The sequence below is a fragment of the Phoenix dactylifera genome, chromosome 7 (assembly GCF_051530095.1).
Source record: "Phoenix dactylifera cultivar Ajwa chromosome 7, Ajwa_hap1_PhDact_Kaust_v1.1, whole genome shotgun sequence".
Taxonomy (NCBI): domain Eukaryota; kingdom Viridiplantae; phylum Streptophyta; class Magnoliopsida; order Arecales; family Arecaceae; genus Phoenix; species Phoenix dactylifera.
Window position 1 is genome coordinate 3003319 of NC_143196.1, and position 142196 is coordinate 3145514.

A 142196-nucleotide genomic window follows, 5' to 3' on the forward strand; every position below is an offset into this window, starting at 1 on the left:
AAAGTAGCAGCATCATTGCATCCCTCGTGTGTGTAGCATTTTATAAATCCAATGAACTTGCTGAGATTTTAGGTTTTGTAGCATGGGTAGGTGACTAGTTGTTGAGACTCCATAGTTCAGATGGCAAGACCTTTGCTTTCAATGCTACCCTACACTTTCCAACTGAAAAGTTCACATGATGCTTCTACTAGCTTGCAGTCAAATTAGAGAACTATCCATCTAGCCTAAGGAGGTTTCCCATGAATTATAGCCTCCTTTTTCCATTGGATCCCTTCAAAAGCAGATCCTCAACTCACCATTTCAAACCTTATACCGAAGGTTTTTTTTGTACTAGCTCCTTCTACCTATACTGCAGTTGAAGCACCTATGTTTTTATAAATTCATTCTTTCTTGTTCTACTGGTGCGAATGACGCGCTTCTTTGAACATTTCTAGGCTCACTTCCAGCTCCGCTGTTGATGTCTACTTTTTCTTCCACCATAGCGGAGGTCTGCTGTTCATATCTTTCAAGAGCTTGGGACGTCCCCTTGTGACCCTCCGCTTTGAAGGAAAACAGAGGAGGTTTGAGAAAGCCTCCTACGTTGTTGTTTGCAAGTTGACTCAGAGATAAACGTGGGTCAATGATTAGCCAATCCCCAGCCCAAGTTAAGTAGTACAAATGAGCAAGCAAAGGTGAAAAGCCTATGTTATGTGAGTACCTTCAAAAAAATGTATTTCAAAGTTCAGAAAGGAAGGCCCAACCGAAGAGCCGAAAGTCTTCGCTCGTTGCTTTTCATCCAATTGCCGTCTCTTGATGGGAAGTAGCTCCAAAGCCTATGCTTACACCCTTCGACCATCTTCCCTTAATGATCTATTAAAATATCTATTTTTTTCATTTAAGATTGGGGAATTTTAGTAAAGTCTAAGGCTCCACTCTCAACTGGCAATAGCGTGCATACTGAGTACTGATTGTATTATATTAAAGAGAGTTTGCTTTTACTGGGAATTGTTTCTATAATATGGAAGGACGAAATCGGCCGGTAGTAATTCATAGCACTTTTGGGACAATGCATGATGTATGCAATTATTAGGAGCTGGTGACTTTGGTCACACGTAATAGTCTAATTATCCTTAACTATAGGCCGGAAGACTCATGATATTTCCATCCCTCTAGTTCCAGGCTCGTAATCTCCCCAAAGTAATGTGGTATCATCCAATTAATTTAAGAATCTTCAGTTATTCATAAAGTTTTCATTTGCTGAATGATCTAGGCAAACTAGATACGGTGTTTACCGGCCCATACCTAATATGTCCAAATAATTTAAAATCAATACAGATCCAACTTATCTATATTAACCATCAGCATAAGAAATAAATAAATCATTACTAATTCTCTAATTTTAAAGTTTTAATATTTAAATTACTTATAGATTTTTATTCTTTCTAAATTTAAAATTAAAATAAATAAAAAGTTAGACTTTTAACTCGGTTTAGAGACTACGGTATAAAATTATTTGCTGGATTTCTAACCATGAGCCTAAGACCCTTCGCCGGGTCCATTGAGCCGTGTGGAGATAGAGAGAAAGAGAGAAAAATAGGGGACGACCTTTGCATTTAAATCGGGTGGAGGAAGGCCAGCGATGACGGCAGCGGGCACTGGCTGGAAGTCCGGACTCCGGCGAGAAAATCAACCACAGCGGGTGGTCGGTAGCGGTGATGGCCGCCACACAGAGAGCAATAGAGAAAAGCAGAGGAATAAGGCGAAAACATGGGGAACTTTCCGGCCTTATAAAATTAGAGAGATTAATCATAATGTATGTGGAAATATTCACTTCTCTTAATAGTTTAAAGAGAAGTGAATATTTCCACATACATTATGATTAATCTCTCTAATTTTATAAGGCCTCATAGTTTCAAGCAGACATCAATTGAAGTTAAGCTTTCATGAAACCATAAACAAAGAACCTGCAATAAATTTACAAAATACTCTAATTGAAGTATTGTTTCTGAATCCTATGGAGGATATCTGTATTAATTTATTCAATTGTTCCTTCAAAATACCCTAACTTCTCTGCATATTGATTTTAAGCCCACGTTTCATCCTGCCAAGACTACTATGAGTGCGAAAAGGATATCTGATTCCTCCTCTCCCTAACACTAAGGGCCTATAAGTATTCTTTGCATTGCATTTTTCAAATAATCACATCAAAAGTTCCCAGAACATTGTGGCAGGAAACATATTAAAGAATCCGTCTTATGGTGCCTAAATGATTGCAGGGTATATGAGGACCCGTGCGAGCATATATTTAATCCCACATCGGTTATTCACCGAGAATATCTTGGATACTTATACAGGACTAAAGAATCCAAAAAATACCTTCTAGTTAGCCATTTTGGGTAAGATCCTAGGTTGTTACAAATGGTATCAGAGCGAACCAATTCCATAATCTATATGGACTAGAGGACACTGCAGTGCAGATCCATTGAGGCTGACCGCGAGCCGATCGTAGTATTTGTGATTAGATTTGAATAGATTTGAATACTTAGCCTGATGAGGACATTAGAGCTTGAATGGGGGGAGTATGTGAGAATCCGTGCGGACGTGTGTTTAGTCCCACATCGGTTATTTACTGGGTAGATCTTGGGTAGTTATACATGATCAAGTAACACAAATAATACCTTATGACTAGCCACTTTGGGTGAGATTCTGGGTTATTACAGTGTAACCACTCCATGTGTTTAAACTAACTCTAGGAAACAAAACTTTTCTTATGAACCACCACCTAAACTCTTAGATTCTCATCACTGTAAGATAAGTGCAATGAAGATGATTGAGAAGGTTTTTGAATCTCCTGATTCCATATCAACAATGCCATCTTAAATTTCTGAAGTTCAGCCATACAAGTTCCTATGTGAGTCTGTACCTCCAAAATGATTACATGTTCAGAGATTTTATTGCATGCTACATGCCATCCTGATTTTTTAATACTCATAGCCATAAAATGTCACCTGAGCCTAGAGGTGGGCATTGGGCCGGGCCGCCCATGGCCCGGCACAGCCCGACACGAAGCAGGCCGTGCCTGGCACGGCCCATAAAAGGGGGCCGGGCTGGGTTTAGAATTCCTGGCCTGCGGGCCGAGCCCGGCACGGCCCGCTTCGTGTCGGGCAGTGTCGGGCCATGAGCGGCCCGGCCCAATGCCCACCTCTACCTCTACATCTTTTTTTTTTGCCATACGGGCCCGTCTCGTGCCAGGCACGGCCCGTCTCGTGCCAGGGCCCGGCACGGCCCGCCACCCCACGGGCCTAGGGCCGGGCCAGGCTGAACTTTTAGGCTAAGCGGGCCGTGCCGGGCCATGTCTACCTGAGCCACCCCTCTTGAGAGCCAACAAGGGAAGCAGTATCTCCCTTCTCAAGGTCCTAACTCTGATTTCATCCCCTTTCCCAACTAAAGTACACAGCTTTCAACAGAAACTTCCACCCTCACATAAATATCCTTCCAAAGTGCAGTCTGAAACTTATTTTAGCTCTTTAGAGAATAACATCCTCTCTTTTCTCCCTATGTAGTAAATAATACTTTTCAAGCTAAAACGCTCTTTCTCTTCCCCAAAGCTCTTAAATCCCTCACCATAAAGATTCCAATTCTATACCTGTAACTTATTGCACGCAAGTCTCCCTTTCTACGACGATCTGCACTTAAACTCTCAACTCATCAGGCCATACTTCAACTCACCATCAAATCCCAGAGCAAAGTTTCTGCAATATAAACTTCTAGGTTCCCTAATCATTATGTTTCCACCAAAATGGAGTTGAAGATTTATGGGGAGATTGAAGCTTTTAAGCACCTTGAAACATCTAATTACAAAGACATCTTCACAGATATCTTTCACAGAAAAGCTCATTGACTACGGCTTATTCGGTACTCGGTATAGGATCTAAACCCACAAGCATGAAACAGAAGTGGGTGCAAGTGAGACAGCAAAGTAAACAGGAGAATTAGAACATTGAAAGCATCAAGAAAGAAGAAGCATAAGAACAACATGTAACTTGACATCATATTTAACCTGCTTGGTTGCTTTGCTTCACATCAAAGGCTCAAAGCAAAACGATGGCAATACAAGATGCTCGATCGGTGACGAGAATGAAAGCAGTACAGCATGATTAAGTGGGAGCAAAATTTCAAATTGGTTGGGGCGCCTTATGATCGAGGCTGGCTCTTAAAATTTTTGAAGTGGAAGTACTATAGTTTAATTTGGTTCCCTACAAAACTTGTTTCCTAGTTATCACTGCATGTCCTTAGATTAAATAATTCTGACATTATTTTGTTTTCAGTCTCTAGTCTTATGCATCTCATTCTAGTTCTAGGAATGCTATTGTGAGGTGCTTGGGTCACAAAAGAAGTTCAATAGGTAGTTTGGCATCCTAGCAACTTAAGAACAGCATACTCATATGGATCCAAGTTTGCCAAGGAATTGTATTAAAAAACATGCACAAAACGGTGGTTGAGTTGGCTAGTTGAGGAAGTCTCAAATTCGTTGGTATGATGTTTAACAGTTGGTGTATATATGGTGTGAAAAATAGGCCTGTAATAATAACTGGCATCAAATTGTGATGGATAAAAGAGGCTACTGTCTGATGAATTAAGGATAGTGTATGAAAAAGTTATAAAAAAGGCTCTATTATGGCCCTGGCTAGGGATCAAAAAGGCAAGCCAATGCTCAGGACCTCCCAAGCCTACGTCCTGGACAAGTAATCATCCATATGAGGAATAAGTATTACTCGGGTTAGCTATATGGTTAGACATAGATAATCTAAGAAAAAGTTAAAAATAAATTGAGGAATATATTGTTTCGGAATATTTGTAAAGTTTCATGATTAGAATATCCTGATTCTTTTCTTCACTGATATGATCTTTAGATTTGTTAGCCTTTGGATGGAAATCTAATTAACTGCTATGAAAAACTTTATTATCGAATAATAATAATTTTGTATGAGGATAGTTTTGTAAGAAAATTACATAGGTATCATTTTCACCGATTAGTTTAGAAAGCATCCCCAGAATTTGCATTAGCGTTCTATTAATCTTAACAACCTTCGAACCTATATCTTTATCTCCGCACTGCAATTTTACGGCCTTTATAATGATGATTGTATTATATATAATTAAAATGGAGGCTCGACGACATGTATTAGTTCTCCATTCATCATGTGGATGTCTGTATTTATGTTATCATTAATACAATTCTTTATCTTGGATGATAAGTAAAATTATTATATCTATTCTAATTTATTATATATTAATATATTATTTATTGTGTATAGATATATATATTTGAAATAAAGGCTAAAGTTCTCCATTCAGCGCATGAATACTGCTATATTAAAGTTTATTGCCTCATATGTAACGTATATTAATGATGCAAATATTAATGTATCGGCAATCATTAAAATTTATCACAAAAATTTAATTATTGAAACTTCTTATTTATTATAATTTATTACATTACTAGATAATATTTCTAAAATAGTTGGAAAATTATATTTTGAGCATCAAGTGGGTCGTGCTTGTGAAAACTCATATTAGTTTTTTTCCAAAAAAAAAAACTTAAATTAGTTCCTCTTAACGGCATCTGCCACCAATGTCCTTATTTGATATTTCTGCCCTTACAAGATTCATAATTACTTGCTGGTCCTCATAACCACAAAATAAAACCTATATTCAGAGTCCTGCTTCTCTCTCTCTCTCTCTCTCACACACACACACACACACACACACACACACACAGCCAAAACCCTTCCTTCCCTTTTAATGACACCCATATTCATATGCAAACCCATATCCTTCAATCAAGATGGACCAATAGGAACGAAACCCAGTTTTTTTTTCTTTCTTTCTTTCTTTTCTATTTTTATTTGAGGAAAAACCCAGCTTTCTTTTTTGAGTTTATAATTTTTTAGTTAAATAATCTAGCTCTAGTGTTTGTTTTGTAGATTTTTTTTTTTTGGTGGATAATAATATTGTTTTTTTAGATTTTCTTTGAAGGATAATAAAAGTTCTGGGGGTGGGCATGTGCCACCGTTGCTTAGGGGCATTCAGGCTATGATCAATGATGGAATGGACTTGCGAACAAAGCACGTGTATCATAAAGCCAACGAAGCAGTAGAATGGGTAGCTTTGTATATGATTAATCATTTTGGAAAGATGCTATGGCTAGGAGGAAGGGGATTATTTGGCGCACTTTGAGAATTGTTAACTTGTGATTTTTTTTTACTCGTACATGGTACACCTGCTTCACTAAAAAATAATATATATATGATAATAATAAGAAAAATAAAATAAAAGCTCAAGAATAATAAGTCTAAGAAGATTAACTCTTTCCGTTCAGTGGAGTCCTGACCGTTCGATTTATTTTGTACGGTCGATCTCTGCCCATCCCACCGTTCCACGTCCGACGCCACTCTATATTCCCCCTCCAAGAGCTCCTTCAATTAACCGACACTTCCTCCTCCCTCTTCTCCGCCCTCGCTGTCACGGAGAACGGAAGAAAAATAAGTAAATAAACAAAGAAAAATCTTCGAGGGTTTATTCCTCCCTCGCCTGTCTTGTTCGAATCCGAACCCTCAAGCCCTCGCTTTTGTTTTTTCGATCGGAATTCCCCTGTTTCGCTGCTCAATCCCTGAGGCCTCCGAACGATCGCTAGGGGTGATGATGTGACAGGGGATCTGTACGCCGTCTCCCACGAAAAAGGTATGCTTTTGGTTTCAGAATTCGATGGTGTTCGATTTATGAAGCAATGAAGTTCGCTTGTGGTGCTACGATTGGTGCTTGCCCTAGGTTTGGAATCTGATTCGGCTTAAAGGGTTAGGGTTATGGATTATGTTCGTTAGAGGTAAAAGGAATGGTTTTTGATCGAATTTTTCGTGAAAATTTTTCTCTTGATACTGTTCTGTGACGAAGGAGTGGGTTTTAGGCGCTTTTTGAGTTACTGGTAATCGGAGATACTGATAATTTTGGTGCTTTTTGTGTAGTTTTTGATAGATTTAGTACTCTTGGATTGATTTCTGTGGTATTCTATTTCTATACATTTTCGTAATATCGAGCCTTGCGTAAATTTCTTTCTTTCTCTCTTTTTTAATCTGGTGGATTTTCTGAATTTCTGCAGCTTTTACTGATGGTATAGAGAAAAAAACGCCCCTTTTTCTTTTCTTTTTCCCTTTTCTTCTGAAAGAAGCGAAGAAGCGACTGAAAGGTTCTAGTACGAATCATGTAGGAAACTCCAAATAGTGTCTGAACTTTGAAGAAGAGATTCTAAAAGTGGAAGATGTATGGAGAAGGGAACTATGCCCGCCAATTTAGGCACGGGCAGCCGCCGCCTCCATTCCAGCAAACCCCTCCCGGCCCACCCCCTCCAGCTATGCAACATGGCCGCATGGGGCAGCCTTACGTCCACCGACCTCCTCCTCCAGTCCATGGAAGTGCCCCAATCGTTCCTTCCTATGCCGGCCCGGGCCCTTCTTACCCTCCATCCATGTCAAGCCAGAATGGCTACCAAATACCACAACAGTTGCCGCCACCGCCAAGAATGTTTCCACCTCCACCTCCTCCTTCGCAAGGACAAGTTCTGTATAGGGCTCCTCCCCTGCCCCCTCCTGGGATTCAACATGTGCCAAGTCCTCCACATCCTCCTCCATCTAGTTTTGTCTCAGTAACGCATGCTCAATTTGTGCCATTTGGAAGTACTTCAGTTGGAGATGCTCACCCACCCTCCCTTCCACCCCCTCCACCTCCCCCTCCTCCGTCTTCTCCTCCACCCCTTCCACCTTCACCACCTCCACCGGCTCCTCCAATGGCGGACCTTTCAACTGCTACAAAGGCACCTTCGATGGATTCTGCAGCTGATGGGGCCTGTTCCTTAGGGCATGTTCCTGCTGATGCCCCAGTTACTCCAGCCCGAACAGTTGATAGTGCCCCTGTGTCTGGAAGTTTACTCATACGTGAAGGTAATGATGCTGGAAAGAAGGTTTTACCAGTGGAAGGAGAAGCATCAGGAGATCTCCCTCCACCTCCACCGAAGCCAATTGAAGAAGATGTTGTTCGGAATATTGAGGTGCTGTGTCATTTTATTGCAAAGGTTGGACCTGAATTTGAAAACTTGGCTTGTGCAAGGGAGGTCAAGAATCCAAAATTTGCCTTCTTGTTTGGAGGTGCACCTGGGAGTGCCGCTGCTATTGGGTATGAATATTTTCAGTGGATGAAAAAGAAATTTCGTTTTGAAATGGAATCAAGCAAACATTCAGAGAGGCCATTGGAAATGGAGTGTTCTTTGCCATCTGATAAATTGGAAAATGAAGATGCATTGAGTTCACCTACTGCATCGGACATGGATGTGGAAGGTTAGTGAACATCTCTTGCTTCCTTCACACTTCTCTACCCTTGCAATTTCTGGGATCCATTAATCCTTGATTGTCATTAAAATTAATATTCAAAGGTTGCTATTTTATGCATAGTCACTTGCTATGCCAGTGACTGACAAGTGCGGCTGCCTTTCGTTTCTATACTTGTAACAAGTCTCCTTTTATACTGATATGTGAATTTTGGTGTACATGGTCATGTGAATACTGAAATTTTAAGCTTGTGGGCAATTTCTCTTAAAATTGTTGCTTGCATTCCTTGTTGTGTATCTTTAAGATGATTTTCTGCTATTTTTATGCCACATTTCTCTTAAAATTTAAGCAATTTTATAATTGGCCATGTTCTACCATTTCTGCATCTTTACGCATAATTGCTGGGTGTGAGGCAGAAGGATGATATAGTAAGCACTACTTGTTTCATTTCGAAGTCGCTGAATTGTTTTTATACATCTAAGCCTGTTTTTTCCACCTTTAGAACTTGTGATCTCCAGAGAGGCTCTACTCTAAGAAGTTTGAAATGAATATTGGAGGAATGAGTCTAAACTAAATTAGACATAGTAGCTTCTTTTCCTGCTCCATTTCTTATTAACAATAGCATGCTGGTTGCTCCTAGTGTCTAGCTCTTTTGATGAATGCAGAAATGGCAACTGCTCAGTCACAAGTACTCCTCAAGATCTCAAGTCCATGGTCTTAATATGGATTAGTAATGTCATGACTCAAAGTTGAAAAATTCATCTATAGAGAAAAAAGACCAAGGATGATTATCAACTTATGCATAAGAAAGCAAGGGTAAAAAGTTGATGGAGGAGGAGGAGGGAGAAGATGATTTTTAAGGATGACTCGGGAACTTGCTATTGTCAATCTGTAGAACAAATTTTGGCGCTTTATAAGTTCCTGTAGGCCAACATATATCCTAAGGACTATTCAGTTTTACTACTTATGTTGTGTTTCTAAGCTGAAAGTAGAGCTCTGCATTTTCAATAATGTATATTTTATATCAATTAATAAGCTTGAAGTATTTATTCAGTGGCTTTTGACCACTCTAAGTTTGTCTAGTGAGTGTTCCAACTTTGACACTCCAATGACTGCTGTTACACATTTAGAATTTAATGCGTACCTAAAAGTATTGTTTTCTAAAAACTTCTCCATATCTAATTTTGATTTGCAAGTCTATTGGATTGCTTTCCAAAATTCTTTCCATTTTAATTACAATCTGAGAAAGATGAATGGTTACTTTAATTACTTTCTGATGTTAATATGATCACCCTAACTGATCTTTATTCTGCTAGGATGTAATTGCTTTAGTCTTAGTTGATGTCACACCCACTTAAAATCTGTTTATTTGCTCCATGACCGGTACCCAATGCTCTTCAGCCGCTTCTTATTGCTCTGACTTGATTAAGATCAACAGGTTTACATTTGCTCTGGATATTAGAATTATTTTTAATGCAGCTTTAGGTAACTATTGATATCATTTAATTAAGATTGTCATCTAGCAAGCTGGTTTCTTCTTTAATGAAAAGGAAGTAAGTCTTTGGACTTGGAGAATTTCTACAATCAGTGGACACTAAGGAAAGAAAGGACTGCTCTCAGTTTTGGAAATAACAGAGACCCAGGTTTTGTTTTGTCCCACACTTTCAGCATAGTAACATTGGGAGTGTCAGAGCCTGTTGTAAGTTTTAGACATTACTCACAGCAAGGCAAGCGGGCAGGCATTTTGAAGGCAATCTATTTGTGGACTATTTGGTTCCCTGCAGTTACTGTTATTTAATGCTATGTTGCTTCTTTGGGAACAACTATTGTCCAGGTGCTTTAGTTCTTTTCGCTTCTTTAGCATGGACCCAGATTTTGGTTTGTTCCATGCTGTCAGTATAGTAACATTTAATTTGTAAACGCCTGCTTCCGTGCCTTGTGTTGCTTTTGGAGTTTTCACTACTGCTCTCAGCCTTTTTGTGGCCGCATTTAGTCATTAATTATTTATTTTGGCCAAACTTGATCTTCTGGACCCTATACTCTGTTGTGAGGCTGCTGCTTGTGTCTTTGGCAGTTGGCTGTATTTTCTGCTGCTTCTATGTGTGGATGCTCTTTTGCATGTACTTCTCATTTTGTCTTGTTTAACTTTCTTCCAATTACGCAGATCAAATCAGCTGAGGGACTCTTTTTTGAACTTGTGCCTTACATGTCTTCTCACACGCAAAGTCGTTATATGGTTTTCAGCCTAATGCTTGTTTTTTGTGTTATTTTTTAGTCAAAAAGTTGTGGTGTGTGTTACATTGATACTGAACCTTTTACCATATGGAGCATGTCTAGATGATGTTCGCCTGCCTGGTGGTGATGCTGGTCTCAACAAATTAAACACAGTAGCGACTGGAGAGTCTGCCTCTCTAACTAATGAAAGGGATGTTGTTGAAGAGCCAGCACCTCAGAGTACAACAGGGCTCATTCGGGAGGGTGCAATGTCTAGCACTGTATCCTGTTCAGGACCTTCATCCATACTGCAAGAAGGGGAAGGTATCAGTTTGAAACTCTTTGTTCTGCTTTCTTTTCCCCTTATTGCCTTTTCTTACTTAGATATTCTGCTTTGATAATCAATTTGTTTCGTTATGTTTATTACAGAATAATAGTTTCATCTGTTTATTCCTGCATAATTTATTCCTGTGTTGCATGAATTGGTTATAATATTCTGCTGTATTTTCAGATGACTTAGCTCTTGTAGATGCTGTCATTTTTTGGCACTTTATTTTGGACAACTGATCTATTTTAATGAGGGTGGGTACTTGATAAGGGAAACAAAATGGTATTGGTTAAGAATAAGAAAAAGGAAATGTAAATGATTTTCTGACAACTATGATGGGTTCTCAAGTTCAGCTGAGAGACAAATTTATTGGATATTCATAGGTTTTCCTCTTCCTGTTTCTGTGTAGTCTAATAGGACATGTTTTCCCACTCTTGACTAATGAATAGCAACTGCTTTATATCCCTTGTTTATCCTTTTTATTTATGCCCCTTTCTTAGGCCTACTTTGGAGGTGGAATGGGGAATTTGGGGTATCCTTTCTGGGTATAATAAATTCCATATAAAGTGGGACAAGGTGGGATAAGTCTTTTTTTTTTTATTCAGATAAATCAATTTTTATCCTCTTGTCATGATTACGTTGTACCATAGCACAACTGTTACAATGATTATTATTAGGCTAAAAGACAAAAATGCCTTTCTCTTTGTGGTTCTTTTTGGCTAATAAATGGATATTTTGGTTATTTCAACAATAAAGGCAAGACAAAGTATACGCGGATAAACTAGGTCACATGGTACCTAAGGTATTGCTGGGGTCGATCATCCTATGTTTGACTGAAGTCTTGGAGATCTATATATGCTTATATTCATGTTTGTACGTGTATCTGTCAATTTTTCTTTTTAATCATAAAAGAAAAATGAAGCAGAGTGTAGTTAGACTGTAACCCATCTTGTTCTACCAAATCCTTATCCATTATCAGTTATGGTAGTCTTTTTACAACATATTTGTTATGATTTAATATTATATCGAGCTCGATTATTGTAGGGTCTTTTCATGCTTCTAATCTTATGATTGCATTGATGCTTAAATAACAAAGTAATAGTCAAATAGATACCTTTTTTTGAGATATTTTTTAATATATTTTAATATCATTTTTTGTTACTTGTTTCACCGTTCATGAGGTAGCATTTTAGATGTGTTAAGTGAATTTAAAATATTGCAAAATTGTAGCTAAATAACTTGTTAAATAACTGATTTCTACCCAAAACCTGATCTGATACCCGACATTTTTTTGGGTCTGATATTGGATATGGGTATAGAGTTTTGATTGGGTTTTGGCTTTGGGATCTAACAAATAGATTGTGTTTGGGTATGGATCAAACCAAACCTGAACCCGACCTGCTGGCACCTCTAATTGGATGCCCATGCCATAGTTTAGCTGTTTAGGCACACCTGTCCGTGAGGCTTAAGGTGGGGAACAACTTTATTAAATTTGAGGAAGTCTTAGAATTTTCTTCAGAAACAAGGTTTTTATATTTCTCTAGTAAATTATCTTACGGCCTAGTCTCGTGTATGCTTGCATATATAGTTAGAATTTGATTTTTTAAAATGTTCCTATGATGGTCGTCGAGGGTGCCTTGATGCAATGCATTGTGACCTGGAGATCATGGGTTCGGAATATGGAAACAACCTCTCCACATGTGGGACTAAGGATATAGAAATCTGACCCTCCTAGACCCCACAATAGCGGGAGCCTTGTGCACTAGACCACCCTTTTCTTATGATGGTTGCACTGTCATTTATCTATCTTGGGCTGGGATTATATCCATGTGTTTCACCATAGTAGTTACTTTTATTTTTAGATAAATTACCAATCTGATATTATTTTTCAGATGACAGGGGCTCATCATTTATCAAAGATGTTAGTCCAGTCAGGCCTTTGCCTGGTGCTGCTGAATGTGCTGTAGATGATGACATGCAACAGCCTGTTAGGCCACTAACTCAAGATTCTAGCTGGGTCAATGTTGCGCCAGATGCTGCCTGTGGCAAAACTACAGAAACTCCGAGGGTATTTGTTAAAGACAGAAGCCCATTCCAGCTTATACAAGGTTATGCTTCGGATGACAGTGGAGAAGATGATGATAAAGGCTATGTGGATAGCATCAACCCTGCTAGGACCTCCCATTCAGCTTCTGTAGACAGGTCAGACTTGCAAAAGGATAAGGGGTATGAATTGCCTCTTAATTTTAGCCCTAAGAGTCTTCCTGGGACCGAGAAATCCAGATTGCAGACTGATTCAAGTCATTCTTTGTCCACAATGCCCAAAGAAGCTACTCCTTTTGGTTGCTCATCCCCACAAAAATCTTCACCACCAGGTGTTATCTTTGCTGATTCTATTGATGCAATTGAAATTGTGTCTGATCATAGTAATCACGATCAACATGATGAGAGACTGCATGATAAGACTGGAACTTCTGAACCTTCTGAGGACAATGATATTGTGGGGGGTAAAAGTATTAATCTTGACTGTCAATTCACTAAGCTTCACTCAGGGGACGCAAAGCAGGAATCCACTACACCAAATGTGGATGAATTTGGGCAATTGGTAAGAGAAGGTGTCGGTGACAGCGTCTCTGATGGGATGCACAGCAATGAAAGGTGCGGTAAAAGGGTGAGGAGTTGGAGTCACAGTCGGTCACCACAAGAAAGTAGATGGAGGTGGAGTCGCAGTCCTAGGAGAAGAGACAAATGCAGGCGATCTTGCAGGTACAATATCATGATTTTCTATGTAATTTGGTGGATATGTCGTTTGGTCAAATTATTTTCGGATATTTGAGATTTCAAATGCTTTGCTGCACATGCTTTGTGAGTTTGTATTCATGTTCATGCGAAATGCAGCAGAGTCTAAAATGCCTCGTACACTTTGTATTTTTTCAGCTTGTCCCCTACAAGGAGCAGGAGTAAGTCGCCGTCAGATTATAGGCGGACAACTCTATCTGAGAGAGGAGATCAAGATCAGCCTCCCAAATATTTCAATTTTATTCAAGGAAGGTGCTTCCATGGGGCATCGTGTTTTCTCCACCAGGATGTTGGACAGCACCAGGACAGGCAGCCAGATCATAAAGACTTTGCACAAGGTTCTGACAACTATGATGGGCATGATGATACTTTGGTTTCTGAAAACCACTACCATGCTACGGGTTTAATGACAAATATGGATTTTGAGAAGTCCGATGATGTCAATCTGGAAGAAACAAAGAGGTTGGAGGTGCAGACTGATGAGAAATTGTCTGAGGCCAGGACTAAGATTACTCATGATGGAGTTTTGGGTAAGAAAATTGCATTGGACTCTGTGATAGATGATGCAATACTGAGTTTGAAAAATGATACTGGGGAACAACAAATTACTGATCAAGCTTCTCAAGATATTATTAGTCAAGTGAAGGAACCAAAACAAATGGAAATGGTGCAGGAGGCACCTAAGATTAATGATGTGGAGGAAGAAACAACTCAGCCTATGCTAGAATCCTCCCAGCCTTCACCTTCTCATAAATCTGAAGGTTTGCTCAAAGAAACTGTTTTGGGACAAGCTAACTCAGGTGAGCTTGTATTTTTTCATTCTTCACAAGCCACTTGTGCTTGCACTGCTATTTTGGAATCTCAAAATGCTGTTCATTTTTCTCTTGCAGAGGGTCAAATTGTTCAGGCTGATGCATTTCAAAATCATGTCCCTTCTATTCTGCCATATTCAGAAGATGCTCTAGCATCTCAGACGTATCAAATCCCAAGTTCTGTGAGCTATTCATCTGCAAATCATGATCCTACAAGTCAGCCTTGGAATCAAAGGTTGCTTCTGAATGAGTTTCCCCCAACCAGATTTTCAGTTCCCGATGATAAATCTCAGCCATCTCAGCTGCTACCTGCACCCCAGGGGCATCCTCCTCCCTTCCTTCCTGCTGACAATATTACTGCACCATTTGCTTCACAACATCCTAGAGAGAATCTCCCACCACCAGTCACAGGCTACTCACAGCCTCGTCCCTTAGATATGTTAAATTCCCACCGACCACCTGTGGCTAGTGATTACCATTCTCAATGTGTGCATCCTCCGAACTCCATGTGGTCATATCCCACTTTGCCACCACCTTCACATGTGAATGGATTGCCCAGCAGGCCTGCCTTTCCTGCAACAGAATTTTCACACATGCAGTTTCAGCAAAATATTATGCCACCTAGAAACGACTTTCCTTCTATAAGGTCCTATCCTCCGGTGGAGCTGATTCGTTCTCAGTTAGTTGATTTTCGTCCTCAATCTTTCCAGTCAATGGAGTCGTCTCATCATCCTCCCTTGCATAAGGATGAGTTTAAATGGAGGTCTTTGCCATTGGAAAATCAGCAGAATGATCCATTTCATAGAGCAGATTGGTTATCGCGCCCTCCTATGCGTGAAGGTTTTCGAATCATCTCGGATTTATGGCAGGGGGAATATCATTTGCATCATCAATCTCCTCATGATGATGCTCGAATTCCATTTCCTGCTCAGGCGCCTAGTTCTTCTAATTTGTATTCCCGAAGCAGTGCTATGTATCCTCAAACCGTTTCAAATCAATCAGAGTCTTTCCTTGGGAATCGTCTGCCCCTAGGGTTTTCCTCTAGGGAAGAATTCCCTACTGTCAGCAATCTGCCTTATTCACAACCTTCGTATGACCGGCAACGCCTTTCCAGCATGAATTTTCCTTCAAATGTGGGTGGCCCGGGCATGACTAATCCTTCTCTACAAAGATTCTCATCGACCTTCTCAGAGAGCAATTTGCTACCTCAGCTATCTGATACTGGGGCACCAAAAACATCTATCTCCGCCCACTACAACCCGTTTGCATCTACTTTTGAAGATCCACCTGGAAGCTTAAAGATTGGTTCTAGTAAATATGATTCTTCGTTCAGTTCAAGCCATGGGCCATTAGGTGGTTGTGGTTCAAGGTTGGCAGATTCACCACCCAATTCAAGAAGATCAGGAGAGCAATTCTTGCCAAGAAGTGCTGGTTATTCTCATGAAAGTTCTGCAGAAGTGCTACCGGATGTGGACAAGCAGTTTGTTAGGGATCCTGCATCTGGTGTCCCGTATGATCCACTCTTTGACAGCATCGAACCATCTTCTAACACACTCGAGAATCTAAATCATGTTCAAGAGCAAAACCTGGCTGCTAATGATGCAGGCATGGCACCAAAAATCAACAGTTTGACTAGGCCTTTAGATGTTGAGGATAACAATAGGCAGAAAGATGGCACAGGTGCTGAACTTATGTCGGAAGTTGATGAATTTGGTGAGGTGGCCACAGATGCAGAGGTGGATGCTGTTGAGAACGGGAGCCCTCAACAAGTGGATGCGAAAAACTGGAGCCCAGTCATTCCAACTGAAGGAGGGAACACTGCTGCAGGCGAAATTGAGATTGGCCAGGTTCGATCACCTGGAAAGAAGAAGAGCAAGCATTCAAGGTCGCTGAAACTTCTCAAGATTGCCCTTGCAGATTTTGTGAAGGAAGTCCTTAAGCCTTCATGGAGACAGGGAAACATGAGCAAAGAGGCATTTAAGACCATTGTGAAGAAAACAGTGGATAAGGTTTCTGGTGCAATTCCAAGTCATCAGATACCCAAAACACAGGTGAAGATCAATCAATATGTAGAGTCATCACAGCGAAAACTGACCAAGCTGGTGATGGTATGTCCATATTGCTTATACCATACATTGTTATGTTCTTTTTTTTTCTTGCATATGTTTAAATAGAAAAATCTCATATGAGTATTTCAAGCTTCTGCACCCAGAGGAAATACCTTTTCCTCTGAACACGATGTATTTCTCCAGTCTTCTTTTGTGTTCTACTGATTTTAGTATGAATTCTTTGATAAATAGAAAAAGATACTTCTTATTGGATTAAATATTTTACCGATTAGGGGTCTTATAAGAAATATTCATGTCTTGGGTTCAATTTCCATATCTAGATCTTTACTCGACTGGGGTCTCTTGGTGGGGGCCTTGGGCAGAGTATGGCTTAACTGGAGGAGTTTTGAACAAGGAATGTGCCCCACTATCGATAGCTGTCAAAAATTGATCCTAATGTGGTTTTGTTTGTTCACTTCAATCATATATTCTCAATTGATGGTGGTTTTCCTCTTTTATACAAGACTAAAGACGTTCCATTGCAAAATCCAATATCTGTTTAAAAACCAATTTGACTTTCTTTTATCTGCAGGCTTATGTAGACAAATATGTCAAGATGTAGATAATGACTGCTAACCATGGGAGTACCTTCTAGAGCGATCTCCTTTCCTCTCCACCATACACACAATGACTTGCTGATGCAGAAAAATCCTTTTATGAGAGATTGAGGGCTTGATGAGACAGATTGGCTGCACATAAGGTGTTTTTTTTGGAGCGGCTGTTTCACACAGCCCAGTGATTTTAGCTGATAATATTTTTCTCAGCAGTACCATGGAATCAACAGACATGTATGTATGAACCCAAATCTAAGGATGGTTTTTGCTTTTCTGACTGATTTCTGCAAGTCATCAGTTATGGGAATCTGATTTATAACATATTTCATACTTTACTGTGGCAAATTTGTTTTTGTTATGATTCTGTGGGGAGGCTCCAACTAAGGAAGCCAGGATGTTATAGAGTTACTCTTAGGCTCTTAGCTTTTAATTCCTCAGTAACCAAATTTTATGATTTTTTTGTTGTTGTTGTGTTTCAAGCTTAGATACAACATATCTTTTATACTAAAAAAATTCCCTAATTTTGGACTCTGATGGAGGATAACTTGATGCATGACAAAGCTTGTATATCTTAATAATTCAACTATGTTTAGCGGTTTGATAATGTTTGACACTATATCGCAATATAGATTTCGTATGATTTGGTAGAGAATGTGTGGAATAGTCTTATGAACCACTGAGAGTGATATTGATGCATATTTTACCACCTTTGATGCATATTTTACTACCTCTTTTTAGGTGATTGAGGATTAATGCTCACCTTCAGTTGACTTTATTTTTTTCTTTCTTCTAATTGGCACATGAAAATTTTAACATTTAGTCTTCAGATGCTAGCATGGACTTGTGTGCATTGCTTAATTGCAAGTTTTAAAGGGATTCTTATGTTCCTAAATTAATTGCCACGTGAAAATTTTAACATTTAGGTAGCATAGACTTGCATGCTTTTGCTAAATTGTAAGTTTTAAAGGGATTCTTATGTTCCTTAGGTCTTCTCTAGTTAGGGTTGAAGGATGTTGATGGTATTTTATGAAGTACCCAGTTTTAATATGAGTTTTTTTTTTAATATGCCTTTGACTGAAGCAAAGCATGTGATGCCCATGCATATGAAATATTCAGAAAATTTGAATAGGTTGTAGCTATTATTTGGAGAGTGAAATTCTTCAAGTTACTTATGCTTCTGTCATTAACTAAACTGCCTTCATATGGGAGAACTATGAACTTGTTAAACAGGAATTGAGTTAAAAGTGAACCTGTGTATGATTATAGTTATCAGGTGGAGAGTGAAGTTCAATATTTTAGCGAGATGCCAAAGTCAGTTGTAATATGGTGTGTCATCAATCATCAATCAAGCTAAGAAGTTAAAAAGGGGTTTGCTTTATAATGTATTTCTTCCATGGATTGTTGAAGCCCTCTAGCTTTTGCCATGTAGTTTTATGTTTGAATGGTAAGCTGAAGACTACTTTAAAGGCTTTTGGAATTTGATTTATATAGGCAATTAGGTTTGGTTGCAAGGAAATCCATGGAAATAAAAAGGAAAACTAAATGTTTTCCATTGAAATGGAAATGTTATCTGGAAAAGCTCTCCGACTTTGTTATTTTCGAATGAAACAAACAAATGGAAATGGAAAACTAGATTTTCCAAGAAAAATAAGTTTTCCAAGCAGTTTCCCTTGCATCTAGACATACCACGAGAAAGTGGAATCCTGAGAATTTCGAACGTTCTAGAAGATAAGCTTTTGCAGGCCTTTAATTTGCTTTGTTGGCTGATTGTGAGCTGCCTATTATGAATTCTAGGATTAAGCAAGACATGCAAACTCCACATTTAATATATAAGCACAGAATTGTAACTAAGGATTAAAATGTGTCATACATCTGTGCCAATGCTGGTTACTTGCTGGCGAGGTATGGATCATGCCATGCTATGTTGAGCTGAGCAGTGTTTGTTACATGCCCTTGAATCACTTTTGACCAACTTGCATCAGATCAATATGGGTGCATGCCCAACTATATGCAAGGGTTTCTGACAAACAAAATGGTTTGTTTTTACTTGAATTGCTCTTGACCAGCTTGCACCAACATGGAGCAATATGGGCTGGCATGCAAGATATAAGGGCATGTATCTCTGTATTTGTGCTGTTACTGTGTTTTCACATGACATACTGTATGGCATCAATAAGATACAATCCCTGAAACCTCCATCAATTAATAATATAAGTTTGTCGACACACAAAATTCCATCTGAACCCTTTTCTTTGGGTTTGGTCAATGTCTATTCCAAGGTTTTAAGTCCTGGCGGGACGGGGGAAGTCCCGATCGTCCTGCCCCATTCCCATGAAAAAATGGGATCGAGACGGGTTGGAACTCTGAAACCCATCCATGTGGTGAGAGGAAAAGACAGAGAAAAGATGAAGAAAAGAAAAAAGTGAAAGGAAAGAAGAAAAAAAAGAAAAATGGAAGGAAGGGAGAAGAAAAGGAAAGGAAGGAAAGAAGGAAGAAAGGAGAGAGAAAGAAAAAGAAAAAGGAAAAAAGAAAGAAAGGTAGGGATAAGAAAAAGAAAGAAAAAGGAAAGAAAAGAAAGGAAGGTAGAAGAAAAAGAAAGAAAAGAAAGAAGGAAAGAAAGAAGAAAAAGAAAGAAAGGAAAGAAGAAGGGGAGAGGAACAGAGGATACCTATTGGGACCGATGTAGGGATGGGGCGGGACAGCGGGGCGTCCCATTCCATGGAGAAACCAGGACACCCTCATTCTATGGGATTTAAAGCCTTGGTCTATTCTATATTCTTGCTATTAGTTTTGTTGATAAGAATTAAGGAATTTTCTAGAAAACTCAATCATATGAATTGATTTCTTGGATCTAGATAGAAGTTTCACAAAATTGCTCCTTATGTTTGTCTGCTTGAGATGTTTAAGTGAATGTCTGAATTGATGGGATACTCCACAGGTTTTTTTTATGTTTCCAACTATTTCTTGGAGGTTGAAAGATATGCTACTTCATCTAGCTCCTTGTTTCTATTTGGTCAACATCTATTTCTTACCATGTTATTAACACTTTGGAATGATGATCAACACATTTATTTGGAGATCTCTTATATTATTGAGTTGTGGGAGTTGAATATAATGGATGACAGAATTGTGCTAGAGGGATGATCACTTATCATGTTAGATAGAAAGTATGAACTAAATTTAGAGATTAGAAGGTGTAATGCCATTCAAAATTATATTCATTACCTAAATCAAGTTATAAACCAATTCTAGCACCATTGAAACTATGTCGCCTAAAAGCCTAGCCTGGAAGCAGGATTAGCGGTTCAATAAGGCACGTGTCTTTACTTACCCAAGCATAAGCGACAATAAGCCATTTTTTGGAGTTGAATAGCTCATTCTTGACAGTTCAGTCGATCCCTAGATAACTGGGGATCAATAGTTCCTTACGTCCCCTTGTATCGGGTTTATTCCCATTCTCTATCCCACCTGATTATCAAAATGGCCGAGAACACCCTTTATTAGCTAAAGCTAATCATGAAGAGCATGGCGTATTTGTCTTTGAACCAAGAAGAATCACTGTAGTCAATTGTAGTATGGTACAATGTAGTCATGAGTTGGAGATGAAGCATTGGAGCACAAAAGAAGACTTTTTTAGCCTTACCCTCAAAATAATTATATAACCATTGTGGATAAAAGAAAATTATGCGAGAATTTTCAGTTCTGTTTCCAAACTGGGCCTAAGAGTTTCTAAATAAGGAGTTGAATATTCACTATCTGTAGGAGATTGTTACATTAGTACAAATCTATTTTAGATAACAATGTAGAAGCTCTTTATGGTGTTTAAGCACAAAAAATCTGCTATTTTGATCCATAAGGGAGTAGAAACGATGGCATATGGTTGGATGCCAAAATTTTTCTAAATGTGGGAGGTAATGTGTTTGAAAGGATAGCAATTTATTAGGGCATGCGAGAACTTCAACCTCTACAATCTCTTCTACATCTTTCATTCTTGTGGCAAGTTAGTCTATGTTAGGATGGAACAGGGTTTTAAATATGGGTATTGAACCCTATACTTTTTTCCCCAATGGAACGATATGTAGGGTTGCTAATGTGTTGGGTCGAATAGGGGCATGCTTGACCCCAACCTGACCTGACCCGATTTCATGTAAGGTCATGATATTGGATTCGGACCCAGACTAGTAGATGGTCGGGTTGGGTTGGGCCTGGTCCATGGAAAATATTTTAGATCTAGTGGGTCGTTTAGTTCTGGTTGGGTTCATGTATGACCAAGACCCAATCCAAAATACTTGGGTTCGGGTCTGGCCCGATTCCAGTCTAAGTCTGCATTTATTTACTAACAAGATTTCATGAAGAAAATTTTGCTCTTTTGAATTAAACTGAATTTTGACTACCAAAAAAATTGTTTGCTAACATGGTCAAAAGTCAAAACTCCATGAATGTTTATCTAGAACTGTAATATGCTTCAAAAGGTTAATAACCTTAACAGCTGGTCTTTTTTAATGTAGGAAGGTTAGTTTGAGCACTTTTCTCTTAACAGAGGAAAAGAAGAAATGACTTGGAATACCTCTTCGGACAATTTGGATCGGGTCAAAAAACTAATAGGAAGACCCAAAGTAAACCCATATAGTGTACAACAAGCCGGGACGGGTTGGGTCAAAGTTTACAAAATTTAGACCCGAAATGAAATGTGAAAGACTTTAACGTTTGAACCCGACCCAGCCCCATGGGTCTTAAAGAACGCATTAAGTCAGGTCTAAACGGGTAGGGTCGAGTCGGCTCACAGGTCAGCCCAACCCATTTGCAGCCTTAATGGTATGGTACTGGTACCAATGGTATATAACGAAACCGACAATATTAAAAGAATGAAAAACTATCAGAACGCATAGGTACAGTTGGCGCATTGTTAGTATGCATCGGTATGACAGGTACATATTGATACACAGGATTTTTGTGTATCTGTTCCTGAACTGGTGTTGCTTTCGTGTTGTAATGCTATGGGACTAATGATACCGCCCCATTTCAGTAGTTTATGAATCCAGGGGATGTATTGTCGTTCTTCACAACAGAAATATGTGGAGCTTGTTGCACCAAATTATAAGCATGAGTGGAGATAAATTAGATGGATTTAGTGCATCCTATTTTGGTTTACATGTAAATCAAAATATCAAATGAATGCTGCACAGGGTTTTCGTGGCTCGGCACCTGAACAGGTGCCTGTTTTTTGTTGGAATGATACAATACCAATGATACCGTCCCGTTGTAGCGATTTATGAATCCATGGGATGCAATGCTATTCTTCTCAAACAGTATGGAGCTTAACACACCAAAATATAAGCATCAGTAGATATAATTAAATGGATTTAGTGCATCCTATGTTGGATTACGTGTAAATAAGAATATCAAATGAATGCTACTATTAATGCTGATCTTAGGTACAATAGTTTTGATAAATGTTGACCAATCTGATGTGCATTGTTCCATTAACAATCTAAAGTTTTGATTCAGATACTGTTTCCAATAGAAAGTAAATTAAAACATATGCTTAACTTATGAAGCTGTAACTGAAGCAAAAAGAGCCGCATTTGGTCATGATCGCAGAATAAGTCCATGTTCTTCTTGACAAAATGTAAACTAAAAGGATACTAGAATTTGGGGACTTTTGAAACTTTAAGATGTTTCTTTAGTGTCACCCCAAGATAAAGTGGAATAAGCATATTTTTCCTAGGATGAAAAGTATTTATTTGATGCTTTTATAATTATGATTACTCATAGAGCCCCTTAAATGCTTTGGAGAGAGTAGATATTAGCATTTCTCACATGAGTTGTTGCTGGAGCTGATGGTTTTGCAAATATGTACGCATGGACATGTATTAGGCTGAACTGGTGGCATCGTGTGGTACAGGGATATTGAGGGGATATTGAGGCAAATGAAGTATTTTTTTATGGCTAGTACACTGTCGGTAATGTATTGAAGAATGAGTGCGAATATTTTCAGGATAGATTGTTGGAAAAGCATAATTAAATTCTCACTTCACATAGTCAGTTTATTAATATTGATGATATAGGGGCCATGGGTTGACTGGGATTAGCGCTCTTCTAACAGTTTTGGATTGAAAAGTCTTGCATGCTAAGGAATAAACTTTTCATATATCCCTTATTGCTATGGAGGTTTTTGCTTTCCTTGAGCAGGCCAAGGACTCAAATGGAGTCAATGACCTTGTGGGAATCTTAAATTGGAGTACGTTTCATTTGTCAAGTGTATTACTAGAGGTCTTGCATGACCAAATTTTACCTTATCTAGGCCTTAGCCTGATTGTGAAGATTTTTCAGTCTCAAATGAAAATGTGCCACACATTCTCATTTCTTATTTGGTTAAACTCATTTTGATTTTTTTCCCTCTTTCAGTGCATCATTGGAAGTGAATCTTTGTAAATCTACATAAAATGAACAATTCTCATGCTACAAAGCCTAATCCTGAATTTTTTCCTTTGCTGGTAAGATAAAAATCATCTGCTAAATTATCCTTTATCTTGAAGCCAGTTACGATCATAGGGCACATGTTTTGTAGTAGTTACAATGATTGTTGCTGCTGCGTTCTGATTATGGAATCTAACATTTTGCTCAAATCATGGTTCCGTTACATGTGATGAATTTATAGAAGATAAGGAGATGGTGCTGGAAGAAGAAGAAAAAGAAGAGAGAGGAACAGCCTTGTACAAATGGCATGTAGCCAAATCCTGTATAAAGAGAGACGACAAACTGTAAATAAGGGGTAGGCAGGCTGAGCCACCCTGCTTGTCAAACAAGGTAACCAACAATTTTGCAGTTGCCATGTTTTTTAATGTCTGTGCTTGTAAATGATGTCAGAAGTCTAAACTTAGTCATTTTTATGCCATCCTTTTATCTGATGAATGATCCAGACAGATATTGTTTGATTGCAAAGACTTAATGAGCTGCTAGCAGGGAAGCATGCTCAAGAAATTCACACTGATTGTTGTGAATGAGACTTATATGTACTGGGAAGGTATTATATAGGAGAATTGAAGATTCCTAATTATAAAAAAAAATTGTCAATCAATTCACTGGTAGTGTTTAATTTGAATGTACATATGGCGTCTTAGTAATGGTGAAAATAGGGAAACCAACGTAGGTTTTGTATCATTCATTCCAGGAAAATTTGTTAAAGAGCACTCCTAAGGTGATATGTTACTGTGTTAGTGCTAATAATGGTACATTGAAGAGTAAATTCTCTCATGGAGCAATGACAATTGCTACTTTAGTTTTGTTGCTTTAAGCAGGCTAGTGAATTTTAAGGTGTCTAGGCAGGATACTGCCACCTATTTTCTCCTACTACCATATGACCTACCATCACATTTAAATCTTTTCATTTTTGCTGATTGGTTTGCTGATAATAACCTTGCACCTTCATTTTCTCTGCTTGATGTCCAGTGATGCTACTAGGTTTTCAAAACAGGTGGTTGTTGATGGGTAGTGCTACTGCCCAATTTTTAGAGCTGGAGGTGTTTTTGAGCAGTGATGCTATCCATTTTCTAAGTCCACACCCCCCCAACCCTCAGACAAAGGAAAAAAGAAAAAAAAGAAACAGTATTCTCTTCATCCTTTAGGACTTGGCTGATTTGTGGAATTTTTTTTTTGAAAATTGATGTATGAATATATCATAGTTTTTGTATATTTGGTTGATCAAAAGTGGTATATTTTAGAGTAATTTGTGTTTGATCAAACATATCCTTTTTGAAAAAATTGTATAAAATATCTATTATATATTTAATAAAAAAAATTGTTGGCTATGGCTATGTTTTAATGGTCATTATTAAAGTGTCGGATATTTTTATTATTATGTTATGAATATATATATAAATTGCTAAAATGTGAAAATCGCCATATTGATTTCAAACGTCGGACATGACCTTCACTAGTAAAACTTGATGCCATTAAAATAAGTTGAAGCTAAATAATGCTAGCTGAAAAATAAGGACCAATTATGTGCATGGGCCCCTGCGATGAAAGCATTGGTTCAGCAATTATTAATATTTTCAAAAAAAATAGAGTTTTTTTTTTGTATGCATTTTTCTAAATATTAAAATTTGTATAAATATTCTTTCAAAATTTATATTTGTATGTATATTTTTATAAAATATTTGTTTTATATGTATATATATATATTTTTTTACATATGTGCCCACACTATCTAACACCGTTAAGAAATTAGCGGTTTAAAATTAAATATAACTGAAATTTTCTTAATGGATAGATATGCAATAAACAAAAACATCTATAAGGATATATATATATATATATATATATATATATGCACATAATATTTTGCGGGAATATTCATGCAATTTCACACATTTAGGTAGGTTTACATGCAAAAAAATTTAATTTAATTTTTTTTATTTTAATCTATTTTAATACTCGGATTTGTCTAATGCCTGTTTCTTAATATTTTCGTAAAAATATGACCAAAGAAAAAGATTAATTTAACAATTAGATAACAAAAAAATTAGGAAAGTTTTTTTTACTAATTATGAGATTATTCTACTTTATTCTTCTTCATTTATAACAACTAATATATTTTATTTCATCGAAACATAGCCTATAATATTTATTGTTTTAGGTGCTTGTATGAGGGCATATATTAAAATATAAAAAAAATTAGAATCTCTTAAAGGCACATAATATATTGCAATGATCAAGCTTTCTTTCTACTGCTATGCTCATGGGCGAAAGAACAACATCAATCCTTTCCAAGCAAAGTTATTGAAAAACTTCGAACCCTTCAAACTTATTAATAACCTCGATAGTCATGTGGTAGAAGGATATTCCTTACGTTATGTATCTTAACCACTTTTCTTTAGAGCTTCAATTTTCTAGAAGAAGAAAAGATCTAAAGAAAGGGGCCCATCTTATCACAGTAATATTAAATCAGCTACCAACTTGCACATAAAAAATTTTCCAACTCTAAAAGATATGCATTGTAAATCTCATACACTAAAAAATAAATATCGTAAATCTCTCACAACACTTTTTCTTAAATAATTTATAAAGTTAAAGGCAGGACTTGACTATCTTCATAATTAAAAAAAAGGATACAATGAAAGGCTATCTATAGTAGAAAAGAGAGTTGTGGGAATGATTGGATTCCGGATGAAGAAGTGAAAAAAAATGTCGAGAGAGATCAAATTTTTTTTCAAAGACGATAGAGATATCAGTTTTCAATGAGACCCGTTAACCCATTATCCGCTTTAAGAATAAAAAGATACTTTCATAATTTTAATTTAAATAAATATGATTTTGACTAATTACATTAGCTGAATTGCTATATCAAAAGTATTCATACAAAAATAGAATTTTGTAAGCGCATACACGTAAATATGACTTTAGAGGGTATTCATGCAAATTCTAATATTTAGAAGGATATTTATACAAAAATCTAATTTTTTTTGTTTACGTATACACTCTCCAAAATTGCTATTTGCATGTATATCCTTATAAACATTTTTTTTTCGCATGTTTACCCATTAAGGGCATATTCATCATTTTAATTTTAAATTGCTAACTTTTTAACAACATTAAATGGTACTGGTATATGCGCAAAAAAAAAGAGAAAAAAATGTGTACACATACAAAACAAGTGTTTGATAAGGATATATATATATATATATATATATATATATATATATATATATATATATATATATATATATATATATATAAAATTTTGCATCAATTTTTTTTGACATATTTATATGCTGTTTTACATAAATAAGATTTGGTAACATTATACCTTTTTTTCACCAACTTTTAACCATTTCTTTTTTTGAATAAAAATTCCAAGCTTTTCCGCTTGGGTTATAGTTACATGCGACGAGAGAGAGAGAGAGCAGCGGAAGAAATTTGGGGTACAGTTTAGCTTCCTGCGGGCTTCATTGCAGCGTACAAATCATGTGCTATGATTCTCCAACACGAATCATCGAATGCCATCAATGATCAAAAGAACGAGACCGTCTGATTGGTGTGTCGCTCCACGGAATCAGACGGCAAATATCGCGTAAGTACAATATGATCCAATCTCTCCATTGTTTGACGGTGACGCGTCTCGCGAACGGACAAGATGACGTTAAGACAAATCGGACGGCAGATTCGTTCCCCCCAAAAATAGAAGTTTTCTATTTAATGGCTAAAACCCTAGGAGAAGATCCATCGATCTCCCTTCACTTGTTCAGTTGTTCCCGATCGGTATTTTATCTATCCAGTCCCCTTTAGCTTAAATCCTTCATTAGGAAGCAGGGAAATCTTTATTCAGTCCCTGTGGCAGAGGAGTATGTTAACTAACATACCACAGCGGGCACAAGCAAAATCACCTTTGTGACAAATTAGGGATTCAGCCGACGCAACCTACAGGTCCCTTCGATTTGGATTGAGAGAGAGAGAGAGAGAGAGAAGGAGCCACTATGGGAACCGGAAAATCCCGAGCTCAGGTGTCACTCTCGTGCTCTAATATCTGAATGGTCGCCGCTAGGTCTGTTAATGAGCCGAGTTGCTCGGACTCATTTCAGTAAAAGCCTGGCTCGGATTCGGCTCGTTAGTCAAACGAGCTTGAGTCTGAGTTCAACATAAGGCCTATTTATACTCGAGCTCAAGCCGGAGCAGCTCACGAACCTAAACGTGCTTTAGTCTTCCAGCTGGAGTCTGATTGCTGATACGCTAAGGCCCTGTTTGGGGGAGCTTTTGGAGGGCCAAAAAGCACTTTCTGGCCCTCCAAAAGTACTTTTAGGTAAAAAAACGGTGTTTGGTAAAATTTTGGAAAAGCTGTTTCAGCTTTTGCGGGAAGCTGAAAACAGCTTTTTGGCAGAAGCTCCATTTTGGAGCTTTCCGAAAACGCTGTTTTCAGCTTTGTCGGGAAGCTGTATTTTTTACCAAAATACCCCCATTCAAAAAAAAAAATTCCTCCCAAAAACCTCTCTCTCGCTGCCTGTTCCTCTTCCACCGAACCCCACTCCCTCTCCCCCGCCGCCGCACCCTCTCCTTCTCCCCCGCCGCTGCACCCCCTCCCTCTCCCACGGTGCGGAGGTGCCGAAGAAGAGGAAGACGGGTGGTCTTCCCCTTCCCACGGCGGCTGCCGGCCACGATTTCCCCGTCATGGAAAGGGGAGGCGCCGAACAAGGAGGTCCCACGGTGGGGAGGTGCCGAAGAAGAGGAAGAAGAGGAAGAAGAAGGGGGCGCCCTCCCCCTTCCTACGGCCGCCGCTGGTTACGACCCACCCCCTCCCGCATCCGCCACGGCCCGGCCTCTTTCCGGCGCCGTCGGCCTCGCGGGAGGAGAGCTCTTCCCAGGGGGCCAGCCGTGGCCACCGAGACTGCCGCAGCCGCCGCCGGCCATGGCCCGGCCGCCTCCCGCGGCCGCCGCGGCGTGGCCCCCTTCCGGCACTGCCGGCCGTGCGGGAGGAGAAGAAAGGAGAACGGGGTAGAGGAAGGAAGGAGAAGAAGAGAAGAAAAAAAGAAAAGGAAAAAAAAAAGAAGAAAAGGAAAGAAAAAAAAGAGAAAAAAAGAAAAGAAAAGAAAAGAAAAAAAGAATAAATAAATGCATAAATAAATATTTATATAAATGAATGAATGAATGAATAAATAAATAAGATAAAAAATTTACATTATTAATTATTTACACTAATAATTATAATATTTTATATCTTTATTATTGTATTATACTATAAATATAATATTATAATATATTATATCATAATACATTAATATGTTATGTTAAATAATTTAATATTATGTTATATTATGAGAAATTAATTTATACTAATAATTATATTATTTTATATCTTTATTATTGTATTATACTATAAATATAATATATATTACATTATATCATAATACATTAATATGTTATATTAAATAATTTAATATTATGTTATATTATGGAAAATTAATTTACTCTAATAATTATATTACTATTATGCTAGCTATGCAATGTCATATTACTCTATTATAATAATATTATTTTACATTACAGTAATATTATACTATATCGTGTATTATGTATTAATATATGTTATATTTTATTAGGCTCTGTTGTATAATACCATGCAATGTCCTTTATGGTAATTTTGTCATACAAAAGTACTTTCTCAGTTTATTTACCAAACACATGTTAAAGTACCACAGCACTTTAGAATTATAGTTACCAAACAGCAAACAGCTTTTCATAAAAGCTCTACTTCCAACAGCTCTACTGCCAACAGCTCCCCCAAACAGGGCCTAAGTCTCTCAGCCGGCCCAAACGGGCTCAAACGGGCTCAATATAGCTCACAGCAAAATGGGGCAGGCTAGACTTATTTCAGACCTTTTGATGTGCCTCTTTCGGTTGCTTTCTTGGACATACCACGATCTTACTAAAAGGCATTGATCGCTGATTCGCTGAAGTCTCCCAGCCGGCCCAGCCCCCTCCCGATTGACCTTTGCCATTTGGTCCAGTTGCCCTAGTCTCCCAGGTTCCCACTCGGCCACTCCCAGCCCTCCCCCGAAACTCGATCCCTTTCCCCGACTTGCCGCCGCGCAGCTCTTCGCTCACACGCCGCGCCGCCGGCCGTGAAGCCCGTCCGCCGAGCACCACCACCCCTTCCCCCTTCGCCTCCTTCTCCTCCCTCCCTCACTTCCCCCAAAATCCCGCCACCCCCCTCCTCTCTCACTGCCGTGAGCCGCTTGGCGGCAACAGAGCCGCCACCCGTCACCGCCGTCTCCCCGCCCCTCTTCAGTCTTCCTTTCGCCACAGTTCACTCGAGCCCCCGACCACCCCACCTCCCCGACTCCACCGACCGCACCACAGCACCAAGCAGAGTCGCCTTTGTGGCGAATTAGGGATTCGGCCCACGCGACCTACTGGCCCCTTCGGTTTCGATTTGGATCGAGAGAAAGAGGGGGGGAGCCGCGATGGGGAACCGGAAAATCCCGAGCTCAGGTGTGACTCTCGTGCTCCAATGTCCGAATGATCGCCGCCGATTCGCGGCGATTGTCGGATGGCGGATTCTCTCATGACTTGTGATTCGATCATGTATTCTGGTTTTCCCTTTCTTTTTAAGATTTCTCACACCCTGTGGTATTATTTGCTGAAGCAATGATGCTGATTAACGGTGGTTTTTCTATCTTCTGTTTTTTGGCTTTTCGCTTCTAATTTGAGACTAATCCTCTGTTTACTAATTTGTTCCAAATACTTGTGCAATGGATCTGATTTTGTAAAGAAAAATGAAATTGAAAGGATCTCCTTGATTTCCTGTCTGTTTTAATTTGAGTAGACTATCTGCTACGTTGAATTTTTCCCCTTAGTTTTTGTGTTCTTCATGCAGTTTTGCCTAGTAAAATGAAGTTGAGATGGATGTTCTAGGTCTCATATATCTTTGATATGAGCGAAGAAGATGGGAAGTTGGCTTTTCTTGCCTAATTTTTTTTGGAGTATATGTTTCGGTTTGATATTGAAAAGCGGGAAATTAGGGTTTAGCTTGCTTTCTGATATTAAGGTTTAAATTTATGATATGTGACCTAATAGTTAATAGTTCTTGGTGCCTACCTTTTGGTTTACCTCAAAGTACTTTCTTCCAACACTAAGACATGGTTATTGGGAAAGACAGTTATTGGTCCACGAAAACATATCTGTAGAAATCATAAGGATTTGAAAGAAATGCATCCTGACCTCACATTCCTGAGTCTGTTTATTGTAGTTATTAAAATTGCATGATTTTTTCATTACTTTTTGATGCAACTCTCTCTTCCGCATTGTTGTTCTGATTTATGATATATTGACATTTTGCTCTTTAAAGTTGTGGTGTTGAGATGCATCATATGAAAACTTTACTCAGCCTTACCTGCTCTGCAGAAGCCTGTGGGTATAATTGAATTGATTTTTATTGAATGGCAATGTGAGATAATGGAATGAACAACTGCTAAACAAGGAGCAAGAAGAATAATATCAATGTAAAAGTTTTAAACATAGAAAAGAAAAAGGATCCAGGTATAGCAACAAATAATTGGACAGTTACAACTATTGCTGATTCTGTTAAAATGTAAAGAATCCTTACAGTTAATATAAGTGGGCCTGATGATCCATTCACCATTCTTATATGCTTCGCAAAATAAATGAAATGAAACTTTTAGGGCCGGCAGGAAGAGAGGAGAGGTCTCGAAAATGGGAATGAAACATGTAGGAGACCTGAAAATGATGGGCATGAAGTAAAAGGTGGTGAGAGATTTGTGGAAAATGGTGGCACTTTGATTTTGTAACTTTCTCTTTTTGCGCATAATATTGTGAATGCTTGTGGAATTTTTACAATTTTCTAAGATGTTTCCGGTTGTTGATTATCTATTTCATTTTTATTTTCCTGAATTTGAGACTTTCTGTAGTTTTCCTTGAAGTTTGGGCAAATCTCAATATTCCTGGTGAAGTAATATTGGACCCTAACTTGGCGTCTTTGATGACATGAACTTAGGGCTTGCAATTGATTTGAGCCGCTTACAACATATTTTGTATTATGTTTCTGCATATCTTCTAATATTTCCCATTTATTCATGGACTTGTCTCACTTCAGATTAAGGGAAAAATGTTATACGCTGATATGGTCAACCATAGTATGAGAAATAGTAGATGCAAAATCTTTTCTGTGGCATTCTATGAATGGTATATTTAACGATTAATCTACCTATGGAATATGTGCATGCACATGCTATTTTCTCTAAGATGTGGATACTTGCTTAGGATTCCTCAAGCTCACATTTAGACTAAAAGCATGTGAGATTTAAAGTCATGTGAGTATGCCTGCATAAATTTACACACTAGAGCTTTTTTATTTGAATAATGTATCTTTGATAGGCATAGTTTCCAGTCTAGGGAAGCTTGTCTTCTTCTCTTTTATTGTCTCATTTCTTATTCAAGCTCAATATCAATATATCTTAATGCCTTTGTGTATTTCTTTTATTATGCGTTAAGAAAGCTTATTAGTTTTATGGTGTTTAGGAACTCAATTAGGACGAGAGAAGCGGAAGAGGAGAACGGAAAAGCATAGCTTGCCAGTCGCAAATAGGGTCGAGGCCATGGAAGAGAGGAATAGGGGAAAAATATCAGATGAGAAAAATGATGTGAAATCCACCAATTTGAAAAGTACTGATTCTGATACACTAAAGAAGTCCAACTTGAATGAGTCAAAGCCTGCTAATTCAAGGAAACGTAGGAGGCATAGAAAAAGAGGCAAGATAAGGCCTTCTGACAGTGGTTCTATGGTATGCTCCTCATTCTTAGCTGCTCAAAGTGGCACCTCTGCTAAGAGGTCATTTTTACCAGGGATTGTAGGGAAGGGCCATAGGTTGAAGAATTTTAGTATCAGAACAGCAATTGGCGACACTAAGGGGTCATCAGAGGAGAAGGAAAATAGTGCTTTGATCATAGATGCTCATGTTGATTTGACTAAAAGCAAAATGCATACTGGAATTAGTTCAAACTTGGGTACTGTGAAAAATACTCAGTCCAATAAAAGAAGAAAAGCAGAAAGGGGGAAACAGAAGGTTTTTTCCTTGTCTCAGTATAGAACTGGACTTGATCGAGAAAAATATTCTGCTTTGCGTTCATCTAAATCAGACATTGCACAAATAGAAGTTGTGGGAAAGAATAATATCAATGCGTCAGAGAATGTGAAACCTGCAGATCGTAAAGATTATGTTTCAAATGTAATGCCTTTGTGCAATCACAGAGACGCAACTCGTTATCAGGATGGGAGAGAAGTGCCTTCTTTATCAGTGAACCATGCTGTGGAGCATTGTATCTCCGTAGATTTGACTAGGAACCTGGATAAGAAATTGGATGCGCTGCATGTTTCACCAGGAAGATCATTAATTAGTTGCACTAAAAAAAAGTTGCTTGTTCTTGATCTTAATGGAGTGCTGGCTGATGCTGTCCTTGATTATCGGAAAATCCTTAATGCAGATAAACGGATTGACAAACAAGCAGGTGAACATTGACAGCGATGTTTAACATCTTATGTTAAATTACAAGCTGCCATTCTTTTAAAATTTAGGTGCTAATGTAGACTTTTGTATTGCATTTCAGTCTTTAAAAGGCCATTCTGTGACGATTTTCTGAACTTCTGCTTCGAGAAATTTGATATAGGGATCTGGTCATCAAAATTGAGGTATGTCTTCAAAATTTTTTATGGTTCACCTTTTTGTTCTTTTACTTTTTTTTCCTTTGTGTTATTTCTTCATTGTGAAAGCATCTTAGAGCTAAGTTATTATGCAGTTGGTGGCCTACTACTATATTTTTGGTTCTGCTGAATTTTCTGCTGTGGTTCTATCATTGATGGGCTTCAAAATTTCTGCAGAAAAAATGTTGATGCTATGGTTGATTATCTCATGGGGGATGCTAAACATAGGTTGTTGTTTTGCTGGGTAAGTGTTTTGTAAAAACACTAATCTTGGCAGTTTCTTTTATTTCATTTTGAAATATTACGATGTTGCTTGTATTGATGTATCTGAACCCGGTTATGAAATACTTCACTGTTCTTTTCTAGTTCTCATCAATAGTTTGTATGTTAATTTTTTTTCTACTTGATGAACGCTTCATTTTCTTCAGTGAAAAATAGTAAATTATCTTGAGCTACTATTCCTTAATACAATTATTAGTAACCCTAACAGTTTGTTACCTAATGCGAAAGGTATATGTAAATCTTGGAGCTGAAGCAACCTTGGAGTCTGAATAAAAAATACTGTATTTTTATCTCTCCTGCCACAAAGGAGCCTTTACAGTGGGAAAGGTCTCATTGATGTATGCTAATTATCCGAAGTGTCAGGCAAAGTAACCATAGAAAATAAGTTGAGGGTCCTTCTGATATATCATCTATGATGTATGTAGTCATCTTCAAGGAATATTTGTTTCTAGCTATCTAAGTTTATTGCAACCAAAGCCTGTTGTACCAGTCGGAACGGACCGGTTCAACCTGTACCGTACCTGTACCGGCCAGCACCGGTACGGTACAATCATAGAAAAGAGGTCGGAACCGAACGGCTTCTTGCCCGTACCGGTGCAAACCGGTACATGCCCGGTACCAGCATCGAAGAAGAAGAAGAAGAAGAGGAAAGAAGAGGAAGAAAGAAGGGGAAGGAGAAGAGAAAGAGGAGAAGAAGAAGAAGAGAAAAAGCCTACCTGTCGCACTGGGCCTCGGGCCGATGAGGATCACCCATCTTGCTCGCGATTCCGGCCCCTTCTTTGCTCGTGGGAGAAGAGGGGAAAGAGAGGAGGAGAGAGGGGAAAAAAGGAGAGGAAGAGAGTTTGGGAAGGAGGAAGAAGGGAAGGGAAAAAAAGAAAAAAAAAGGCGTCTGCGCGCGGGGCAGCACGCTCGTGCGCGATTCCATGCGCGCAGGGCAGCGAGCCCACGCAGATGCCACTCTGTGGCTAAAACGCGGACGTGCGCGCGCCGCGGAATTTTTTTTTTTTTTTGCGGTTGGCCGGTTCGGTACTGGTTCCGCTTACCTTAATTGCAACATTGGAACTTACCATTTCTGCTGGAATGGTATTCTAGGTCATATTTCATACTTTATGTCAATTCTTGGATGAGGCTTGCTTCTAGTATAGTTTCTAACCGTTCCTTGTAGATGATCTTCATTTGCAGGAAGTGAGAAATGCTATCTATTGTATTACATCTGTAACATATTTCTTTTAATTTCAGCTGCATTCAGTTGACCTTTGCAATTTTGTTCAGGATAGATCCAAATGCACTCTCACTGGGTTCTCAACAGTTGAGAATGTGGAAAAGCCATTGGTTTTGAAAGAAATGAAGAAACTATGGAACAAAGAGGATCCTGATCTTCCATGGGAGAGTGGAGAGTACTTGCCATCAAATACGTTGCTGGTGGATGACTCTCCTTACAAGGCCCTCTGTAATCCTGTAAGGAGTCCATCTTTTTACCATTTTTGGCATTTCCGAATGGATATATCACCTTTATCAGATTTTTCAGTTTTCTGCATGATATCTCTCTCATCCATTTCTTCTCTTGAATTCTTGTTTAGCCGCACACTGCTATCTTTCCATATCCCTACCATTTTTATGATGAAGGTGACAATTCTATAGGTAAATATTTTACATGATCTGTATGTCTGTTTTTTTTTTGTTTCGCCCCCTTTTTCCTTTTTTTTTCTTGCTATGCAGAGTCCAAATTTGTCTTTAATATTCATGAGCAGGTCCAGGAGGAGATATTCGAGTCTACTTAGAAGGGCTAGCTATGGCTGACAATGTCCAACACTATGTTTTTGCTCACCCATTTGGCCAGCGAGCAATAACAGGGGCAAATCCATCTTGGAAGTTCTACCAACAAATTATTGATAAATTTGGGAATTATTCTTCTCCAACCTGAGCGGACACTGATGACATTTGAGAGTGCATCTAACTAATGGTGACCAAATGAGAAATAGGAACTGATTTGTAAGTAGGCATCTAGTCTTTATCAACTGAACTTCTTGCTTTACCAATGCTTAATATAATAGACTTATTTGATTTTTACAGGCTGTGATTGTTCTCACCCCTGCCAACAGTAAAAGCATTATTGTATCAAGCCGGACGATTGATCATCAAGCGAGACATCCGATTTTGCTGTTTGACCTGTTACTATTCGGTGCTTTATACTGTTGTCATCTAATGTGAAATGTAACACATCTTTTATTCATTTTTCTCACAAAAACATGTCTTCTATTCATTATATTTTTTCAATTCTTTGATAGAATTGGAGGTTATTACTTGTTCTCTTTACCAGTGATTGGGATGTTGAGTTGAAGAAAGATTTGATCTACTACAAATAGGTTTTAGGATGCCATAAATACCTGTGTACTCCTTTCCCATGTACATCTTGGATTCATGAAATTTTACCAAGAGATGAGAATGGTGGTTAGAACAATCTGAGGTCTTTTTCTTTCGTTTGAAGTTTTAATATCCCTTTTTATTTTACAGTAGTACTTTAGGGCATGATTTTCATCTTATTGCCCGGTTGCTATTTTGCCTCCATAGGATCTGAAACTTATTGCCTCATCAATGCTGTTGTTTTGATGCTGTCGGTTTTTTTGAATAAATTAGTGTGGCTTTAGCTTTTTTGTCCTTTTCTGATATAACGCTTCAGTCTTTTGTTGTTTGTCAGCTGTGGCAATGGATGCTGGAGATAAGATATGTTCATCCGAGGTGCTCTATCTCTGAACAAATGACAATGAGCTGATTTGATTTTTTATTTATTATTTTTTTGAAGGTTTTTGCTGATTTGAAACTTTCAAAGTAAGTTTTGATCATAAGAATGATGTGAGAAGATAATATAATACGATCACTTGGAATATATAACTTGTTTTAGGAGGAAAGAAGGTTAATAAATCATAAGCAGTTCTGTGTGAGCTATACTGGAAACCTTAAAAAAGGACTTAACGAGAAGGTAATGAAGTTTTTCTTTGGAGTTTCTTGTTTTTGATTTTCTCAACGAGTTCTTTTAAAGAGTTGCTGGAGGTGTTAATCACGGCAGACTAATTTATAAGAGTGTTTCACGGTGTTGTATATGGACTAGAAGGATCCGTAAAGCACAGTAGTAATTGCTCTACTAAAATTTAGTAGTAATTGCTCTACCAAAATTATCTTATAACTTTGAAAAGGATTATTTCTTTTTAGGGAAAAAGTTTTTTTTTTTTTTGTTTTTGTTGTTTGGAGCAGGGGTGCAAATGAGTTGAGCCAGACCAAGCTGTATATCAGGCTACTCGGCTTGACTTGGTAAATTAGAAGAGTTGCTCAAGTTTGACTCAGAGCTTGAGCTGGACTTCGGATGAACTTAAGCTTGGCTCAACTAAGTTATGGGCTGAGCTTTAACGAGCCAATTTTTCCTGCTGTTTTTTGAATCAAGCCACTGTCCAGGCTAGGCTCATGAGTAGCTCAGTTCTTTTGCAACCCCAGTCTGGGGACGCCCAAACTGACAATAACCAGTTACAATCTTATGAATGCACAGATAATTGCATCTGCATTGGATAGATACGATAGCTCTGGTGGGAAGTTGTCCGACAAAAATCGGCGAGGAATGGAGACTGCTAGATTGGCCATTTGGTCGGCCGGCTGGTATGATCTTTCTTTTATTCCTACTGTTTTATTCTTAGTACCATGCATCATTCTAATATGGTATAATCTTTTAAAGGACCAAGGTTCAGGTGTTAGTTTTTGTAATCTAATTATATATCTAACTTAGATGAGAACCATGTGTTGCTCCAAGATTGCATATGTTAGGAAGTCATGAAGAAGTGCTAAGTTGTATTTGAGAACAAGTCTTTGCTTGCTGGGGAAATATGGTGGACAGGCAACTAATGGCAATTAAGGTCAAGAGTTTTGGAAGCATCCTAACTATAATGTAGATCTTCCTCTGATAGAACCTAACTAATTAGGAGGTTAGGTTTATTTTATGAATACTAATATTTTGCTTTATCTTGTATTTGGTTCCTTTGATTTTCTTAATGAATGTGGGTTAGGTTTTTCCTAACTCTTTCTTAGAACAAAAATTCATCTGCAACTACCATCCGTCTGGCCATCATGCATATGTTTATTTGCAATTACTGATACTTGCCTATGGCTCACCAATGCCCATCAACTTATACAAAAATAATTGAGAGAAAACCACATACATAGACTAAAAGCTTCTACATCACATCAATGCCAGATAGTTTTTATTATCTGACTGCAAGGACCACAGATTATAACTAGCCATCCAGCATAAATAGGTAATTGTTATCTTCAATTAGAGTTGCTCTGCTTTGGATTTAGTGACCCTGGAAACGTAATAAATCAAAAGAAAATTCCAGTGAGAGACTTGATTGTGACCCAACTAAAAATCATAACTTCTCATCTACAAATTAGCCTTGTGGATACACCATAACCTTCACATTCGCAAGTTCTTATACCATTGAAAATGAGTGTAATGCTGTGATTAATGTTGGGGAGTGCAAATTTATGATGATCTTTGCTGGATTTAACTTTGTGGAAAATTTGGCTACCAATGCATAGACAACTGTTGCAATCATGAAGTCTGAGACTAATCTTAAAATTGCTGCCCCCGTGATTTTACCAATGTATGAGATGAACTCATAATGGAAGTTATGTCATGGTTGATTATTCTGTTGTACCTAAGTCACCTATTCTGTTTGCGGTTGTATGCCACATAACTAATCCTTTACCAAGAATTTGAGTCGGTTGCAAATTTAGAATGCTTGATCTCTGGCTTATTAAAGGCTGTGGCGCACATCACAGTTGGTGTGGCTGCAAGAATATTGATTGCTACTGTTGATTCAAAATATTTAGCTTTAATAGCTATTGCTGAAGTTACTGTTTGTTATTAGGTGTGTTTTTTTGTATATTTCGATGTTCTTGGCCCATGATTTCTTGCTGTTGTTGCCTACATATATACATCCCATTTCAGATGATATGGCAACAAGATTTTGTTTAATCTTGACCTTTCATCATCCCTTGCCATTTCCACTGTATTATGTTGATTTTACAATGCAAACCATCACTGGCTGTGTCATCCGCTACCATCCTTGAATCATAATTAACCTTAATAGGCCATTATCCTAGTGCAACCCATTCAACGAGAGTGAACTGATCAAGGCACTATATTGATTTCTTACTGAACTACTTCAGATAATTCTAAATTTCACTATAAATAAATTTCTAAGATTTTGTAGATCACTATAAAAATATTTTCAAGTCATTATTTCTCCCCCATATTTGATATTAAAAATCAGTCCATCACCTCAATCCTCGTACAAAAATCAAACCTTGTCTTTTTACTCTTGCAAACCTAACTCTATTTTACCAGCTTAAATGTTCCGAAAAAGTACTTCACACATTTTCTCATCAAACTAGCTTAATCTGTTTGATGTTCAAGATAATCATCCTTGATTTATTCATATGATGCCAACTAATACATGCCACAAGTTTGCCTATAAAGAGCCTTCTGCCCCAACTTCCCCTTAACTTTGAAGTACGCCTGACATGAGAAACATGAAGGCATCAATGATCTATAACTTAGAAGTATGAACTCATTCCATTCAAAAAATCTAGGTATCAGAATACCATTAGACAGAAGGAGAGAGAGGGTGCAGTTAGTGTATCGGTCAATTGTTTTGATTTAATAGGGTAGTATGTTTTTAAATTCCAGGGGCCTTTAGGATAATATTTTTTTAAAGAAGTCTCTACGTAATGGTTATATCTATACACACAATATTCAAATCTTCTCTTAAATTTTCTCCATACAACTTGTGAAAATACTTTTCTGTGGCAATCTCATGATGAAGTTTCAATTTTTTTCAGATATATGGCAAAGCTGTATTGTATAACTGTCATGGTCATTTTGTTTGGCGCACCCAATTATTTTTCTCTTTACAAACAATTTACAAATTATAGGTTGCATGATGCAATCACATTATGTCTTTTTCTAAATCTTTCAAATAGGTTGGGTTCATTTTTCTGCAATTACTGTATGAAAAAAAAACATAGACCTGTATTAAGTGATTCAATACACTACAACTAACTGTAGAAGATTACAGGCGGTTTTTTGAATCATGAATAATGCGCAAGACAAAATAGCACCGATATGTTATTGGGTTTTCAAAAGCAATAGATGCCAAAGGAACTTTGAAAAATCATTCATTAGTAGCTCCACCAACTCTCTCCTCCTTTTTTCAAGATAGAAATTGGAGGCTCATGAATTGACAGTGTTCTAAGGTGCACCATCCTAGTACAAAAGTTTACTGACCATTAAAAGTATACAAGTTGTTCAAAATAATGCTTGAAGTTAGCAGCTGTATCAAGAACTAATCGTTCAACAAGTGGAGTAATATAAATGCAGATATAATTCGTTTATCAAGAGGTATATAAATTTAAGCTATTTTTATCTTCTTGAGATTTATATTTTATCCAATCTTACATATGTAAAGCAAGCAATTTTTGAACGCATAATTTCAACAATTAGTATTTTATAAGAATATTAGAATATATTAGGAGGTTGCAGGAAATGACAGCATGGCAAAAAATAAATTCAAATTTATCATCAAAAAAAATTTTCAATCGTATGTATTTAAGTGACAATTTTTCTACAGTTTATTTAGAATTGAGACATATGATTAATCCATAAAAGTTTTAACAATTCAAATTTGATATATTAGACCTGATAAGCTCTAGTCAAAGCCTCTATGGCTAGGTTCAAGCAAAATTAAAAAAAAATACAAAACTAGAAGATATTCTAAGGTAAAATCTGCACCTCAAATTGGCGTCCGCTGCTCTCTGATAACTCAAACAGCAAGAATGTCTTTAGCTCATTATGAACCACAGCAGGAAGGGCAAATGTGTTGCGTATATGGATACATTATACTAGCAATCTATACATGCAACGCATATTAGAAATCTATAAAAATGTTTAAAAGATTGGAGAATGAGGGAGAGAAAACACATGGATTAGAGAAACAATATCAATTTTTCCTTTAGTTTTTAAACTTCACAAAGATTCCAATAAGATGCCGATGCAGTAGAGATGGATAGATATTTTCCAACAGTTCTAAAATCTGCGCATATGAGAGTTATGATCCTGGAGTAAATAAAATCACATGTAGATTATATATCTAACTTTTTAATCATATATTTTTTTTTTGTAAATATTTGTGAAAAGAGAAACTAAGAATATTCTGGCTATAAAATTTGACAAATAGTATATAAAATAACATATTTCTCTCCCATCCAATAATAATAATTTATATATATGTTTGTATCTGCATGTGTGTGTGTGTGTGTATATATATATCTGAATTATATATATATAAAAAGATCAAAAAAATAAAAGTGGAAAGTTGAGAGACATCTCATTGATTTACAGCCAATTTATCCTTGTTTCTGACTGATTTGCTTTTCCTTTTTTTGTCCTAGCCCTTGATTTCTATCTCCATTTTATTTTTAGTTCCTGGTCCACCCGCGTTTTCCCTAAGCAGGTTCCCCATCATTAGAAATCAAAGCCCATCAACAACGCTTTGATCATCCTCCAATCTCCAAGTCGCTGGATTTTTGAGCTCTGAATCCCCGTCGGTTGTTGATAATTAAGAATGGCGAGAGTAGAATAAGTCTCCAGTCGATGGAATTTTTGATCAAACACCTCCCATCACATACACTCATCAGTTGGTCACCATCCTTGTAGCAACTGGTCCCATAGACTCTGCACCCTGTCGTTGTTTTTAGTTGGGAAAAAAAGAGCAGAAGCTGATGATAAATTATCACTTGGTCACTGTCACTTTTGTTAGCCGGCTTGTCTGGCCAAACCAAAAAAACTGGTGATAATTGAAAAGACATCACATGCTTTGTCAGGATTCATTTTTGTATTTGAATCTTTCAGGATATGAATATAAATTTGAGTATCTGGCTAATATCCGTATCTGTATCCATATCTGTCAAAGAAAAATAGAAATGAATATGGAAATACAACTACCCAATCCATACCCAAATATCCGATTCTAATTTTATATAATATTTATAAGCTTTTAAGAAAAATAAATAATTATATTAGTATGCTACTAATTTGATTTATCATGTATTTAAAATTGTCTGACTTATATTTATATTGATAATCATATTTTCAGTATCCGATTTGTATCCATATTCATTTAAAACAGATATGAATATGAATTTTCGTATCCGACTAACATCCATATTTCTATAAGTATCATCAAATAAAACAAATATGAATATATATATACTAATATCTGATCTATATCTGATCCGGTTTCAGCCCTATGTGCTCTTATTGAGAAGGAGGTCGGGTTGCCAACCGGCACATATGCCAGCTATGGTGCTTCAGCCACCCAAACATCATTGGCCCACGCTCACATGGCGTGCCATTTTGGCTGGCTCTTGGATTGATTTGTGGCCAAGGACCGAAATTTGGCACAATGGATGCTATTCATTGCAGTTTTTAGTTTGTATGTAAAGATTAGCTTTCTCTTAGGATAATATGCCTCGCATAATAGGCATTAGAAACCACAATAGAGAAAACCAGATGCACTTATCAAGTAATAGATTATAGTTCCATTCATGTTATGAGTCTTAACTAGATTGCTGCTTTGGAGTCTAGATTCTAGACAGCTTTAATTGCCATATAACAGTATGACAAAGTGATAAGACTTGGTTTCATGGTCACAAAATGCTTGGTGCTGTTAAGGTTCTTAAGAATACATAATAGGAGGAAATCTCTAATTAAGTCTATCAAGTATCAACATATGACAGCCCCTATACCTTACCCCAAATATTGTATTGTTTAAGAGAAGATCGAAGCTTGTGATTGTGCATATACTGCAAGGTAATCCCTACTTCTTCTGGGGGATTGAGCAGGGGAGGGAGAGAGAGATGGACGGTTTTTATAATTATGTTTCTATTTTTGAACAAATAATACGTTTCCTTGTCTTTGGTACATCTGGGGTTTTGCAATTTTCTAACTATATTTTTCATTTTGAATTTAGGTTGTTTGTGTTGTCAAAAGATTACAATGTTTTGATTTATAGAAACTGATTTCATCATGTATATCTTTGAGCCTTAAGCATGCATTCAATTTACTTTAATTGGTAAGATAATTTCTTCTCACTATTCTTCTCAGCAGTTACTAATTTGGGAGAACACTCCATTTCGTAACATTTTGTATTTTGCAATACTATTTAGTTTTGGGAAAAAGAAAATGAATGGAGCCTGTCTGATTAGGGTTGAGTGGACATAGTGGGCTCAATAAAAAAAATAAAAAACAACAATCAAATTCTTTTATCTGAAACCAATTTATCTAGAATCTAATTTGACCTGCACATAAGTCCCACAAAATTGGACTTAATCAGAGCGGACCCCATTGGACACAACTAAGAAATTAATTCAAAATTTGGGTCTCTCAGAGCCAATTTGATCCAATTTAAAAAGTTAATGTATTAGGTCTAGCTGTTAGATTGAAATCACTTATTCCTAACCTAACACACTTGCAAATCGAAACATTCTAGTGCTATGCAATTCAAAAAATTTCAATCAAATGTCTAGAAAATTTTGAATTATCAATATTTTCTATCTGTTTAGGACTCCATGAACAAAAACAATCATGACAATTGTTTTAAATATTTCTCATTAATACGATGCCACTTGCCCATCAAACACCCTTCTTTTCTGATAATGCATGCCCTTTTTTTTTCTCTCCGTATAAACTTGTTTTTTTTTTTTATCCCTGATCAACTGTATGCATATATGCTTCTATCAGGAAAAGTGCATATATGCATAAAGTGGAGTAGATTTAAAACCTCTAATTTATCATTAAAGAATTTATTCTTCAAGCACATTTCCTTCTTGATAAATGTATCCCTGCTTTTCTTATGCATTTTTCATTCATTTCTATCTCTTAATGTCATGTCTAAGAGTATTAGATTAAGGATCTTCTTTATTTTGGTAATAAAAATCTCCATATATAGGTAGAAGCAGAAGTTTAAAAAGGACTATCCATCATACACCCTTGTTAAATTATGTCCTTTTGTTTCATATGATGCAACTATAATGTACATAAAACACAAGGAGAGGACTTTACAGCCACTATGAATCTATATGCTAGGGATTGAAGGTGCAAATCTAACCATTGGATTTATTTTACTTTGTATAAAAATTCACAAGCTTTTGAAGGTCCTTTTCATGGACTAAAATCTCTCATATATGTAATTTTGTGGAATGATATCATGTGGTGATTTCGTGGTGACTTGATGCATTGATGGGGGGCTTCGAAGACATTTGGGTTTTTTGGTACTAGTACTTTAGGCTTTATAGATCATATTTAATGATTTAGATAATGTTATATATAATCCCCTTTCTCACCCCAAATGCATCTATTGCATGGAAGAATCAATTCCTTTCACATAATAAATATGATCTCATGATTTCTCATGATAAATAGGAAACTTTATTTGTTTTGGAAGTTCAAATATTTTTTTAGAAAATCTTAAACATTTAAGAATTTTTCCTTTCAACTTGTTGAGTGAAGTTTCATTATTTATTTATTTATTACTGAAATGTCGGAGCAAACTGAAATAAAGTAAAAATTATTAAAAAAATTATTGTTCCATCTTCTCTAGTTTTGGCAATTCCACGTACACGCCCTCATCTTCAAAAGTTTTCAAATATATTTTTTGAATTTCTAAAGTAATCCAAAATAGTCTTTTCTTCTATCCTTATTAACGATGTTGAGGCATGTGATAATATAAAGCTACTGTAGGATAAAAATACATTTTATATTAGTTATTTCTGATATTTTCTTCTTACCAGCTTTAACTTTGAGCGGAACAATTTCGATTGGGGAAAGACTAAATCTTTTGTATTAATTCTTCCTTTGCTCGTATCATCATGTTATCTGAGGATAGAATTAGCCCAGGCATATTTTTGTCTCTCTTGTTCAACAAATCAAAAGTAAATTTTCTTATGAAAAAATATATAAACAATTAGGAAAAAATATATGTTTATTTGAAGAATCCATCAAGCAAGGGCTCCTCTCAAAAGCAGAGAAAGGAACCAATAAAAATCGACGTATAGAAATCCAAAGTATTTTACTCCATATCCAGCCTTACAAACCCCAAATCAAGAAAAAAAATAAATTTTTATTTTACTAATAATTATCTGTTAACTTAAATATTTGAATAAGAACTATAATTCTTTTTCTCAATTTAATTAGTTTTATTATTAAAAAAATTTATTCTCTTTCTATTTTAAGAAGATTTCAAGCACACCAAGAAGGATGGAAAGAGCAAGCTGAAATAGCCACCAAAAAATAAAAAGAGTGAGTCTCTTCAAAGCTTGCCCTCCATCTTCATCGGTAAACAAGGATAGTAGCAGGCTTTGGATTGGTGGGGTGCCGAGAGAAGAGAGAGTGAGAGAGAGTGAGTGACTTGGGATGCGCCCCTGGGTGTGTCAATCTTCGTGCGGTGGGTGGGGTATTCTCCCAAACACTGGGTGTGTATAGCGGAAGTGGGGAACTGGGTGGATCCGGCATCAAACTTCGTGTTCCCAGTGGGGCGAACACCTAGGCTACACGAATGGCGCCACCCGATCTGGTTGACTCGGGGAAGACAGAGGCGGTGGGCCAGGGCGAGAAGCCGGCAAGACCTCAACCGCCAGCTCGGTCGTGGGCGGATGTGACGAAGGGCACGAAGGGGACGACGAGGCCGCCGCTCTAGACGAATCACCAAATTTCGGAAATGGATCTGGAAGCCCTAAAACTGCATTTCACGGACGTGGTGGAGATATCGCCGAAGGAGGGGGAGCGGGCTAGAGCGGCATGGAGGGATACCGCGGTGATCGTGCGGAGTGCGGGCCGCCGGGTGCCAGGGGAGTGGATTCGCCGGGAGATGCGGACGGTGGTGAAGCTCGACTATGATGTCGAGGAATTCCTGATGTCAAATGATACTTTTGCTTTCCGCTTTCGGACGAAGAATGACCGGGAAGCCGCCATAGAGGCCGGACCGTGGTTAGTTGCCGGCCAACTTCTTGCCATGGAGAGGTGGTGACCGAACTTTGTTCCAGATAACAGGCAGCTCAGCCGGCTCATCGTATGGCTTAGGCTTTCCAACTTGCCAATGGAATATTGGACGAAAGGCATGATCTGGAACATTGCAGCGAAGGCCGGCCGTCCCCTGGCACTGGACAAAACTACAGATCTCGGCCAGAAACTGGGCTTCGCACGAGTTAAGGTGGAACTGGATGCGCGGGAGCCGATCCGACCGGGAACCTTCATCCAGGTAGGTTCCGATTTGCACTGGCAGATTTTCCGCTTTGAAAACCTCCCGGGGTTCTGCTACAAATGTGGCCATCTTGGTCATGAAGAGGACGCCTGTCCCTTTCCCCCAGCGCCGGTGATGCCTGCAGCAGTGGGCGACCATGGTGCTCAGCAGGCTTCGTCATCGAAGTCGAGGGATGGGGAGGAGGCGGTGAAGATGGGTCTATCAGAGGGGAATCAGCTCCCCTTTGGGCTGTGGCTGTCTACTTCCAGGATCTGGCAGCCTAGGGGGACCAAACCGGTGAAGAAGACGACTGAGTCTAGAGGTGAAGCACCACCGGTTCACTAGTCATCGGAGCCGGGGCCGAGCTCTCCATGTGTGGCGGCGAGCTCTCCCGAGTTGCCTGTTGACACTGAGGGGTGGCAAAAGCCAACCAAGATGGCTAGACGGAGGTCGCCGGCGACGGGAGAGGTGAGCGGCTCGGTGGCCATGAACAGTGAGTTCACCCAACTCGGTGTGCTGCCTGGGTTGACTGGGTTGGCCCGGACTCAGCTGGGGAGATGGGCCTGAAGTCGGGCCCGGATGAGTCGGCCCAGCAGGCGGACCATGGGTCGGCCAGGGGTCAGGGCCCAAGCCCAATGAAGCGGGCTAGGAGCCCATCCAAGCCCAGTCCAGCGCTGGGGGCGGGGCCGGCCCAGTGCCTGTCCCGAACTACTTCCTCCTTCTCCTTCGACGGTCTGGAGGGTCGCCGGAGGGAGGCTGGGAGGAGACACTTCTGGAGTGCCTCCCTACCTCCGGCGAGGGCTCCTATTCGACTGAAGCCGACCGGAGCTCCCGTCAGGGGGGTCGAGGAGTCTCCAACGGCGCAGCGGCCGATTGCTCCTCCGGTTGAGGGTGGTGCTGCGTCGGGCGGGATGGAGCCGATGGGTGGGGTGAAGTCGACGGCGGAGCCTGAAGACGATGGGCTGTGTTCTGCCAGGGCGTTGCTCCTTTCCCCCTCCCCGGATGTCGGAGGTTCCACATCGAGCCAGACGGTATGGTTGAACCGGGGGGGATGATGACGCCGGTGGCTGCAGATGACGTCAGTGGACCGGCTCGAGCCGAAGGAGGAGAGGGTGATGAAGCCTTCATGGTGGAGCTGGGCAAGGAGAAGGGAGTTTCTTGGCCCCCTGCAGAGCATGCGGTGAGTGCTTCCCACGCTCTGTCGACCACTGTGCCGTGTCAAACTGGGAGAAGTGCTTCGGAGGAGCTGGGCAGTCCGACTACAGAGACTAGCTACAATTTGCTAGTAGGGGCAGTTGTGACAAGGGGCATGTCCGGGGGCTCAAGACAGGGGTCTCCGATTTTGGAGCATGGGAGGGTTGTAGATTTGCTGAGAGCCTCAATCCAGGAAGGCAAGCAGGCTCCTGGTGCAGGGGAAGTCAATTAGTTCTTATGAAGGTGCTAGCTTGGAACTGTAGGGGGGCGGCCAAACCTTCCTTTTCCTCCTCATTCAAGAGGTTAGTACAGCTTCATAATCCTGAAATTTGCTTCCTTTGCAAAACACGGGTATCCGATAACGGATTACGTCGAGTTCAGCGGCGATTGGCACGAGATTGGGAATCCTTTGCAGTGGAGTCCCGGGGTTTATCTGGAGGCATCCTGATAATGGTGGATGTATTTTGTCATTGCTCTCAGCAAGTGGTAATGGTCATTTTAGAACCAAATGAACTCCCGTGGGTGTTGTGCGGGGTTTATGCTAGCACCGACTACAGGGTCAGGAGAACTCTTTGGGGAGAATTAACTAGTTTGTTGACCCAGGGGGTACCGACAATGGTAGTAGGGGACTTTAACTGCATCTTAAGCTCAGAGGAGAAGAGAGGAGGTAGACAATACTCTGATTCGGTGGATAGGAGGGAGTTTCGTGAGTTTGTGGGGAGAAATGGACTGGTGGACCTCGACTTTTCTGGACCTCGTTTCATCTGGTGTAATAATCAATCTGGGCAGGCTAGAGTGTGGGAGCGGATTGACATGGCCATTGTATCCCCAGACTGGATCTAGTGTTTTCCAGCCTACCAGGTTAGTCATCTAGCTCGGATTGCTTCTAACCATTGCCCTCTACAGAGGCAGGATCGGTGCATCATAGCCCCTTCCGCTTTGAGAAGCTGTGGTTGTCATATCCCCAGTCATGGGATGTAGTCAGGGAGGCGTGGAGTGTGCCAGTACGAGGTGATGCTATGCAGAGGGTGTCACGTAGGCTGGAGCTCACCAAATGCCGTCTTCGGCGTTGGAACCGGAAGACCGTCGGCAATGTCTTTAGGAGGTTGGAGGAGGTGGAGGCAGCGATATTGGACGCCCAGGGGCGGGAGGATCGAGGAGAGGAGCTTACGGAGGCCGATATGGTGGATCTGCGGCGATCACTAGCCTCCCACCATTCCTTGATGCGCCAGTAGGAGATCTTTTGGAGACAAAAGTCCAGAATTCAGTAGGTCAAGGATGGTGACCGGAATACTAGTTTTTTTCACCGATCGACAGTTATTAGAAGGCAAAGGAATATGATCTGCTCCTTGAGGGTTGGGGTGGGCCACCGCGTGGTGGAGGGTTCGGCAGTTAGACGGGTATTAGTCGACTTTTTCAGGTCTAGATGGACTAAGGATGGGGGGATATTGGAGACGAGCCTACTCCCCCGGTCGGAGATCAGAGTGGATGAGTCAGAGAATACAGCCTTGATTCGGCCAGTGTCAGAGATGGAGGTGCAGGAGGCAGTTTGGGGTCTGGCAGAGGACAAGGCCCCTAGACCGGATGGCTTCCCACCATTTTTCTTTCGTAGATATTGGTGTATTATTCGGAGGGCAGTGGTGGAGGCAGTACAATTTTACTTTAGCCATGTAGGGATGACAGATGATTGGAAGGCCACCTTTATCACATTGATACCGAAGCGTGTGGATGCTTCGGAACCGAGTCACTATAGATTCATTAGTTTGTGTACCACCTTGTATAAGGTGGTGGCGAGGATCATGGTGGGGAGGATGAAGAGCCTGATGCCACGGATCATTAGTCAGGAGCTGGGAGCCTTTGTGGGGGGGAGGAATATCTCAGACAATATTTTACTGGCCCAGGAGATGATGGGGGATCTGCAGCGAGCCTCGATGAGGCGATGTTTGATGGCAGTGAAATTAGACATGGAGCGAGCCTATGACCGGATCCGGTGGGACTTCCTACGGCGGGCACTAGAGAGCTTTGGATTCCACCAGGTTTGGATTGACTGGATTCTAGGATGTGTGCAAGGGCCTAACTTCTCCATTCTGGTCAACGGCACACCATCGTCCTTCTTCCGTGCTACTATGGGACTTCGCCAGGGATGTCCTTTGTCCCCATTTCTGTTTATTATTTGTTCGGATGTTCTTTTCCGGGCTATGCATGCTGCTTGTGGGAACCGGAAGCTGGCACCCTACTGCCCAGCCTCGGGTGCCCAACCTCTTTCTCACTTGTTATTTGCAGATGACTGCCTCCTACTTGCCAGGGCGAGGGTGTCGGATGCCAGAGCCCTCCAGGGCGTGCTGACAGAGTATTGTGTGATGTTCGGGCAGAGGGTTAACCTACAAAAGCCCGCTATCTTTTTCAGCCCTAGCACGGAGGGGAGGGTGCGCCGGGAGATCAGGGCGACTCTGGGGATACAGGAGCAGACTGGGGCCCTGGTGTATCTTGGGGTTCCCATCATAGAGAGGAGGTTACGGGTGGCAGAGTGCTCCACCTTATTGGAGAGGGTGGGGAGCAGATTAGAGGGATGGAGGGCCTCATCTCTTTCTATGATGGGGAGATTGACGTTGATCAGGTCAGTTCTATGTTCCATGCCTATTTACTTGATGGCTCATACAATGGTGCCGAAGACGGTGCTGGTGGGGATTGAGCGGCTTATGCGGAGCTTTCTTTGGGGCTCCTACCGGGGGGGCCATGGAATACATCTGGTGGCTTGAGAGAGAGTGTGTTTACCATTGAGGGAGGGGGGGCTGGGGGTGCAGTCACTCTTGGTGCGACGCGAGGCTCTCTTGGCACGGAGGGCGGTACAGCTTGTCCTGGAGCCGCACGGTCACTGGAGCCAGGTTATGATAGCCAAGTATGGTCGAGCGGGTCTCGAGGGCCAGGCGATAGGCCGGCGGAGGAGATCTTTATGTGGCGAGAGATTGGAAGGTATGTGCCTATGGCCCTGGCACATTCGAGGTGGTTGATCGGCGACGGACGGAGTGTTGATGTGATGGAGGACCCATGGGTAGATGCAGTTCCTTTGAGACTATGGCCGACGACTATCAGCATTGAGGTGGGGGAGGGACTCCGAGTTTCCGATCTTCTCCGGCCGGGAGTGGCAGAGTGGGATGGTGACAGGCTGGGCCAGCTGTTTGGAGAGCACCTAGTAGAGCTGGTTCGGACAATTTTCCTTCCGAGATCAGCAGGTTCAGATGTCAGGGTCTGGAACACTACCTCTCGAGCGAGCGTTGGGATCGGAGAGGTTGCCCGGCTCCTTCAGCCAGGCTCACAGCCGGGCATAGATTGTGGCTGGGTGTGGAGGTTTGGGCTACACCAGAGGGTTGCTCTCTTCCTGTGGAAGGTGGCCTGGGAGCGGTTGCTGACATGCTCAGTGCTGTGTAGACGAGGTATGAGCCTTTCCCCCTCATGTCCGGACTGTGGGGTGGAGGAGTCGGTGGATCATGTTCTATTCCACTGCGTATGGGCAAGAGGTGTTTGGAGTCTGACTGGGATCCTGGGGGACACCTGGAGTGGGAGAGATCTCTTCCTGGAGGAGGTTCGATTGTGGGCTAGTGTACCTCAGATGCGGGGTTTAGCTATCAGGGCGTCTTGTACAGCGTACCAGATATGGCTGGTCAGGAACGCTCGAGTGTTTAGTGAGCGTCGGCTATCCCTACATTTTGTGATGGAGCGGGCCAGCGCTTAGGCTACAGAGATTGTTCAGGTAGAGCCAGCTCATCGACCTTTGATAGCTCGGGACATCTGGGGTTCTTATATTGCTTCGGCAGCTCCACACAGGGTATTCTTTACCTGGGAGCCTCCACCCCCGAGTTTTCTCAAGGTCAATTTTGATGGCTCTGTCATGGATGGCGGCAGGAGGGGAGGGGCCGGATTTATTGTTAGGGGCCCGAGTTTTGATGTGGTGGCAGCAGGGGGCCATCAGATTTTTGATATCTCTGTTCCAGGGGCAGAGCTGCGAGCGGCATGGATAGGCCTGTCTTATGCGTGGCGGGTACTCCGAGCGAGCTTGGTTTTTCTGGAGGGTGATTCAACCACGGTGATTAGTTGGATCCGTAGGGGCCCGGGTAGTCATGGATGTGTTCATCTCTTGCTTCGCGACATTTGGACGATGGTGGGAGAGGGGGTTACATTTCAGGCCAGGCATGTATATCGTGAGGCCAATGGGGCGGCCGACTGGGTGGCTGCGTATGTAGCGAGCCACTCAGGAGGCACCCTATGGGCTGGGGAGAGAGCGATGCCCAGTGCACTTCGGGACATTTTGTATTCTGACTCCTTAGGGTGTATTTGTACCCGTGATGTATGAAATGACCGCTTTAGCAAGAAAAAAAAATATCAAATTTGAGGCAACAATGGTCATCATATATCAATCCTCTGCATCGATTAGCAATGACAAGGGTTCCGTTGAGTGTTTGTTCGTCAACTCATCTGGTGTCATCGCCTCCATCTCCTTCCTCTGGCCATCAAGCTTTTTAGTTTGTAGAGGAGGAGTGTAGAGGAAGCAGGGGTCAGGTAATTGTCAGAAAAGAAGTAGAGGTCGGAATGAAACAATAGAAATTGGAGGGTAGGAGAATGTGTTTTCAAAGTTATTTGAAGCAAGTGAGGGCATTTGGTCATTGAAATAGCAATTGGAGGGTAGCAGTGTATACTTTCAAAGTTACGTGAAGCAAGTGAGGGCATTTGGTCATTTGAATTGGCAGGCTAACAACGTTTGCTAGTTGGTTGCAGGCTCGAAGAATCCATTTGAAAATTTCTAAAAATAAAAGATGTGTGAGAATGTCCAAACTTGAGAAGATGAAACTATAATTTTTCTAAATTATTAAATATTGCTATCATATTTGCCACTAAACTATGTCTCTTCAATTTTCTTCCCTCAATATCTCCTTCAGTTGTGGTGTGATAATATAGAATATAATATGCTAGTTGCTAAATCATATTGCATAAAACTAAACATTTAATAAATTATATATTCTTTTTTTTGTTTCCTTCAATCCTTTAAAACATCTTCTTAAATACTTCATCAAATTATATCTATTTTTGCAAGTATTGCATTAGCTTTGGAACTCAAGTCAAATAGATTGAGACTTGATATTATGTTTCTTGCTATACAATTTTCAATGTTTATTGATAGTAACTTACATCTACTAGTAAGTGAGCCAGAGAAAATTGAGAAATATTATTCAAGAGAAGAATCTTGTGATCAAGCATATCTTTCAAGATGTATCCCTAGTTTTTTTAGTGCAAATAGAGAATATTTCTAATCAAGCTCTCAAACATATAATATTTTTTTAATCTCGAACACTTTATTGGAGTGGACTTCAGAAGATTTGGTAAGAGTGTATATATATATATATATATATATATATAAAATTTTGCATCAATTTCGTTTTGACATATTTATATGCTGTTTTACATAAATAAGATTTGGTAACATTATACCTTTTTTCACCAACTTTTAAACTTTTCTTTCTTCAAATAAAAATTCCAAGCTTTTCCGCTTGGATTATAGTTAGGCCTGTTAACGAGCCGAGCCCGAGCCTGGAGTTCGTTTCATAGAAGCTCGGGGTCGGGCTTGGTATCGAGCTTTATATTGGGCTCGAACTCGGACTTGCTTGGCAAAGTAAAGGTTCGGACTTGAGCTCGTAAAGCTCGTTTCAATTACGAGCCCGAGCCCGAGAAGCTCTATAGTACGAAGGAAATGTTACATCCTACCATTGGCTACTGAGATGAGTGGGACCCTCTACGAAGGGAATGTTACACCCTACCTGTTATTGCTGGAAATCAGACCTGGGGATGATCGCGAACCAGAAGGAGGAGCTTTTGCTATAGGCAGTGATGGACGGCTGTCTCTAGCAGACCTGCAAGAAGCCCAGACTGGGGTATCCGGCAAACGCCCTCCAATGCTTAAGTGAGAGAGGATTTTTTAGATATTTTAATGGAGATCTTTTCTGTCGAGGGGAGGAGATGTCCCTCTCCCCGGAGTTCCTCCTCTTTATAGGAGGGGTTATAGCGGTTACTCGCAATCGGATGTTATTACGCAAATCTTGGGTTAAATAAATTATCTTAGATGGCACGGAATTTCAGGCTAGCTGGCAATCGGTTGAAATTGCAAGGATTCAAATTTTGACAGCTGTTGTGGCAGAAATTGCAAGATTTGATCCCGAATATGGAGGATTTGATGACCCCTTTTTTATGCAGATGCTCCGATTTAGAGACCGGCTTGACTGTCGGTGGAGTCGGGGTCGGTCTCAGCTTCTGTCTAGGTCTTCCTTAACCTCGAGGTCAATCAAGCTTTGCTCAGCTGAGATCATGCTTACCGAGATCATGCTTGTTGAGACTATGTCTGTCGAGACCATGTTTACTAAGATCATGCTCGCCGTTGGACTTGGGTGCTTTAACCATATGTGCTGGGCGATCCACTTTTCTCCATGACTACCATAGCCAGGCTGAGTCCTGCATGATTTCGCTATCTCAGGATGCGGTACATGGAAGTGGATCTACAGTGGCGACGGAGATACGACATCGCACGTAGGCCTGGTGATGATTACAGTCAGATATGGGAACAGAGGTCGTTCATTCAGCTGCAGATCTTTTGCTTGAGGGAAGAGGGGGGGAGGGAGCGCCCGAAGTTTCCTATCAGCACCGGTCCTGTATGGCAACTGGGGGGGGGGGGGGGGTGGGGCGGAGTTAAAAAAAAAAAATTCCAATGCCAGAACCAAATCGAAAGCCATACGGAACTAATTCGGTCTGCATCATGCTTTTAAGTCAGGAGTCCAAGCGGGCTCGGGAGCTGCTCAAACTCGAGCTCGAACTTCTGCTCAAATTTAAACGAACCTCAAACTCGAGCTCCGACTCAAATTTAAACAAGCTACATTTTAGGCTCAGATTCGAACTCATTTGATTAATGAGCCGAACTCGAGTCGAGCTTTTATCGGGCCGAGCTCGAGTCGAGCCCGAACAGCTCGACTCATTAACCAGTCTAATTATAGTTACATGCGACAGGAGAGAGAGAGAGAGAGAGAGAGAGCAGCAGAAGAAATTTGTTGGGGTACGGTTTAGCTTCCTGCGGGCTTCATTGCAGCGTACAAATCATGTGCTATGATTCTCCAATACTGATCATCGAATGCCATCAATGATCAAAAGAACGGGACCGTCTGATTGGTGTCGCATCCACGGAATCAGATGGCAAGACGGCAAATATCGCGTAAATACAATATGATCCAATCTCTCCGTTGTTTGACCGTGACGCGTCTCGCGAACGGACAAGATGACATTAAGACAAATCGGATGGCAGATCTTCCCCAAAAAAATAGAAGTTTTCTATTTAATGGCTAGGAGAAGATCCATCGATCTCCCTTCACTTGTTCCCGATCGGTATTTTATCTATCCAGTCCCCTTTAGCTTAAATCCTTCATTAGGAAGCAGGGAAATATTTATTCGGTCTCCGTGGCAGAGGAGTATGTTAACTAACATACCACAGCGGGCACAAGCAGAGTCGCCTTTGTGGCGAATTAGGGATTCGGCCCACGCGACCTACTGTTCCCCTTCGATTTCGATTTGGATCGAGAGAAAGAGAGAGAGAGAGAGAGAGAGAGAGAGAGAGAGAGAGGGAGCCGCGATGGGGAACCGGAAAATCCCGAGCTCAGGTGTGACTCTCGTGCTCCAATGTCCGAATGAAAGGAGATCCCTTCACTTGTTCCCGATCGGTATTTTATCTATCCAGTCCCCTTTAGCTTAAATCCTTCATTAGGAAGCAGGGAAATCTTTATTCGGTCTCCGTGGCAGAGGAGTATGTTAACTAACATACCACAGCGGGCACAAGCAGAGTCGCCTTTGTGGCGAATTAGGGATTCGGCCCACGCGACCTACTGTTCCCCTTCGATTTCGATTTGGATCGAGAGAAAGAGAGAGAGAGAGAGAGAGAGAGAGAGAGGGAGTCGCGATGGGGAACCGGAAAATCCCGAGCTCAGGTGTGACTCTCGTGCTCCAATGTCCGAATGAAAGGAGATCCTTTCAATTTCATTTTTCTTTACAAAATCAGATCCATTGCACAAGTATTTGGAACAAATTAGTAAACAGAGGATTAGTCTCAAATTAGAAGCGAAAAGCCAAAAAATAGAAGATAGAAAAACCACCGTTAATCAGCATCATTGCTTCAGCAAATAATACCAAAGTGTGTGTGAGAAATCTTAAAAAGAAAGGGAAAACCAGAATACATGATCGAATTACAAGTAATGAGAGAATCCGCCATCCGACAATCGCCACGAATCGGCGGCGATCATTCGGACATTAGAGCACGAGAGTCACACCTGAGCTCGGGATTTTCCGGTTCCCCATCGCGGCTCCCTCTCTCTCTCTCTCTCTCTTTCTCTCGATCCAAATCGAAATCGAAGGGGAACAGTAGGTCGCGTGGGCCGAATCCCTAATTCGCCACAAAGGCGACTCTGCTTGTGCCCGCTGTGGTATGTTAGTTAACATAATCCTCTGCCACGGAGACCGAATAAAGATTTTCCTGCTTCCTAATGAAGGATTTAAGCTAAAGGGGACTGGATAGATAAAATACCGATCGGGAACAAGTGAAGGGAGATCGATGATCGGGAAGATCCATCGATCTCCCTTCACTTGTTCCCGATCGGTATTTTATCTATCCAGTCCCCTTTAGCTTAAATCCTTCATTACGAAGAAACTGCCAAGATTAGTGTCTTTACAAAACACTTACCCAGCAAAACAACAACCTATGTTTAGCATCCCCCATGAGATAATCAACCATAGCATCAACATTTTTTCTGCAGAAATTTTTAAGCCCATCAATGATAGAACCACAGCAGAAAATTCAGCGGAACCAAAAATGTAGTAGTAGGCCACCAACTGCATAATAACTTAGCTCTAAGATGCTTTCACAATGAAGAAAAAACACAAAGAAGGAAAAAGAAGTAAAAGAACAAAAAAGTGAACCATAAAAAATTTTGAAGACATACCTCATTTTTGATGACCAGATCCCTATATCAAATTTCTCGAAGCAGAAGTTCAGAAAATCGTCACAGAATGGCCTTTTAAAGACTGAAATGCAATACAAAAGTGTAAATTAGCACCTAAATTTTTAAAAGAATGGCAGCTTGTAATTTAACATAAGATGTTAAACATCGCTGTCAATGTTCACCTGCTTGTTTGTCAATCCGTTTATCTGCATTAAGGGTTTTCCGATAATCAAGGACAGCATCAGCCAGCACTCCATTAAGATCAAGAACAAGCAACTTTTTTTTAGTGCAACTAATTAATGATCTTCCTGGTGAAACATGCAGCGCATCCAGTTTCTTATCCTAGTTCTTAGTCAAATCTACGGAGATACAATGCTCCATAGCATGGTTCACTGATAAAGAAGGCACTTCTCTCCCATCCTGATAATGAGTTGCGTCTCTGTGATTGCACAAAGGCATTACATTTGAAACATAATCATTACGATCTGCAGGTTTCGCATTCTCTGACGCATTGGTATTACTCTTTCCCACAACTTCTATTTGTGCAATGTCTGATTTAGATGAACGCAAAGCAGAATATTTTTCTCGATCAAGTCCAGTTCTATACTGAGACAAGGAAAAAACCTTCTGTTTCCCCCTTTCTGCTTTTCTTCTTTTATTGGACTGAGTATTTTTCACAGTACCCAAGTTTGAACTAATTTCAGTATGCATTTTGCTTTTAGTCAAATCAACATGAGCATCTATGATCAAAGCACTATTTCCCTTCTCCTCTGATGACCCCTTAGTGTCGCCAATTGCTGTTCTGATACTAAAATTCTTCAACCTATGGCCCTTCCCTACAATCCCTGGTAAAAATGACCTCTTAGCAGAGGTGCCACTTTGAGCAGCTAAGCATGAGGAGCATACCATAGAACCACTGTCAGAAGGCCTTCTCTTGCCTCTTTTTCCATGCCTCCTACGTTTCCTTGAATTAGCAGGCTTTGACTCACTCAAGTTGGACTTCTTTAGTGTATCAGAATCAGTTCTTTTCAAATTGGTGGATTTCACATCATTTTTCTCATCTGATATTTTTCCCCTATTCCTCTCTTCCATGGCCTCGACCCTATTTGCAACTGGCAAGCTATGCTTTTCCGTTCTCCTCTTCCGCTTCTCTCGTCCTAACTGAGTTCCTAAACACCATAAAACTAATAAGCTTTCTTAACGCATAATAAAAGAAATACACAAAGGCATTAAGATCTATTGATATTGAGCTTGAACAAGAAATGAGATAATAAAAGAGAAGAAGACAAGCTTCCCTAGACTGGAAACTATGGCTATCAAAGATACATTATTCAAATAAAAAAGCTCTGGTGTGTAAATTTATGCAGGCATACTCACATGACTGTAAATCTCACATGTTTTTACTGCAATAAACAGACTCGGGAATGTCAGGTCAGGATGCATTTCTTCCAAATCCTTATGATTTCTACGGATATGTTTTCATGGACCAATAACTCTCTTTCCCAATAACCATGTGAAGAAAGTACTTTGAGGTAAACCAAAAGGTAAGCGCCAAGAACTATTAGGTCACATATCATAAATTTAAACCTTAATATCAGAAAGCAAGCTAAAACCCTAATTTCCTGCTTTCCAATATCAAACCGAAACATATACTCCAAGAAAAATTAGGGAAGAAAAGCCAACTTCCTATCTTCTTCGCTTATATCAAAGATATATGAGACCTAGAACATCCATCTCAACTTCATTTTACTAGGCAAAAACTGCATGAAGAACACATAAACTAAGGGGAAAAATTCAACCTAGCAGATAGTCTACTCAAATTAAAACAGACAGGAAATCAAGGAGATCCTTTCAATTTCATTTTTCTTTACAAAATCAGATCCATTGCACAAGTATTTGGAACAAATTAGTAAACAGAGGATTAGTCTCAAATTAGAAGCGAAAAGCCAAAAAACAGAAGATAGAAAAACCACCGTTAATCAGCATCATTGCTTCAGCAAATAATACCAAAGTGTGTGTGAGAAATCTTAAAAAGAAAGGGAAAACCAGAATACATGATCGAATTACAAGTAATGAGAGAATCCGCCATCCGACAATCGCCACGAATCGGCGGTGATCATTCGGACATTAGAGCACGAGAGTCACACCTGAGCTCGGGATTTTCCGGTTCCCCATCGCGGCTCCCTCTCTCTCTCTCTCTCTCTCTCTCTCTCTCTTTCTCTCGATCCAAATCGAAATCAAAGGGGAACAGTAGGTCGCGTGGGCCGAATCCCTAATTCGCCACAAAGGCGACTCTGCTTGTGCCCGCTGTGGTATGTTAGTTAACATACTCCTCTGCCACGGAGACCGAATAAAGATTTTCCTGCTTCCTAATGAAGGATTTAAGCTAAAGGGGACTGGATAGATAAAATACCGATCGGGAACAAGTGAAGGGAGATCGATGATCGGGAAGATCCATCGATCTCCCTTCACTTGTTCCCGATCGGTATTTTATCTATCTAGTCCCCTTTAGCTTAAATCCTTCATTACGAAGAAACTGCCAAGATTAGTGTCTTTACAAAACACTTACCCAGCAAAACAACAACCTATGTTTAGCATCCCCCATGAGATAATCAACCATAGCATCAACATTTTTTCTGCAGAAATTTTTAAGCCCATCAATGATAGAACCACAGCAGAAAATTCAGCGGAACCAAAAATGTAGTAGTAGGCCACCAACTGCATAATAACTTAGCTCTAAGATGCTTTCACAATGAAGAAAAAACACAAAGAAAGAAAAAGAAGTAAAAGAACAAAAAAGTGAACCATAAAAAATTTTGAAGACATACCTCATTTTTGATGACCAGATCCCTATATCAAATTTCTCGAAGCAGAAGTTCAGAAAATCGTCACAGAATGGCCTTTTAAAGACTGAAATGCAATACAAAAGTGTAAATTAGCACCTAAATTTTTAAAAGAATGGCAGCTTGTAATTTAACATAAGATGTTAAACATCGCTGTCAATGTTCACCTGCTTGTTTGTCAATCCGTTTATCTGCATTAAGGGTTTTTCGATAATCAAGGACAGCATCAGCCAGCACTCCATTAAGATCAAGAACAAGCAACTTTTTTTTAGTGCAACTAATTAATGATCTTCCTGGTGAAACATGCAGCGCATCCAGTTTCTTATCCTGGTTCTTAGTCAAATCTACGGAGATACAATGCTCCATAGCATGGTTCATTGATAAAGAAGGCACTTCTCTCCCATCCTGATAATGAGTTGCGTCTCTGTGATTGCACAAAGGCATTACATTTGAAACATAATCTTTACGATCTGCAGGTTTCGCATTCTCTGACGCATTGGTATTACTCTTTCCCACAACTTCTATTTGTGCAATGTCTGATTTAGATGAACGCAAAGCAGAATATTTTTCTCGATCAAGTCCAGTTCTATACTGAGACAAGGAAAAAACCTTCTGTTTCCCCCTTTCTGCTTTTCTTCTTTTATTGGACTGAGTATTTTTCACAGTACCCAAGTTTGAACTAATTTCAGTATGCATTTTGCTTTTAGTCAAATCAACATGAGCATCTATGATCAAAGCACTATTTCCCTTCTCCTCTGATGACCCCTTAGTGTCGCCAATTGCTGTTCTGATACTAAAATTCTTCAACCTATGGCCCTTCCCTACAATCCCTGGTAAAAATGACCTCTTAGCAGAGGTGCCACTTTGAGCAGCTAAGCATGAGGAGCATACCATAGAACCACTGTCAGAAGGCCTTCTCTTGCCTCTTTTTCCATGCCTCCTACATTTCCTTGAATTAGCAGGCTTTGACTCACTCAAGTTGGACTTCTTTAGTGTATCAGAATCAGTACTTTTCAAATTGGTGGATTTCACATCATTTTTCTCATCTGATATTTTTCCCCTATTCCTCTCTTCCATGGCCTCGACCCTATTTGCAACTGGCAAGCTATGCTTTTCCGTTCTCCTCTTCCGCTTCTCTCGTCCTAACTGAGTTCCTAAACACCATAAAACTAATAAGCTTTCTTAACGCATAATAAAAGAAATACACAAAGGCATTAAGATCTATTGATATTGAGCTTGAACAAGAAATGAGATAATAAAAGAGAAGAAGACAAGCTTCCCTAGACTGGAAACTATGGCTATCAAAGATACATTATTCAAATAAAAAAGCTCTGGTGTGTAAATTTATGCAGGCATACTCACATGACTGTAAATCTCACATGTTTTTACTGCAATAAACAGACTCGGGAATGTCAGGTCAGGATGCATTTCTTTCAAATCCTTATGATTTCTACGGATATGTTTTCATGGACCAATAACTCTCTTTCCCAATAACCATGTGAAGAAAGTACTTTGAGGTAAACCAAAAGGTAAGCGCCAAGAACTATTAGGTCACATATCATAAATTTAAACCTTAATATCAGAAAGCAAGCTAAAACCCTAATTTCCTGCTTTCCAATATCAAACCGAAACATATACTCCAAGAAAAATTAGGGAAGAAAAGCCAACTTCCTATCTTCTTCGCTTATATCAAAGATATATGAGACCTAGAACATCCATCTCAACTTCATTTTACTAGGCAAAAACTGCATGAAGAACACATAAACTAAGGGGAAAAATTCAACCTAGCAGATAGTCTACTCAAATTAAAACAGACAGGAAATCAAGGAGATCCTTTCAATTTCATTTTTCTTTACAAAATCAGATCCATTGCACAAGTATTTGGAACAAATTAGTAAACAGAGGATTAGTCTCAAATTAGAAGCGAAAAGCCAAAAAACAGAAGATAGAAAAACCACCGTTAATCAGCATCATTGCTTCAGCAAATAATACCAAAGTGTGTGTGAGAAAACTTAAAAAGAAAGGAAAAACCAGAATACATGATCGAATTACAAGTAATGAGAGAATCCGCCATCCGACAATCGTCACGAATCGGCGGCGATCATTCGGACATTGGAGCACGAGAGTCACACCTGAGCTCGGGATTTTCCGGTTCCCCATCGCGGCTCCCTCTCTCTCTCTCTCTCTTTCTCTCGATCCAAATCGAAATCGAAGGGGAACAGTAGGTCGCGTGGGCCGAATCCCTAATTCGCCACAAAGGCGACTCTGCTTGTGCCCGCTGTGGTATGTTAGTTAACATACTCCTCCGCCACGGAGACCGAAAAAAGATTTCCCTGCTTCCTAATGAAGGATTTAAGCTAAAGGGGACTGGATAGATAAAATACCGATCGGGAACAAGTGAAGGGAGATCGATGGAAGCAGCCCGATCATCGATCTCCCTTCACTTGTTCCCGATCGGTGTTTTATCTATCCAGTCCCCTTTAGCTTAAATCCTTCATTAGGAAGCAGGGAAATCTTTATTCGGTCTCCGTGGCAGAGGAGTATGTTAACTAACATACCACAGCGGGCACAAGCAGAGTCGCCTTTGTGGCGAATTAGGGATTCGGCCCACGCGACCTACTGTTCCCCTTCGATTTCGATTTGGATCGAGAGAAAGAGAGAGAGAGAGAGAGAGAGTGAGAGGGAGCCGCGATGGGGAACCGGAAAATCCCGAGCTCAGGTGTGACTCTCGTGCTCCAATGTCCGAATGATCGCCGCCGATTCGTGGCGATTGTCGGATGGCGGATTCTCTCATTACTTGTAATTCGATCATGTATTCTGGTTTTCCCTTTCTTTTTAAGATTTCTCACACACACTTTGGTATTATTTGCTGAAGCAATGATGCTGATTAACGGTGGTTTTTCTATCTTCTGTTTTTTGGCTTTTCGCTTCTAATTTGAGACTAATCCTCTGTTTACTAATTTGTTCCAAATACTTGTGCAATGGATCTGATTTTGTAAAGAAAAATGAAATTGAAAGGATCTCCTTGATTTCCTGTCTGTTTTAATTTGAGTAGACTATCTGCTAGGTTGAATTTTTCCCCTTAGTTTATGTGTTCTTCATGCAGTTTTTGCCTAGTAAAATGAAGTTGAGATGGATGTTCTAGGTCTCATATATCTTTGATATAAGCGAAGAAGATAGGAAGTTGGCTTTTCTTCCCTAATTTTTCTTGGAGTATATGTTTCGGTTTGATATTGGAAAGCAGGAAATTAGGGTTTTAGCTTGCTTTCTGATATTAAGGTTTAAATTTATGATATGTGACCTAATAGTTCTTGGCGCTTACCTTTTGGTTTACCTCAAAGTACTTTCTTCACATGGTTATTGGGAAAGAGAGTTATTGGTCCATGAAAACATATCCGTAGAAATCATAAGGATTTGAAAGAAATGCATCCTGACCTGACATTCCCGAGTCTGTTTATTGCAGTAAAAACATGTGAGATTTACAGTCATGTGAGGATGCCTGCATAAATTTACACACCAGAGCTTTTTTATTTGAATAATGTATCTTTGATAGCCATAGTTTCCAGTCTAGGGAAGCTTGTCTTCTTCTCTTTTATTATCTCATTTCTTGTTCAAGCTCAATATCAATAGATCTTAATGCCTTTGTGTATTTCTTTTATTATGCGTTAAGAAAGCTTATTAGTTTTATGGTGTTTAGGAACTCAGTTAGGACGAGAGAAGCGGAAGAGGAGAACGGAAAAGCATAGCTTGCCAGTTGCAAATAGGGTCGAGGCCATGGAAGAGAGGAATAGGGGAAAAATATCAGATGAGAAAAATGATGTGAAATCCACCAATTTGAAAAGTACTGATTCTGATACACTAAAGAAGTCCAACTTGAGTGAGTCAAAGCCTGCTAATTCAAGGAAACGTAGGAGGCATGGAAAAAGAGGCAAGAGAAGGCCTTTTGACAGTGGTTCTATGGTATGCTCCTCATGCTTAGCTGCTCAAAGTGGCACCTCTGCTAAGAGGTCATTTTTACCAGGGATTGTAGGGAAGGGCCATAGGTTGAAGAATTTTAGTATCAGAACAGCAATTGGCGACACTAAGGGGTCATCAGAGGAGAAGGGAAATAGTGCTTTGATCATAGATGCTCATGTTGATTTGACTAAAAGCAAAATGCATACTGAAATTAGTTCAAACTTGGGTACTGTGAAAAATACTCAGTCCAATAAAAGAAGAAAAGCAGAAAGGGGGAAACAGAAGGTTTTTTCCTTGTCTCAGTATAGAACTGGACTTGATCGAGAAAAATATTCTGCTTTGCGTTCATCTAAATCAGACATTGCACAAATAGAAGTTGTGGAAAAGAGTAATACCAATGCGAAACCTGCAGATCGTAAATATTATGTTTCAAATGTAATGCCTTTGTGCAATCACAGAGACGCAATTCATTATCAGGATGGGAGAGAAGTGCCTTCTTTATCAGTGAACCATGCTATGGAGCATTGTATCTCCGTAGATTTGACTAAGAACTAGGATAAGAAACTGGATGCGCTGCATGTTTCACCAGGAAGATCATTAATTAGTTGCACTAAAAAAAAGTTGCTTGTTCTTGATCTTAATGGAGTGCTGGCTGATGCTGTCCTTGATTATCGGAAAACCCTTAATGCAGATAAACGGATTGACAAACAAGCAGGTGAACATTGACAGCGATATTTAACATCTTATGTTAAATTACAAGCTGCCATTCTTTTAAAAATTTAGGTGCTAATTTACACTTTTGTATTGCATTACAGTCTTTAAAAGGCCATTCTGTGACGATTTTCTGAACTTCTGCTTCGAGAAATTTGATATAGGGATCTGGTCATCAAAAATGAGGTATGTCTTCAAAATTTTTTATGGTTCACTTTTTTGTTCTTTTACTTCTTTTTCCTTCTTTGTGTTTTTTCTTCATTGTGAAAGCATCTTAAAGCTAAGTTATTATGCAGTTGGTGGCCTACTACTACATTTTTGGTTTCGCTGAATTTTCTGCTGTGGTTCTATCATTGATGGGCTTAAAAATTTCTGTAGAAAAAATGTTGATGCTATGGTTGATTATCTCAAGGGGGATGCTAAACATAGGTTGTTGTTTTGCTGGGTAAGTGTTTTGTAAAGACACTAATCTTGGCAGTTTCTTCGTAATGAAGGATTTAAGCTAAAGGGGACTGGATAGATAAAATACCGATCGGGAACAAGTGAAGGGAGATCGATGGATCTTCCCGATCATCGATCTCCCTTCACTTGTTCCCGATCGGTATTTTATCTATCCAGTCCCCTTTAGCTTAAATCCTTCATTAGGAAGCAGGAAATTCTTTATTCGGTCTCCGTGGCAGAGGAGTATGTTAACTAACATACCACAGCGGGCACAAGCAGAGTCGCCTTTGTGGCAAATTAGGGATTCGGCCCACGCGACCTACTGTTCCCCTTCGATTTCGATTTGGATCGAGAGAAAGAGAGAGAGAGAGAGAGAGAGAGGGAGCCGCGATGGGGAACCGAAAAATCCCGAGCTCAGGTGTGACTCTTGTGCTCCAATGTCTGAATGATCGCCGCCGATTCGTGGCGATTGTCGGATGGCGGATTCTCTCATTACTTGTAATTCGATCATGTATTCTGGTTTTCCCTTTCTTTTTAGGATTTCTCACACACACTTTGGTATTATTTGCTGAAGCAATGATGCTGATTGACGGTGATTTTTCTATCTTCTGTTTTTTGGCTTTTCGCTTCTAATTTGAGACTAATCCTCTGTTTACTAATTTGTTCCAAATACTTGTGCAATGGATCTGATTTTGTAAAGAAAAATGAAATTGAAAGGATCTCCTTGATTTCCTGTCTGTTTTAATTTGAGTAGACTATCTGCTAGGTTGAATTTTTCCCCTTAGTTTATGTGTTCTTCATGCAGTTTTTGCCTAGTAAAATGAAGTTGAGATGGATGTTCTAGGTCTCATATATCTTTGATATAAGCGAAGAAGATAGGAAGTTGGCTTTTCTTCCCTAATTTTTCTTGGAGTATATGTTTCGGTTTGATATTGGAAAGCAGGAAATTAGGGTTTTAGCTTGCTTTCTGATATTAAGGTTTAAATTTATGATATGTGACCTAATAGTTCTTGGCGCTTACCTTTTGGTTTACCCCAAAGTACTTTCTTCACATGGTTATTGGGAAAGAGAGTTATTGGTCCATGAAAACATATCCGTAGAAATCATAAGGATTTGAAAGAAATGCATCCTGACCTGACATTCCCGAGTCTGTTTATTGCAGTAAAAACATGTGAGATTTACAGTCATGTGAGTATGCCTGCATAAATTTACACACCAGAGCTTTTTTATTTGAATAATGTATCTTTGATAGCCATAGTTTCCAGTCTAGGAAAGCTTGTCTTCTTCTCTTTTATTATCTCATTTCTTGTTCAAGCTCAATATCAATAGATCTTAATGCCTTTGTGTATTTCTTTTATTATGCGTTAAGAAAGCTTATTAGTTTTATGGTGTTTAGGAACTCAGTTAGGACGAGAGAAGCGGAAGAGGAGAACGGAAAAGCATAGCTTGCCAGTTGCAAATAGGGTCGAGGCCATGGAAGAGAGGAATAGGGGAAAAATATCAGATGAGAAAAATGATGTGAAATCCACCAATTTGAAAAGTACTGATTCTGATACACTAAAGAAGTCCAACTTGAGTGAGTCAAAGCCTGCTAATTCAAGGAAACGTAGGAGGCATGGAAAAAGAGGCAAGAGAAGGCCTTTTGACAGTGGTTCTATGGTATGCTCCTCATGCTTAGCTGCTCAAAGTGGCACCTCTGCTAAGAGGTCATTTTTACCAGGGATTGTAGGGAAGGGCCATAGGTTGAAGAATTTTAGTATCAGAACAGCAATTGGCGACACTAAGGGGTCATCAGAGGAGAAGGGAAATAGTGCTTTGATCATAGATGCTCATGTTGATTTGACTAAAAGCAAAATGCATACTGAAATTAGTTCAAACTTGGGTACTGTGAAAAATACTCAGTCCAATAAAAGAAGAAAAGCAGAAAGGGGGAAACAGAAGGTTTTTTCCTTGTCTCAGTATAGAACTGGACTTGATCGAGAAAAATATTCTGCTTTGCGTTCATCTAAATCAGACATTGCACAAATAGAAGTTGTGGAAAAGAGTAATACCAATGCGTCAGAGAATGCGAAACCTGCAGATCGTAAAGATTATGTTTCAAATGTAATGCCTTTGTGCAATCACAGGACGCAACTCATTATCAGGATGGGAGAGAAGTGCCTTCTTTATCAGTGAACCATGCTATGGAGCCTTGTATCTCCGTAGATTTGACTAAGAACCAGGATAAGAAACTGGATGTGCTGCATGTTTCACCAGGAAGATCATTAATTAGTTGCACTAAAAAAAAGTTGCTTGTTCTTGATCTTAATGGAGTGCTGGCTGATGCTGTCCTTGATTATCGGAAAACCCTTAATGCAGATAAACGGATTGACAAACAAGCAGGTGAACATTGACAGCGATGTTTAACATCTTATGTTAAATTACAAGCTGCCATTCTTTTAAAAATTTAGGTGCTAATTTACACTTTTGTATTGCATTTCAGCCTTTAAAAGGCCATTCTGTGACGATTTTCTGAACTTCTGCTTCGAGAAATTTGATATAGGGATCTGGTCATCAAAAATGAGGTATGTCTTCAAAATTTTTTATGGTTCACTTTTTTGTTCTTTTACTTCTTTTTCTTTCTTTGTGTTTTTTCTTCATTGTGAAAGCATCTTAGACTAAGTTATTATGCAGTTGGTGGCCTACTACTACATTTTTGGTTCCGCTGAATTTTCTGCTGTGGTTCTATCATTGATGGGCTTAAAAATTTCTGCAGAAAAAATGTTGATGCTATGGTTGATTATCTCATGGGGGATGCTAAACATAGGTTGTTGTTTTGCTGGGTAAGTGTTTTGTAAAGACACTAATCTTGGCAGTTTCTTCGTAATGAAGGATTTAAGCTAAAGGGGACTGGATAGATAAAATACCGATCGGGAACAAGTGAAGGGAGATCGATGGATCTTCCCGATCATCGATCTCCCTTCACTTGTTCCCGATCGGTATTTTATCTATCCAGTCCCCTTTAGCTTAAATCCTTCATTAGGAAGCAGGAAAATCTTTATTCGGTCTCCGTGGCAGAGGAGTATGTTAACTAACATACCACAGCGGGCACAAGCAGAGTCGCCTTTGTGGCGAATTAGGGATTCGGCCCACGCGACCTACTGTTCCCCTTTGATTTCGATTTGGATCGAGAGAAAGAGAGAGAGAGAGAGAGAGAGAGGGAGGGAGCCGCGATGGGGAACCGGAAAATCCCGAGCTCAGGTGTGACTCTCGTGCTCCAATGTCCGAATGATCGCCGCCGATTCGTGGCGATTGTCGGATGGCGGATTCTCTCATTACTTGTAATTCGATCATGTATTCTGGTTTTCCCTTTCTTTTTAAGATTTCTCACACACACTTTGGTATTATTTGCTGAAGCAATGATGCTGATTAACAGTGGTTTTTCTATCTTCTGTTTTTTGGCTTTTCGCTTCTAATTTGAGACTAATCCTCTGTTTACTAATTTGTTCCAAATACTTGTGCAATGGATCTGATTTTGTAAAGAAAAATGAAATTGAAAGGATCTCCTTGATTTCCTGTCTGTTTTAATTTGAGTAGACTATCTGCTAGGTTGAATTTTTCCCCTTAGTTTATGTGTTCTTCATGCAGTTTTTGCCTAGTAAAATGAAGTTGAGATGGATGTTCTAGGTCTCATATATCTTTGATATAAGCGAAGAAGATAGGAAGTTGGCTTTTCTTCCCTAATTTTTCTTGGAGTATATGTTTCGGTTTGATATTGGAAAGCAGGAAATTAGGGTTTTAGCTTGCTTTCTGATATTAAGGTTTAAATTTATGATATGTGACCTAATAGTTCTTGGCGCTTACCTTTTGGTTTACCTCAAAGTACTTTCTTCACATGGTTATTGGGAAAGAGAGTTATTGGTCCATGAAAACATATCCGTAGAAATCATAAGGATTTGAAAGAAATGCATCCTGACCTGACATTCCCGAGTCTGTTTATTGCAGTAAAAACATGTGAGATTTACAGTCATGTGAGCATGCCTCCATAAATTTACACACCAGAGCTTTTTTATTTGAATAATGTATCTTTGATAGCCATAGTTTCCAGTCTAGGGAAGCTTGTCTTCTTCTCTTTTATTATCTCATTTCTTGTTCAAGCTCAATATCAATAGATCTTAATGCCTTTGTGTATTTCTTTTATTATGCGTTAAGAAAGCTTATTAGTTTTATGGTGTTTAGGAACTCAGTTAGGACGAGAGAAGCGGAAGAGGAGAACGGAAAAGCATAGCTTGCCAGTTGCAAATAGGGTCGAGGCCATGGAAGAGAGGAATAGGGGAAAAATATCAGATGAGAAAAATGATGTGAAATCCACCAATTTGAAAAGTACTGATTCTGATACACTAAAGAAGTCCAACTTGAGTGAGTCAAAGCCTGCTAATTCAAGGAAACGTAGGAGGCATGGAAAAAGAGGCAAGAGAAGGCCTTCTGACAGTGGTTCTATGGTATGCTCCTCATGCTTAGCTGCTCAAAGTGGCACCTCTGCTAAGAGGTCATTTTTACCAGGGATTGTAGGGAAGGGCCATAGGTTGAAGAATTTTAGTATCAGAACAGCAATTGGCGACACTAAGGGGTCATCAGAGGAGAAGGGAAATAGTGCTTTGATCATAGATGCTCATGTTGATTTGACTAAAAGCAAAATGCATACTGAAATTAGTTCAAACTTGGGTACTGTGAAAAATACTCAGTCCAATAAAAGAAGAAAAGCAGAAAGGGGGAAACAGAAGGTTTTTTCCTTGTCTCAGTATAGAACTGGACTTGATCGAGAAAAATATTCTGCTTTGCGTTCATCTAAATCAGACATTGCACAAATAGAAGTTGTGGGAAAGAGTAATACCAATGCGTCAGAGAATGCGAAACCTGCAGATCGTAAAGATTATGTTTCAAATGTAATGCCTTTGTGCAATCACAGAGACGTAACTCATTATCAGGATGGGAGAGAAGTGCCTTCTTTATCAGTGAACCATGCTATGGAGCATTGTATCTCCGTAGATTTGACTAAGAACTAGGATAAGAAACTGGATGCGCTGCATGTTTCACCAGGAAGATCATTAATTAGTTGCACTAAAAAAAAGTTGCTTGTTCTGGATCTTAATGGAGTGCTGGCTGATGCTGTCCTTGATTATCGGAAAACCCTTAATGCAGATAAACGGATTGACAAACAAGCAGGTGAACATTGACAGCGATATTTAACATCTTATGTTAAATTACAAGCTGCCATTCTTTTAAAAATTTAGGTGCTAATTTACACTTTTGTATTGCATTTCAGTCTTTAAAAGGCCATTCTGTGACGATTTTCTGAACTTCTGCTTCGAGAAATTTGATATAGGGATCTGGTCATCAAAAATGAGGTATGTCTTCAAAATTTTTTATGGTTCACTTTTTTGTTCTTTTACTTCTTTTTCCTTCTTTGTGTTTTTTCTTCATTGTGAAAGCATCTTAAAGCTAAGTTATTATGCAGTTGGTGGCCTACTACTACATTTTTGGTTTCGCTGAATTTTCTGCTGTGGTTCTATCATTGATGGGCTTAAAAATTTCTGTAGAAAAAATGTTGATGCTATGGTTGATTATCTCATGGGGGATGCTAAACATAGGTTGTTGTTTTGCTGGGTAAGTGTTTTGTAAAGACACTAATCTTGGCAGTTTCTTCGTAATGAAGGATTTAAGCTAAAGGGGACTGGATAGATAAAATACCGATCGGGAACAAGTGAAGGGAGATCGATGGATCTTCCCGATCATCGATCTCCCTTCACTTGTTCCCGATCGGTATTTTATCTATCCAGTCCCCTTTAGCTTAAATCCTTCATTAGGAAGCAGGAAAATCTTTATTCGGTCTCCGTGGCAGAGGAGTATGTTAACTAACATACCACAGCGGGCACAAGCAGAGTCGCCTTTGTGGCGAATTAGGGATTCGGCCCACGCGACCTACTGTTCCCCTTCGATTTCGATTTGGATCGAGAGAAAGAGAGAGAGAGAGAGAGAGAGAGGGAGCCGCGATGGGGAACCAAAAAATCCCGAGCTCAGGTGTGACTCTCGTGCTCCAATGTCCGAATGATCCCCGCCGATTCGTGGCGATTGTCGGATGGCGGATTCTCTCATTACTTGTAATTCGATCATGTATTATGGTTTTCCCTTTCTTTTTAAGATTTCTCACACACACTTTGGTATTATTTGCTGAAGCAATGATGCTGATTAACGGTGGTTTTTCTATCTTCTATTTTTTGGCTTTTCGCTTCTAATTTGAGACTAATCCTCTGTTTACTAATTTGTTCCAAATACTTGTGCAATGGATCTGATTTTGTAAAGAAAAATGAAATTGAAAGGATCTCCTTGATTTCCTGTCTGTTTTAATTTGAGTAGACTATCTGCTAGGTTGAATTTTTCCCCTTAGTTTATGTGTTCTTCATGCAGTTTTTGCCTAGTAAAATGAAGTTGAGATGGATGTTCTAGGTCTCATATATCTTTGATATAAGCGAAGAAGATAGGAAGTTGGCTTTTCTTCCCTAATTTTTCTTGGAGTATATGTTTCGGTTTGATATTGGAAAGCAGGAAATTAGGGTTTTAGCTTGCTTTCTGATATTAAGGTTTAAATTTATGATATGTGACCTAATAGTTCTTGGCGCTTACCTTTTGGTTTACCTCAAAGTACTTTCTTCACATGGTTATTGGGAAAGAGAGTTATTGGTCCATGAAAACATATCCGTAGAAATCATAAGGATTTGAAAGAAATGCATCCTGACCTGACATTCCCGAGTCTGTTTATTGCAGTAAAAACATGTGAGATTTACAGTCATGTGAGTATGCCTGCATAAATTTACACACCAGAGCTTTTTTATTTGAATAATGTATCTTTGATAGCCATAGTTTCCAGTCTAGGGAAGCTTGTCTTCTTCTCTTTTATTATCTCATTTCTTGTTCAAGCTCAATATCAATAGATCTTAATGCCTTTGTGTATTTCTTTTATTATGCGTTAAGAAAGCTTATTAGTTTTATGGTGTTTAGGAACTCAGTTAGGACGAGAGAAGCGGAAGAGGAGAACGGAAAAGCATAGCTTGCCAGTTGCAAATAGGGTCGAGGCCATGGAAGAGAGGAATAGGAGAAAAATATCAGATGAGAAAAATGATGTGAAATCCACCAATTTGAAAAGTACTGTTTCTGATACACTAAAGAAGTCCAACTTGAGTGAGTCAAAGCCTGCTAATTCAAGGAAACGTAGGAGGCATGGAAAAAGAGGCAAGAGAAGGCCTTCTGACAGTGGTTCTATGGTATGCTCCTCATGCTTAGCTGCTCAAAGTGGCACCTCTGCTAAGAGGTCATTTTTACCAGGGATTGTAGGGAAGGGCCATAGGTTGAAGAATTTTAGTATCAGAACAGCAATTGGCGACACTAAGGGGTCATCAGAGGAGAGGGGAAATTGTGCTTTGATCATAGATGCTCATGTTGATTTGACTAAAAGCAAAATGCATACTGAAATTAGTTCAAACTTGGGTACTGTGAAAAATACTCAGTCCAATAAAAGAAGAAAAGCAGAAAGGGGGAAACAGAAGGTTTTTTCCTTGTCTCAGTATAGAACTGGACTTGATCGAGAAAAATATTCTGCTTTGCGTGTTGGGAATTGTGTCCCAAAGCCAATTTTTATTGTAAGAATAATGTATATGTTTTATTTAATGAATAATAAAATCTATTCTGGCATTCTTTTCATCACAAGTGTTGCATCTTCAAATAGGAACTCCTGTGTATTGTGATGAAGTCCTTAGGACTAATTTAGTGGATAAAGGAGGTTTTATCATTTAGTCCTTAAATTGGTTCGCGACCGATTGACAAGCTATTAATTGGACAATAGCTATGTCAAGTATAGGTCGTTGTATGCCATTTAGTTGGTTGTCCTCTTAACCAAGGAGTGTGAAGACACTGGTATGGCATATAGGTGAGATGTAGGAGTACATCGTCGCTGAACAGTGACTCACCTGTTGAGCACTCCACTGTCAGGAGTTAGCTCACAAAGCATATGGGCATAAGTATCCCTTAGACCTGAGACTATCACGGTGACTTGCAAGCAACTCACTGTACTTTGGCACTGAACGATCTGAATTTCTAATTCAGATATTGAAAAGTTGCTGGGTGCAGTCAAGTACTCGCGAAGTCTGTGTATGAGTCAAGAAGGGATTGACCGCTCCAGATTATAGGAGTTGATGTTTCGCTGTGTTTCAATTTAGTAAAACCTTGGCCAGGGTAAACCAAGTGATTGGTCACTTGAATTTAATTAATTGAAATACAATATGGATGACCGGACCAAAGTGTGACAGTTCACTTTAGGTCATCTTGAGCATCGTTGGTCAAAAGGATGAATTATGCGGTAACCATATGAATGGGTTCTTGAATGTTGCTTTGCATATTCGACCTATCCGGACGTCGGGTATCATTGCTAGATGGTCACCTCGATTAGTGCATGAAGTGGTTCATGTACTACCGGCTTAGTGTTCGAACCTATCGGAGTCACGCACATAAGTCAAGTTAAGTAGGAAGGACTTGATCCAATTTAATTGAGAATTAAATTGTGGGTCATTTGAGATTTGATTTTGTCTATGTTCAGCTAGCACTGAACATGAGGTACATACTGAATTTCATGGATGTGTATTTAATTATGTCTGTATTCTGGCTTAATCAAGTTTCAATTAATGTAATTGAAATTGATTTGGACTCATTTGTTGAGTTTATTTTTGAATTGGATTCAAATGAATGTAATTGGGCTTCATGATGATTTTATTAGAATTTATTCCATATTTATTCTAGTCCAAGTGTGACTTGGATTGATCCGAAAATTGAACTAATTGGAGTTCACATGAATCAGATTCATGTGGAATTTTTCCGGATCCAAAACCTTTCAAATTAGTCTTCAATTTGGTTTAGAACCAATGATGGACCCAAGCCCATGTTAATTCAGCCCATTTGAATTAACCCATTTAAGTCAAGTCTGGAAATTTACGTGTTTGCCCCTCAAATTGAATGACACGGTTTAGTTCTGGTTTCTTCCTCGGTCCATGGACCAATTTCTCTGCAAATATTCTCCCGTGGACCGCGTTCTTCTTCTTCTTCCGAACACATCGAAGGCCGCTTTATCTTCCCTCTTTCGGCTACCATTTGAAGATCCGAAGAGACGTGTCTCTTCGGTTTTGAAACCTCTTTAACATAGGACTGATTTAATTGAAATCAAACGGTTAAAAAAAATTCAATGAAATCATGAATCGTTTGGCGTTCACTCTTCCCTTTTGGCGTTTTCTCTTCCCTGGTTCAGTCTTGTCTTTGCCTATAAATAGGCTAGCTTTCTCTTCATTCTGTGCTAGAGATTTTATCTGGGGAGAGGGGAGATTCGTGATCTTTTGAGTAGCTTGAAAAGAGAGGAAAAGGAAACGGGAAGAAAGAGGAAAAGAAAGAAAAGAAAAAAAAGGGGAAGAAAGAATTTTTGAAATTCTTTTCTTCCAAGGGTTTATTTGCAAAAAGGGTTTTTGCACTATACAGACATCATCCTACCTTCCTGCATTTCTTGGCGTGCGTGTGAAGTAGAGGGTCCGTACATCCGGGCCTCGCATAGCACCAGATCCATCAGTACCAGATCCGGCACCAGATCCAGTTCCAGATCCAGTTCCCGATCCAGTACCAGATCTAGCATCTGATCCAGTATCTGATCCAGCACTTGGCCCTGTACCAGATTCTGTTCCTGAGTACCTTGACCATCTTCCGCTGCGAGATCGAGGTATGGTAAACATAATATAGTTATGTTATTTATTTATACCTGTTATAAATAAATAGATAGAATTTAAAACTGATTTTCTGACCTGGCATCCGATTTTATCGGATTTTGCGGGATATTTTTCCTTCAACTGGTATCAGAGCCAGGTTGGCCGATGGAATTGGCCTATAATATCTAGAATTATGCATGATTTAATTTTTAAATTTAGATTAGATCTAGATTTATTGATAAAATATCAATCTTGTGCTGAATTATAAGGTTGTCCTGCTATAAGGTTAACCCCTTATAGTGAAAAGGTTGTCCTAGCACAAAATTGAGATTAATTTGTATCATAAAATAAATAGTTTATTTTTGTGAAATTATGCATAATTGATGTTTATGAAATTTCAGTTTTAAATTTATTATGACCACAAAGTTTAAATATAAATTGTTTATATTTGGAATAAATTGACATCTTGAATCCATGATCATAATACATTTAATAAAGAATTAAATGTTGAATTTAAAATTTAAAATTTGAATTTCAAATAAAGATTTAAAATTCAAAATTTGAAATTCGAATTAAAATTTAAATTTGAACATGGGTTTTGGGGCATGGGTTAGCACAATCAGATTAGTTGATTAGGTTAGACCTAATGTTAGAATTGAATTGGAATCAATAGTTGTATTAGACTAAATTTATTTTTCTAATTTGATCAAACTCAATAGTTTAGTTGATCATGTCCAAACACTTCAATTAGATCTGATTGTGGCTCAGTGGTCGAGCCTGAGTTCTCAATGACTATCTAAATCAACTTGACATACCATTTGGTGTCTAAGGCAAGTTGGATCTACGGTTATTAATTGGGGCTACCTCTTTCCTGGCCAACTCTGTTGGTGTCTAGGAAAGACGGTTAATGGCGGAACCCTCCCGTGATCTCTCTTACCTGGCCAATGTGGTCGTTCAAGCTTTGATTTAGATATCTTGAGACTTGGTACTCACCCATGTCAATAAGGAAATCAGTATGACTGATTTAGATGTCCATAGACCAATGAAATTCTATGTCCTCTATATGACTCAATGCAGTCAGTGGGAGGATATAGAATTATCGGTCTCTCTAAAATTCTCTAAATTATTAGGTCCTTAAAATGATATAGTTATATAGATAACTAGGTCATAGCCTCCCATTAAAATGGATGATAATTGGTCCAGTATTTCAGTTGGACATGCAGGACGCTTCCGTCTAGTGTTCATCTGAATATTGGAATTATCCTTCATTATATGATAGCTCTTTGAGCTATCTGATTGTGATTAGGTTGGCCGAGCTTTCCTCGGGCCTGATCATACATTAGGTAGTGTCATCGAGTTAGTTCATTAATGGTTGGATCTGACCAGGATTTTCAGTGGAGGCCTCCGCCTACTGATTACCACTTGGGGCAAAATAAAATACTAGAAATTATTTAGAGAAATAATTGGTAATGTACCTACCCTTAGATGCATATGGGTTGGCCGAGCTTTCCTCGGGCCTGTATACAGTCCATGTGGATTCTAGTACCCGCTAAGGAATTAAAGTAATTCCTCGAATTAAAGGTAGAGGCTAAAAATTTGACTAAAATAGTGGGAGAAATCTTTAGACTGAAGTCCAAGTCTTTAGAATTAAAATAAATCATATACTAATTAGCTCTGGTTTTTTCTTTCAGATATGGCTAACTCATTATCCCTCCGAACACTATTAGACAATGATAAGCTTAATGGACCTAACTTCGATAGCTGGTATCGAAAGATGAAAATAGTATTAGAGCATGAGCGGATCCTGTATGTGATATCGGATCCTGCACCTGAGGAACCTGCAGCCAATGCACCACGTGCAATCAGAGACGCTTATCAGAAGTGGCTCAACGATCGCACTACAGTGCGTTGCATCATGAGGGCCTCGATGAATGACGAGTTTAGTCGTAAATTCGAGGAAGCGCAGCCAGTGGAAATCCTTCAAATGTTGAAGGAGTCTTTCGGCACACCTGATGATGTTGAACGACATAAGACCTCCTGCGCTATATTCAATGCCCGCATGAGGGAAGGGGCATCGGTCACCGATCATGTATTGTACATGGTCGAACAAATCGATCGCCTAAGTAAACTTGGCTTTCCTTTGCACGAGCAATTGGGCAAGGATGCCATTTTGAATTCACTTCCCAAGTCCTACCTGACCTTCCTTAGTCATTATAGAATGACTAAACCTGAAGTATCCTATCATGGTTTGCTAGGTTTACTGCAGACCTATGAGAAGGATCACCAACTCAAAAAGGAGTCGGTGAATGTGGTAGGTGGGACTTCTGCAGGACTTTCTTCCTTTAAGAAAGGAAAGAAGAAGAAGGTGCAGAAAGCTCGTGCTGGGGTCTCTAAGCCCAAACAGACTATGAAGCAGAAATCTGATCAGAGTAAGGCAGAATGCTTCTTCTGCAAGAAGCAGGGTCACTGGAAGCGGAACTGTCCGGCTTATTTAGCATCCCTTGATCCAAACAGGCCAAAGAAGAAAATGCAGCAAACAATTGCTGCACAAGGTAATTATATGATAACACCTTGTAATTTTTCTGTTTATGATTCTACTATCTGGGTATTGGATACCGGAAGTCCAATTAATATTTGCAATTCTTTGCAGGGACTTCAAGTAAGTAGAAGATTCAAGAACGGCGATCGATTCCTAAATGTTGGTGATGGAAGATCTGTTCCAGTCCTAGCTTTAGGAGTCATTGAGTTGTTTTTTGAGTCTGGAGTAGTTATATTAGATGATTGTCACTTTTGTCCAGCATTCTTGATGAATGTCATCTCTGTAGGCTTTTTGGCCAAGAATGGTTATACCTTTTATATAAATGAAAGATTTTGTGATATCATTTTGAATGATACTAAAATTTTCAGTGGACAAATGAAATATGGCATTTATACTCTATCATTGCCTGTGAATGTAATGTACACATCTAATAAACACCCTAAATTAGATAAAGTCAATGAAACCTATTTATGGCATTGCCGGCTTGGTCATATAAACAAAAACAGGATAAACATGTTAGCCCAATAAGGCATTTTAGAAATCAATGATTGTGAATCATTGCCAACTTGTGAATCCTGTCTACTGGGAAAAATGACCAAGTCACCTTTTTCTGGAAAGGGTGAACGAGCCAGCGATGTTCTTGGCCTCATACATACTGATGTATGTGGACCTATGAACGTAAGTGCCAAAGTTGGTTATGCCTACTTCATAACCTTCATAGATGACCTATCCAGGTATGGATATGTCTATCTGATGAAGCATAAGTCGGAATCATTTGAAATGTTCAAACGATTTCGTAATGAAGTAGAAAAACAGACTGAAAAGAGTATTAAGATCCTTCGGTCAGACCGAGGAGGAGAATACCTTTCCGGTGATTTCTTGACTTATCTAGAGGAGAATGGAATTCTCTCACAATGGACCCCTCCAGGAACACCTCAGCACAATGGTGTATCCGAAAGGAGGAATCGAACTCTGTTAGACATGGTTCGATCCATGATGGGGTTTACTAGTCTGCCTCTATCTTTTGGGGTTATGCTTTAGAGTCTGCGTGTATAATACTAAATAAGGTTCCAAGTAAGTCTGTTGAGAAGACTCCATATGAGATATGGACTGGGCGTAAGCCGACACTTTCATACCTTAGGGTTTGGGGATGTCCGGCTTATGTTAAACGTTCTCAAACTGACAAACTTGGTCCTAGGTCCGATAAGTGTTATTTTGTAGGGTACCCCAAGGAAACTAGGGGTTATTACTTCTACCTTCCTAATGAACAAAAGGTGTTCGTAGGACTTAAGGCAACCTTTTTGGAAAGGGAATTTCTTAGTGAAGGAATTGTTGCCTCTAAGGTTGAACTTAGTGAAGTTCAGCAGGTGGAAGATTTAACACAATCTACTAAACCCACAGAACCGGATTCAATTAGATCAAACCCGAAGCCCAATGTAGAAGCACCATTAAGGCGATCCGGTAGAGTACCGCATCAAGTGGATAGATACTACGGTTTCTTGGTCCATAACGCGGATCCTATTGAGCTCGATGAGAACAATGAGGATCCGATCACCTATATGGATGCTATGCAGAGGTCCGACTCTGAGTTGTGGCTTAATGCCATGAAATCCGAAATGGAGTCCATGGAAATCAATAGTGTATGGACACTAGTTGATCCACCCGAAGGGATAAAACCCATAGGGTGCAAATGGATCTTCAAAAGAAAGAGAGGCGCAGACGGAAAGGTGGAGACCTATAAAGCCCGTCTGGTTGCCAAGGGATATCGTCAACGTTATGGTATCGATTATGACGAAACTTTTTTCCCTGTGGCAATGCTAAAATCTATTCGGATCATGCTAGCTATAGCAGCATATATGGATTATGAAATCTGGCAAATGGATGTGAAAACAGCTTTTCTAAATGGAGAGCTGGAAGAAGAGGTGTATATGATACAACCTGAGGGTTTCACATCCATAGACGAGTCCAAAGTATGCAAGCTACAAAAGTCCATTTATGGACTTAAGCAAGCTTCTCGAAGTTGGAACATACGTTTCGATAAAACTATCAAAACATATGGCTTCGTTAAGAACGAAGAAGAACCTTGTGTCTACAAGTGGGTTAACGGTTCAGTGATCACATTTCTTGTGTTGTATGTGGATGACATTCTCTTAATTGGGAATGACATTCCTGCATTACAAAATGTGAAACTCTGGCTGTCATCACAGTTCTCCATGAAGGATCTGGGAGAAGCATCCTACATCCTAGGGATGAAAATCTATAGAGATAGATCTAAGAGGTTGCTTGGATTGTCCCAATCCACGTACATCGACACTATGTTGAAGCGGTTCAACATGGAGCATTCCAAGAAGGGCTATCTTCCGATAGGCCAAGAAATTTCTCTCTCTAAGAAAGATTGTCCGACAACTTCCGAAGAAAGAGAGCGTATGAGTAGAATCCCATATGCTTCTGCAGTAGGTTCTATTATGTACGCCATGACATGTACAAGACCGGATGTTGCTTACTCACTAGCAGTAGCGAGTAGGTATCAGTCTAATCCGGGTGAGAACCATTGGAAGGTGGTGAAAACCATCCTTAAGTATTTAAGAAATACTAAGGACCAATGGTTAATCTATGGAGAATCTGACTTAAAACTTGTGGGGTTTACAGACTCTAGTTTTCAGTCAGACCATGATGACAGTAAGAGTATGTCAGGATTTGTGTTTACCCTGAATGGAGGAGCAGTCTGCTGGAAAAGTTCCAAGCAGCATTCAGTAGCCGATTCTGTATGCGAAGCAGAGTATGTTGCTGCATCAGATGCGGCAAAGGAAGCTGTTTGGATCAAGAAGTTTGTAAATCAACTTGGTGTTGCTTCCTCAATCAACGGTCCAGTTCTTTTGTATTGTGACAATACTGGAGCCATTGCACAAGCAAAGGAGCCAAAGTCCCACCATAGAACCAAGCACATTCTGCGTCGCTACCACTTTGTACGAGAAATCGTGGAACGAGGTGACGTCAATCTTCAAAAGATCGATGGAAAGGAGAACCTAGCTGACCCATTCACTAAAGCCCTTTCTGTAAAGGAGTTCGATTATCACAAATCGAAGATGGGTATTAGATACTGTACAAATTGGCTTTAGTTTAAGTGGGAGTTGTTGGAAATTGTGTCCCAAAGCCAATTTTTATTGTAAGAATAATGTATATGTTTTATTTAATGAATAATAAAATCTATTCTGGCATTCTTTTCATCACAAGTGTTGCATCTTCAAATATGAACTCCTGTGTATTGTGATGAAGTCCTTAGGACTAATTTAGTGGATAAAGGAGGTTTTATCATTTAGTCCTTAAATTGGTTCGCGACCGATTGACAAGCTATTAATTGGACAATAGCTATGTCAAGTATAGGTCGTTGTATGCCATTTAGTTGGTTGTCCTCTTAACCAAGGAGTGTGAAGACACTGGTATGGCATATAGGTGAGATGTAGGAGTACATCGTCGCTGAACAGTGACTCACCTGTTGAGCACTCCACTGTCAGGAGTTAGCTCACAAAGCATATGGGCATAAGTATCCCTTAGACCTGAGACTATCACGGTGACTTGCAAGCAACTCACTGTACTTTGGCACTGAACGATCTGAATTTCTAATTCAGATATTGAAAAGTTGCTGGGTGCAGTCAAGTACTCGCGAAGTCTGTGTATGAGTCAAGAAGGGATTGACCGCTCCAGATTATAGGAGTTGATGTTTCGCTGTGTTTCAATTTAGTAAAACCTTGGCCAGGGTAAACCAAGTGATTGGTCACTTGAATTTAATTAATTGAAATACAATATGGATGACCGGACCAAAGTGTGACAGTTCACTTTAGGTCATCTTGAGCATCGTTGGTCAAAAGGATGAATTATGCGGTAACCATATGAATGGGTTCTTGAATGTTGCTTTGCATATTCGACCTATCCGGACGTCGGGTATCATTGCTAGATGGTCACCTCGATTAGTGCATGAAGTGGTTCATGTACTACCGGCTTAGTGTTCGAACCTATCGGAGTCACGCACATAAGTCAAGTTAAGTAGGAAGGACTTGATCCAATTTAATTGAGAATTAAATTGTGGGTCATTTGAGATTTGATTTTGTCTATGTTCAGCTAGCACTGAACATGAGGTACATACTGAATTTCATGGATGTGTATTTAATTATGTCTGTATTCTGGCTTAATCAAGTTTCAATTAATGTAATTGAAATTGATTTGGACTCATTTGTTGAGTTTGTTTTTGAATTGGATTCAAATGAATGTAATTGGGCTTCATGATGATTTTATTAGAATTTATTCCATATTTATTCTAGTCCAAGTGTGACTTGGATTGATCCGAAAATTGAACTAATTGGAGTTCACATGAATCAGATTCATGTGGAATTTTTCCGGATCCAAAACCTTTCAAATTGGTCTTCAATTTGGTTTAGAACCAATGATGGACCCAAGCCCATTTTAATTCAGCCCATTTGAATTAACCCATTTAAGTCAAGTCTGGAAATTTACGTGTTTGCCCCTCAAATTGAATGACACGGTTTAGTTCTGGTTTCTTCCTCGGTCCATGGACCAATTTCTCTGCAAATATTCTCCCGTGGACCGCGTTCTTCTTCTTCTTCCGAACACATCGAAGGCCGCTTGATCTTCCCTCTTTCGGCTACCATTTGAAGATCCGAAGAGACGTGTCTCTTCGGTTTTGAAACCTCTTTAACATAGGACTGATTTAATTGAAATCAAACGGTTAAAAAAAATTCAATAAAATCATGAATCGTTTGGCGTTCACTCTTCCCTTTTGGCGTTTTCTCTTCCCTGGTTCAGTCTTGTCTTTGCCTATAAATAGGCTAGCTTTCTCTTCATTCTGTGCTAGAGATTTTATCTGGGGAGAGGGGAGATTCGTGATCTTTTGAGTAGCTTGAAAAGAGAGGAAAAGGAAACGGGAAGAAAGAGGAAAAGAAAGAAAAGAAAAAAAAAAGGGAAGAAAGAATTTTTGAAATTCTTTTCTTCCAGGGGTTTATTTGCAAAAAGAGTTTTTGCACTATACAGACATCATCCTACCTTCCTGCATTTCTTGGCGTGCGTGTGAAGTAGAGGGTCCGTACATCCGGGCCTCGCATAGCACCAGATCCATCAGTACCAGATCCGGCACCAGATCCAGTTCCCGATCCAGTACCAGATCTAGCATCTGATCCAGTATCTGATCCAGCACTTGGCCCTGTACCAGATTCTGTTCCTGAGTACCTTGACCATCTTCCGCTGCGGGATCGAGGTATGGTAAACATAATATAGTTATGTTATTTATTTATACCTGTTATAAATAAATAGATAGAATTTAAAACTGATTTTCTGACCTGGCATCCGATTTTATCGGATTTTGCGGGATATTTTTCCTTCATTGCGTTCATCTAAATCAGACATTGCACAAATAGAAGTTGTGGGAAAGAGTAATACCAATGCGTCAGAGAATGCGAAACCTGCAGATCGTAAAGATTATGTTTCAAATGTAATGCCTTTGTGCAATCACAGAGACGCAACTCATTATCAGGATGGGAGAGAAGTGCCTTCTTTATCAGTGAACCATGCTATGGAGCATTGTATCTCCGTAGATTTGACCAAGAACTAGGATAAGAAACTGGATGCGCTGCATGTTTCACCAGGAAGATCATTAATTAGTTGCACTAAAAAAAAGTTGCTTGTTCTTGATCTTAATGGAGTGCTGGCTGATGCTGTCCTTGATTATCGGAAAACCCTTAATGCAGATAAACGGATTGACAAACAAGCAGGTGAACATTGACAGCGATATTTAACATCTTATGTTAAATTACAAGCTGCCATTCTTTTAAAAATTTAGGTGCTAATTTACACTTTTGTATTGCATTTCAGTCTTTAAAAAGCCATTCTGTGACGATTTTCTGAACTTCTGCTTCGAGAAATTTGATATAGGGATCTGGTCATCAAAAATGAGGTATGTCTTCAAAATTTTTTATGGTTCACTTTTTTGTTCTTTTACTTCTTTTTCCTTCTTTGTGTTTTTTCTTCATTGTGAAAGCATCTTAAAGCTAAGTTATTATGCAGTTGGTGGCCTACTACTACATTTTTGGTTCCGCTGAATTTTCTGCTGTGGTTCTATCATTGATGGGCTTAAAAATTTCTGTAGAAAAAATGTTGATGCTATGGTTGATTATCTCATGGGGGATGCTAAACATAGGTTGTTGTTTTGCTGGGTAAGTGTTTTGTAAAGACACTAATTTTGGCAGTTTCTTCGTAATGAAGGATTTAAGCTAAAGGGGACTGGATAGATAAAATACCGATCGGGAACAAGTGAAGGGAGATCGATGGATCTTCCCGATCATCGATCTCCCTTCACTTGTTCCCGATCGGTATTTTATCTATCCAGTCCCCTTTAGCTTAAATCCTTCATTAGGAAGCAGGAAAATCTTTATTCGGTCTCCGTGGCAGAGGAGTATGTTAACTAACATACCACAGCGGGCACAAGCAGAGTCGCCTTTGTGGCGAATTAGGGATTCGGCCCACGCGACCTACTGTTCCCCTTCGATTTCGATTTGGATCGAGAGAAAGAGAGAGAGAGAGAGAGAGAGAGAGGGAGCCGCGATGGGGAACCGGAAAATCCCGAGCTCAGGTGTGACTCTGGTGCTCCAATGTCCGAATGATCGCCGCCGATTCGTGGCGATTGTCGGATGGCGGATTCTCTCATTACTTGTAATTCGATCATGTATTCTGGTTTTCCCTTTCTTTTTAAGATTTCTCACACACACTTTGGTATTATTTGCTGAAGCAATGATGCTGATTGACGGTGGTTTTTCTATCTTCTGTTTTTTGGCTTTTCGTTTCTAATTTGAGACTAATCCTTTGTTTACTAATTTGTTCCAAATACTTGTGCAATGGATCTGATTTTGTAAAGAAAAATGAAATTGAAAGGATCTCCTTGATTTCCTGTCTGTTTTAATTTGAGTAGACTATCTGCTAGGTTGAATTTTTCCCCTTAGTTTATGTGTTCTTCATGCAGTTTTTGCTTAGTAAAATGAAGTTGAGATGGATGTTCTAGGTCTCATATATCTTTGATATAAGCGAAGAAGATAGGAAGTTGGCTTTTCTTCCCTAATTTTTCTTGGAGTATATGTTTCGGTTTGATATTGGAAAGCAGGAAATTAGGGTTTTAGCTTGCTTTCTGATATTAAGGTTTAAATTTATGATATGTGACCTAATAGTTCTTGGCGCTTACCTTTTGGTTTACCTCAAAGTACTTTCTTCACATGGTTATTGGGAAAGAGAGTTATTGGTCCATGAAAACATATCCGTAGAAATCATAAGGATTTGAAAGAAATGCATCCTGACCTGACATTCCCGAGTCTGTTTATTGCAGTAAAAACATGTGAGATTTACAGTCATGTGAGTATGCCTGCATAAATTTACACACCAGAGCTTTTTTATTTGAATAATGTATCTTTGATAGCCATAGTTTCCAGTCTAGGAAAGCTTGTCTTCTTCTCTTTTATTATCTCATTTCTTGTTCAAGCTCAATATCAATAGATCTTAATGCCTTTGTGTATTTCTTTTATTATGCGTTAAGAAAGCTTATTAGTTTTATGGTGTTTAGGAACTCAGTTAGGACGAGAGAAGCGGAAGAGGAGAACGGAAAAGCATAGCTTGCCAGTTGCAAATAGGGTCGAGGCCATGGAAGAGAGGAATAGGGGAAGAATATCAGATGAGAAAAATGATGTGAAATCCACCAATTTGAAAAGTACTGATTCTGATACACTAAAGAAGTCCAACTTGAGTGAGTCAAAGCCTGCTAATTCAAGGAAACGTAGGAGGCATGGAAAAAGAGGCAAGAGAAGGCCTTCTGACAGTGGTTCTATGGTATGCTCCTCATGCTTAGCTGCTCAAAGTGGCACCTCTGCTAAGAGGTCATTTTTACCAGGGATTGTAGGGAAGGGCCATAGGTTGAAGAATTTTAGTATCAGAACAGCAATTGGCGACACTAAGGGGTCATCAGAGGAGAAGGGAAATAGTGCTTTGATCATAGATGCTCATGTTGATTTGACTAAAAGCAAAATGCATACTGAAATTAGTTCAAACTTGGGTACTGTGAAAAATACTCAGTCCAATAAAAGAAGAAAAGCAGAAAGGGGGAAACAGAAGGTTTTTTCCTTGTCTCAGTATAGAACTGGACTTGATCGAGAAAAATATTCTGCTTTACGTTCATCTAAATCAGACATTGCACAAATAGAAGTTGTGGGAAAGAGTAATACCAATGCGTCAGAGAATGCGAAACCTGCAGATCGTAAAGATTATGTTTCAAATGTAATGCCTTTGTGCAATCACAGAGACGCAACTCATTATCAGGATGGGAGAGAAGTGCCTTCTTTATCAGTGAACCATGCTATGGAGCATTGTATCTCCGTAGATTTGACTAAGAACCAGGATAAGAAACTGGATGCGCTGCATGTTTCACCAGGAAGATCATTAATTAGTTGCACTAAAAAAAAGTTGCTTGTTCTTGATCTTAATGGAGTGCTGGCTGATGCTGTCCTTGATTATCGGAAAACCCTTAATGCAGATAAACGGATTGACAAACAAGCAGGTGAACATTGACAGCGATGTTTAACATCTTATGTTAAATTACAAGCTGCCATTCTTTTAAAAATTTAGGTGCTAATTTACACTTTTGTATTGCATTTCAGTCTTTAAAAGGCCATTCTGTGACGATTTTCTGAACTTCTGCTTCGAGAAATTTGATATAGGGATCTGGTCATCAAAAATGAGGTATGTCTTCAAAATTTTTTATGGTTCACTTTTTTGTTCTTTTACTTCTTTTTCCTTCTTTGTGTTTTTTCTTCATTGTGAAAGCATCTTAGAGCTAAGTTATTATGCAGTTGGTGGCCTACTACTACATTTTTGGTTCCGCTGAATTTTCTGCTGTGGTTCTATCATTGATGGGCTTAAAAATTTCTGCAGAAAAAATGTTGATGCTATGGTTGATTATCTCATGGGGGATGCTAAACATAGGTTGTTGTTTTGCTGGGTAAGTATTTTGTAAAGACACTAATCTTGGCAGTTTCTTCGTAATGAAGGATTTAAGCTAAAGGGGACTGGATAGATAAAATACCGATCGGGAACAAGTGAAGGGAGATCGATGGATCTTCCCGATCATCGATCTCCCTTCACTTGTTCCCGATCGGTATTTTATCTATCCAATCCCCTTTAGCTTAAATCCTTCATTAGGAAGCAGGAAAATCTTTATTCGGTCTCCGTGGCAGAGGAGTATGTTAACTAACATACCACAGCGGGCACAAGCAGAGTCGCCTTTGTGGCGAATTAGGGATTCGGCCCACGCGACCTACTGTTCCCCTTCGATTTCGATTTGGATCGAGAGAAAGAGAGAGAGAGAGAGAGAGAGAGAGAGGGAGCCGCGATGGGGAACCGGAAAATCCCGAGCTCAGGTGTGACTCTCGTGCTCCAATGTCCGAATGATCGCCGCCGATTCGTGGCGATTGTCGGATGGCGGATTCTCTCATTACTTGTAATTCGATCATGTATTCTGGTTTTCCCTTTCTTTTTAAGATTTCTCACACACACTTTGGTATTATTTGCTGAAGCAATGATGCTGATTAACGGTGGTTTTTCTATCTTCTGTTTTTTGGCTTTTCGCTTCTAATTTGAGACTAATCCTCTGTTTACTAATTTGTTCCAAATACTTGTGCAATGGATCTGATTTTGTAAAGAAAAATGAAATTGAAAGGATCTCCTTGATTTCCTGTCTGTTTTAATTTGAGTAGACTATCTGCTAGGTTGAATTTTCCCCTTAGTTTATGTGTTCTTCATGCAGTTTTTGCCTAGTAAAATGAAGTTGAGATGGATGTTCTAGGTCTCATATATCTTTGATATAAGCGAAGAAGATAGGAAGTTGGCTTTTCTTCCCTAATTTTTCTTGGAGTATATGTTTCGGTTTGATATTGGAAAGCAGGAAATTAGGGTTTTAGCTTGCTTTCTGATATTAAGGTTTAAATTTATGATATGTGACCTAATAGTTCTTGGCGCTTACCTTTTGGTTTACCTCAAAGTACTTTCTTCACATGGTTATTGGGAAAGAGAGTTATTGGTCCATGAAAACATATCCGTAGAAATCATAAGGATTTGAAAGAAATGCATCCTGACCTGACATTCCCGAGTCTGTTTATTGCAGTAAAAACATGTGAGATTTACAGTCATGTGAGTATGCCTGCATAAATTTACACACCAGAGCTTTTTTATTTGAATAATGTATCTTTGATAGCCATAGTTTCCAGTCTAGGGAAGCTTGTCTTCTTCTCTTTTATTATCTCATTTCTTGTTCAAGCTCAATATCAATAGATCTTAATGCCTTTGTGTATTTCTTTTATTATGCGTTAAGAAAGCTTATTAGTTTTATGGTGTTTAGGAACTCAGTTAGGACGAGAGAAGCGGAAGAGGAGAACGGAAAAGCATAGCTTGCCAGTTGCAAATAGGGTCGAGGCCATGGAAGAGAGGAATAGGGGAAGAATATCAGATGAGAAAAATGATGTGAAATCCACCAATTTGAAAAGTACTGATTCTGATACACTAAAGAAGTCCAACTTGAGTGAGTCAAAGCCTGCTAATTCAAGGAAACGTAGGAGGCATGGAAAAAGAGGCAAGAGAAGGCCTTCTGACAGTGGTTCTATGGTATGCTCCTCATGCTTAGCTGCTCAAAGTGGCACCTCTGCTAAGAGGTCATTTTTACCAGGGATTGTAGGGAAGGGCCATAGGTTGAAGAATTTTAGTATCAGAACAGCAATTGGCGACACTAAGGGGTCATCAGAGGAGAAGGGAAATAGTGCTTTGATCATAGATGCTCATGTTGATTTGACTAAAAGCAAAATGCATACTGAAATTAGTTCAAACTTGGGTACTGTGAAAAATACTCAGTCCAATAAAAGAAGAAAAGCAGAAAGGGGGAAACAGAAGGTTTTTTCCTTGTCTCAGTATAGAACTGGACTTGATCGAGAAAAATATTCTGCTTTGCGTTCATCTAAATCAGACATTGCACAAATAGAAGTTGTGGGAAAGAGTAATACCAATGCATCAGAGAATGCGAAACCTGCAGATCGTAAAGATTATGTTTCAAATGTAATGCCTTTGTGCAATCACATAGACGCAACTCATTATCAGGATGGGAGAGAAGTGCCTTCTTTATCAGTGAACCATGCTATGGAGCATTGTATCTCCGTAGATTTGACTAAGAACCAGGATAAGAAACTGGATGCGCTGCATGTTTCACCAGGAAGATCATTAATTAGTTGCACTAAAAAAAAGTTGCTTGTTCTTGATCTTAATGGAGTGCTGGCTGATGCTGTCCTTGATTATCGGAAAACCCTTAATGTAGATAAACGGATTGACAAACAAGCAGGTGAACATTGACAGCGATGTTTAACATCTTATGTTAAATTACAAGCTGCCATTCTTTTAAAAATTTAGGTGCTAATTTACACTTTTGTATTGCATTTCAGTCTTTAAAAGGCCATTCTGTGACGATTTTCTGAACTTCTGCTTCGAGAAATTTGATATAGGGATCTGGTCATCAAAAATGAGGAATGTCTTCAAAATTTTTTATGGTTCACTTTTTTGTTCTTTTGCTTCTTTTTCCTTCTTTGTGTTTTTTCTTCATTGTGAAAGCATCTTAGAGCTAAGTTATTATGCAGTTGGTGGCCTACTACTACATTTTTGGTTCCGCTGAATTTTCTGCTGTGGTTCTATCATTGATGGGCTTAAAAATTTCTGCAGAAAAAATGTTGATGCTATGGTTGATTATCTCATGGGGGATGCTAAACATAGGTTGTTGTTTTGCTGGGTAAGTGTTTTGTAAAGACACTAATCTTGGCAGTTTCTTTTATTCACTGTTCTTGGGTAAGTGTTTTGCTGGGTAAGTGTTTTGTAAAGACACTAATCTTGGGTAAGTGAAGTATTTCATTTTGAAATATTATGATGTTGCTTGTATTGATGTATCTAAACCCGGTTATGAAATACTTCACTGTTCTTTTCTAGTTCTCATCAATAGTTTGTATGTTTATTTTTTTCTACTTGATGAACGCTTCATTTTCTTCAGTGAAAAACAGTAAATTATCTTGAGCTACTATTCCTTAATACAATTATAGTAGCCCTAACAGTTTGTTACCTAATACGAAAGGTATATGTGAATCTTGGAGCTGAAGCAACCTTGGAGTATGAATAAAAGATACTGTATTTTTATCTCCCCTGCCACAAAGGAGCCTTTACAGTGGGAAAGGTCTCATTGATGTATGCTAATTATCCGAAGTGTCAGGCAAAGTTACCATAGAAAATAAGTTGAGGGTCCTTCTGATATATCATCTATGATGTATGTGGTCATCTTTAAGGAATATTTGTTTCTATCTATCTAAGATTATTGCAACCAGGGCCTGTTGTACTGGTTGAAACTAATCGGTTCAGCCTGTACCGTATCTGTACCGGCCAGCACCGGTACGGTACAGTCATAGAAAAGGGGTCGGAACCGAACGGCTCCTTGCCCGTACTAGTGCGAACCGATACAAGCCCGGTACCGGCACCAGAGAAGAAGAAGAGGAAGAAGAGAAAAGAAGAGGAAGAAAGAGGAAAAAAGAAGAGGAAGGAGAAGAGAAAGAGGAGGAGAAGAAGAAGAAGAAGAGAAGAAGCCTACCTGTCGCACCGGGCCTCGGGCCGACCTCTCTCGGGCCGACGAGGATCACCTGTCTTGCTCACGATTCCGGCCCCTTTTTTGCTCGCGGGAGAAGAGGGGAAAGAGAGGAGAAGAGAGGAGGAGAGAGGGGAAGAAAGGAGATGAAGAGAGTTCGGGAAGGAGGAAGAAGGGAAGGAAAAAAAAAAAGAAGAAAAAAAAGGGTGTCTGTGTGCGGGGTAGCACGCCCACGCGCGATTCCTTGAGCGCGGGGCAGCGAGCCCACGTGGTCCCGCATGGGCATTTAATGCCACTCTGTGGCTAAAACGCGGACGTGCGCGCATCGTGGAATTTTTTTTTTTTTGGCGGTTGGCCGGTTCGGTACTGGTCCCCACCGGTACGTTAGTTCGGTCGGTTCCGCATACCTTAATTGCAACATTGGAACTTACCATTTCAGCCGGAATGGTATCCTAGGTCATATTTCATACTTTATGCCAATTCTTGGATCAGGCTTGCTTCTAGTATAGTTTCTAACTGTTCCTTGTAGATGATCTTCATTTGCAGGAAGTGAGAAATGCTATCTATTATGTATTGCATCTGCAACATATTTCTTTTAATTTCAGCTGCATTCAGTTGATATCTTTGCAATTTTGTTCAGGATAGATCCAAGTGCACTCTCACTGGGTTCTCAACAGTTGAGAATGTGGAAAAGCCATTGGTTTTGAAAGAAATGAAGAAACTATGGAACAAAGAGGATCCTGATCTTCCATGGGAGAGTGGAGAGTACTTGCCGTCAAATACGTTGCTGGTGGATGACTCTCCTTACAAGGCCCTCTGTAATCCTGTAAGGAGTCCATCTTTTTACCATTTTTGGCATTTCCGAATGGATTTATCACCTTTATCAGATTTTTCAGTTTTCTGCATATCTCTCTCATCCATTTCTTTTCTTGAATTCTTGTTTAGCCGCACACTGCTATCTTTCCATATCCCTACCATTTTTATGATGAAGATGACAATTCTATAGGTAAATATTTTACATGATCTGTATGTCTGTTTTTTCTTTTTGTTTCGCTCCCTTTTTCCTTTTTTTTTCTTGCTATGCAGAGTCCAAATTTGTCTTTAATATTCATGAGCAGGTCCAGAAGGACATATTCGAGTCTACTTAGAAGGGCTAGCTATGGCTGACAATGTCCAACACTATGTTTGTGCTCACCCATTTGGCCAGCGAGCAATAACAGGGGCAAATCCATCTTGGAAGTTCTACCAACAAATTATTGATAAATTTGGGAATTATTCTTCTCCAACCTGAGCGGACACTGATGACATTTGAGAGTGCATCTAACTAATGGTGACCAAATGAGAAATAGGAACTGATTTGTAAGTAGGCATCTAGTCTTTATCAACTGAACTTCTTGCTTTACCAATGCTTAATCTAATAGACTTAATTGATTTTTACAGGCTGTGATTGTTCTCACCCCTGCCAACAGTAAAAGCATTATTGTATCAAGCCGGACGATTGATAATCAAGCGAGACATCTGATTTTGCTGTTTGACCTGTTACTATTCGGTGCTTTATACTGTTGTCGTCTAATGTGAAATGTAACACATCTTTTATTCATTTTTCTCACAAAAACATGTCTTCTATTCATTATATTTTTTCAATTCTTTGATAGAATTGAAGGTTATTACTTGTTCTCTTTACCAGTGATTGGGATGTTGAGTTGAAGAAAGCATGTGATCTACTTCAAATAGGTTTTAGGATGCCATAAATACCCGTGTACTCCTTTCCCATGTACACCTTGGATTCATGAAATTTTACCAAGAGATGAGAATGGTGGTTAGAACAATCTGAGGTCTTTTTCTTTCGTTTGAGGTTTTAATATCCCTTTTTATTTTACAGTAGTACTTTAGGGCATGATTTTCATCTTATTGCCCGGTTGCTATTTTGCCTCCACAGGAACTGAAACTTATTGCCTCATCAATGCTGTTGTTTTGATGTTGTCGGTTTTTTTTGAATAAATTAGTGTGGCTTTAGCTTTTTTGTCCTTTTCTGATATAACGCTTCAGTCTTTTGTTGTTTGTCAGCTGTGGCAATGGATGCTGGAGATAAGATATGTTCATCCGAGGTGCTCTATCTCTGAACAAATGACAATGAGGGATTTTTATTTTTGTTTTTATTTTTTTTTAAGGTTTTTGCTGATTTGAAACTTTCAAAGTAAGTTTTGAACATAAGAATGATGTGAGAAGATAATATAATACGATCACTTGGAATATATAACTTGTTTTAGGAGGAAAGAAGGTTAATAAATCATAAACAGTTCTGTGTGAGCTATACTGGAAACCTTAAAAAAGGACTTAACGAGAAGGTAATAAAGTTTTTCTTTGGAGTTTCTTGTTTTTGATTTTCTCAGCAAGTTTTTTTAAAGAGTTGCTGGAGGTGTTAATCACTGCAGACTAATTTATAAGAGTGTTTCACGGTGTTGTATATGGACTAGAAGGATCCGTAAAGCACAGTAGTAGTTGCTCTACCAAAATTATCTTATAACTTTGAAAAGGATTATTTCTTTTTAGGGAAAAAGTTTTTTTTTGTTTTTGTTGTTTGGAGCAGGGGTGCAAATGAGTTGAGCCAGACAAAGCTGTATATCAGGCTACTCGGCTTGACTCGTTATATTGGAAGAGTTGCTCAAGTTTGACTCAGAGCTTGATCTGGACTTCGGATGAACTTAAGCTTGGCTTAACTAAGCTATAGGCCGAGCTTTAACGAGCCAATTTTTCCTGCTGTTTTTTGAATCAAGCCACTGGTCCAGGCTAGGCTCATGAGTAGCTCAGTTCTTTTGCAACCCCAGTCTGGGGACACGCCCAAACTGACAATAACCCAGTTACAATCTTATCAATGCACAGATAATTGCATCTGCATTGGATAGATACGATAGCTCTGGTGGGAAGTTGTCCGGCAAAAATCGGCGAGGAAGGGAGATAGCTAGATTGGCCATTTGGTCGGCCGGCTGGTATGATCTTTCTTTTATTCCTACTGTTTTATTCTTAGTACCATGCATCATTCTAATACGGTATAATCTTTTAAAGGACCAAGGTTCAGGTGTTAGTTTTTGTAATCTAATTATATATCTAACTTAGATGAGAACCATGTGTTGCTCCAAGATTGCATATGTTAGGAAGTCATGAAGAAGTGCTAAGTTGTATTTGAGAACAAGTCTTTGCTTGCTGGGGAAATATGGTGGACAGGCAACTAATGGCAATTAAGGTCAAGAGTTTTGGAAGCATCCTAACTATAATGTAGATCTTCCCCTGATAGAACCTAACTAATTAGGAGGTTAGGTTTATTTTATAAATACTAATATTTTGCTTTATCTTGTATTTGGTTCCTTCGATTTTCTTAATGAATGTGGGTTAGGTTTTTCCTAACTCTTTCTTAGAACAAAAATTCATCTGCAACTACCATCCGTCTGGCCATCATGCACATGTTTATTGCAATTACTGATACTGCCTATGGCTCACCAATGCCCATCAATTTATACAAAAATAATTGAGAGAGAACCACATACATGGACTAAAAGCTTCTACATCACATCAATGTCAGATAGTTTTTATTATCTGACTGCAAGGACCACAGATTATAACTAGCCATCCAGCATAAATAGGTAATTGTTATCTTCAATTAGAGTTGCTCTGTTTTGGATTTAGTGACCCTGGAAACGTAATAAATCAAAAGAAAATTCCAGTGAGAGACTTGATTGTAACCCAACTAAAAATCATAACTTCTCATCTACAAATTAGCCTTGTGGATACATCATAACCTTCACATTCGCAAGTTCTTATACCATTGAAATTGAGTGTAATGCTGTGATTAATGTTGGGGAGTGCAAATTTATGATGATCTTTGCTGAATTAACTTTGTGGAAAATTTGGCTACTAATGCGTAGACAACTGTTGCAATCATGAAGTCTGAGACTAATCTTAAAATTGCTGCCCTCCTGATTTTACCAATGTATGAGATGAACTCATAATGGAAGTTATGTCATGGTTGATTATTCTGTTGTACTTAAGTCACCTATTCTGTATGCGGTTGTATGTCACATAACTAATCCTTTACCAAGAATTTGAGTCGGTTGCAAATTTAGAATGCTTGATCTCTGGCTTATTAAAGGCTGTGGAGCACATCACAGTTGGTTTGGCTGCAAGAATATTGATTGTTACTGTTGATACAAAATATTTAGCTTTAATAGCTATTGCTGAAGTTACTGTTTGTTATTAGGTGTGTTTTATTGTATATTTCGATGTTCTTGGCCCATGATTTCTTGCTGTTGTTGCCTAATATATACATCCCCTTTCAGATGATGTGGCAACAAGATTTTGTTTAATCTTGACCTTTCATTATCCCTTACCATTTCCACTATACTACGCTGATTTAATGCAAACCATCGCTGGCTCTGTCATCGGCTACTATCCTTGAATCATAATTAACCTTAATAGGTCATTTATCCTAGTGCAACCCATTCAACGAGAGTGAACTGATCAAGTCACGATATTGATTGCTTACTGAACTACTTCAGATATTTCTAAAATTCACTATAAATAAATTTCTAAGATTTTGTAGATGACTATAAAAATATTTTCAAGTCATTATTTCTCCCCCATATTTGATATGAAAAATCAGTCCATCACCTCAATCCTCATACAAAAATCAAACCTTGTCTTTTTACTCTTGCAAACCTAACTCTATTTTACCAGCTTAAATGTTCCGAAAAAGTACTTCACACATTTTCTCATCAAACTAGCTTAATCTGTTTGATGTTCAAGATAATCATCCTTGATTTATTCATATGATGCCAACTAATACATGCCACAAGTTTGCCTATAAAGAGCCTTCTGCCCCAACTTCCCCTTAACTTTGAAGTACGCCTGACATGAGAAACATGAAGGCATCAATGATCTATAACTTAGAAGTATGAACTCATTCCATTCAAAAATTCTAGGTATTAGAATACCATTAGACAGAAGGAGAGAGAGGGTGCAGTTAGTGTATCGGTCAATTGTTTTGATTTAATAGGGTAGTATGTTTTTAAATTCCAGGGGCTTTAGGATAATATTTTTTTAAAGAAGTCTCTACGTAATGGTTATATCTATACACACAATATTCAAATCTTCTCTTAAATTTTCTCCATACAACTTGTGAAAATACTTTTCTGTGGCAATCTCATGATGAAGTTTCAATTTTTTTCAGATATATGGCAAAGCTGTATTGTATAACTGTCATGGTCATTTTGTTTGGCGCACCCAATTATTTTTCTCTTTACAAACAATTTACAAATTATAGGTTGCATGATGCAATCACATTATGTCTTTTTCTAAATCTTTCAAATAGGTTGGGTTCATTTTTCTGCAATTACTGTATGAAAAAAAAACATAGACCTGTATTAAGTGATTCAATACACTACAACTAACTGTAGAAGATTACAGGCGGTTTTTTGAATCATGAATAATGCGCAAGACAAAATAGCACCGATATGTTATTGGGTTTTCAAAAGCAATAGATGCCAAAGGAACTTTGAAAAATCAATCATTAGTAGCTCCACCAACTCTCTCCTCCTTTTTTCAAGATAGAAATTGGAGGCTCATGAATTGACAGTGTTCTAAGGTGCACCATCCTAGTACAAAAGTTTACTGACCATTAAAAGTATACAAGTTGTTCAAAATAATGCTTGAAGTTAGCAGCTGTATCAAGAACTAATCGTTCGACAAGTGGAGTAATATAAATGCAGATATAATTCGTTTATCAAGAGGTATATAAATTTAAGCTATTTTTATCTTCTTGAGATTTATATTTTATCCAATCTTACATATGTAAAGCAAGCAATTTTTGAACGCATAATTTCAACAATTAGTATTTTATAAGAATATTAGAATATATTAGGAGGTTGCAGGAAATGACAGCATAGCAAAAAATAAATTCAAATTTATCATCAAAATTTTTTTTCAATCGTATGTATTTAAGTGACAATTTTTCTACAGTTTATTTAGAATTGAGACATATGATTAATCCATAAAAGTGTTAACAATTCAAATTTGATATATTAGACCTGATAAGCTCTAGTCAAAGCCTCTATGGCTAGGTTCAAGCAAAATAAAAAAAAAATACAAAACTAGAAGATATTCTAAGGTAAAATCTGCACCTCAAATTGGCGTCCGCTGCTCTCTGATAACTCAAACAGCAAGAATGTCTTTAGCTCATTATGAACCACAGCAGGAAGGGCAAATGTGTTGCGTATATGGATACATTATACTAGCAATCTATACATGCAACGCATATTAGAAATCTACAAAAATGTTTAAAAGATTGGAGAATGAGGGAGAGAAAACACATGGATTAGAGAAGCAATATCAATTTTTCATTTTGTTTTTAAACTTCACAAAGATTCCAATAAGATGCCGATGCAGTAGGGATGGATAGATATTTTCCAACAGTTTTAAAATCTGCGCATATGAGAGTTATGATCCTGGAGTAAATAAAATCACATGTAGATTATACATCTAACTTTTTAATCATTTTTTTTTTTGTAAATATTTGTGAAAAGAGAAACTAAGAATATTCAGGCTATAAAATTTGACAAATAGTATATAAAATAGCATATTTCTCTCCCATCCAATAATAATAATTTATATACATGTATGTATCTGCATGTGTGTGTGTGTGTCTATATATATATATATATATATATCTGAATTATATATATAAAAAAAGATCAAAAAAATAAAAGTGGAAAGTTGAGAGACATCTCATTGATTTACAGCCAATTTATCCTTCTTTCTGACTGATTTGCTTTTCCTTTTTTTGACCTAGCCCTTGATTTCTATCTCCATTTTATTTTTAGTTCCTGGTCCACCCGCATTTTCCCTAAGCAGGTTCCCCATCATTAGAAATCAAAGCCCATCAACAACGCTTTGATCATCCTCCAATCTCCAAGTCGCTGGATTTTTGAGCTCTGAATTCCCGTCGGTTGTTGATAATTAAGAATGGCGAGAGAAGAATAAGTCTCCAGTCGATGGAATTTTTGATCAAACACCTCCCATCACATACACTCATCAGTTGGTCACCATCCTTGTAGCAACTGGTCCCACAGACTCTGCACCCTGTCGTTGTTCTTAGTGGGGAAAAAAAGAGCAGAAGCTGATGATAAATTATCACTTGGTCACTGTCGCTTTTGTTAGCCGGCTTGTCCGGCCAAACCAAAGAAACTGATGATAATTGAAAAGACATCACATGATCTGTCAGGATTCATTTTTGTATTTAAATCTTTTCATATATGGATATAAATTTGAACATCCGACTAATATCCATATCCATATCCATATCTGTCAAAGAAAAATAGATATGAATATAGAAAGACAACTATCCAATCCATATCCGAATATTCGATTCTAATTTTATATAGTATTTATGAGCTTTTAAGAAAAATAAATGATTATATTAGTATGCTACTAATTTGATTTATCATCTATTTAATAATATTTTTGATTTTGCGATCATAAAGTTTAAAAATTGTCTGACGTATATTTATATTGATAACCATATTTTCAGTATCCAATTTGTATCCATATTCATTTAAAACATATATAAATATGAATTTTTGTATCCGATTAACATCCATATTTCTATAAGTATCATCAAACAAAACAAATATGAATATATATACTAATATCTGATCTATATCTGATCCGGTTTCAGCCCTATGTGCTCTTATTGAGAAGGAGGTCGGGTTGCCAACCGGCACATATGCCAGCTATGGTGCTTCAGCCACCCAAACATCATTGGCCCACGCTCACATGGTGTGCCATGTTGGCTGGCTTTTGGATTGATTTGTGGCCCAGGACCTAAATTTGGCACAATTGATGCTATTCATTGCAGTTTTTAGTTTGTATATAAAGATTAGCTTTCTCTTAGGATAATATGCCTCGCATAATAGGCATTAGAAACCACAATAGAGAAAACCAGATGCACTTATCAAGTAATAGATTATAGTTCCATTCATGTTATGAGTCTTAACTAGATTGCTGCTTTGGAGTCTAGATTCTAGACAGCTTTAATTGCCATATAACAGTATGACAAAGTGATAAGACTTGGTTTCATGGTCACAAAATGCTTGGTGCTGTTAAGGTTCTTAAGAATACATAATAGGAGGAAATCTCTAATTAAGTCTATCAAGTATCAACATATGACAGCCCCTATACCTTACCCCAAATATTGTATTGTTTAAGAGAAGATCGAAGCTTGTGATTGTGCATATACTGCAAGGTAATCCCTACTTCTTCTGGGGGATTGAGCAGGGGAGGGAGAGAGAGATGGACGGTTTTTATAATTATGTTTCTATTTTTGAACAAATAATACGTTTCCTTGTCTTTGGTACCTCTGGGGTTTTGCAATTTTCTAACTATATTTTTCATTTTGAATTTAGGTTGTTTGTGTTGTCAAAAGATTACAATGTTTTGATTTATAGAAACTGATTTCATCATGTATATCTTTGAGCCTTAAGCATGCATTCAATTTACTTTAATTGGTAAGATAATTTCTTCTCACTATTCTTCTCAGCAGTTACTAATTTGGGAGAACACTCCATTTCGTAACATTTTGTATTTTGCAATACTATTTAGTTTTGGGAAAAAGAATATGAATGGAGCCTATCTGATTAGGGTTGAGTGGACATAGTGGGCTCAATAAAAAAATAAAACAAACCAATCAAATTCTTTTATCTGAAACCAATTTATCTAGAGTCTAATTTGACCTGCACATAAGTCCCACAAAATTGGACTTAATCAGAGTGGACCCCATTGGACACAACTAAGAAATTAATTCAAAATTTGGGTCTCTCAGAGCCAATTTGATCCAATTTAAAAAGTTAATGTATTAGGTCTAGCTGTTAGATTGAAATCACTTATACCTAACCTAACACACTTGCAAATCTAAACATTCTAGTGCCATGCAATTCAAAAAAATTTAAATCAAATGTCTAGAAAATTTTGAATTATCAATATTTTCTATCTGTTTAGGACTCCATGAACAAAAACAATCATGACAATTGTTTTAAATATTTCTCATTAATACGATGCCACTTGCCTATCAAACACCCTTCTTTTCTGATAATGCATGCCTTTTTTTTTCTCTCTGTATAAACTTGTTTTTTTTTTTTTTATCCCTGATCAACTGTATGCATATATGCTTCTATCAGGAAAAGTGCATATATGCATAAAGTGGAGTAGATTTAAAACCTCTAATTTATCATTAAAGAATTTATTCTTCAAGCACATTTCCTTCTTGATAAATGTATCCCTGCTTTTCTTATGCATTTTTCATTCATTTCTATCTCTTAATGTCATGTCTAAGAGTATTAGATTAAGGATCTTCTTTATTTTGGTAATAAAAATCTTCATATATAGGTAGAAGCAGAAGTTTAGAAAGGACTATCCATCATACACCCTTCTTGTTAAATTATGTCCTTTTGTTTCATATAAGTGCAACTATAATGTACATAAAACACAAGGAGAGGACTTTACAGCCACTATGAATCTATATGCTAGGGATTGAAGGTGCAAATCTAACCATTGGATTTATTTTACTTTGTATAAAAATTCACAAGCTTATGAAGGTCCTTTTCATGGACTAAAATCTCTCATATATGTAATTTTGTGGAATGATATCATGTGGTGATTTCGTGGTGACTTGATGCATTGATGGGGGGCTTCGAAGACATTTGGGTTTTTTGGTACTAGTACTTTAGGCTTTATAGATCATATTTAATGATTTAGATAATGTTATATATAATCCCCTTTCTCACCCCAAATGCATCTATTGCATGGAATAATCAATTCCTTTCACATAATAAATATGATCTCATGATTTCTCATGATAAATAGGAAACTTTATTTGTTTTGGAAGTTCAAATATTTTTCATTTAAGAATTTTTCCTTTCAACTTGTTGAGTGAAGTTTCATTATTTATTTATTTATTACTGAAATGTCGGAGCAAACTGAAATAAAGTAAAAATTATTAAAAAATTATTGTTCCATCTTCTCTGGTTTTGGCAATTCCACGTACACCCCCTCATCTTCAAAAGTTTTCAAATATATTTTTTGAATTTCTAAAGTAATCCAAAATAGTCTTTTCTTCAATCCTTATTAACGATGTTGAGGCATGTGATAATATAAAGCTACTGTAGGATAAAAATACATTTTATATTAGCTATTTCTGATATTTTCTTCTTACCAGCTTTAACTTTGAGCGGAACAATTTCGATTGGGGAAAGACTAATTCGTTTGTATTATTTCTTCATTTGCTTGTATCATCATGTTATCTGAGGATAGAATTAGCCCAGGCATATTTTTGTCTCTCTTGTTCAACAAATCAAAAGTAAATTTTCTTATGAAAAAATATATAAACAATTAGGAAAAAATATATGTTTATTTGAAGAATCCATCAAGCAAGGGCTCCTCTCAAAAGCAGAGAAAGGAACCAATAAAAATCTATGTATAGAAATCCAAAGTATTTTACTCCATATCCAGCCTTACAAATCCCAAATCAAGAAAAAAATAAAATTTTATTTTACTAATAATTATCTGTTAACTTAAATATTTGAATAAGAACTATAATTCTTTTTCTCAATTTAATTAGTTTTATTATTAAAGAAATTTATTCTCTTTCTATTCTAAGAAGATTTCAAGCACACCAAGAAGGACGGAAAGAGCAAGCTGAAATAGCCACCAAAAAATAAAAAGAGTGAGTCTCTTCAAAGCTTGCCCTCCATCTTCATCGGTAAACAAGGATAGCAAATTTGAGGCAACAATGGTCAACATATATCAATCCTCTGCATCGATTAGCAATGGCAAGGGTTCCGTTGAGTGTTTGTTCGTCAACTCATCTGGTGTCATCGCCTCCATCTCCTTCCTCTGGCCATCAAGCTTTTTAGTTTGTAGAGGAGGAGTGTAGAGGAAGCAGGGGTCAGGTAATTGTCAGAAAAGAAGTAGAGGTCGGAATGAAACAATAGAAATTGGAGGGTAGGAGAATGTGTTTTCAAAGTTATTTGAAGCAAGTGAGGGCATTTGGTCATTGAAATAGCAATTGGAGGGTAGCAGTGTATACTTTCAAAGTTACGTGAAGCAAGTGAGGGCATTTGGTCATTTGAATTGGCAGGCTAACAACGTTTGCTAGTTGGTTGCAGGCTTGAAGAATCCATTTGAAAATTTTTAAAAATAAAAGATGTGTGAGAATGTCCAAACTTGAGAAGATGAAACTATAATTTTTCTAAATTATTAAATATTGCTATCATATTTGCCTCTAAACTATGTCTCTTCAATTTTCTTCCCTCAATATCTCATTCAGTTGTGGTGTGATAATATAGAATAGAATATGCTAGTTGCTAAATCATATTGCATAAAACTAAACATTTAATAAATTATATATTCTTTTTTTTGTTTCCTTCAATCCTTTAAAACATCTTCTTAAATACTTCATCACATTATATCTATTTTTGCAAGTATTGCATTAGCTTTGGAACTCAAGTCAAATAGATTGAGACTTGATATTATGTTTCTTGCTATACAATTTTCAATGTTTATTGATAGTAACTTACATCTACTATTAAGTGAGCCAGAGAAAATTGAGAAATATTATTCAAGAGAAGAATCTTGTGATCAAGCATATCTTTCAAGATGTATCCCTAGTTTCTTAGTGCAAATAGAGAATATTTCTAATCAAGCTCTCAAACATATAATAATTTTTTAATCTCGAACACTTTATTGGAGTGGACTTCAGAAGAAATGGTCTCAGGTAGATATGTGTTATATTACGCCTATAGGCAGGTTAACAGAACTTTCTTTTTCCTAAGACCATGATTAGGGATCCTGGTAGAAAATCGACGGGGGTAAGTCTTGAGCCGAGCTAAGTGGTATCTGACACATTTTCAGAAGCAATTGAAGATAATAATAAAAAAAATAGAAAATAAAATCGATAAGATACGATATATCAAGATTTAACATGATTCATCCAAAATCTAGGTTATATCTACTGGGAAGCGAGAGATCTACCATATCATTCATAAAATACAAGGCTCTCTATAAGTGTCCAAAAGCCGTGAGAGGAAAGGGTACAAGAAAAAAGAGAGCTCAATAAAAGAGAATAACCTAGAAAATAAAACCAAAGAATCATGAAATGTTGAAGAGTTCTCAAAGTATCAAGACTCGAGAAGAGAATCAAGAAAATTTCTTTATCCTCTCATCTTTTTCATTTCTTCTCTTCCTCCCTTTTACTTCACCTTTTGAGCCGGGGGGGGGGGGGGGAGGGGCGGTGCCGGTCCATGGTGGGATGGATTTGCAGGCAAAGCATATGTATAGAGAGGCTAATGGGGCAGCAAATTAGGTGGCCTCATATGTGGCCAACCACTCCAAGAATACTCTTTGGGTGAGAGAAAGGGTGCTATCTGGTGTACTTCGGGACGTATTATCTTTTGACTTTTTTGGCTGTATTCATACTTGTAATATATGATACATCCGTTTTAGCGCAAAAAAAAAAAAAAATCATTTGGTCCAACCATACCAATCCCTAGTGTCTTTGCTTACCACACTAATTAGCAATTAGCAACCAAAAAATGTCACAAAAGCCTAAGTAGCTGCCTCCAATTCCTGCGTTCAGCTTCACATCTCACGTGCATTGCATGTTATAAAAAAAAGATTAGTGAGATTAAACCAAGTGTACATTAGCATTGGATTTATCTCTCTCTCTCTCTCTCTCTCTCTCTCTCTCTCTCTCTCTCTCTCTCTATATATATATATATATATATATATATATATATATATATATATATAATACAATGGCACAACCTATCACTAAATGATTTGCCTCTCCATTCATTTCAAGCTTTTGATATATATATATGCATGGCCCCATCTTGTTAACTCTATGCACATGTAATGTGTTAATGGTTAGTGGTGCTTAAAGGAGACCTGCATCATGTCTAGTTGTACCAAAAGGAGACCTACATCATGTCTAGTTGTAAAAATGGTTATGGTAGTTGATTGGAACATGATATGGGTAATGAGCTTGGTTGGCTGGTGCTGGATAAGGAAGCAAAAGAACCCCACAACCATTGTGATAACTTCTTACTTTAAGCATGTGGCCTTGCATCCCCAATTTTTATCTAAACTAATCAATCACAGCACCTTTGCAAATAGGGCACCTAGTATCCCTTCATAGCTGCACACCTAGTGTCTTAAGTTACCTATTTGTTATAAAGATATGGTGCATTTACAGAGATAGGTGTTGATACGTGAGATAGGTGTTAGTATGTCTTTTGAGTTTTCTTTCCACATGAGGCGAAGAAAACCATGAGCAGTTCCAAGCAACATTTTTTTTTTACCGCTGCAGATTGTTCAAATTACAAAAAAAGGGACAACTCCGGCGTCCTACAGAAGTATAAAAGAATTTGAATAACTTTATCGCACATCTGTTCAATATTAGAACTATGCGAGCTAATGACCATTTTGCATTCTCAAGGAAGTTTACATGATTAAATAAAGGAGTTGGACTGTAGAGAGCCAACGAAGCTGCAGATTAGGTGGCCTCGTATGTGGCTGCCCACTTTGGGAGAGCTCTTTGGGTTGGTAAGAGGGAGCTGCCTACAACGCTTCGAGACTTGTTATCTTTTGATTTTTTTAGATGTATTCACACTAAAAGTGTACGAGGCATCTGTTGTAGCAAAAAAAAAAGTTCAAGTTTTTTTTTAACATATACGCGCTAGGCATGGTGTGAAAATTAATTAAACTAGAAATTCATATTATTCTTATCTTATAAAAGGACATGCAAAAAGGAAAGCAAATTTTCATCACGACTCGGGGGGGAATTTTAACATGCGTATTTTATTAAGAAATTCCTGCCACTCCTTAGTTTATATCTTTTAAGAAATATATAATAGTTCTTATATAAATCCATGCATATGCAGGAGCCTTCATTCCTTATTTTTTAAAAAAGAAAAAAAAAAAGGAGTTTTCATTCAATTATCCTGTTGGTGTTCACTTCTCACACACTAAACATATGAAAGATTTGCACTTCTTTTCTCCACATTTCTTTTTGTGTTCTCATTTATGAATACCTAAAACTTTTTCGGCTCATTTAGTCCAAGCAAGAGGAAATGAGGATCTAATTATTTTCCTGAACAAACCATATAAATAGCTTTTTTAGGATTTCTTTTACATATAACACCTTGCAAGTACGCGTATTGATGTATATACGTCCTGTTGATCAAAATAGTTGCTTCTGCACATCTGCAAGTTAAGCAATGTATAGTCTCATCAAAAAAAAAAAAAGAAGCTATGAGTGATTAAGAAAAGATGATTCCTATTACAATATGAATGCAAGGGAGTCATGCCTTGGGCTATCCATACTCCTAGGCATGTCTCTTTGGGTGTGAATATGCTTGCATTGTCATAGTCAGAACAAAGGATATGTAAGCAAACACATGCATAGCAGTATTCTTCACACAGATGACAAATGAAATATTGTACAGAAGGAATACACTTACATTTTTTTTCATATTAGCATCTGTCCTTCCCTCATTTTAATCTGATAGGCATAGGGGGTGATTAGGGAAATCTCCAAAGCTTGAGAGTGAACTGCAGGAAGCTAAGATAGAAACCCAAGTAAGGAGAAAAAAATACTGGACAAGGCCTGCTCTTTCTTTTTTGTGTGTCTATAAAGTGGCCATCCTCACTGAGAGAATAGGCAGGGTCTCCTCCCTTCCTATTGTTCTTTGCCTCTAAGGAAGGAAACCCTCGTGGTCCCTCTGTCATACTGCACAAAGTGCTATGCTATTGTTTGTACTCCTGAAAGTTTCTGGAATGTTACAAAGTGCAGCCCCGAATTCAGACAATTAGAATGCCCTTCGTAGAGTGCATACAGAGTTCCACTTCTTTTTAGCTGTCTTTGGAACCTGTGAGTTGGACCACATTGTCTGACTTGATCACAGTTAAAACCAGTTGCTTGCATTCACTTCAGTGGAATGTGGAATCTTTTGTACCACCCACTATTTTATTGTATGCATGATATGGCTTATATGTAGGCAAAGAATTGTAAGGTATATTTAGATGAACAGTATTTTTCATGCAGCAGTAGCATAAGTGCAATGAAAATTTGTCTAGGTAAAGTCATCCAAGTTTCCTTCTGATTAACTCTAGAGCAAACTTCTTCTGAATTGTTAAACACAGCAGCTTGAGCCTTGAGGAAGAGCAGATTGAACGGGAGTGTCAATGATTCATGAATTTCAAAATAAGAAACCAGTCAGGAAAATAAGTGCATTATAGGAAACAGAAACGTTGAACTAATCGGCATTGATAAGATAAGCCAGTCATGATGGCATAAGTTTGCGAAAAAAGACATCACATATAAATACAAGGTGAGAACATAAATATGATGGAAGGTTTTGACTGATGAGAAGGCAAGGAGTCATAACAACATCAATAGAGTTGAAATCAGTAATAGAGTATTAGTAGAGCTTAACCATAAAAATAACCATCAAGAACTGCCCAACTATTTCTGGGCTAGCTTTTTGAATTCCCACTAATATGTGATTCCTGTTGATGGCTACCTCTGATTGCAAAGCAATTTGCAGAACTTTTAAGAAATCTCGTCCTATCACTCGTCGATAACAAACTAAGACCATTTGATAGTTTGCCATGATTGCAACTATTGCCCATCAATATTACCATCCATCTATTTTGCCAAGGCTCGCAATTAGCAACAATGGAGTTAGAGCATCAACGACGTTGCCGAAAGCGAAAAACAAATTCGATGTCAGATTGGAAATTCTGGAAGAGTTGCAAGAGGAAGAGCAGCTGAGAGATGATACTCATGTGCAGTGAGAACTGAGACTTCCTACCAACAGTAAAATTCAGTAAAGAGCTAGACAGCAAAGAATGGGTGGTGAAAATGATGGTGCACGAGCATTGGACACTGCAGGCTTGGAGTCCAGGACCAACTCCTCCTGACACCCATCACATGCCCATGCAGACAGCCAGAGACCCACCCACTATGAGCAACCCACATGATATTGTACAAAGAAAGGGACCAAAGCACCACTGACCTACTCATTCCCTTTTTCAAAATGTCATCCCATTTCCCCCACTTTAGATTTCTCTCCATCCTAAGGATAACCAATAAAACACCAACACTCTCCTCTCTCTCGACTCCTCATTCCTAGATTCATCTGATGTTATATTCCCTCCCATCTACTTTCCTTGACAGAATCTGACCAACATGAAAAAAGAAAAAGAAAAGAGAAAAAAGGGAAAGTCATTGTCTTTCTAGGATGTCAGATGTTCTTTTTCTCCTCCATATTTCCTCACCTTCTCATCTGTCTTCCCCTTGGATTCTGTGCAGTTGTACCACCTGCAACTCTTCTTTCTTTTGTTCTCATGGAGTTTTTTAATACACTGAATTCTTCATTTGTTTTCTTGTACTAATTGAAGAACGGAGGATGGACAGTGTTTTAGGCCAATGGAATTTTATGCAAATAAAGGTGCAGGCTATTTCTTTTGGCTGGCAGTAGATTGACTTGGATATTTTCCATGTCGTTGCAAGATTTGTGGAGGGCTGTCGTTTGGAACATTCAGGAAGTATTGGGCTCTTGAGCATAAGTTTTGGCTTTTAGGTTCTGCGAGAGCAATTTTTATAGAGTTGTAGGGCATGAAAGATTAAGGATGCCTGCGAAACTTCTAAACACATTCACCGACGACAAGCCGGATTTGCATAAGCAAAATGGATGCATGTCCAGCATCTTTCTGATGTTCAACCGCCGCCACCTGCTCACCAGGAGGCACCTAAATGGAAGCAGCCATGGGTGGCACCCTTCAGGTACCTTTCCAAACAACTCTGTTTACTGTATTGAATTAGTCTTTTTTAGCTCTCAGACTTCATCCATCTGCTTCTTTTGTTGTGAAACAGTGATTGACAATCGAAAGAACTGATCAACCATAGCTTTTGAATCCTTCACTTTTATTGTCCTCAGTGATGGTTCTACCACCTCTTCCTCTGCATTTATGAATGTGTGTGCACACATGGAACTGCAGAAAATTGCAGGAGTAATTATTAGTTTGATTTGATTTTTACGGGTTCTTGTTTTCTTTCCTCATTTTGTTTCAGTTTAATGATTTGATAAGTTGCTGAATGACAATCTTCTCTCAGTTATGATGCATATAGCTTTTGAGAGTAGAAAATAACGTGCTCATTTCTTGATCCTAGCTTCATTTAGCACAGCAAACAACTTGTGTCTTTGAATTATGCCAGCATCTTAAAGGCAATTGAGAATATGAGAAGTTTTTGAATATCTTACATCAGGATGAAAGATAATTTTCTTGTACATCGAGTCTTGGAAAACTAAGCAGCACGAAGGAAGCCAGTTGTGAAGGGCTTCAAATTGTATTAATGTTGGCTATATGGGAGAAAGGCTGCATGCTCTCATGAGAATAAGTGTATATTCTGAACAAAGTGTGATCATCCCAATACAAATCAGTATCTCCACTTCTGCATTTCGAAATCATATTTCACTTAGTCCACCATTGACAATGTTATGATGAAAATAAGACACTCCATGAAGTATTATATTAGGTTCATGACTCATCTGCTCTGTATTCTTGGATTCATCTCATTTTTTTTCTTTTCGTTTTGATGTCTTCTTTATAGGCCACGCCCCTTTAAACTGCAGAAGTCACGGAACAGAGCAGAATGGATATTCTCTGCAGATTATTTTGGTAAGATTTCCATCCGAATATTACTGCAGAAAAGCTTTATTTTCTGCAGGCTAGTGAAGCATCCATAACCATGTAATATTTTGTTATGCAGGAGAAGAATCTCAGCAAGAGTCCGAATGAAAACCGAAGAGTTTCGATGGATTCATCGAGGGCTTCTTGTTCATCTTCATCTTGCTCATCATTTTCATCTTTTGAGTGTAACAAATCAACTCAACAAGATTCCTCCTCCTTTGACCAAACATTCTTTGCAGAGAAGTCCCCAAAGAATTCACCAAAAACAAGGAGTTCAGACATTGATACCAGATCCATCTGCCCTGAGCCTTGCGGTGACCTCCCAATTGCGTCAACTAGGTCCAATCAGCAATCCCTTGATTTCAGAAACATTGTTAAGGACTCTATCTACAAAGATGCTCAAAGTTTATCAGTAAAAACTTCAACCCGGGAGGAGGTAAAAATCCATGCATACAAGCACAGAGACTCTCCGAGGCCTATGCTTCTTTCCAAATCGATGGATGGAACCTGCAAAATTGGGATTGATGGGAAGCAGAAAATGCCGATGGATCTCAATGAGTCCCTTAGAGTTCTGAAGCAACCTAAAGAAGCACCTTGCTATTTTGCTGAAGCTAGTGAACTGCCAAAATGTTCATATGAAGCGAAACATGCCTCCTTAGACCCAGTATCAAGTGAAACTCCTCGGTTCTCATGTGACGGGAGAGAATTCTCACGACGGTCTCTGGATTCCAGAGAGCATAGAATGTCTACCGCTGCAATTAAGCTCACAGAGCTACCAAGACTGTCACTGGATAGCAGAGAAAGTTCCCTGATGAGTTCTAACCTTGATTGGAAACTGAACTCATTGCTGAACGATTTAGAGAGAAGTAGAGCCCACCAAAGAGTCTCTACAACCTCAAACCTGCAATGGGAATTGGGTAGTCCCAATCACCCTTCTGGTGTCATTGTGAAGCTCATGGGCTTGGAGGCACTTCCCAGCTTGGATTCAGCAGCAGAGGAACCAATCACCAGAAAAGGCAATGGACTGAGGGGCAATAACTCATCACGAAAGCCATTAAGAGCCATTCCAGAGAGCAAGGATGATCAGCGCTCGCACTCTCCAAAGACCTCCCTCAAAGATTCTGTTAGGCCAAAGGTAAAAGGTGGTGATTCAGTTGTGCAACAAAATTATAGATCAAGGACTGTAACCCAAGCAGCTTATAGGAGGCAGCAGGATAGCGACCATGTCCCCGGAAAAACAACATTAGGATACCGAGAAGCTCATGTGAAGCAAGAAACTGAGTTTGTTTATAGTGAGGTAGAAAAAAGATCGAAAGAGCTTAAGTTCCAGCAACCCAATAAAGACCTTAGAGCTCTTAAACAGATATTGGATGCCATGCATGCAAAGGGACTGTTAGAAACCCAGAAAGGTGAGGACTTCCACTACAAGATAACAGTCCGGGAAGACTGCAGCAACCATATCCCAATTGGGGATTTTCAGAATTCCAGATCACAAAATGTCAGAAAACCATCAATTGAAGGAAGTAGTTCTCCAAGAGCTCTGGAGTCTCCAATTGTAACTATGAGACCTGCAAGGTCTGTCAAATCTTCAGCTCCCTCACTTATTCCTCTTGAAAGCCTATCAGGTCTCCAGAAGCTGCGCACCAGTGATCCAGTGGATAGAAAGAAGGGCTCTGCAAACAGCAAAATGGTTAAAGATCAACCTTCAAAAGGCAGTCACAAGAAGTCTAGCAATCAATTTCTTCTCTCCACGGAAAATGGTGTACACAGAACTAGATTGTATCACATGCATGGTTTGCCTAGTCCTCAGCAGTCCCTGGGAGAAAACAGTGGAAGCTCAGAAAGAATTTCAAGCTCTCTGAGCCCAAGACTACAGCAGAGGAAATCAAAAGCAGAGAAGACATGTCCCCCTCCTATCCCTCCTGATGTAAATAAGCCCCGAAGGCAGTCTCCCAATAGACGACCATCTGAATTGGTTTCTCCAAGAGGCAAGCTCGGACTAAAATCATCCCATGCACTACAGTCTGATGATCAGTTGAATGAAAAAGCCAGTGAGTTGAGAAATTCTGTTCATTTAGAAGACGAAATCTCGCAATGGTCTGACAACAATACTAGTTTGGAATCACAGACTGATGTAGTAGAAGTAATGAGTGCCGACCAGTCTACGGCCACAAACTCAGCCTTCTTTCAGCAAGGCTTCAAGAGTCCATCAAGGAGACGTGCCAATTGTGCAGCTTTAGTCTTGAACCAGAAGGTATGTTCATGTTACAGTTCAAATCTTGAGATTAAACTAATTTTTGCAAGAGTATGGAAGAAGAAAACTAGAGAACTATCATTCATTTTAAACTTCATACCTCGGATGAAATTAGACATACTGTAAAATTCACTCAGAAGATGAATAAACTTGGATATGAAGTCTAGCCTTTCACAATGCTAACTATTGTTCATCTAGGAAATGAATTGGGTGCAAAGTGATATAGGTTATCCGCTAATGCATTTTATAGTTCATTATTTATGTTCTTTAAACATAATATATTTGATGTTATCAGTTGTCTCTCTTGTTTTGTTCTAGTAGTTTCACAAGAATATCTATAACCAGAAATTTTCTGGATCTTATGGCATGATTATATTTTTCAAGCATCGGTTATGCGTCTCTTATCCAATATCCATTCTTATTTTTTGGTGCATTTCTGTTTTTCTTTGTCTCAGAAGCCATCATTCATTTTAAATGAAGATATTTCACCTAAGGAGCTTGCAACCGAACAGCCAAGTCCTGTCTCCGTCCTTGATGCCTCCTTTTACCAAGATGGCTTGCCACCTTCTTCTGTGAAGAAGAGAAATCCAAATGTGTTCGAAGGTGAAGACTTATGTGCCTATAACTTCTCACTTTCAAAGCACAGAGGTAATTTCCATATAAAATGCTTCATCTAAGATGTGATAGTTTTCTTTTCTGACCATAGTTAAGTAACACAATGCCATGCGATCGGGCCTCTGTTGGGGTTTCCCTCACACAAGAGAGGCCCGGGTGTTCCTTAAAGAACACGCACTCTTACCTGTCACCCTCATAAAAGACAATCAGCAACTAATGTAAACAAACATCCAACTTTTTCTCTGTGGTCCTACAAGTTCTCTTGGAAATACCTACAGTCTCAAACATACCATCTTCTAAACATCCATTTCATGGCTTGTCAAAAGAAGCAATCAGAGTATACACATTCAAATTATATGTGCAAATGTCTGGATTTGTGCATGCATGCAGACCCACAACTTAATTACATGCCACCGGCACCCGGCCAGGTCTATAAATAAATGTTGCCCAAAATAAGTACATACTTAGCTGTGCCTTTCATCAAAACATATCTATTTCGTCATGCTTATAATTGAGCGTATGCTCCATGAACACCAGCATGCATTTATGGCATGCTGCCGTATTGCAAACTGGTGTAGTACTGGATATAGAGAAAGCCTTTAGAAATCATCAGGAAAAAAAGGTTCTGGTGTTGAGGTTTTGATGCCTTATGGTGTAACTAAAGTGCAGTTTTACCTTGAGCAGATGAGAAAAATCCTACTTCAGATGATGGCCGGAAAACAATTGGCCTGCCTGATGCCCCACCACCCAAGATGATCTCTGAAATTGACTACAAGAAACTTCAACAGCTTACCTCAACAAATGATGAACCATCCACCATCGATCTCATCGCTTCACCGAGCGACACCAAGAACGTGGATCACCAATATGTATCTGAAATACTATTAGCATCCAATCTTTTAGTCACAGACGGCCGCAGTTGTGGACTCAGGTGTTCGATGCCCATTCAGCTCCATCCAACAGGCCATCCCATCAACCCTCGAACAAACTTTACCTGGCTCTCAAAAGCTGAACCTGTTCAGGAAAAAACTCTCCAGCCGAAGCCAGATTCAGAGAAGCTTCACCGGAAGCTTGTTTTCGATGTAGTAAATGAGATTCTGCTTCAGAAGATGGAGTTAGTGAACCCTAGACATCGCCACAACCACCTGCTTGGAGCTAGGAAGCTTTGCAGCCAAAATTTACTGAAAGAACTTTGCTCGGAAGTTGATCAACTCCAAGCTGAAAGGTTAAAGGCTAGCAGCTTTGATGATGACAGTGATGGCAACTTAATATCATGCAAAGATCTGCTGCGTCAGTCAGAAGGGTGGACAGACTTTGGAAGCGAGCTGGCAGGCTTGGTTTTGGAGATTGAGAGATCGATATTTAAGGATCTAATCGATGAGGTTGTCACTGGTGAGGCAGCAAATGCAGCTGTTTGCTAAGTGCAGTAATTAACTTTATATTTTGTATCTCTTGCTTTATCTTGTGAAAATACACTATTATTTAGCCAATGAAATGGCTCTTCTATTTATAGCAAATAGGTCATCTCCTAGGTTCCATGAAAGTAAATCTCATCTTTCATAATGCATGTCAATGCTTAAAGTTCTAAACTGCATTAAAACTAGAAATAAATCATGAAGTACATGACGAAAGGCAAAGTGCAAGAATAGTTCATGGCCTTGGTTTCTTTTTTTCTTTTTCTCCTTGCAGAAGGTGAGGGTTGATGGGCTATATCGATCAATTACATTAAAAGATAATAATAAATGAGTCGATATAAAATTACATTTTCTTATCTAGGAAATTTTTTCAGATGATTCAAATGAAATAACAAGGCCATAAATGCCTAGTCGATATAAACAGAACAATATTACAGTTTGCGGAGTTCAGAAAACTTCCATATTCCTCCAGTCACTTGTTAATTTGAGGTGTGCGTCTCTTCTCCAGTCCAACAAATTTAATTCTGTTAATATTCCACTCTTCGCCTTTAGCCGAGCATATTTTCAAGTTTATCAGGTTCAGCATTGAACTAATAGGTCTCTTTCATGCAAGCCAGACTCTTACACTGATCATTTGCAAGCAACAAGATGCAACATTAGCCTATCAAATTGAACTACCAAACCAATCCCCTCAACTGAGTACAATGCACTGCAACCTGGTGCCAAGGTAATCTTATTCTCTTGCAAAAACGAAACTAGTCGCCTGTTTTCTGATATTCTGCAATCCTCAGATGGACTCTAGCAGCAAATAGAGTAAAGATGGCATGACATCAGGATATCATCCAAATTTGACAACATGTTGGGAATTGTTTGCACTGGAAGGGCGCAGCTTTACCTTACCATTCAGCTAATGCACATACTCAAATCACATTAGAATGGGGATACCAAAGGTTAATGTCAACAGGCTGCTAAATATATCCCATGTGCCTCCAATTCTATGCAAAAAGAAGAAGAAGAAGAGAAAAGAGACCAACAAGCAAAAAGGGCGTAGTTGATGCTTGAAGATACCAAAAGTAATCTAGTTTTGGAATTTTATGGCAAAGATACCAAAAATGAGAGTATTGATTGCATTCGATATACTACGAGCCAGAGAGAAAGGTGTTTAAAAGTTTTTACAAGATGGCTGGTTCTCATGTACTGGCAAGGAGATACCTCATTGAAGGGCAGATTGTAGTTCCAAATGTGTTATCAAACAAGATTGGCTGGTCTGAAGTTTCTGGTGCACACCATCCCTAAGAGAAGCTCAGCAATCCAAAATAACTGCTTCAAGAAATGATCCTGATATTTACATCCTGGCACCATAAAAACACCTCATATCCCATAAATTATTCATAGCATATAATGATGAATATGGCAGTCTATTCATGATCAAATTGTCACCCGATGCACAAAAGAATGCCGTAGACTTTCAACAGTCCTAAATCCAGTGCCTCAATTAATGTTCAAGGGATTATGGAGTCTAACCAGGATAAAAAAAATAGTAGTTCAAATGGACCTCAAATGAAATGCTCCGATCAGGCAGGGATGCTGGGCAAGCCAGACTCTGGCTCACTGACTGGTCTCAATGATAAAAACACTAGTTGGTTGAATAGAGGCTACTATCCCATATGCCTATACATAAACAGCATTTCTTTGCCCTCAGATATCGGTGCTCTATCAACTGCAAACCCAGTAGGCCTGCTCATGTCCAAAAATCAGTTTGCTCCACAAATCATCTGATTTTCTCCACTCCTAACAGCATTGTTTTCAGATATTTTCTAGGGAAATCCAATATCTTCTTAGGCAACATCATCAAATGGTTGATGTTTTATAAGTAATTCGTGATCTGAACCACAGTCAGATATTTGAAGCAAACCATTTCAGGTAGATGACGTCTTCAAGTTGGCTATACGAAGAGGACAGCAGATTTGTTAAATTGGATCTGGTCGCAATGCTAGTACCAGAGGAACATGGAGATTTGAATTCTTGAAGCCACAGCCATGCAGATTTGAGAAGACAGAGTTGACTTGAATGCTTCAGTTCTCACAACTTCACAGCACTTGGTGAAAGACAACTAGAAATTCCAAGATCAATTGTTTTGTAGTGTTGAACGTGATATTGTTGGTGGAAACATGGAGCACCTGAAAAAGTCACAATATATATATAAGAGTTTAGGTTTCATTTCTGGAGCAAAGGCTGATTACTCGTCTCTGCTGACATTCTCTCATTACCACAACCAATTTAAATGATAAGTTCGGAAAGTGAATAAACACAACTCATTAAAGGAAAAAGGACCAAAACCAAAGTCTAGATAAGGTACTTCTTGATTGAGGAGATAGAAACTTTTTTTTACAACAATAGGGAAAATAACTAAAGTGTAGACATGGATCTGGACAGTAGCTATGGCGGTCCACCAAAGAAACTATCAGGGTAATATGAGCCAAAACTCATCCCGTAACCCCCCCCCCCCGGCGAAAAAAAAAGAAAGAAAATATAAATACATACATACATGTACACACATGCGTATGCATGCACGCACACATGCCATGCACACACGCACTCTATATATATATATACATGATATTACAAATCAAATACTAGAATGATGCAACACTTCTGCCAACCTTGTCAAGGGCCAGATGGTTCCACGCCCTTCATTTTTCTGCCACTTGGTGGTGGAATTGGTAACCAGTAAAACCAGTAAAACCAGTAAACCAGTAATACTGCTTGGCAAAGAGAACAAAAACATTCAAACTGCAAAATGAGATGCAACAATCACAAATCTCACAAATCACCTGCTATCCATCATGCGCCCCATGGAGATTATCACAAGTTAAACCCTCAATCAGGAGGAAGACAAAACAAATGCCAGGACTCTAAGTGGCAACAGGTGGGTTTGTTACAGTCCTCCCTTGATAAGTTAGATCCCTTCATCTGAAAAAAGGTGTGGAGAGGCCTGACAGAAAAATCCACAGAATTCTCCATCACAGCCATACTTATCTACTCCTCTGACAACTACCTTTCTCATCTTCATCTAAATCCCTTACAAGGAGTTTTTGACACCTTGTTTAACCTCCTTTTATTAGCAGCATCAAGGACAGAGCAAAGAAACCAAGAAAAAAGAACTCAGTGTTTCCAATCCAAATAACCATGTCAAAATAAAACCTCAAATTACTATCAGTTAATGTAGCACATAGCATGAAAACTCTGAACATAATGATGTCATCATAATCAAGTAACACATTTGACAAGAGCTCACATCCCAACCTTTTTATGTTATATCCATTAACATTTCTACCATAATAATAAATCCTCATCCTCAACTTTCAAGAGTCAAGATGACTTTCATAAACAAACCACCTTCATCTCTTCAATTTTTAATACTTATGCCACCAACCTTCCTAGGCTTAAAGAACATATCCTACGATCATCTAGGTGAGACTGTTAGGCAGGGATATTTTGAAATGCCCCTTATTTTTCTCCAGAAGCGAGTGTTGGTCCGAATACTTTTTGAGTGGACAATTTTGACACAGTATTCCAAAAGATCAGCACCATATTGTAATCTATCTTCCATTCCCACATGTGCTTCCCTCTCCACATCCTTCACATGACTATAGACCCCCCCAAATAATATTGTTAGTTAGCCTTTACAAAATCAACTTAACTCATAAAACCATAACCACATTATATATCTCCATTAAAAACATCGTAAGCCATCTAGCACCCAATAGTGCGGAGGGTTGTGGTCAAGGTATCTTAAGTTTTACACCACCATCTCAACCATGACCTCTATGATGATCCCCTTTATATCACTGAAAAGACTGACAAAATTGTAACCCTTCAAATCCATTGAGACCTTCTTTAAACAAAAAGCATGATTAAAGTATCACATGTATTCATCTGAAGGAAAAAAAAATATGATGAATCCACTTATAATTCTTTATAATGATCCAATAAATAACATTACTAGAGCTGATAAAACTCAAAATTTTCAAACCCATGGCACCATCCTTAGTATTACGCATGGTAAAAGTTGCACTGTTATCCTCCCAGAAAGATGAATATGATGTAATTAGGAAAACTCACATTACAGCTCCTTTCACATTAAACCAAAAGAATGGGTAGAAAAGAAGTAAGAAACCACCTAGTATAGACATATTCACCCTCCAAAACAAACCATTCTTTATCCGATTTAACCTCCTCAAACTACAACTTCTGCTGCAAATATGAATCAACCCCATCATAACTCCAACCTTTCATGTCCTGATCGCAGTCTCTGTTATCTCAAAAGTAAGCCTGATCTCTTAATTTATTCCATTACAATGCAAATCGTGAAATAGATGAAATAAATCAGTAAACTAAATGCAGCTCACATATGATTCAAGCAACCTGGGTAATTTAGTTGTTCTTCATCTCTAGTGAGGTGATTAAAACATCATATAGCAAATAATTTGATTAAGTTTTAGAACATTAATTGTTTCCATCTTTCAGGGGCCAACTTATGAAAGAAACTAATCCTGTCACTTTGTTTTGTCACAACAATATCCACTATCTCACAACCTTTAAGTCTAACTCAATTATTAGACATCATCAGTTTTCAGCCCCCCAAAAATACTAACACCAATTCAAGAACAGTCGTATCACTAATCAATTAGCAGAAATTGATTTGATGGTCGGTAAACACAATCTGTCTGAGACAAGCAATATTCACATTCAAATTGATGAGTTTGGCATGGCCTGTGAAATTGATGCTTGGCCACATAAAAGCACCCAGAACCTGATCTGTTAATAATTTGGTACTTAGTAGCAGGTGGTTGAAACTTTTGGTGTCAAAATCTTCTACCTTTGGATGCTACACCTGATTCAGAACTTTTTAGAAGTCATACAACCACACCTGCTTCCTGGGTATATTTTTACAGTAATTTTATTTTAGAGTTTTGATTCCCCACTTCTACACGCTTCTCAATTCAGGTAGCCAAGTTGAGATCAATGCTAAGTTGATGCATAAGCACAAATAAGAGAGGATCATGGGAACTCTCATCAAGTTAAATGGCCTATCAGTTGTGTTAAGTTTGAAATATATAGATGATAAATGACAGCTCAGATAGCTGGACAAGACTTGATTGTGGAGCAAACAGTTATAAGGACCACAAGTAACTTTCTGCAAAGGAAGGGCAAATGGCAATAAGGTGCAGTTAAATATATAAAGAACTAGGAAATCTCCTAATTCCTAAAGTCTGCTTTTATCAAAGACATGACATAGAACAAATATTGATTTTGCAGTCAAGCTTCCAACTGGGGAGGCTCAACTTAAATATGTGACGAGAGATCTTATGGCCGAGGACTTTTAGGATATCCATTGCCTAAAATGATTAAAGAATCATGAGATATGCTCGTCAAAGCTTCAAATGCCATCACAAATAGGCTGAAGAGAATTCTACGATTACTATGAATTTGATCAACTACTTTATGTGACTATTAGATGATAGTCAATAGCCTCTGCTTCCTACCAGGAAGACTTGATTATGATGTTCGTAATTCAAAATTGTCCAGAAATTGGACAATTTTCTGAACTCTAGGAGATGCCAAACACTTAAAACCTTACTAGCATGCACCAAGATCACCTAAAGGTAACCAAATTTGCAGTGAATTCATTAAAACTTGCTGCCAGATATACTAAGAATAGGTAGATAAAGATAATTTAGAAGAAGCATTTAACTGGAATGCAAGATTAAATTTTCCAGCATTTAGAAATACAGGAAGCCCCAGTGAGGTTATATTTGGTTTGCAGAATGAGGGTTGGGATGAAAAGCAAATTCTGTCATTAGCCCTATTCCCCTGTTTGGTTTGGCGAACAAAAAAGAAAACCGTAATTCCTTAAGAACAACCACTTCCTTAATAAATGAACTGCCATTCCACTCTTAAATGGGAATGTCACTCCCGTGGGAAGAGGAGTAGATGATAATTTTGGTATAAATAAATCAGCAGCATTTGTAGTATAAATGGCATGATGATATATTTGATGCGAACTAGTTAGTGGCATTTATGGCATATCATGATGATAAAAATTATGAAAATACTATTTATTGGGATTTATTGAGATTTAATTTTACTTTATTAGGATGAATAGTGGAACATAAAATAATAATCATTATGACACTATTAATGGCTGTTATCTAAAGATGTCTCATGTATATGCGTAAGACAACAGGACGCCTTGAGGGAAAAAAAAGATATAATGGCCATTATTCTAAAATTCTGCTGCCTTCCTTAGTCAAGGTTTTGCCGACAATCTTGATACACAATTGAATCCATTGTAAAATATAATACAATAAAATTGCCTTTCTTTCCCATCCATTCAGTTTGTGCCCAAGGAATAGCAATGGCAATTCCAATTTCTCGCCTTCCATTCTTACTCCATTCTAATTCTCATTCCAATTTTTTTCTGATTTCTATGGATCAAACATAATGTAATAGTGCTGTTAAAGAAATTTCAAAGAGTGGTTAATAAACCTGTGGTTCCTGAACGTGCAACAAGAAAAACAAAGGGAAGCAGCAATTCCTTTTCATAAGTTAAAAAGGGACTAACTCCTAACAGAAATAATCGCATACCTCGAACTTCTTGATTGGACTATCCTGCAAGGTACCTCAGATGGCAGTCCATCAAATTGCTGTAGAACACAGCAACAGATATACAATTCTGCATCACGAATGAGCATCATCTACAATGTGATTTTACAGCTGAGCCAGTTCATGTGGGTTCTTCATGGCTTCTTTGAGTATCAATTCTGCTCTCTGCTTCTTGCCATCCTTTTCATCGTCCCTCAAATACCAGAAACCCGTTTTCTCGCCTAGAGTACTTGAGGAAAATGGCACAACAACCAATTCCCTATCCATCCCCAACCTGAAATGCACCGCGGACCTTTTGTTAGGAAGCATCCTTTCATCACTAACCCCACAATCCAAAGATCCAACCTTTGCCGCCTCAATGGCCGGTGCAAAAGTCTCAAGCACCGACAACCTCTTCCCTGTGGAAGCATCATGCGGGACAACAATTTCTAACACCTCCTTCTCCCCATATGGCAAAGGAGGAGCAAGAAAGGGGTTGCTAGCCACCACCTGCTTCCCCTTCCCACCATCACCATCAAATGCCGGGCTGGGCTGAGCCATGCCATTGCAAGCAAGCGGCTGCTGCAGACCTAACAGTGACCTCTCTGCCTTCCTCCGCTGCCATGCTTGTTCGGTCTCATCTACGTGGAGGTCAGTCACCCTCTCGTTCCGGACTGGCAGCGGGTGGGTAGAGGTATAGGGGTCAGGAAATGCTGGAAGCCAATCAGGAATATGCTCCCCTGGCGGTGTCTCCCCAATTTGCGCAAAGCTTGGCATTGGCTTCTGGAAGCGGACAATAGGGAAATGGGGAAATGGACAGGCAGATGGAACTTCTTCTGCCGTCATGAAGGACTCGTTCATCTCTCTGACCACACCAGAATTCACAAGGCAACGGTGAACATCTGAAGCACGGGCAAACCCCTGCGATGATCGGAGATCCTCCAGGCCCTGAATTAAATCAAACACATTGCTTTCCATTCTACCAGATAGGTTGGCATGGAAAGCAGCTGCTTTACCCAGATCGCATATATATCGAATGAGGACACTGGCGAGAGCATCGAGAGCAGAGCGGTGGGAGCTGTGAAAACCCGTGGACTCGCACACCTGGGCGACAGCAATCCTCGCGACCGCACGACCAAAATCATCACCGCCGAATGGCCTATTCCTCTTCAACCTGCCCTCATTGTTCCTTCCACTCTCCCTGCCTCCATCTCTCATATTCAAACGATCATATCATCTATCCAAAGCCTAAGATCCCACAGGGTGGTTCCGGCAAAACTCGGCATATTCCAACGGAGGATTCCGGTACTCTCGAAGAACTTCTGATAGTGCATTCAAAAGGCACCGAGCTTGATGGATCCGAAGCAAGGGTTCTTCAGTGCGATTTTGTGGGAAAAAACCCTAGATCTGAATGGCATTTGAATCCAAAACTGGATCTGCCACAGTTCAAGCGTGCGGGGGGAGGGGAGCAGGTAGGGTTTGGAGTAGACGAGTAGTAGAGTTTTGGAGCGGAAGATTTAAAAAAAAAACACTCTTAAAACCCTAACCGAGAGAGAGACGAAGCGGCCTATCAAAGTGGAAGCCTGACAGGTGGCGCGCTGTAATTAATAGAAGAGATAATGCTAAGTTATTTCTAACTGGACGTGAGCTAAAGACTCTAGAATGTGACCATCCAATGTGGCACTTTTGAAGGGAGGGGGGTGGGGAGGGGGGGGACTCTTTTACTTGAGGGTAGTACTTTTTGTACGTGTGACGGTGTGAGTTGTTAGCTTTGAAATCTAATAAACGTTTCATTCTTGTCGATGTAATAATGCCTAAAGAGTGAAAAAGGGAAGCATATAAGTTGGAGATCTATCAAGTTAAATAAAGTCACAAATCCAATAAATAAACTGTAAAAATGGTTTTGTCATAAGAAAATGTATCTATAATCATAAAAATTCAATGGACTAAATGATACATCTAACTCTACTATGCCCAAAAATTCTTTCTTGTTCAATCCTTCTGCCATTATGCTAAATATACTAGAAAGATGCAAAAGTTTTGCCAATAGGGAAAACTAACAACCATAAATAGTAAACTATCTCAATGATAGTATCTTAGTTCTCAATGAATAGAGTGATGAGCTCTAAAGGGTTTACATCTTTTGGATTTTACAAAGTGAACTTCATGAATCCTGATAATTTTTCCAACCACTGCAACCTGAAAATGGATAAATGATCGGGAGAAGCCTTCGCCGATTTCATGTGAGGTATGAATGATTTCACACACTAAGATATATACATTATCAATTTATAATGGATGTCCCTCAACGCATGCCTATATGATGCTTTACTTTAAATGCAAGCAATGAGACTAGTGGCAAGAACCTAAACATAGAAAAGTATTAGGTGGACCAGATCCACCATGGGCCTGAGATGAATTTATCCTAGTGCATGTTGCTATTACACACAAAACAAAAAACAAGAGAGAAGAAAAAAAGAATTAAATTCATCATAGATCGATGATGCATCCAATCCTCCTACTAATTTCTTCTTGAACATAACCATTCACATATTTAGGAACCGCATATAGGCTACATGCACGAACCAACCAACAATAGAGAACCGTGATGATTATTAAAATATACTATCCAGGAATCAATCTATGAAAGCTAGCATTTACAACTCCATCACAAACCGCAAGGTGAAGTACATGTCTGCAAATTAATAAGGATTTCACATGACAAAATAACCATTGAGGATATTTAAAAATTGTGATGGAAATCTTAAACAGGTTTTGGAGATTGGTTATCATTTTTGGAGTGATCTAACAAATAATTTGCCGCCACAAATCAGGAACATTTTATTGGTCTGCCTTGCTACCTTTCCTTCCATAGAGAAGTTTTACTTTACTAGTTTTGCTTCTGTGGAAAATAGCTGATTGATTTGCCTCATTAACTTATCTGGAATTCTATTTTTAGTGCGACTCTAGGGGATATTATTTCCTGTTGCGGGGTTTCACCCCGGCAACAACCAGTACACCGGTCGAGTAGGAAAAGCGACTGCGAGATACTGCTCCTATCCTCACGATTTTGCCCTTCAAAAGGCGCCTCGTGAGGAAACGTTTTAGGCCTCCTCATTATAAGGCACAGAGCTTTCCGCTGATTAGCCGATGTGGGACTAAAGTTCAAAACCCCATCCCACAACATTCCCTTTCTAATCAAGTGTACCATGAGGTCTATAAATACCTATTCTTATTGTAAAGCATGGCAATAAGAAAGATTTAGAACTAAAATAAGAGATGGCCCATTCAGGCAATGGCCTCACGAGGAGATCAACGGAAGAAATCTGCCGTTAAGCGGGCCGGATGCTTAAAACCCGAAAACCAAGTTCGCCTCGCCCGAGTCCAAATGAAGTCGCCGTTTGCTGCCGACTACATTACAATCTGAACGGAATACGGCATCTGGAATCCCGCAATTAGCTTAAATAATTTGCCACCTCCCACATCGTTGGATCCGCAGATCGGACGGTAAAAGTGGAGATAAGATGCGGAGCCGGAGAACGGCAAGAGGCCAAGCGGAGCGCCGCGAGCGAGAGGGAGGGCTTGTTCGATGGAAAAGTACTTCGGAAACCCTTATCGTGGCGATCCGGGAGTCCCCCACACCGATCCCGATCGGTTCGTGAACATCTGGATAGGATCCTTCGCCTTCTCTGCCCTCACCTGGTTCGATCCCTACATGTGGAATCTCTCCAACCAGTTCAAGTGAGCTATCCCTTCCTCTCTCTCTCTCTCTCTCTGTCTGTGTTAGGTTTTGGGTTAGGATTTCTGTTTTCTGCTTCTTCTTTTTCCCTCTTGTGGTGGATTTCTTTGGATTGTATGGTTTTGTTTTGAAAAATAGAGGGTAAATGGAAGGGATGTGCACGAGAACTGTTTGCTGAATAGTAGTAAAAGTTTTTTTTTATGGTAAATCTGTGCGATTGAACGATTTCGGGAGTGATAGGTTATGACTTTTTTTCAGCTCCAGGCCAGGTGAGGATAATCGTTTGTTATGATATGGTGTAAAAATTAGAACTATGAAGAATCATGCGAAAAATGAGACTTTGCGAACTGTATGAGATTTCCTTGAGTGCCCTAGATTCGATATTATGGAGGAAATGCGAAAAAAGAAATAGTTTGATCAGAGGATTGCGTGTGAGATAAAACCCAATGTAACTAATTTCGGGAAAAGATAGATTGAATTGAGGAGGAGAAGAGGCTTGTAATTTGAAAGCATGTTTGATGAGGTGCGAGTATGATGCATTGGAAACACCAACAACGTGTTGTTCTCTTTAAAGAATCGATACTTTGTTACTCTTCATGCTGATACTTTGTCAGGGTCCCTTTATAACTGCTCTGTGTTTTTGTATATATGTAGCTGCTTTCTTTGTGATTAGCTAGTATTTTGCTGTTGCATTATACTGATTTAGTTTCTTAATCACATTGCCTGCCATGTATATGAACAATGTATGGGGGGGGGGGGGGGGTAAAGGTGTACAGTGTACCACAGGTGTGGATTGACAAGGAATGAGTTATAATTTAGTAGAATCTAATCCAAAAGGTAGCAGTAGCACAAGTAGAAATTTACATTTTTGGATCAGACAAGAGGAGTTGATCACATATTATGAAGCCAACCACATTAAGGGCTTTAAAGTTCTATAAGCACAAAGGAAGTCCCAAGAATACCTGATTCAATGGAAGTTGAGATTCAAAATGCCTATTGTGGTGAAAGGTTATAGTTTCAGATAAATAAGTTAATGACCCTCCATGCTCTTTATATTGTTTTATCAATATGAAATATAGTCGTGTACTACCAATAACAAGCTTTATTTAATAGACATATGTTGAGCTGATTCAAGTGCTATCAATTTTGCCTTGCCTCTGAGTTGGTTTAGATTGTTATTGTAAATTTTGTATTTTAGAGCAATCTTCTAAGTTTAACTAGAAAGCCAATGGGGCTTTCTAGTTACATGTTTGACCTGTTAGATCTGAATGCTAGTCTTGCAGAAAGGATGTTGCGTAATTGTTTTGTAGTTTAAAGTCATAATAAATATGACTTTGTGACTTTGTTTTTTAGGATCATTGGATATAAATGATATGTATATAAATACTAGTTATTATGTAGAAGGTATTATTACTACATAGTTTATCTTAGATTGGACTAAATGCATGGAGAGGTTCCAATTCAATCCCAACCAGTCCTTGGAACATCACAACAGGTTGCTGGTGGGTTCATTTCATCCTATTGAATTTGGTAGATCCTTATTTATACAGCTTGTTGATTCATTCTTGTGGACACTCATCTCCTATTGGGTTTGGTTAGGACCTAATACAAGAAGTTTGTGTTACCTTGCGGAGAGGTAAGAGAGAAGAATGAGAAAAAGAAGCACGTGTTGGCCATCGATATTGGTTTCGCTCTTCTATCTTCTAAATGAGGCATGAGATCGTTTTAGTTAATGTAAGAAGCATAAGAGAAACAGATGGCTTTTGGCATGGGTTGTACTTGTGGTATGGCCATTTGATTTGTTTTAAATTTTGAAGTAGTAAGCGAGCAAAAGAGAATATTAAGAAACCATGCATAAGAAAATAATAGTAAAAACATATGTATATCTTGGATTTTTTCCAGCACCTCTAGTGCCATGTCAGGAAAAAGAAATTAAAGAGTAGAACAGGATAAAAGCCAAAAAGGATTAAAACTCTTTGATGCAGAAGTCTTGAAGTTTGCAAAAATTAGAGAATCTAGAGCTTTGTAAGTGAAATTGTATAATTGATGACAAAAGCAGAGTTAATAATTTTAATACTTTTTCATCCAAATTTACTGCTCATTAGGAACTCATAAACTAATTCCTACTCATTAATTATTCAAGGAGAATAAAATTTTATCAAACTGTAGACTAAGGTTCTGATTTTAGGACTTGCCATTGTCAAGGTGCTGTTTTGCTCAGTCAGGGTGAGAGATTGTGCTAGTATATGCCAAACAAGTAGACTCATCAACATTCTCAACTGCAATGCGACATTTTCTTATGATGAGGATGACTTGAGATCAGACCAATGGATGGGGAAAGAAAATAAGTCTGAACACCTATGCTGGAGCTGGGAAGTGGTTATTATTTAACAGTATGAAATTTACCTTTTTTTTTGTGAAGTTGACCATTCACATTTTGTTCTATCTCATGAAAACAGATTTTGTTCATTCCACTATATCTGATAAGTGTTAGTACACGTGTTTTGTGCTTAGATGTCCACCTCTAATCAGGCTTAGCTTTTCTGTGTTCATGTGACATGGGATGTCTTTTTCCTTTTCTTGTGGTTTGTTCCACCCCACTATTGGATCCTTTTAACATTTCTAAGCCATGGTCGCCATCTCTTGACACCATTAAGGCTGCACTGTAGCACTTACCATGGAAGTTTTACCCGTGCATTTGTTGTTTTGATCTTTCATTTTTACCCCCCTCTGTAAACATGTTTCTTTGTATAGTTAATAGCTCATCCACATGTATGGATTTATGCTTCATCTGTTTTGCAATGCACAGACATGCTATTTGTTTACATATTATAGCTTATTTACTTGCATACTCTGGATTATCTTTTTGCAGCTGGCATGACAAGGCTATGATGTTTGAACACTACCACTGGAAGAAAGCAATGGAGAAGAACCAGCCATACCAGTTCAAGGTGAGATCTTTAAACGCTTGCTACCGGTATTACCTACCATATTCAGCAAGTTTCTTCCTCTTCTTTTGTGCCTTTTTTCCATGCCAAATATTTTTGGAGATGATGAGCAATATTTGGGGAATCATGCTGGAATTAGAGTTGGGAATACGACCAGAGGTCTGCTATACCTATTGAATGGGCTGGAAGTGGTTCAACACTCTGGTTTATGCTTCTGCATGATTTGACAGTACATAAAGAAATCATATCCAAGTGATTATGATATTTTTGGTAAACAATTTATATACTGTAATTTGTTTATGACTCTCTTCATCTGCAATTCCAGTTTGCGATGCTATATCTACTGTAGAATTAGACAATTGTCCATGGCGTCAAATCTCATTGACCTATACTTGTCATGCCAGGGTCATGTCCGCTAATTGGTTTTGCCTTTGTGCATTTTATTTGACGTACTATTGCCTGTTATTAACATGCTTTTCCCCTTCCTTTTTCTCCAGTGGAACCAGTACATGAGCAAACCATTGCGTGATTCGTACTACTACAACTGGCCTGTTTACTTCCCGTAGCTACATCTCTTCTACCATTCTTTTTTCTGTTGCATTCCTTGTCTTGAACAATTGACTAGCTAGGGTTGGGCTCATGGAGACATATATTAACAGTGTTAAACTTTCTAGGCGTATTGTGAATTATTGTTATCAATGTATTTAGCTGTTCATGCTGTTACTTTTTAATAATCTGTTGTCCTTTCATCTACTGGTACGTGGAAATTGCATTACTTGAATGGCTTAATGATTTGAAATAAGAGCATGTGCACAGGTACAGATCTCAATTTATAATAGCGGCTTCTAATTTAGATATAATGCGTGCACAGCGGCAACCCAAGGAAGGTGAAAGCACCTATCTTTAGACCTGTATGCTAGACTTTTCTGTGGGCATCCTGTTCATCATGGCACAGCAATTTGGGGTGCTTTTTTGATCTTGAAGGTGAAACTGTAAATTTGGAGAAGTTTTTTCTTAGGAAAACATTTTAGAGTTGTCATTCTGAAGTTTATATTATCAATATTGAGTGGTTTGCTCTTCAATTTTGACTCTCTGTATTCTATGAGGAGGCCATCTGTTGCTGGTCATGGTTTTCAGTTGAGTATCTGCTGCACATAGTAGACCTAGCGTAGATGTATTTAACTATATTCATAGGGCTGAAATCAGATCGAATACTAGTATATCTATATCTATATTTATTTTGTTTGACGAATACAGATGCAGATATAGATGTTAGATTTTTATATCCATATTTGTTTTAAATAGATATAGATACAAATCGGATACTGAATGTATGGATACAAATATGAATATAAATCGGATCACTAAACTTTATGACCACAAAATTAAAGATATTATTAAGGGAATGATAAATTAAATTAATATCATATTAAATTGGTCATTTATTTTTCTTAAAAGTTTATGAGTATTAAATAAAATTAAATAGGGTTACAGATGAAAACGAATATTTGGATACGTATCGGATAGTTGTCTATCCATATTTATATCCAATTTTTTTATGCATATGGATACATATATGGATATTAATCGAATGCTCAAATTTCTATCCATATCCAAATAGTTTTGGATACAAAAATAAATTTGGATAGATATTATCCAATCCACTTTCATCCTATGTATTTGTGTTAAAGACTGACTAGAGGAATAAAAGATTCCATTCCATGCTCGGACCTAAGTCAGTTTTGGAAAGCCAAGTTGGAGATATGATCAAATAAGGCTGATATCATCAAATTTAGGTAGATTTGGAGAGGCTCCGCATCAAGATCAATCTAAGATCTTAGTCAATAACGAGAAGGTGATTTCCAACCACTTTTTCATTTTTGTACTAAATCAAATCTTAGTAGATTATATGAATTTCTTCTACAATAATTTTCCTTATGCATAAAATTCTCTTACCCTTTTAGCAAGAAGTAAATGTGGACACATTCATGGATAGGTTCAAGGGTTCTGCAATTGTTTATAGGGATGCCTAACTTTTGAAAAAAGTCATCCTGAATTGAATGAAATTTCTAGTTCTTTTCTCGATTGTTTTTGAATTTCGAGAATTTTTTTATGATTGTTTCTTCTCCCTTCTATCTTATTTCTCCATCATTGGGTAGATCATTCTCAAGGATAAAGATTACCATGTGCACTATTTTGGTAGTAGAGCGGATCTAATGGAGATCCGATAGCTGCAAGAACAAATAATGCAACTAAGGATAAATTATAATCCTACAGTTGGTGATAATCGCCGCTTTAGAGGATTTTCTTAACAGGATCACCACCATCAAAATATTCTTTTAAGCTATGGATGTCCACAACAATAAGGAGGTGAAGATTGTGGGTATAAATCTGGTGCAAGAATATCCAACACTTTTATGTAAGCATTGTAAAAATGAAGATTACTAATTGGCCAAAGATAAATATGCATCTATGCAGGTGCTTCCTTCTAATATATCATTCTCACTCTCTTTATCAGTCTTATATGAACCTTAGAGGGTGAAATAAGCATCACTAACTACCAGAGGAGTTTTTTAAGATCTCCATTTAGGCATGTTGTCTTATGGACGAGAACTTGTGTAACTCATGTGACGCCCCCAACTCAAGATCGTAAACCAGGAGTCCCAATAATAGCCACATACTTATAGAAAACTCTTCTCACAAGCATGCAAAATATCTCATCATAATATCATAAACAAGCAACGGAATAAATTTAAATAATCAATGATCAAACTTTATTTAAATAACTAGAATCTAAATTTAATATCTTATAGAACCAACAATATTTAAAAGATCTTACATCAAACTCTAGTCAATTCTTCATCTAAATTAAACATATCAAATTCGACCCCTAGTCACTTCTAATCATGACCCTATGCTATCTTAGTTTTCAAATCTGTAAAAATAATAAGACGTAGAATAATGAGCTAGGCAACCTAGTAAACAATGAACACTTTAACCACATTAATCAAACAATAAATTAATTTTTTATTTTAAAAAATAAGCATATTAAATTCATTAATTTAAAAATAAATTCTAGTATGCAATATTATCAAAACATTACGCATGTCAAATTTAATCTTTTTCAAAATCAAATTTCATTTATAAATCTAAATTCTTTCAAATTATCAAGTTCATTTCGTCAACCATGAGCTATGACCATATTTTTTCTATTAAAATATAAGCTTAGTGATAATCAAAGTGCCAACATATAACCTTCACTGGCAAGATATCGATATGCCAACATATAACTCTTACTGATAGAGTATCAATATGCCAATTTATAATATCCATTGGTAGGGCGCCAACGTATTACCCCCACTAGCAGGGTATCGGTGTACCAACACATAACCCCCATTGACGGGGTATCGATGTAATAGTGCATAACCCCCACTAGTAGGGTATCGATATATAGTGAGGTTATGAAATTATCTTGAATTAAACTCTCTTTTCATAAATCATTTTAATGCTTCAAATTGAAAAATACACAAAATCATCTGATAACAAATTTAATTGAACATAATCCATAATAAAATCAATACTTTCAATCATGCATCAATTAATATTCCATAATATGAGATATTCAATAAATAAATATTATGCTTTGAGTTCATAAATCACAGATAATACGACTTAAAACTTAATAATATAAATATTATATAATTTGTCGATAAATTTAGAAAAAGAGTTACATTACTTGCCTTGCGAGCGAAACCAAACTACAGATCCAAATAATTTCGAGAATCCCTCTCAAAATATAAGACTCTGACGAGCACTCAACTGAAATCTTCGATGTTGTAAGGGTCTTTAAAGAGTTACATTACTTGCCTTGCGAGCGAAACCAAACTACAGATCCAAATAATTTCGAGAATCCCTCTCAAAATATAAGACTCTGACGAGCACTCAACTGAAATCTTCGATGTTGTAAGGGTCTTTAAATAACCGTTCCTAGATTTTCTAGCTCCCGTAGGACATCAAGATAGAGGAGGAGTCCATCTTCTATTCTAAGTTGAGTAGGACTCTGTCTCTTTGTTTTCCATCTCCTACTCTAACTCTTACATCTGGGCCAGTCAAGTAGACTAAATCCAGTTCCTTATTAGCTGAGCTGGGTGTTATAGCGTATTACCTATATAGCTTATAGGTTTTGATCTATGATAAAGTCACTGATCGCAACATATGGCATGTGAATAATGCGTATCATAAGGCATTGCATACAGAGAAGAAGTTGCGACGAGTCTAGAGAGCAAGAAGGGGATCCACCGATGTATGTGCTATGCCTTCTTCCTTCAAGGGCATTATAACTGCTCAGGCAGTCTAGAACTATAACCGCCCACTACGAAGTTAATAGATTCGATCAATTGTAGTAGAACAGACTTGCCCCTATTCCATTCAATTACCATTTTGGTCTTATTCCTTCTATAAACATGAAAAAGAAAATAGGTAATTTGGTCTTCATGATAAAATCCAAACTATCGTAAAATTCAATGCATATTAAATGTTTTCTATTTTCTACACTTATCTATCCAACCAAACATCTAAAATATTCTATTCTGTGGAATGGATTTATTCCTTCAATGGTACAAGAGGTATCCCTTCCAAAATCTATTCTACAACCACATATCTCTGGGAGACTTTTCCAGCAAGCTAGTTTGATGGTATCTTTCTCTGAGTTTACTTTATTCAGCAGCATTAATGGCGCAAACAATGAACTTAATAAAAGGGAATACACAAATCAGTACTCTAGATTCCGGCCACTTGAAGTAATTGCTGACTAGTTTTCGTGGTTGACCAGTGTTGATTTACGTCCAATAAAATCAGTGCCCAAAGGTAAAGACCATAGATGGTGCCTAGGAAGACATTTATTTCCCATAGCTACAAAGTATTGTTGTCAATTAAGTAAGGAGAATGGATGAAGATGTATAGGGGTGTAGAGAGGGGTCAGAATGGCCATGTAGAGCTGGGACCATCTCCTAGATAGCATGGTCCATTGGCAAAAGAGGACCACCCCCCCCCCACCCACCCAAAAAAAAAAAAAAAGACACCACAACACAAGTTCGAATTCTTCGTCTTTTTCGCTATAGAGACCGTTGAAGTTATCTGATCATGAAGATAGATGGCTGTCAAATACGACACATCATCTCTTGGATACCAAATAACCATGTATCTGTACGATTAAATGATGCAGCGGCAATCGACGACTTTATAGCCCTATGCTATGCAAAAGATCGATGCACCGGGACCATTATCGACCGTACCCTCTAAAGGCAAAATGCCACTTTCCATGCCTAAGGCTTATCGCCCCACCACCAATTGGACTTTGTTCCTTCTATTTCCTTTGGGTCCTATATGCAGTTGTGATAATTACCGCGATCCCCTTTATCTTGTCAAAAGAAACAAGAAGCTGCATGCCCATTACCTAAAACTTGAGCCACATCAAACTACCTTCTGGAGCTCCAAAACCATGGGTCAGATCAATCACCTATCGCCTTCTTTCTTCTCTTTTCCTTTGTTTTTTTAAAGAAAACCTAGCACCTACTTGTGATGCTTTTCCTTAAACAACACACACACACACACAAAAGGAAAAAAAAATCATAATAAAGAGGATAATTTAAATTAAGATGAAACCGGTATAGCCGTTACTTTAGTAAATTAAGTATCGGGGGGAGAAAAGATTAAGGTCAAAACACTAGTGTTTTCTTTCTTTTCTTTGCTTTACCAAGATTTTTTTTAAAAAAATCAAACTTTTTTCCTGAAAATGCTGCTAGAGTTATGAGAGTTATGAATGTCAAAATCATACGAAAGAAAAAGATTTTTTCCTTCATTTCTATAGTCATGGTGGTGGTGGGGAGAGCAAGTAATCAGTAGTTCAATAGATAGTGGTCATAGGCATGGCAAGCAAACCAAGAACCAGAGAGAAATATGTTCATAATCCTAAGCACCTTGTGGAAACTTATTTCTTTCACTTTGTAATCTTAAAATCCCAACTTCCAAGTCGGTGCTAAATCCCACAGGAAAACATATCTGAATAGTCGTGGTCGAGGGCCACGAAAAAAATCAAGCAAATATGTCATTACCATACTTTTGATCTCTTATATTATAACACAAACTCCAGACTAGAGTTTTATTCCACCTTTTATGAAAGCACCATCCTGGCAAGAAAAACTATCTTTAACATATAACAATAGGCTCCACTTTATAGTAAATTTAGTGCCAATTAACAAGAAAACCAAATAATGCACACTCCCATATATCAAAAAATAACATAAAATTTCATGCGACTTCCAACACTCAAGAAACCATATAGCACATTAAATTTCTCACTCCCATATATCAAAAAATAACATAAAATTTCATGCGACTTCCAACACTCAAGAAACCATATACCTGACTTCAAATCACATTAAACTCACAACTGCCTCTGCAAACTTTACGAAGGTGGTTAATGTATGCGGTCGCCAGAATTGCCATACAGTTTGGTCTCAATCTTGATGGTCTTGAGGATGGTGATGTTTAAAGGTTAAGTTTGGTTGGAGAAGTTCCAAGCTTGGATTGCCTGACTGCAATGAAGTTCTGAGAGAATTTGATGGGAGAAGCTGTGAAGCTGAGTTTTCCATATGAAGGTGCTTGTATTGCTTTGCATTGAAGTCAGTTGAAGCATTCATATATGATGCAAACATCGATACAGGCTGACAACTATGGAACCCTTCTGCTCGAGACGGATGGCCTAAATGGGATATATGTGCATTAGATGGATCCCAGTGATGGTAGGAGGGGTATGACATGGCATTATTCTGCAATCCACTTCCTACATCGTTTCCTTTGATCATGCTGCCTTTCTCAATGCTGGGTTCCTTCACGGCTTCTTTTTCTTTATTCTTCAAGAGTACATCTGAATTCCAAAATGTGGATTTTTGCACCATCATTGCATTCTCGACAGTATTGCTGTCTAGCATATCTCCATTTGCCACACTAGAAGAAGTGGCTAATTGGAAAGCTCTACCATCAAGAATAAAATCAGTACCGTCTCCAGTGGGATGGAAAGAGGGAGCTTGAGGTGGAGCCAGTTTGTGAGAGATTGCCATGGACTGAGGGAATTGAATGAAATTTCCTGGTGGCATCTGGAGTGGGGGAAGCTTATCGATCTCATGTTGAGCAGCATTAAGCAACCAATCCACAACTTTGCTAGGCTGGTTAACCCCTAGCTTATCCTGAAGGTCATACACTTGAATAGCAGTCGGCACTGAGAGCCTCACACGCCTATCCCTCAATCCTCTTATAGTACTGACTTTGCTATGCCTATCTTTTCCTCCAAATGTGCGTGAGGCTCGTACAATTCTTGGATTTTTTAGTGCTGGCCATGGTCTTGAACTTACTGGGAACTTGTCAACATCGGTACCTCCTTCTTCTCTAGCTAAAAGCTCTTCTTCTCTTGAATTTCTTATCATCTTAATACTTTCATCACTTCTTAATCAAATGTTAAACTTGAAATTGAGAATTCCCTGCATAAATTACGCTCTTCAATCATTCTGGAATCAGTCAACAACACATATATTTCATGTAGTCTTTCTGCTTCATGGAAGATAGGCAAATGTTTGCTCGAATTTTTAAAAGTTGTTCGATCTATGCACAATTTCTTTATCATCTGCATGAGTTATATGTTAGTGAATTACTCTATCTTAAAGAAACTACTCTTCTTTCTATCTATTAACAGTTGATGATTTCTAGTCTGTAGATGCACAAGCTAAAATGGTACCAAGGAAAAAAGAAATTGTATGTCTGCAACACAAATTCGAGTCTCACAACCAGCACATGCACATACAATACCCAAAAAAGGGGGTGAGGAGAGGGAGGGAGAGCCAGTGCGAGCGAGCAAGCGGGCGAGAGAGAGAGAGAGAGAGAGAGAGAGAGAGAGAGAAGCTTCATCCGATCTAAATCCAAAAATTCTTGATTAAAACAATTTTATTTTAGTATGGAAAATTGAGAAAAAAACTTGCAAGAAACACTATGATCTGTAGTGTGTAATTAATCTGAGGATATATAAAAAAATTTAAAAAGAAAATGAAGAAGTAACAGCAGCAGAATCTGCACTTCTCGACTTACATCCAATAATCCTTAATTTATATCATATATATGAGATCTATGTACTAAGGGAAAAAAGCTTGAAGTAATCTGATATTCAGAATTCCTGCATATTTAAATCTATCATCCATGAAATAAGTTCTATTTCATGAGATGAGGATAACTTTATCAGTAAAATGCAAGCAGCCAATGGCATATATATTTCTTGAGATCTATGCACTTCTCGACTTACATCCAATAATCCTTAATTTATATCATATATAACGGATCTATGTACTTAGGGAAAAAAGCTTGAAGTAATCTGATATTCAGAATTTCTGCATATTTAAATCTAGCATCCATGAAATGAGTTCTATTTCATGAGATGAGTATAACTTTATCAGTAAAGTGCAAGCAGCCAATGGCATGTATGTTTCTTGATCATACCTATTAAAAGAAAACCCTATATTTTCTGAGGGACAATTGGGGGAAAGCTAACTCTCCTTTGTTTCACTATAGCGATGAAGAAATTTGTGATTAGCCTACCTGTAAGTGCAAAAATCTTCAAAAAGATATATTCCTCGGGGGTTCAGCGCAAAAGAAGCTTCAGAGCGGGGCTGTGCACCTCCAACTTTGCTCAAATTTAAGCTGGTCCAGTTGCCTGTAGGGATCAAATTTGAAATGATATGGTATTGAATTCATAACCAGTTCGATCGAGCAAGCTGCGCATTTTGGGGTAGGGAAGAGGATAGATACGCAAAAGGCCTATAAAAAGAAAAAGTGCCGTGCATTTGCAAACTTGTGGCTCATATTCATGCCTATGAAATTGACAGAAAAGTCATGGTTTTTATCTTTTTCTGATCACATACATCTCTCAATCACTGCCTTATTGACAAGGGTAAGTTGGTCTTACCTTAACCTAGATATTTTTTTGTTCAAATATGTTCTGTATTATCGTAAACATACTAATAAATGTATCATGTATTTGAGAATCTTCGTACCTCTTAGAGCATTGAAGATCATGGAAGGGATATGCTGCGGCGGTTAGTTGAGAATCACGAGCATAAAATCCTAGAAAAATTTGCTATATTCAACTCTTGGGACCATTGTAATTAATTTTTACCATCAAATCACCTTTGCCTTGTCAAGAACTTGGAGCTAAACATGCAAATAAATGTTATTGCGCTCTATTTAGCCATAATGATGTATAATATCCATAAGATATAAGATAAATGTCAAACACAGTGTATGGCAGATCCATTTTAAGAAATATATCATGTCACTCACCAGTAATATGGAAGGTAAGCAAGCAAAGATGTGGTCGCATTGAGAAGGTATAGCCTAATTTTCTAACTGTTAGCAATATCAGCACTATATCTTATCAATATTCTGATGCATGGTAATTTTCAAGAGGATAAACTGTATACGAAGTCAAGTCAAATGTTCAATATTAGATCAAGAATTTGATGAGCAATATCAATTAAATGCAAGTGTACAACAAGATGAGGATTGATCTATAGATATCACATGCTACAGCTTCATTTAAGACTAAAGGACCTTCCTCAAATGTATACCTGAAACCCTAAGAAGCTACAAGCCTACAATATTAGCTCAGGGACCAACACAACCTCATTAAGGCATCCACCGATGCTAGGAGGACCACACAAATTGCAATACTTCTTTGGCAGGCAACTTTGTAGTGAGCAAACTGAATCTAATGCAGATATCGGAAGGTCGCAAACAGAAAGAGGCATATTTGCAGTGGCGCCTAGATCTTCATGATTATGGCTCCCAGATGCACCGTAATGGGTCGCACTCAACATCATGCCAATGTGTAAAGCATCTTCAACATTGAGATGCTTAAAACGTCCTCCCACCTTCAGTTCTCCTTAGCAATGAAACAGGTCGCAAATAGGCTTTACTTACCTTGCTATGGTACATAGTATCATTACACAAGGAGAACGAAAAGCATGCCAAAACTCTGATTGTTTCTGCAAAATATTTCGCACTTGAAAGAAATATGAGATAATTACTTCTTCAAGAAAAGGGTAGAGGATTCATCTACTACAACAGCAAGCTGAAGTGCTTCATCTCAATCTGCCACGATCCTTCTGCTCTGGAGGGTGTTTTCATGCGCGTTATTTCAACTCTTCTCAAGTTAATATTGGCAGGCCATCTCCTTCCACTGGCTTGTTAAAGCTGTTCCCCATTTGTGTAGTATTTCAGAGAGAGAGAGAGAGAGAGGTTATTCCATGCTTTAATCCATAGAATAAGGCATTCTATAGATGCCAAAACTCTTCACATCTATCTGTATCCCATAATATGGTAACAAAAGAGTGTAGCTATTAGTTCCTTTAGGTTTCTCATGAAGTGACAGGCCAATATAATATGATTTTACTAGGACTGTATTTTACTTGATATGGAGAAAGGCCAAAGAGAAAAATCTCTTCCTCGATCCGAGTTCTCTTTTGGATCTTGCTACACCAGAACGAGCATGACCTCCAAACCCATAAGCCCTGCAAGAGGGGAAGCAGATTATAAAATAAGATATTCTTGCAGGTATCCCATCACCCTCTTAAAACAAAACCATACTCTATATACTCTTTTCTGATAATGGAGAGAAAACAAACACTAGCAGGGTCCCTTAAATTGTTAAAGAAACTTATTGACAAAGAATTGAAGGAAAACGGGAAGGATTCCAAGTGAAATCTTAGTTGCAAAACTACATGATCTCTGGTATAGTTGTTAGTCTTATTTTTCTTGTTTGAAGAAGCAGAGAAAAATGCGATATTCCCGCAAACCCAAACCCCAATAGAATGTTCAGCTTCGCAAATCTAAATATTTATGAGATCACAGGCTCCATACATCAGCATTATACTTCTTGTACAATATTTTAAAGCTGCAGTAAAGAGAGATGAGATTTATTTTCTTTCACTAAGAGGATTCCATCTCTCCCCTTCTGCAGGCTCCCTTGCGGCTACCAAACCCCAGAAACAGGCACCATTTTTTTTAGTCCTGGTTGCCAGAGAAGAAATGGGCATCTTCTGAAGTCCTCAGGGATATGTTACTTTCATAATTTGACAGTTGTCATATGCCAATTTTTCAAGGGTACCCTTTTCTATATCTGTGAATTGGATGCACATAGGAGGATTTTTAGGGTTTCACATGGAAAGCAAAGCTCTGATGCTTTTGCAGAGAGAGAGAGAGAGAGGTGGAAATGCCAAAGTGAACAGGCCTTGGGAGAAAAGAGATGGTCCCAAAAGCAGTTCATTCGTCAGCCATCAGCTAGCAGGCTGAGTTGGTCAATCCTGGTGTATTTAATCTGAAGAAAGCTTACAGTTTGTGTCCTTAGTGAGCCTTTAAAGAGATGCCAGCCAAAATAACAATGGACAATGCTCAAATAGCAACTCCCATGTAACAGTATATACTCCTATACACTCGATTTCTTTGAGTTGCTTGGCAGTGGATCCTCTAAAACCCTAGTCGTAGAGAAATTCCTACAACTTGTGTATTGCGATAGACGAATAAAAGTATAAATTAAATTCTTTTTCTATTAAAGGCACCCACCGAAATCCAGCATGTTAGATGCACCTGAATTCCACAGCCAATAAAAATGTGTTACGTAACCTGCATGTAAGAATTTCCTACAACCAAGTTTTGTAGAGGTTTGCACTCGTTTTCTTGATTTTTGAAAGGAAGAGGTTAACAATTATCTCCATTGTAAGTGGCACCGTTTGTATCTTTGCCTTTTGGCTTATTTATAACTCTTCCAGTCTCCACAGTCTGCAGAACCATATTCAATTTCAGGTCTTCATTTCTCTAACTCCTCTCAACCCTCGTATCTCAAAAAGAGAAATAGTTAGTTATTCTATCTACTTGTTCTTTGTGCCTGAATCTTGACCCAGGTTTTAAGCCTAATTTTACCTGTGCGCTTTTATTTTATTTTTATTTCATTTCACTTCTGGGTAGTATACCGCTGTGATCAAATTTGATAAGCTCAGACTACAAAAATCCTCCTGAATTAGACTCTCGTTGTAGCAAGAGTTGAAAAAAAAACCAAAAGTATCTTTTGATGTTTTCATCATAAGAGGGTATGGTTGGGAGCTCATATATGCCTCCACATCAGAATTAATTTAACCAAGGATTCTTGAATGGCAATAATGTTCGACAGTATAGAAAGGCTTGGACTGAAGCCACGTAATTGTTGTCCGTCAGTCTGAATCAAGACCCATGGTCTTGGCCTTGGGCGCAGTAGGTGGTTGGTCAACACTCGCTAACATAATTTCCACTGAGACCTTGCACCTCTTTTGGGCTCGTTTGGTTTGCGGGAAGCATTTTTCCCTCTAAAAATATAATTCTTAAGAAGAAGATTTCTAGAAAGAGAATGTCTGAGTATGTACTTTTGGCATGTTTGGTTTAACATGGAGAAGTGACAGATTTTTAGAGTGCTTATGTTTGGTTGACCAGGAAAAGTTATGTGTAATTCCTATTATACACAATGGGTAGGAAGGCCTAAGGGAATAAGTGACAAGAACATCGCGTAGGGGAAAGGTACATAAAGATGGCGTTATTCCTTTTGCAGATTACTTGCAGCTTTCCCTTCTAGCTATGTGCATGAAGTGCATTGAATACCTTCGTTTACCGCCCCTACAATTTATTTCTCCTCTCTGTGTTGCACTGTTCATCCCATTTGTGGGACTCTCAATAAGTGTGTGTGTGTGTGAGAGAGAGAGAGAGAGAGGTGGATGCATGACCGGGGACCAGGGGGTGTGGTATTGCATGGGATGAAGCAAAGATGTTGTTGTTGTTGTTGTTGTGTGTGTGTGTGTGTGTGTGTGTGTGTGTGTGTGTGTGTGTGTGTGTGTGTGTGTGTGTGTGTGTGAGAGAGAGAGAGAGAGAGAGAGAGAGAGAGAGAGAGGTGCATGCATGACCAGGGACCAGGGGGTGTGGCATTGCATGGGATGAAGCAAGATGTTTTTTCTTTCTGCTGGGCTGGTTCCTGAGGAGCCCATTGCTCCAAATGAAGGCAACCATTTGCCTAACAAGTAAGAAGGTGGTGATGCTTGTGGGGTGCTGATGGGTTCTCTGAACAGAAACTCATGTTATTATCTCCCTAACAAGTAAGAGGGTGGTAGTGTTCCAGATATCACGCACCATTGACACATGCAACAATCCTTCATGCATCATAGACTATCATCACATGTTTCCATGCCAATCCTGCAAACCATCCTATATCATCCAAATCCATGATCAAAATCAGAGGGTGAAATCATTAGGGTGGTGAGGTCGTCGATTCGCTTCACCTTAGGGTGAAATTATTAGGCGGATTTATTTTGATGGATCTGGTCCACCTAATATTTCAATTAGTGTTAAGCAACGTGCATGGTTTATTTAAGAGGAAAGATTGTTCCGATGGATGGCTGTGACTGCATTAATCATAATTATTTGGAATTTTTGCTTTTTTTTAAAAAAAAATCACCTGTTGGAAACAACGGAGCATGACTCTTCTAAAATAAAGATGACCGCGAAGACGGAGAGCCGGCTGATGGTGAGCCGAAGCAGGGTGACGGTGGGCCGAACCAGAGGGATACGCGACGGAGGCGGCGGGAGGTGTGCAGACGACGGTGAGGAGGTCAGCACGCTTAGGAGCGTCGCGGACGACGAAGGTGGCGACGAGGGCGAGGAGGCGGTTGCGGAGGGTGGCGTAGGAGTAGAGGGCGGTGGGAGAGGGAGGGATACGCCGGGGAAGTATGCAGTCTCGCCGAGGAGGACAGGATCCTTGGGTGATGACTGATGAAGAACGCGATTCATGGTTTGGTTTTAATTGCAGGTTCGATTGGTTGTTATCATTTTAATTAGTTACTTAGAGTTTTGTAATTTTATAGTACCTGCATACTTGAATTCTCTTATTTCTAGCTGTGAGCTTGTACAGGCTTGGCTATATGGAGGAACCAAATCAGATACTGTAGCTTTGGTTTTGCAAGATTGGATTTGCTGCATTATGCTTATTTGTGCTGCACATTTTGTGTTAAAATATTGCAGAAGGAGAGAAAAACAAGAGAAAAACAGAAAAAAAATATTTTTTTTTTGTATTTTTTTATATTTGGTACATCTCAGGAGCTATATATATATTTCTATATAGACTTCATATAAAAAAAATGATATAGGCTGCTATAAGTTTGCACTAACAAAAGAAAATACTATGGGTGATAAAGATTATGTGCTTTCTAAAATTATTCGAATAAGATCATATTAACAAAAAAAAAATATTGGTTGATATAGAATCATGCTAATAAAGAAAAATATTACGGGGTTGTTATATGATCCCTAAAATTATGTTAACATTTTGTTTGGAACTCTGGATTTCTTTTGATGCTTGTCATCTGAGGTAGGGTGGTATTTTTTTTCCTACTAGCATGTGCTGACTCTGAATTTCTATTACCTTCCAAAGATCTGCATCTATTTTCAGCATGTTACGGGTTCTGAATTCAGTATGTTGGATAAGAATAATTGGTCTCATCTCTCTTTTCTCTTATGTTGAATATGTTCTATGTTTAGTGGAATTTATTGGTTCATGCATATGGGGCTGTTGAATAGCTTCTAGGCTTCCTGCTGGGTGAATCAAATAGCTGTCTCCAAATCATCTTTCCGCTTGAAGCTTTTGGAGCACGTCTCTCCGAGTGTTTATAAAATATTCCATCCTGCAATAGAGGTACAGCTTAATTTAATAATTGACTTATGCCTTTTAGACTTGGTTTCTTGTTTTTTGATTGCTAAAGCTTGGAAAAACCCTTTTTCTCTTGATCTTCTTCCATTATGTTTTTGACCAAATACTGCATTGCTTTCATCAGGACCTTCCTATGTTACAGAGGTTTTCTTTTTCTCAAATTTAGGTTGTATTTTGTCTCGACCTGCATATTTTTGTAGATCTCCAGATTTATCTTCGTTTTGTTCAGCATCCTTTGAAACTAAGGTGAATTTGGCATGCCTGATGTGCATTTCACTGCTGAATTTATTTGTATCTTCTTTTTCTTTGAATGTGAATTTATGCATATGCACACATATACTTTTAAGCATAGAAGTATATGGACATATATACACATGTGCACACACGTTAATGCATGCATGCATAAGTATACATATGTGCGAAACTGCATACAATTATCTCTGTGTAAATGTCTCTCTGTTTGGGCATACTGACAAACAAAGGTGTTGTTTGTTTATGCGTTTGCGTCTGCATGTGATCAGCGTAGATGTGCCTGTTCATCATAATGTGTTGTTAGCTTCTCATAACTAGCTAGAATTTCTAGTACTTCTTTGGAGCCCTATTTCCATCTTCTCTGAAACGATTCATTCTCCCATGGAACTAGCCTGATGCTAAGCTTATTGCAGATATGGTGCCGCCAACAGCAACTCCTGCTCCTTTGCCAAGTTCATAGTGGCAAAAATTTGTCCTTAACTTCCTTTTTCATAGTTCTTATATATTCTGCCATGGATCTAACATGTTGATTGCATGTAGAGGTCAACGATTTTGTTTACCAGTATTACCATTTTCCTCAGCAAGAACTAAAACTGGCTTGTACGTTTCATCATGATTCCAGCATTCTTTGCCGCTCGGATTCTGATGGCGTGATGATTACGGTAACAAAAATGCAAATATGTTTTGAAACAATAGAAAATATACTCTTCTAGGTCTTTTATCATTTTAAGGTTCTAAAAATGTCTTCAGCTTTTCTGAAATTATTTAACTAAGTTTGAAAGTTCCCTTGCTTTTTCTTTTTGTGCTTTGGTAATCCTAGATAAACATATGTTTTAGCGTTGCTTGACCATGAGATATCTACTGAGTGGCTTAGATGAATTTATCTTCACAATTTTCTTATATTTGTGGTGCATAAGTTCTGTATTATTTCTTCGATTTGGTCGTCTCAGTTGTCCTCTCATGCAGCACATTTAATATTGCACTTCGTAGTTACAGAATCACTTTCTGTTCTACCACTGTTTGCTCATCTATAACCATCTGCTGAAAATTATCTTCTACAACTCAACAGTTATGCATATAGAATGAATTCTAAATTATAGGACTAGGGCTTCACGTCGGTATAATCTATAACAAGAGTAAACATATATAATTTTATTTTGACTCAAAATCCTTTTCTTTAACTATTGTGGTTATTTTACACAATTTCAGAGCCAGCTTTTTTTTTTTTAGGGAGCATCATCTATCAGACCTTGCAACTACACTCTCAGAGGGGGATGCCGACAGCGACGAGGAAGTTTCAGATCCATCAGAGAATGCTGGTTTGGAGTTGGAAATGAGGTTATTGTGGATCCACCAGTCCATGGAAGTACAAGTGATGCACAACCAGTTTCTGAGACAACTGCATCTGTCTCTGAGGAGGATGAACCTAAGAAGTCTCATGCATCAATTGTAAGTTGTTATCTTTGCCATGAAGTCTATTATGTAATGTGCAGAAATAATAGATGATTGGAAATTTACAACTGGTGCTGTCTTCTGTGTGTCTTTTACACAATGTTGAAAATTATATTTAACATAATTATCATGGAATGGCTCTTTAATCAATCATAATCTTGCAAGACTTTAAAATATTGAATTAAAATTTAATGCTCCTAAAAGTTCAGTTTTTCTTGTATTCTTGATTTTTGAGAAAACATGCCTTTTTAAGTGTCAGACTGAAAGTTTTCCTCCACTGGCTATTATCCATATTGCTGCTTTTCTTTTTACTTAATTTTATCAAACTGGTAGGTTAATATGCCTCTGACAGTATCTAGAAAGCCTGCTCTTGCACCTAAAACTATTCATCTTGGCACCAAAACTATCCCTGAGAACATCTTGCGTGAAGGCAGGAAACAACTGAGGGCATGGAACAAGGATTTGACTACAGAGGAGGTGAAAAAAAGAAGCAATGGCAAAGAGAAAGAGAGTAGAAATGTGCGAGAGTACTCAGGAAAGCCTACATATCATGGATGAAGTGTAGCATATACGAAGTTGTCTTATACTGGAATTTTGATGAAGTTATGCCACATTTAGATGGATAGATTAGATCGTATCCAAAAGAAAAAGAAAAAAAAGGAAAATTTGTGAACTATACCAATTTATCATTATGTGGGTTCCATCTGACAGGCAGCAGAGCCTTTATAGCTTTTAAGGGTGCATACATGCATGCTTTATCTTGTTTGTCGGCACATTTCTCTGGCATACATATGTGCATTCAACATCGCTTGAAAATTCCCCCCCCGGGGAGTATCCACATTTCTTGCCACTAGTCCACAAATTCGAAATCTCGTAGTGTCAAGCCCTGTCTAAAGTTTGATGCTGCATTCGACCATCAAATGATTCGATGAGTGTTGGAGCTACCTTGAAGTTTTGTTTTAGTAGTAGAAATGCATGAAATACAAATGATTGTATTTTGTTTTAAAAAAAGAGTGCTCAATAAACAGACAAAATGAAAACATAAA

The 142196-nt window shown here is 38.6% G+C and overlaps 10 protein-coding genes and 4 long non-coding RNA genes across 45 annotated transcripts; 10 read left to right on the forward strand and 4 right to left on the reverse strand.

The window, feature by feature from the left end:
• The first annotated feature begins 6466 nt into the window (after window positions 1–6466).
• LOC103722082 (uncharacterized) lies at window positions 6467–25007 on the forward strand. 25 transcript variants are annotated; one of them, XR_015967188.2, is made up of 10 exons: window positions 6471–6723; window positions 7247–8369; window positions 10689–10898; window positions 12795–13668; window positions 13840–14501; window positions 14592–16621; window positions 17154–17409; window positions 23584–23672; window positions 23837–23985; window positions 24628–25007. XR_015967188.2 is itself a non-coding variant. In XM_089924172.1 (7 exons), the coding sequence occupies exons 2-7, from the start codon at window positions 7298–7300 to the stop codon at window positions 23906–23908; spliced, it is 4911 nt and encodes a 1636-aa protein (XP_089780298.1). In that variant the 5' UTR covers window positions 6467–6723; window positions 7139–7297; the 3' UTR covers window positions 23909–24097. The 25 variants fall into 25 exon arrangements, 8 of the variants coding, with proteins under 8 accessions (XP_089780298.1, XP_038983474.3, XP_038983475.3 ...); XR_005512252.3 differs by lacking the exon at window positions 23584–23672 and having other exon boundaries at window positions 6467–6723; window positions 7139–8369; window positions 10698–10898; XR_005512250.3 differs by lacking the exon at window positions 24628–25007 and having other exon boundaries at window positions 6467–6723; window positions 7139–8369; window positions 10698–10898; window positions 23837–24097.
• Window positions 25008–29618: 4611 nt separating this feature from the next.
• On the forward strand, window positions 29619–45190 carry LOC103699136 (uncharacterized). 4 transcript variants are annotated; one of them, XM_089924174.1, is made up of 10 exons: window positions 29623–30162; window positions 32209–33195; window positions 33295–33376; window positions 33566–33632; window positions 34943–35128; window positions 35251–35311; window positions 35422–35662; window positions 35744–35884; window positions 36369–36409; window positions 37212–45190. In XM_089924174.1, the coding sequence occupies exons 1-7, from the start codon at window positions 30135–30137 to the stop codon at window positions 35592–35594; spliced, it is 1584 nt and encodes a 527-aa protein (XP_089780300.1). In that variant the 5' UTR covers window positions 29623–30134; the 3' UTR covers window positions 35595–35662; window positions 35744–35884; window positions 36369–36409; window positions 37212–45190. The 4 variants fall into 4 exon arrangements, with proteins under 4 accessions (XP_089780301.1, XP_089780300.1, XP_089780299.1 ...); XM_089924173.1 differs by lacking the exon at window positions 36369–36409; XM_039127544.3 differs by lacking the exons at window positions 36369–36409; window positions 37212–45190 and having other exon boundaries at window positions 35744–36131.
• Window positions 45191–45492: 302 nt separating this feature from the next.
• On the forward strand, window positions 45493–46359 carry LOC149753099 (uncharacterized). The gene is made up of 2 exons (XM_089924102.1): window positions 45493–45761; window positions 45825–46359. Exons 1-2 carry the CDS (start codon window positions 45493–45495, stop codon window positions 46357–46359), a joined length of 804 nt encoding a protein of 267 aa, XP_089780228.1.
• Window positions 46360–50191: 3832 nt separating this feature from the next.
• On the forward strand, window positions 50192–50941 carry LOC149753100 (uncharacterized). Its single transcript, XM_089924103.1, has one exon. It carries the CDS (start codon window positions 50192–50194, stop codon window positions 50939–50941), a length of 750 nt encoding a protein of 249 aa, XP_089780229.1.
• Window positions 50942–55945: 5004 nt separating this feature from the next.
• LOC149753101 (uncharacterized) lies at window positions 55946–56590 on the reverse strand. The gene is made up of 3 exons (XR_016395860.1): window positions 56414–56590; window positions 56232–56313; window positions 55946–56039 (listed from the first exon to the last, which is right to left on the reverse strand). It is a non-coding gene; the product is annotated as an uncharacterized LOC149753101 (long non-coding RNA).
• Window positions 56591–58791: 2201 nt separating this feature from the next.
• On the reverse strand, window positions 58792–59293 carry LOC149753102 (uncharacterized). The gene is made up of 3 exons (XR_016395861.1): window positions 59242–59293; window positions 59060–59141; window positions 58792–58867 (listed from the first exon to the last, which is right to left on the reverse strand). It is a non-coding gene; the product is annotated as an uncharacterized LOC149753102 (long non-coding RNA).
• A 4262-nt stretch (window positions 59294–63555) lies between these two features.
• Window positions 63556–64184, forward strand: LOC149753103 (uncharacterized). Its single transcript, XR_016395863.1, has 3 exons — window positions 63556–63746; window positions 63847–63928; window positions 64121–64184. It is a non-coding gene; the product is annotated as an uncharacterized LOC149753103 (long non-coding RNA).
• A 2470-nt stretch (window positions 64185–66654) lies between these two features.
• On the forward strand, window positions 66655–69857 carry LOC149753104 (uncharacterized). The gene is made up of 4 exons (XR_016395862.1): window positions 66655–66747; window positions 68402–69388; window positions 69489–69570; window positions 69763–69857. It is a non-coding gene; the product is annotated as an uncharacterized LOC149753104 (long non-coding RNA).
• Window positions 69858–84044: 14187 nt separating this feature from the next.
• Window positions 84045–87650, forward strand: LOC149753105 (uncharacterized). The gene is made up of 5 exons (XM_089924104.1): window positions 84045–85103; window positions 85204–85285; window positions 85478–85544; window positions 86948–87484; window positions 87573–87650. The coding sequence occupies exons 1-5, from the start codon at window positions 84194–84196 to the stop codon at window positions 87648–87650; spliced, it is 1674 nt and encodes a 557-aa protein (XP_089780230.1). The 5' UTR covers window positions 84045–84193.
• A 654-nt stretch (window positions 87651–88304) lies between these two features.
• LOC149753106 (uncharacterized) lies at window positions 88305–90886 on the forward strand. The gene is made up of 5 exons (XM_089924176.1): window positions 88305–88367; window positions 89845–90030; window positions 90150–90210; window positions 90323–90563; window positions 90645–90886. Exons 1-4 carry the CDS (start codon window positions 88317–88319, stop codon window positions 90493–90495), a joined length of 471 nt encoding a protein of 156 aa, XP_089780302.1. The 5' UTR covers window positions 88305–88316; the 3' UTR covers window positions 90496–90563; window positions 90645–90886.
• Window positions 90887–105327: 14441 nt separating this feature from the next.
• On the forward strand, window positions 105328–111389 carry LOC103722083 (protein LONGIFOLIA 1-like). 2 transcript variants are annotated; one of them, XM_017846406.5, is made up of 5 exons: window positions 105328–106095; window positions 106924–106991; window positions 107083–109257; window positions 109713–109860; window positions 110557–111389. In XM_017846406.5, exons 1-5 carry the CDS (start codon window positions 105942–105944, stop codon window positions 111291–111293), a joined length of 3282 nt encoding a protein of 1093 aa, XP_017701895.4. In that variant the 5' UTR covers window positions 105328–105941; the 3' UTR covers window positions 111294–111389. The 2 variants fall into 2 exon arrangements, with proteins under 2 accessions (XP_017701895.4, XP_008810747.5); XM_008812525.6 differs by having other exon boundaries at window positions 105433–106095; window positions 109713–109905.
• Window positions 111390–111510: 121 nt separating this feature from the next.
• LOC103722085 (transcription initiation factor TFIID subunit 8-like) lies at window positions 111511–119513 on the reverse strand. The gene is made up of 2 exons (XM_039127543.3): window positions 117939–119513; window positions 111511–113467 (listed from the first exon to the last, which is right to left on the reverse strand). The coding sequence occupies exon 1, from the start codon at window positions 119151–119153 to the stop codon at window positions 118062–118064; it is 1092 nt and encodes a 363-aa protein (XP_038983471.3). The 5' UTR covers window positions 119154–119513; the 3' UTR covers window positions 111511–113467; window positions 117939–118061.
• A 1926-nt stretch (window positions 119514–121439) lies between these two features.
• LOC103722086 (uncharacterized) lies at window positions 121440–125704 on the forward strand. Of its 3 annotated transcripts, XM_089924177.1 has the most exons (4): window positions 121440–121676; window positions 124547–124625; window positions 124762–124892; window positions 125120–125356. In XM_089924177.1, exons 1-3 carry the CDS (start codon window positions 121525–121527, stop codon window positions 124876–124878), a joined length of 348 nt encoding a protein of 115 aa, XP_089780303.1. In that variant the 5' UTR covers window positions 121440–121524; the 3' UTR covers window positions 124879–124892; window positions 125120–125356. The 3 variants fall into 3 exon arrangements, with proteins under 3 accessions (XP_089780303.1, XP_088557088.2, XP_008810749.2); XM_088700962.2 differs by lacking the exons at window positions 124762–124892; window positions 125120–125356 and adding an exon at window positions 125439–125704 and having other exon boundaries at window positions 121445–121676; XM_008812527.6 differs by lacking the exon at window positions 124762–124892 and having other exon boundaries at window positions 121455–121676.
• Window positions 125705–130828: 5124 nt separating this feature from the next.
• Window positions 130829–133457, reverse strand: LOC103722092 (uncharacterized). 2 transcript variants are annotated; one of them, XM_008812534.6, is made up of 2 exons: window positions 133266–133457; window positions 130829–132160 (listed from the first exon to the last, which is right to left on the reverse strand). In XM_008812534.6, the coding sequence occupies exon 2, from the start codon at window positions 132104–132106 to the stop codon at window positions 131141–131143; it is 966 nt and encodes a 321-aa protein (XP_008810756.3). In that variant the 5' UTR covers window positions 132107–132160; window positions 133266–133457; the 3' UTR covers window positions 130829–131140. The 2 variants fall into 2 exon arrangements, with proteins under 2 accessions (XP_008810756.3, XP_026666202.3); XM_026810401.4 differs by having other exon boundaries at window positions 130829–132303.
• Window positions 133458–142196: the final 8739 nt, after the last annotated feature.

Bases quoted from the DNA above. Each gene is read 5' to 3' on its own strand.
- LOC103722082 (XM_089924169.1), top strand. From the start codon at position 7,298: ATGTATGGAGAAGGGAACTATGCCCGCCAATTTAGGCACGGGCAGCCG. The intron at 8,370-10,688 runs GTTAGTGAACAT...TACCATATGGAG, and splicing joins ATCGGACATGGATGTGGAAG to CATGTCTAGATGATGTTCGC. The intron at 13,669-13,839 runs GTACAATATCAT...GTATTTTTTCAG, and splicing joins AAATGCAGGCGATCTTGCAG to CTTGTCCCCTACAAGGAGCA.
- LOC149753105 (XM_089924104.1), top strand. From the start codon at position 84,194: ATGGAAGAGAGGAATAGGGGAAGAATATCAGATGAGAAAAATGATGTG. The intron at 85,104-85,203 runs GTGAACATTGAC...ATTGCATTTCAG, and splicing joins ACGGATTGACAAACAAGCAG to TCTTTAAAAGGCCATTCTGT. The intron at 85,286-85,477 runs GTATGTCTTCAA...AAATTTCTGCAG, and splicing joins ATCTGGTCATCAAAAATGAG to AAAAAATGTTGATGCTATGG.
- LOC149753106 (XM_089924176.1), top strand. From the start codon at position 88,317: ATGGTTGATTATCTCATGGGGGATGCTAAACATAGGTTGTTGTTTTGC. The intron at 90,031-90,149 runs GTAAGGAGTCCA...ATTCTTGTTTAG, and splicing joins ACAAGGCCCTCTGTAATCCT to CCGCACACTGCTATCTTTCC. The intron at 90,211-90,322 runs GTAAATATTTTA...ATTCATGAGCAG, and splicing joins TGAAGATGACAATTCTATAG to GTCCAGAAGGACATATTCGA.
- LOC103722083 (XM_008812525.6), top strand. From the start codon at position 105,942: ATGCCTGCGAAACTTCTAAACACATTCACCGACGACAAGCCGGATTTG. The intron at 106,096-106,923 runs GTACCTTTCCAA...TCTTCTTTATAG, and splicing joins CCATGGGTGGCACCCTTCAG to GCCACGCCCCTTTAAACTGC. The intron at 109,906-110,556 runs GTAATTTCCATA...TACCTTGAGCAG, and splicing joins CTCACTTTCAAAGCACAGAG to ATGAGAAAAATCCTACTTCA.
- LOC103722085 (XM_039127543.3), bottom strand. From the start codon at position 119,153: ATGAGAGATGGAGGCAGGGAGAGTGGAAGGAACAATGAGGGCAGGTTG.
- LOC103722086 (XM_089924177.1), top strand. From the start codon at position 121,525: ATGGAAAAGTACTTCGGAAACCCTTATCGTGGCGATCCGGGAGTCCCC. The intron at 121,677-124,546 runs GTGAGCTATCCC...ATCTTTTTGCAG, and splicing joins AATCTCTCCAACCAGTTCAA to CTGGCATGACAAGGCTATGA. The intron at 124,626-124,761 runs GTGAGATCTTTA...TGCTGGAATTAG, and splicing joins ACCAGCCATACCAGTTCAAG to AGTTGGGAATACGACCAGAG.
- LOC149753099 (XM_089924102.1), top strand. From the start codon at position 45,493: ATGGATCTGGAAGCCCTAAAACTGCATTTCACGGACGTGGTGGAGATA. The intron at 45,762-45,824 runs GTTAGTTGCCGG...TCCAGATAACAG, and splicing joins GCCATAGAGGCCGGACCGTG to GCAGCTCAGCCGGCTCATCG.
- LOC103722092 (XM_008812534.6), bottom strand. From the start codon at position 132,106: ATGATAAGAAATTCAAGAGAAGAAGAGCTTTTAGCTAGAGAAGAAGGA.
- LOC149753100 (XM_089924103.1), top strand. From the start codon at position 50,192: ATGGCCCTGGCACATTCGAGGTGGTTGATCGGCGACGGACGGAGTGTT.
- LOC103699136 (XM_089924174.1), top strand. From the start codon at position 30,135: ATGGGGAACCGGAAAATCCCGAGCTCAG. The intron at 33,196-33,294 runs GTGAACATTGAC...ATTGCATTTCAG, and splicing joins ACGGATTGACAAACAAGCAG to TCTTTAAAAGGCCATTCTGT. The intron at 33,377-33,565 runs GTATGTCTTCAA...AAATTTCTGCAG, and splicing joins ATCTGGTCATCAAAATTGAG to AAAAAATGTTGATGCTATGG.